The 144,179-nt window shown below is 43.6% G+C and overlaps 1 long non-coding RNA gene across 1 annotated transcript; it reads left to right on the top strand.

Annotated features, from left to right (window-relative positions):
* Positions 1 to 22,989: 22,989 nt before the first annotated feature.
* LOC140711567 (uncharacterized) lies at positions 22,990 to 99,747 on the top strand. Its single transcript, XR_012092844.1, has 6 exons — positions 22,990 to 23,375; positions 93,392 to 93,553; positions 95,358 to 96,010; positions 97,017 to 97,085; positions 97,979 to 98,282; positions 99,171 to 99,747. It is a non-coding gene; the product is annotated as an uncharacterized lncRNA (long non-coding RNA).
* The last annotated feature ends 44,432 nt before the right edge of the window (positions 99,748 to 144,179 follow it).

Here is a 144,179-nt window from a genome sequence, read left to right as displayed (position 1 = left end):
CAGGTGCCATTAGAACTGGAGGACTGGTTTTTCACCAGCTTCTACACAGAGGTTTGCCACCTATGGTGTCTGCTGGGAATTGCTTTTTCTTTGCTGAATTTTTAATTACTATGGAACAACGTGGAGGATGAGTTTATTGGCAAAATCAGCATTTGCAATGTGGCCTCATCCTTGCTTAAGGTGGAGCCCCAGGTCAAATAGCCCTCTGATCTCCATCAAAGGCCCAGTGTTAGGCACAAAGGAGACACTCAGCAGCACTTCGTGGAACGAATGCAGAGTGGATGCTGCATTGGCAAACCATACAGGCAGCCACCAGTCAGGAGGAAGCCTCTGGGTGCGGAGAGGGAGACTTATGGCCACAGAAAAGAATGGAATATTCCAAGCTTAAGTAGTTTTAAATTTGGTTGAGGATTCTGTTCTTAACCCATCTTCATCCTTGTCAAAGGCAATAGTCAAAGGGGGCTCCCGAAACTGTCCTGGTGAGCAGCATGCAGGCTGAGTTCACAGTCTGGGTCCTCGGATGGCCTAACACTCATGTGCAGTCACCAGGTCTCTGGCCCACAGGCAGTAGGAGCAGAGCAGCCAACTTCCTGTAGCCAAAAGACTTGGCCCCTGACTGGCTGAGGGACTGTGAACATGTCCCTGGAAATTGTCGAGCCTCTGTCTCTTTGATCTGTCAAGTGGAGTTAATAGTCCCAGCCTCTTAATGTTGCTGTGAGGCTCAGCTGCTGTTTAGCACAGGCCTGGAGCCCTGGTAGGCGCTCCATAAATGGTGGCAGTGATATTATTGCAGGCTCCGGTCTATCTCCGATTTTACTGCCTTCACCAGTGAAAACCAGCAGGGGGAGCTTGGTCTCCTTCCTGTTCCCCACCGCCTGATCTGATGGGCCCTCTATCACCGGGCCATGATGTGTGTTTGTTTCACGGATCAAGAGATAACTAACAGTTTTAGCAGAATACATTTGAACTGTAAGGTTCCCGTTCAGTTCTTTCTTTAAGGACCTAGAATAGTGATTAAGAAAATAGTTTCTGGAGTCAAAATGGGCTCAAAGTTTTGCTCTACCACTGTGCTATATATACCCTTGATGATATGGTTTGGCTGCGTCCCCACCCAAATCTTACCTTGAATTATAATCCCCGTAATCCCCACATGTTATGGGAGGAACCTGGTGGGAGGTAATTGAATCATGGAGGCAGTTTCTCCTATGCTGTTCTGGTGCTAATGAATGAGTTCTTATGAGATCTGTTGGTTTTATAAGCACCTGGCATTTCCCCTGCTGGCACTCATTCTCTCTCCTACTGCACTGTGGAAAGGCACCTTCTGCCATGATTGTAAGTTTCCTGAGGCCTCCCCAGTCATGTGGAACTGTGAGTCAATTAAACATCTTTTCTTTATAAATTACCCAGTCTCAGGTATTTCTTCATAGCAGTAGGAGAATGGACTAATAGACTTGGGCAAGGTTCTTGCCCTCTATAAAGTCTCAATGTCCACATCTGTGAGATGAAATTGATGCTACTGTTTATGGCATAGGTTTATTGGGAGAATCAAAGGATATAATGCCTGGAACATAATTAGCATGTGATATGGGCAGTCCTGTTTATGTCTCCCCTCCCTGTGATCTAGGACTAAAGGCTGTCTTAGTGAATTATCCCATGGTTTCCCATGGCAGTTCTGGCCAAATTCAGCTCTGTTCAACTCCAAGGATCCCAGGAAAGACCTATTTTCCAGGCGTTTCCATTCCAAAGCATCCTCACTTGATGGAAATTTCTTGCCTCCAAAAAGAGCTCTTGGGGCCAGGCACAGTAGCTCACACCTATAATCTCAGCACTTTGGGAGGTTGAGGCAGGTGGATCACTTGAGGCCAGGAGTTTGAGACCAGCCTGGCCAACATGGCGAAACCCCGTCTCTACTAAAAATACAAAAATTAGCTGGGCATGGTGGTGAGCACCTATAATCCCAGCTACTCAGGAGGCTGAGGCTGAGAATTGCTTGAACCCGGGAGGTAGAGGTTGCAGAGAGCCAAGATCACACCACTGTACTCTAGCCTGAGCATCTGTCTCAAAAACCAAAAACTAACTGAACCAAAAAACCTTACCAGTTTTCACACAGGTGCACGCAGGTAGTAAGTAATAGAGCTGGATTTAAATCCAGGCAATCTCCTTATATAATCAGCATGATGTGGGGGTGGACAGAGGGAGGTGACATTAAGCAGTTTAAAATTTGACTTGATAAGGCTGGGGATACCATGCTTAGCCTGTGGTAAAAGTATAGCAAGGATAAAACTAGTTCTGGAGGGTTCTTGCTTTCTAGGGCAATAGCCATCCTTGAAATTATTCTAACATTTGATCACTTGTCTTAGTGTGCCACTTCAAGTCACCTTTCTCTTCTTCTCCCATTGTTCCTGCACACAGATCATGCCCTGTTTCAGTAGGGATGATATACCTGTCCCAATTCACCTGTGCTATTTAGAACAGACACTTTTTGCCAAGTGTACCACCCCACACCTTGCCAGACTGCTCCACCCAAAAAGCAGAGCCTGGGGTGGGTGACCCGCATAAGCGGGCAGCTCCTAAACCTAATAAAAACTCCCACCCTGTGGGGTGAACTATTTTGTGTTTATTCATGGCCCCAAGCCCCACCCCATCAATTTGATATCACTGTTTCCACAGCAAATAGTAAACTTCAAATGGAATAAGGCAGGAGTTGCGAGTCCCACAAGAGGCAGCCAGATGAGACCAACACGTTCCTTAAACAATGGACACAGTGGTGTGGTGCACTGCAAGCCTGTGTCTTAAGTTCCAGATGACTTCCATGTCTCGACCCATGGTTCCTCCACTAACGAAGAATGAGAAAAACATGACACTGTGAAAAAGTGACAATATACCACAGCATCACACGTCCTAAGACAGTAGTTATTTATACAGGTAGACATAACTCTCATTGTAAAGTTAAGATATATTAATGCAACCCTGCATCTAGAGCACGTGCTCATCCTCAACATTTCAAAGTAAGTATTTGGACTTTAGTTCTCTTTGGAATTTACAATAGACTCTAGAGTGTTGCTGTCATTTGTTGTAGGCAGCTCTCACTGAGCACCCAGGATCAGTTTCCTGGGCCACCTACATGTGCATTGAGATGCTGAATACAAGCTCCTTAAGGTCAGAGGCCCTGTATTGTAACAAGTGCATAGGGTCTTACACATAGTAGGTGGCTATGAGTATAGATGAACAAGATGACATAGTGTTACTTAACAGAGAATGGAATCCACAGGATAGGTTCTATCTGAATATTTTTAAGGGCATTCTGTTCCTGGAAGTCCTTAAAGGATATTAACACATCCTTGACTTCACATCTCAAAGTGTGATCTCCTGACCAGCAGCAGGACATCACCAGGAGCCTGTTAGAAATGCAGAATCTGCCTCCACTGCAGGCCTTTTGAGTCAGTGCCTGCATTTGAACATGATCTCCAGGTTGGCTGAGCGTGCTGGCTCACGCCTATAATCCCAACACTTTGGGAGGCCAAGTGGGGTGGATCACCTGAGGTCAGGAGTTCAAGACCAGCCTGGCCAACATGGTGAAACCCCGTCTCTACTAAAAGTGCAAAAATTAACTGGGAGTGGTGGCACGTGCCTGTAATCCCAGCTACTCGGGAGGCTGAGACAGGAGAACTGCTTGAACCTGGGAGGCAGATGTTGCAGTGAGCCGAGATCATGCCACTGCACTACAGCCTGGGCAACAGAGCAAGTCTCCATCTCAAACAAAACAAAACAAAACAAAAAAGATCTCCAGGTCATTTGTTTGCACGTCAACATTTGAGAAGTCCTGGTTGGTCTATGACAACACTGTCATGTGGATGGCTGAGAGCAGTGTTCAAATAACGTTCTGGAGGTGTGTGAGAGAGAAGGAGAGAAAGAGAGAGACAGAGAGCAAGAGAGAGAGAGAGAGGTGCCACTATTAATAGCTAACATGTGTTGCGTGCTCCCCACGCGGCAGGTGTCTCACATACATTGTCTCATTGAATCCTCACAGGGAGCCTGAGAGGCAGGTACTACCACTGTTCCATGTGACTAGCTAGCAAGCTGTGGAGACAGAATCAAACCTTCAGAGTATGTCCTCTTAGCCATTATGTTATATGTGTATATGTTATATACATATATATGTGTGTGTGTGCGCGTATATATACACACAGAAGCTGTAGAAATTAATGAAGTTCACTATTTCTGTAATACCTTGAGAGAATTCTAACTTGCAGTCAGATATTGCTTCATACCTGAACCATCTTACACACTGATGAGAGCAAATTTTATTGCTTATTGTCTAAAAAAATGTTATAGGAGTAATATATGCTTACTGTAAAGCAACTAGAAAATGTAAATGAGCACAAAGAAAGAAAAAAAAAACCACCCTATAATGACAAGACAGCTAAAATTTTGTTACACATTCCTCCTTCCATCATTCTATATATATAATATGAGTGTCTGTATGTATATGTATATATTCACGTATACTTTTAACAAAAAAGGAATCATAGTAGCCATACTATTTTGTGACTCCTCTATTTCAAACTACCTTTAGAATTTTAGGCTTCTCTGGTCTAAACCTTCTCCTCTTCTCTGAACCTGTTTTAATTCCCACCTATCCTTGAAGGCTTAGCTTCAGCTACACCTCCTCCCAGGAGCCTCTCCTGATCACCCAGCCCATGAGTATCTGGCTTTGGTGGCCACCTCTGCCTGAGTGTTGGTATAACTCACATTCCCCAGCCACAACCACTCAGAACAGGGTCTGAACAGTGTTCACAGGACACTGGTCTCAGCCTCCAGCTCCTGCTCAAGGAACTGCAGCAGCCACAGACAGTTCCTTCCTTTAGGTTCAAGGGTTCTTTGGGGCGGCTAGTGCATGCATGCCCTATCTGTCCTCTGCTCTGATCCAGTGTCTCTGCCTTCCCCATGTGGGCTGCTCCCTGCACTTACCTAAGAGCACTGTGTCAACCCACCTTGTCCCAGCTACAACCGAATGCTCTGCTGTCAATCAGGGTGAACTAGAATGAACAAATGAAACTGGCAATATCCTACTGTTTGTGATCTATCTCATTGGCAATTTCATGATGTTCACACTCTACTTCCTCTCATGCTTTGGGATGTGATCACTCCTAGGTTTAGCTCCGACAGCTGTTCCAGTCAATTGGAGGAAAGACTCTGTCCTCACCTGCCTTAAAACTCCACCATCAGGGCACAAAGCAGAGCAAGCTCTCCTCCTGGTTTCTTTCAAGCTTCTGAAAGAGTAGGTCTTTCCGTTGTGAGCACCTTCTCCTTTAGAAACACACCTACTGCCCTGGATGGGCTGGACAATCTGAGTAACCTGTTCTGGGCAGACTCAGAATGGTGCCTCTTCATTGACTGCTCACCTGTGTCCCTGGACTGGCTTGGTTACCAAAGGGCCCCAACCTTATCTGGTCACCCGTTGGGAGGTTAGGAGTGCCCATGCTTCTCTGCCTTTAAGGGGATGGTTTTAGGCCTCATTACCATCTTCCACGAGGCTGCTGCCCCCCAGCCCCCTTCATGTCTAAATATCCTACATTTCTCAGTGGGTGTCAGGATGTACCCATGCTTGGGGCCCTTGCTATAATGAGCTTTCTCTCCCGCCAGCTTTCTGGGTAGCACGAGTGGTATTATACTGCTGGACTCAGCCTGGTTTTGAATTCTGGCTACAACACTTGCTGGCCAGAGTGAATTTCTTTGGCTTTTCAGTGTTGTATTTTTCTCATCTGTTAAAAGGGGATAATAGGAATGCCCGCTTCCACGGGTCATTTTGAGGATTAAACAGAATCATCCATGAGAGATGCTTAGAACAGTGAGTGGTACACAGAAAAAACTTAACAATATCTTCCTGTTGCTGTTAACTGTTGCTGTGATAAGTTCCTTGAAGGCACCCACCACAGCTCCCTTCTCTCAGCCCTTTGCTCTGTGCCTGAACACATACTTACTGGGTGAGGGGTGAGAGATGAACAATGCCTCTAAGAAAATAGAGGCAGTGATCCCTGTGTTAATTATAGAGAAAGAAGACTGAAGTTGAGGGAGGGGGAGTGAGCGTGTGGGGAAATAGAGTCCGTGTTGGGGAGAGGCTGTGCCCCAGTCTCTTAGCTCCTGGTCGCACGGGTACACGCCAAACCCTGTACCCCCTGGGCGCACTTGCAGGCAGCAGGCCCGCACACTCAGGCACCTGTAGGGCACTTCTGGAAGCCTCAAGCTGGAGTGGCACGAGTTTCAGAACCTTGAGAAAAAGTGGCTTCACTCCATAAAGGGATCTTTTCAAGCCCCAAGAACCTGGGAACAAACTTCAGAGACATTATAAAGGTCAGGATCTGACAGTCTCAAAAGCAAACTCTTCAGTCCCAAATACATACAAAGACTCAAGAGTGATTTATAACTTCTGAAGATCTATGCAAATGAAAGGCCAAGGAACCTGAGGGGGCTGCATCTGCAGAGAGAAACACTCCAAGCTGTCAGCGCTAGGCGAGGGCTGGTTGCTTCCAGGTGGCCGGAGACGCTGTGACACATGTGTTACTGCTCAGGGCTCTCTGGCACTTTTGAGCCCTCTCCATTGGAATCCACCGGGAAATATCTCCCTGAGCGGCTTTGTTTCATTTCAGCTACCCCTTTTGTGTGCCACCGTGGTTTTCATATTTAGCTTTATAATAATACATATTAAGTTTATATTTGGTTCTATTTTCATGAAAACGATGTTTGTAACCAACCCCTTCATCAAAGGAGCATTACAGAAATAGGATAGCACGAGCAAACATGAGGTGGTCATGATGCATGTAGCAGTGCAGTGGGCTTGGCGGTGGTTAACCTTCTCATCAATTGCTCAAGCTCACTTAGTGAGGATTTCCCCTAAAGGTATAAGGCTCTTGAAACTTCTGCCACATGGGGATGGCAGAGGCATGCATTTTAGCAGGACTGGCTACATAATTTGCACATAAGTGCAAAATGAACATGTAGGGTTCCTTGTTCAAAAGTTAAGAGTTTCAAGGTGGTGACGGCAGACCAGTAAACCAGTCTCTTTTAAGTGTGGGCTCTTTTAAGTGTGTGGCTCTGTGTGATGGCACAGGTCTCGTGACCATGTAGTCAACCACCTCCTTGAAGGCACAATGTAAAATTCAAGAAATGTGACATTCCTTTAGTTCTCCGAAACAACATTTAGCTTCCAAAAAATCAGAGTACTCCTTCTCCCAATCCGGGGAGGCTGTAGGAATCCTGGGCTTGTGTGAGGCTAGAACATGGGAGGGAAAGGGGCACAGGCTTCAGCCCTGGGGCTGCTGCCTTTACCATTGTGCCTTTGGTGGACCCCAGGCCTCCCTGCCTGTCTGGCACTCCTAGGGGGCTCAGAGAGGCCCTCACAGCTCTCATCCCCCCACCAACTGTAGGCTTCGCATCTACTAGCTGCCAAATCTCAACTTCCTCATATTCCCTGGCCCTCTCTTCCCCTCTCTAAGTCCGGGAGAAGTCTGAACCCTCTCTCAGGATCAGGCTGCTCCCCCAGCTCAACGCATGTTCCCTCCCACTCCCTTCCGTGATATTTCCACATTAAACCCTCACGGACTTTAGGAAGTCATAGCCTGCAGGAGGACACTGCTGCCCTCTTTCCTGAGGTGGGGGAAGGCAGATGCCCACCTTAGTAGGGCAGACTTTTTTCTATTCTTGCCCTTTTCGGCATCATCAAGGTTGTGGTGTGACCTGGGCCTCACGTCTCCTGAGTCTTCCAATCCCTTTCACCCTTTGCATCCCACAAAGGACTGGGTGGGAAGCCCAGAAGGAGATGGGCAGTGGGGAGGAGGTAAAGAATGCAGAGTAAGCCAGAGACCTTACCAAATTGACTCTATGGCTCTTATTGCTGTGACCTGAATTTCCTTGATTGTGCAATGATCAGTAGCACTTGCCTCCCATGATGACTGGGATGAGGAAATCAGACTGAGAATGTAGGCGGCTGGCAAACTGCCTATGCCAAAAAAGGAAACCTAGGGGACAAAGAGAGGTGAGTATATCAGGGTAGGCCAAGTTTTGCTGCAGTAACAAATAACTCTTCAATCTCACTTTATGTTTTCATTCACGCAGTCCACTGCGATCCAGGTGACTGTCCAGGCAGTTGTTCTCCAGTTAGTGATTTAGCTTGTGTTCATCCTGTGACTCCACCATCTCCATGCAAGGCCTCCACGTTAGCTGCAGCAGGTGAGGAGGTACCTGGAAAACTACACAGGGGTTTTCACTGCCTTAGTCCAGAAGCAATTTGTGACATTTCCATTCGCATTACTGAACAGAACTAGCCTCAAGCCTCTGCCCAACTACAAGGGATCTGAGAAGTCGATGCTAGTGCATGCCCAGGAAGCAGGAGAGATGAGGATATTGCTAAACACTAGTCATGTCTCCTGCAGGGAGGAACCTAAATGAATTGCTCTTGTCAGCCTAGGCCATCAGGGTTTAAGACACTCTCCCCATGTTCAACTCTGAGAAGCTCCACTTTGACTTCCTTGTTCTGAGCTGGTTTTTCTCACTTCTAAGATGAGGAACTGTTCCTACATTTGATACAGAGTAGATATTCCTTGAAATGGCCATATATGCAAAGCAACCCCCAAATGCCAAAGGAGCCAAGAAACCCAAGAATGAGGCAGACAAATCCCGTTTGTCCGCATAAGCTGATTTATTAGGGACAGAAGAAGCTTACACACATCTGTGTATAAGCTCCGCACTGCAACTGGCCCCAGACCCAGGGCTTTTATCTTGCGGAATGTATGTGCACTCTGGAAGAATACGTAGGTGGCTACAGGCATCACATCCTATGATTTCTGCAACAGCATCAAGGATTGTTTTGGAGGAAAGTTAAGAGTGAATAGATGTTGCTACATAAAGAGTAATACATCAACTTGACATTTTGGAGGCATTCCCAGAGTCGGGGTTAGTCAGGCGGATTAGCATTTAAAATAAAGTAACTCTTGTCCCCACAGTGGACATCCAAGGAAATGTAATGAAAAAATATCAGCTGAGTCCTTTCTGAAAAACACAGGGGAGACACACCAGGGAAGTTGCATGGGCCTAGAGGCGATTGTCACTTACACACCAGGTGATGGCTTTATTTGCTTTGAAACTATCACAAACCAGAAAGAAAAATCTGTTGACATTTGGGCCTATGTTGAGATCTAATCAGTTATAATTCCCAGAGCTCAGAGCCCCTGTGCTCCACCAACCAAAGGGCATTTCTTGAGTTCTGGAATGATAGACACAATGCTGGAGTGCTTAAGAGCGAGAACCTGGGAGTCAGACAGGCTGGATCTCAATCTTGGTTCTGCCATCTACTGTCTCAGTGACTTTAGGCATTATACTCTTGCCTAATTTTTCTCATCTCTAAATAGTATACTAGTCTATCTTCTTCAAAGTGTTGCTTTGGGATTAAATATGTTGATGTATATAGTGTAGAACAGCGCCCAACAAGCCAGAAACACTCAGTTTTGCTATCACAATGACTACAGCAGACTCCAGTACATATCCCATTGCTGAGCAAAACTTACAAGAGAATTGAAGATGACTGTATCATTTTTTTTTGAGTTGTTCTGGAGGAGACAGGATGGAATTTGGTTCTTTTTACCAGTCAATACAAAAACATATAATTAAAACATCATATTTGTAAGGACTAAGGAAGTTCCATACAAAACGGAGAATGAAATCCAGCAATAAAGTTTTGTCAATTAAAAAATAGCATTTAAAAAATGAGAATAGAGCTAAATGTACCTTTATATTGCTATTGTTCTTCAAAAGTGGTCATATGTAGCTTTGTCTCAACATGGGAAATCAGACATGCAGCATGTTTTCAATTGTTTTTTAAAATGCGTTATAGGATCTCACAAAAATTTGTGAGTCTGTTTAGTAAGCTCGTTTTTATGCAAAGAAATTATATTTGGGGCTGGGCACACTGGCTCATGCCTCTAATCCCAGCAGTTTGGGAGGCTGAGAAGGGCAGATCACTTGAGGTCAGGAGTTTGAGACCAGCCTGGCCAACATGGTGAAATCCCGTCTCTACTGAAAACACAAAATTAGCTGGGCCTGGTGGTGTGCACCTGTAGTCCCAGCTACTCGGGAGGCTGAGGCACAAGAATCTCTTGAATCCGGGAGATGGAGGTTGCAGTGAGCCAAGATGGTGCCATTGCACTCCAGCCTGGGCAAAAAGAATGAAACTCTGTCTCAAAAAATATACACGTTATATTTGGAAACAGAAAACCATCTTATTTACCTAAGAAATCATTTCATGATCCCAGATCATGGTGATGTGCATTTCTGAAACTCATAGCAAACTGGACAACTATGGGAAATAGATATCTGATTCCACTCTTCCTTCTAATTCCACATAAACTTCTTTCTATGTTAATTCTTGCTATTCCTGAAAAGTAAAGGTCCATTCCAGCCAGCACAATTCATATTTCTGCCCACACCTAACATTCACATTACAGATTCACTATTGGCCTTGTCTTCTTATGACTCACTTTCACCTGCATATATCTGCAACTTGCCCTTCGGTTGCTGAAATCCCTTTCCAATTTCAAGATTCTTGAAATCTCACATTATGATGCCATGTTCTGGGACCAGAGCAAAAAGATCGAGACCTCCCTAGCTGAAAAAAGCAGGTGCTTCTCAGAACCTGCACACTCTTCAGGGAGAATACGATGGCAGGCGCGCAGGGGACCCTGCCCGCAACACCCATCTTTTAGGGATCTACTAGGGCGCTCGGCAGGAAGCACAGTTGAGACGACCCACGCAGCGAGGCAGGACTCACGCCGAGTTTGTTGCCTTTGCCCATAAGACCCAGTGGATTCTTTTGGTTCTGCAGGTGGAGCCACCATTGCCCAGACTCCCTGCTGCAAAATCAGGGTCCCTCTCGGCCTCGTCTCTCCCTCTCCTGGACCCCTAGGGCTGGACAGCCCTCCTCTGTAGAAGTCCGCCCTTTCCTGGCCCCTGCCCAGGCTCTCCTCGCGCTGGCCCCTGTGATCCTTTCCTGCCAGTCTGCCCTAGCTCCAGCTTCCTCCACACCCAGGGCTCTGCCCTCCGCCAGGCCGACTTCCCGCGAAACTGCAGCGGCTCCCCCTACAGGACAAAGGAGGAAACGCTAGCGGGGCCCCAGAGCCCTCTCCAATGGGACCCAAAGGGACACATCCTGGCACAGACCCTCCCCACACTAAGACAGAGCCTTTCGCAGGGCCTATCACAGGGCGGAGGGAGGGAGGGCGGCAGAAGGGCTGCTGGCCTCAAACCCTGCTTTCACTTTGAAGTCAGACCTCATCTGCAAATGAGGTTATGCACAGTCCCAGAGAAGCTGACAGAGGTTGCGACTTTCTCTCTGGTCCTGTTACTAGACTACATTGCTTGTAGGGAAGTGAGTTAATTTTTTTTGGTAAATTCTGTAATCTTTTTTTCTGAACAGAACAATTATATAGCATGTTTTGTGTTTCAATAATTTAATTGTTCAACGTAAACATAGTTTTTAAAGACTGCAGGTGGGCGTGGTGACTCACATCTGTAATCCCAGCGCTTTGGGAGGTTGAGGCCAGTGGATTGCTTTTAACCCGGGAGTTTGGGACCACCCTGGCCGACATGGTTTATCCCCGTCTCTACCAAAAATACAAAAATTATTTGGGGGACTGAGGCAGAAGAATCACTTGAACCTGGGAAGTGGAGGTTGCAGTGAACCGCGATCACACCACTGCACTCCAACCTGGGTGACAGAGTAAGACTCAAACAAACAAACAAAAAAACCAAACAACCAAACAACAACAACAAAAAACGAATAAATTAAAATAAAAAGGCCACAAAAGTTCTCACCCCCTTTGAACATCTAAAAAATAATTTTCTTTTTTTTTTTTTTTTTTTTTTTGAGACGGAGTCTCGCTCTGTCGCCCAGGCTGGAGTGCTGTGGCCGGATCTCAGCTCACTGCAAGCTCTGCCTCCCGGGTTCACGCCATTCTCCTACCTCAGCCTCCTGAGTAGCTGGGACTACAGGCGCCCGCCACCTCGCCCGGCTAGTTTTTTGTATTTTTTAGTAGAGACGGGGTTTCACCGTGTTAGCCAGGATGGTCTCGATCTCCTGACCTCGTGATCCGCCCGTCTCAGCCTCCCAAAGTGCTGGGATTACAGGCTTGAGCCACCGCGCCCGGCCCTAAAAAATAATTTTCTTATTCTGCTCTCATTTCCTTTTAAAAAAACTTCCTAGTAGGCAGAATCCCTTAAAACCAAACCAAATGACCAGTCTTTTTTCCTTGTCTCTGCCCTGCAAGTGGTTCTCCTGTCCTCCCCAAAACCATCCTCTCCTTTGAGATGCTGTTCACTGGCTGGGTGCGGTGGCTCAGGCTTGTAATCCCAGCACTTTGGGAGGCCGAGGCGGGTGGATCATCTGAGGTCAGGAGTTCGAGACCAGCCTGACCAACATGGTGAAACCCCATCTCTACTAAAAATATGAAAATTAGCTGGGCATGGTGACTAGTGTCTGTCATCCCAGCTACTCGGGAGACTGAGGCAGGAGAATCGCTTGAACCCAGGAGGCAGAGGTTGCAGTGAGTTGAGATTGCGCCACTGCACTCTAGAGTGACAAGAGCAAAACTCCATCTCAAAAAAAAAAAAAAAAAAAAAAAGGATGCTGTTCACCCAGCCCCTACTCCCCAGAATTCTCTCCTACCTGCTGAGCTCAGGTCAGGTCTCACCTCCCGAACTCTCAGCCCTCCTTCCAAGGCCCTCACCACCCTGAGCTGCAGGGCTTGTTGGCCCCTGTTGTTTAGGACTTGGCATTAACTACTTTGAACTTCATATTATCTCTCTTTCTATTCAGTTGAGTCTTTCCAGCTCATTGTATGTCATCTTCACTTCTGTGCCCACAGCATCTCTCAATGTGCTCTGCACATGCAGGTGCTCCAGAAGCCTTCCTCAGGCTGCTACGGATCAAGCTTACTGTGCCTATTGGTGGCCTACCTTGAGAAAATATCCTTCAGGATGACCATTCTTAATCAAGGATTCTTAGATCGGCTTCAGGGGGTTCCATGAACCCTCCAACATTGCAAAATCTTCCGTGCCTGTGCAGTTTTATGGTGAGAGGGTTTATAGCTTTCACTAGAGTCTCAAAAGGTTCCATGGCCTCAAAAACATGGTGAACTCCTGCTTTGAGGTACTTCAGTACACAGCAGAGAAATGGATGAAAGAGCTCAGTTGCCTCATCTGGAAAATGGGAATCATGACGGGTGCCTGTATGTGAGGAGGGCTCAGTAAATTCCAATTATTAGTATCCCTGACCTGGCCCAGAAATGCCTCACAGAAGGGATTGCTTCCCCTCACCCCCACTACCATGCCTTAGATCAGAGGTTCCCAAACTTAGGTAAGCATTAGACTCGTGTGGGGAGTTTCAACATACAGATTCCTGGGCTCCACTCCAGGAGCACGGGAAAGAGAATTGCTGGGAGAGGACCTAGAGCTCTGTGTCTTTATCAAGTCTTCCCCTCGGTGGTTCTGATGATGAGCAAGGTCAGGGCTGGGTCCAGGGGTCTTCCACAATGCCCGGCCTCCAAGAGGCATTCTCACGCCCTGCCTTTACTCGTTCTGGGAGGTACATGTGTTAAAGGAAACTGCCCAAGCCTTTGAGGGAATAGTGGGCTGCAAAAATCTTTCAGAACAAAGAATTAAGTATCTTTATAATTATATCCAGGCCTATATTTAGACCATGGCTCATATGGCCTCTTGAACTTCAAATAAATACCTATTCTGTTCCTTGTTTAAACAGGTGCAACAATATCGGTGGAGACTAGATTTATCCGGGCAGGAAGGCGGCTCCCACAGCTGTCAGAAGCACATGGCCCTTTCATTCCTCACAAGAGGGGGAGCTAATTATACTGCCATAGAGCAAAAGAAATTTACAACTTCTACCCCTGAGCTCAACGAACCACTCAGGGTAAACTTTTCCCTGAGCTACTCTCTGGCAGGATTCAGGGCCCACTCAGGTGGCACATGCCCTCGAAAGGCTTAGAGGCTCCTGCAGTGGGGCGATTCTGGGCTGGCAAGATCCACTCTCTCCAGAGTGTCTGTGTTCTCACACTCACACACACATACACACACCCACCACTCTCACACATGTGCACATACACTCTGAGACATGTATACACTCCCACACACTAATGCACACTCACACATTCATGCAACACTCTCGCACTCTCAGATTCACACACAAAATCTCTCATGGACTGTCTCACACACACATACAGTTCATATACTCTCACACCCATGCACACACCTGCACAAGTCACACACACCCATGCACACACACACAATCTCACACACTCACACATGCACAAATGGGTGCAGATGTGCACACACACACCCACATCTACATATTGGTGCAACACACACACACTCTTACGCTCACACACACACACACCCCCTTCCTCTGATGCCAGAGTGCTACCATCCAACCATGACAGTTTATTCTTGGGGACCTCAGACTTGCAGTTCCCTGTAAAATGCCTGAGAGTTTTCTGATTTTAGCACTTTAAAGTCTCACATCCTGGGAACATATCCTTTGTCCCCAAAGCCCTGGGCGAATGAGGATGCTGGTCACCTCAAAATTCGCCCATCCAGGGAGAGGTCTGATGTGCTTTACTATCCACTAGCATCCTGTGAATGAGGCTCTCACATGCTCTTCTGTGAGGGGCACTCAGGGACTCCTGTAGGTCCTGTGGTTTCTGAGCCAGCAGGCTGGCACATCCAGATAAGTATACACTCTGGCAGCAGGCATCTACCAAATGGGGAGATGGAATAGTCCCTTGGGGCCCAGGCCCCACTGTACAGAGTGGGTTTTAACTGGCTGGGGTGGGGCCTGGCCACCCACATGTGTCTCCAGCTTCTGAGGTGATTGCAATGTGCAGCTGGGGTTGAGATTCACTGGATCCAGGCAGAGGACATCAGCCAGGTCTTCCCTGCTGCCTTTCTTACCCCTCACCAAGGAAAGTGGGGCTTCTGTGTAGCCAGCACAGGGCCGAGATGCTGCTGGTCAGAGGACACTGAATCTCCTCCATCCTGGGCTTTAAAATTGATATTTTATCATATAAAGCAATGCACGGTTCTGTGCATTAACTGAACCTAAGTCCAGTTTACCAATAAAGAATTTCTGATTATGCCACTGAGGAAATTTTAACCCAAATCTTTTTTGCAACCCAAAAGGGCTTTCCAACCAGTTTTGGGTTTTGACTGTGGCTCATTACATACAATGGCAGGAATCCCCACGAAAAGGCAATCCTCTGACTGAGCCAGCATTGCCGTGGCTGCTCTCTGAGAAGGGGTGGAGGAAGCAGTAAGGGCTTTGGAATCCACTGAAGTTGAATTTGTATCCTTTCTCTCCACCTATCAGCTATTAATGTTTAGCTCTGGGGAATTTACTTTCTTATTCTGAGTCTGTTTCCTCCTCTATAAAAAGTGTAAAACAACACTTACCTCAAAATATTCTTGCTAGTATATCCATAACTAGCACAGGTCCTGGTACAACATAGGCAGCGGGCAAATGACAAATGACAGCTATCGAATAAAAAATAATAAATGGGGATGCTGTTTTATTCTTCATGTTGTACCAGAGGGTTCCCATCAAATCCAAAAGGTGTTCTTTTCTCAACTTCTAGAGGCTTCCTACATTCCTTGACTCACCATCTCCCTTCATCTTCAAAGCCATCAGCTTAGCATCTTCACATCTTTCTCTGACCCTAACTCTTCTGCTTCCCTCTTCCACTTACAAAGAGCCTTGTGATTACATAGGGCCCATCCAGCTAATCCAGGATAATCTCTCCATCTCAAGATATGTAACTTAATCACATCTGCAAAGTCCTTCTTGCCTTGTGAGGTAACTTATTCACAGGTTATGGGGATTAGGAAGTGGACATTTGGGGGAGGCCATTATTCTGCCTTCTACGTGTGGACTGCTTTGTTGATTTCAAATTTGTTATCTTCCAAAAGATGTTCTCCAGCCTATGACACCTGCTTCCACCTGCCTGGTAGCAAACGCTGGTGGAAGGCAAAAAAGAAGAAAGAAGAAGGCTGGCAAGATGGCCAAATAGGAACAGGTCTGGTCTGCAGCTTCCAGTGATATCAATGCAGGAGGCGGGTGATTTCTGCATTTCCAACTGAGCTACCCGGCTCATCTCATTGGGACTGGTTAGAGAGTGGGTGCAGCTCATGGAGAGTGAGCAGAAGCAGGGTGGGCTGTCACCTCACCTGGGAAGCACAAAGGGTTGGGGAACTCCCTCCGCTAGCCAAGGGAATCCGTGAGGGACTGTGCCATGAGGAATGGTGCATTCTGGCCCAGACATTACACTTTTCCCACGGTCTTCGCAACTTGCAGGCCAGGAGATTCCCTCGGGTGCCTACACCACTAGGGTCCTGGGTTTCAAGCACAGAACAGGGCAGCCATTTGGGCAGACACTGAGCTAGCTGCAGGAGTTTTTTTTCATACCCCAGTGGCGCCTGGAATGCCAGTGAGACAGAAACGTTGACTCCCCTGAAAAGGGGGCTGAAGCCAGGAAGCCAAGTGTTCTAGCTCACCAGATCCCACCCCCATGGAGCCCAGCAAGCTAAGATCCCCTGGCTTGAAGTTCTTGCTGCCAGCACAGCAGTCTGAAGTCAACCTGAGACACTGGAGCTTGGTGGTGGGAGGGTTGTCTGCCATTACTGAGGTTTGAGCAGGTGCTTTTCCCTTCACAGTGTAAAAAAAGCTGCCAGGAAGTTCAAACTGGGAGGAGCCCACTGCAGCTTGCAAAGTTGCATCTTTCAGGGCATCTCTGAAAGAAAGGCAGCAACCCCAGTCAGGGGCTTATAGATCAAACTCCCATCTCCCTGAGAGAGAGCACCTGGGGGAAGGGGCAGCTGTGCATGCAGCTTCAGCAGACTTAAACATTCCTGCCTGCCAGCTCTGAAGAGAGCAGCGGATCTCCCACCACAGCACTTGAGCTCTGCTAAGGGACAGACTGCCTCCTCAAGTGGGTCCTTGACCCCTGGGCCTCCTGACTGGGAGACACCTCCCAGCAGGGGTCGACAGACATCTCATACAGGAGAGCTCCAACTGGCATCTGGCAGGTGCCCCTCTGGGATGAAGCTTCCAGAGGAAGGAAGAGGCAGCAATCTTTGCTGTTCTGCAGCCTCCATGCGTGATGCCCAGGCAAACAGTGTCTGGAGTCGACCTCTAGCAAACTCTAGCAGACCCGCAGCAAAGGGGCCTGACTATTAGAAGGAAAACTAACAAACAAAAAGGAATAGCATCAACATCAACAAAAAGGATGTCCACACAAAAACCCCATCCGAAGCTCACCAACATCAAAGACCAAAGGTAGATAAATCCACGAAGATGAGGAAAAACCAGCACAAAAAAGCTGAAAATTGCAAAAACCAGAATGCCTCTTTTCCTCCAAAGGATCAAAACTCCTCGCCAGCAAGGGAACACAACTGGATGGAGGATGAATTTGACCAATTGACAGAAGTAGGCATCAGAAGGTGGGTAATAACAAACTCCTCTGAGCTACAGGAGCATGTTCTAACCCAATGCAAGGAAGCTAAGAACCTTGGAAAAGGGTTAGAGGAATTGTTAACTAGAATAACCAGTTTAGAGAAGAACATAGATGACCTGATGGAGCTGAAAAACACAGCATGAGAACTTCCTGAAGCATACACAAGTATCAATAGCTGAATCGATCAAGCAGAAGAAAGGATGTCAGAGATTGAAGATCAACTTAATGAAATAAAGCATGAAGACAAGATTAGAGAAAAAAGAATGACAAGGAATGAACAAAGCCTCCAAGAAATATGGGACTATGTGAAAAGATCAAACCTATGTTTGATTGGTGTTACCTGAAAGTGACAGGGAGAATGGAACCAACTTGGAAAACATTCTTCAGGATATTATCCAGGAGAACTTCCTCAGTCTAGCAAGACAGGCCAATAATTCAAATTCAGGAAATATAAGAACACCACAAAGATACTCCTCGAAAAGAGCAATCCCAAGACACATAATTGTCAGATTCACCAAGGTTGAAATGAAGGAAAAAGTGTAGCCAGAGAGAAAGGTTGGGTTATCCACAAAGGGAAGTCCATCAGACTAACAGCAGATCTCTTGGCAGAAACCCTATAAGCCAGTAGAGAGTGGAGGGTCAATATTCAACATTCCTAAAGAAAATAATTTTCAACCCAGAATTTCCTATCCAGCCAAACTAAGCTTCATAAGTGAAGGATAAATAAAATCCTTTACAGACAAGCAAATGCTGAGAGATTTTGTCACCACCAGGCCTGCCTTACAAGAGCTCCTGAAGGAAGCACTAAATATAGAAAGGGAAAACCAGTACCAGCCACTGCAAAAACATGCCAAATTGTAAAGACCATCTACACCATGAAGAAATTGCATCAACTAATGGGCAAAATAACCAACTAGCATTATAATGACAGGATCAAATTCACACGTAACAATATTAACCTGAAATGTAAATGGGCTAAATGCCCCAATTAAAAGACACAGGCTGGTAAATTGGATAAAGACTCAAGATCCATTGGTGTGCTGTATTCAGGAGATCCATCTCATGTGCAAAGACACACATAGGCTCACAATAAAGGGATGGAGGAATATTTACCAAGCAAATGGAAAGCAAAAAAAGCAGGGGTTGCAATCCTAGTCTCTGTTAAAACAGACTTTAAACCAACAAAGATCAAAAAATAGGGGAAAGGATTCCCTATTTAATAAATGGTGTTGGGAAAACTGGCTAACCATATGCAGAAAACTGAAACTTGACCCCTTCCTTACACCTTATGCAAAAATTAACTCAAGATGGATTAAAGAAGGACATTACATAATGGTCAAAGATCAATGCAACAAGAAGAGCTAACTATCCTAAATATATATGCACCCAATACAGGAGCACCCAGATTCATAAAGCAAGTTTTTAGAGACCTCCAAAGAGACTTAGACTCCCACACAACAATGGTGGGATACTTTAACATCCTACTGTCAATATCAGACAAATCAATGAGACAGAAAATTAACAAGGGTATTCAGGACTTGAACTCAGTTCTGGACCAAGTGGACCTAATAGACATCTATAGAACTCTCCACCTCAAATCAGCAGAATATACATTCTTCTCGGCACCACATCACACTTATTCTAAAATTGACTACATTCCTCAGCAAAAGAACAGAAATCATAACAAACAGTCTATCAGACCACCGTGCAATCAAATTAGAACTCAGGATTAAGAAACTCACTCAGAACTGCACAACTACATGGAAACTGAACAACCTGCTCCTGAATGACTACTGGGTAAATAACAAAATGAAGGCAGATATAAATAAGTTCTTTGAAACCAATGAGAACAAAGACACAACGTGTGAGAATCTCTGGGACACACAGCTAAAGCAGTGTTTAGAGGAAAATTTATAGCACAAAATGCCCACAGGAGAAAGCAGGAAAGATCTAAAATCGACACCCTAACATCCTAATGAAAAGAATTAGAGAAGCAAGAGCAAACTAATTCAAAAGCTAGCAGAAGACAAGAAATAACTAAGATCACAGCAGAACTGAAGAAGACAGAGACACAAAAAAACCTTCAAAAAATCAACGAATCCAGGAGTTGTTTTTTTGAAAAGATTAACAAAATAGATAGACTGCCAGCCAGACTGATAAAGAAGAAAATAGAGGAGAATCAAATAGACACAATAAAAGATGACAAAGGGGATATCACCACTGATCCCACAGATACACAAACTACAATCAGAGACTACTATGAACACCTTTATGCAAATAAACTAGACAATCTAGAAGAAATGGATAAATTCCTGGACACACACACCCTCCCAAGACTAAACCAGGAAGAAGTCAAATCCCTGAATAGACCAATAACAAGTTCTGGAATTGAGGTGGTAATTAATAGCCTACCAACCAAAAAAAGCTCAGGATCAGATGGAGTCACAGCCGAATTCTACCAGAGTTACAAAGAGGAGCTGGTACCATACCCCTCCATGCTAAAAAGTCTCAATAAACTAGGTATTGATGGTTCATATCTCAAAATAATAAGAGCTATTTATGACAAACCCACAGCCAATGTCATACTGAATGGGCAAAAGCTGGAAGCATTCCCTTTGAAAACCAGCACAAAACAAGAATGCCCTCTCTCATCACTCCTATTCGACATAGCATTGGAAGTTCTGGCCAGGGCAATCAGGCAAGAGAGTGAAATAAAGCGTATTGAAATATGAAAAGAGGAAGTCAAATTGTCTCTGTTTGCTGATGACATGATTGTGTATTTAAAAAACCCCATCATCTCAGCCCAGAATCTCCTAAAGCTGATAAGCAACTTCTGCAAATTCTCAGGATACAAAATTGATGTGCAAAAATCACAAGCATTCCTATACCTTAATAGACAAACAGAGAGCTAAATCATGAGTGAACTCCCATTCACAATTGCTACAAAGAGAATAAAATACCTAGGAATACAGCTTACAAGGGATGTGAAGGACCTCTTCAAGGAGAATCACAAAACACTGCTCAAAAAAATAAGACAGAACAGAAACAAATGGAAAAACATTCCATGCTCATGGATAGGAAGAATCAATATCGTGAAAATGGCCATACTGCCCAAAGTAATTTATAGATTAAATGCTATCCCCATCAAGCTACCACTAACTTTCTTCACAGAATTAGAAAAACTACTTTAAATTTCATATGGAAACAAAGGAGCCCATATAGCCAAGATAATCTTAAGCAAAAAGAACAAAGCTGGAGTTATCACATTACCTGACTTCAAACTATACTACAAGGCTATAGTAACCAAAATAGCATGGTACTGGTACCAAAATGGATACATAGACCAACGGAACAGACGAGAGACCTCAGAAATAATCCACACATTTACAACCATCTGCTGTTTGACAGACCTGACAAAAATAAGCAGTGGGGAAAGGATTCCCCTATTTAATAAATTGTGTTGGGAAAACTGGCTAACCATATGCAGAAAACTGAAACTGGACCCCTTCCTTACACCTTGTGCAAAAATTAACTCAAGATGGATTAAAGACTTAAGCGTGAAACCGAAAACCACAAAAACCCTAGAAGAAAACCTAGGCAATACCACTCAGGACATAGGCATGGGCAAAGATTTTATGACTAAAACACCAAAAGCGATGGCAACAAAAGCCAAAATTGACGAATATGATCTAATTAAACTAAAGAGCTTCTGCACAGCAAAAGCAAAAGAGCTTCTACACAGCAAAAGCAACTATCATCAGAGTGAACAGGCAGCCTACAGAACAGGATAAAATTTTTACAATCTATCCATCTGACAAAGAGCCAATATCCAGAATCTACAGGGAACTTAAGCAAATTTACAAGAAACAAACAAACAACCCCATCAAAAAGTGGGTGAAGGATATGAACAGACACTTCTCAAAAGAAGACATTTATGTGGCCAACAAATATATGAAACAAAAAAGCTCATCATTACTGGTTATTAGAGAAATGCAAATCAAAACCACAGTGAGATACCATCTCACACTAGTCAGAACGGCAATCATTAAAAAGTCAGGAAACAACAGATGCTGGAGAGGATGTGGAGCAATAGGAATGCCTTTACACTGTTGGTGGGAGTGTAAACTAGTTCAACCATTATGGAAGACAGTACAGTGATTTCTCAAGGATCTAGAACCAGAAATAACATTTGACTCAGCAATCCCATTACTGGCTATATACCCAAAGGATTATAAATCATTCTGCTACAAAGACATATGCACAGGTATGTTTATTGCAGCACTGTTTACAATAGCAAAGACCTGGAACCAACCCAAATGCCCATCAATGATAGACTGGATAAAGAAAATGTGGCACATATACACCATGAAATACTATGGAGCCATAAAAAAAGGATGAGTTCATGTCCTTTGCAGGGACATGGATGAAGCTGGAAACCATTATTCTCAGCAAACTAACACAGGAACAGAAAACCAAACACTGCATGTTCCCACTCATAAGTGGGAGCTGAATAATGAGAACACATGGACACAGAGAGGGGAACATCACACACCAGGGCCTGCCAGGGCGTAGCAGGCTAGGGGAAGGATAGCATTAGGAGAAATATCTAATGTAGATGATGGGTTCCTGGGTGTAGCAAACCACCATGCCACGTGTATACCTATGTAACAAACCTGCACGTTCCCCACATGTTTCTCAAAACCTAAAGTATAATTAAAAGAAAAGAAAAGAAGAAGAGGAAGAGCAAGAAGAGGAAGAAGAGGAGGAAGAAGAAGAAGAAGAAGAAGAAGAAGGAGGAGGAGGAGGAGGAGGAGGAGGAGGAGGAGGAGGAGGAGGAGGAGAAGAAAGACAGAGGAGGAGAAGGAGGAGATTATTGAACAAATTAGCATCACCAGAACATTCAGAAACTGCCAGTCTTGCCAATCAGGGAATTCAGTAATTTCCTTTGTGTTTGTATTTGTGTGTGAACCTGTTTGCTTGTGGTTGTGATTTTATAGTAGATGACATAACAGGGTCATAGGTTTTGCTTGTAAAATTGTTCCTAACACATTTGAGGGGACTAATTGGTTACAGGGTGCCCTGCAGAGATGACTGTGACTTTGCAGGTACTTGATCTCTGACTAGTCTGAGATCACCCCTGGGGGCTGCCAGGCTTGGAAATTTACAAGACTTCCCTTCCTCTGAGAGGGGGACCATTGGCAACCTGAGCAGAGAAGAAAAGACTTGAATATGCAGCAAGCTCAGGGTATGTGACTTTTTAATGTTCTTGAAATGAGTCAAGAACTCAAATCTGGAGTTTGAACAGGAAACTGGAACACAGTGGGAGGTCTGCGAGGGTGGAGGATGGGGGTGCTTAGAGGATTTCAAAACACAAAACAGGTGGTTTTCAGTGGTGTTGGCTGGCTAGGGGAGAGGTGGGGAGGGGAGGGGTGAATAGAAAGTAGGCAGGCTTCTGGGAGGATGGGGCCCAGCACCCACAGCCTGGGCTGGCTGCCTGAGAGTGGAGAGTGACAGGTAAGGGCTCTGAACCTTCCTGCGTGCTGCCCAAGGAGCGCCTAGGGCTACCAAGAGGCCCAGGAAGGAATCTTGAGACCTGACTGGGAAAGGCTTTTCTTCCCCAGAGGACCACTGCTCAGGCTCAGAGCCACACAAAAGTGGGCATCCAGCCATGCTCTAAGCCCCCCGAAGATGAAGACCAGGGAGCAGCTTCCTCCAATGAAACAGCAGCAATCAGGGTACCAGGAGGCTGAAGCCGCGAGCCCAGCCAGAGGCAGGATCAACCAAGTCTGGGACAGGCTTCATTTTAGGGTAAGAAAGCTGTGTTTTGTAAATGTGCCAGATGTCTTTGCTTTGTTATATTTTAACTTTTTGTTTGTTTTACTTTTTGTTGTTGGTGGTGCTGTCGGTTTAGAAAATCTCGGAGTAAGAAAAGGGTAATAGGATCCTTATTCATGTCTGGGAAGGCCCAGTGAGAGACTCAAGGAATCCTCCAGCTGCTGAGGCCCCTGGTGAAGTGAATCATGGAAATGTGACAAATCACAACCCCCCAAGTGGCTACTCTGGAGTCCCCTGGGGAGTCTTTAATGAACTCTTTAACACATTGCATGAACGAAGGAAATGGTGATTTTAGTGGCATTTTAGGCATTAGGAACAGAAAGGGAAGCATCTTCCTGGTAGACATCAAAATGGACAATTTAGACATACCCCATCCTATTCACACAGGAGGATGGACAAAAATACTTTCTAAGCAGCTGGGACATAATGCGAAATGCCTCTTGGCTCACCCAAGGGTCTTGGCTGCCCAATTTCCTTTTACCCTCTCAAGCCCTTATGCAAAGGACAAAATAAATAGAAGTCTACAGTCTTCAGTCTTTGCAAACAGACCTGCCTGACATCAATTAGCACTAACCTCTGGCAAGTGACAATCCTCAAAAAAGTTCCAAGATGTTTTCAACATGAGGATTTTAATGTGTTCTCTAAATGAGGATTCTAATGACCATTTCCCTGACAAAGCAACCAGGCTTGAGATAGTAAATGGTGTGAGGGATAAACCCGTGAAAGGAATAAGGTCCACGGGCCCCCATTCCCTGCCTATTCCATTAGCCATTGGAAATCTCCAGTCAGCCACGGCTGCAAATGGGTGTCCCAGGGCTGGCAATTGACTGATAAGTCCCAGAGCCCTCATTCCAAGCTATTGTTCAGAAAACATCCCCACTATTCGTATCGGAGGTGGGCGGGGGAGTGGCAGCAGAGAGAAGGGGCAGGTAATTTATTCACGAGCTGGAAGCTGAGAAGTGGATTTGGTAAGCAAATACTTCAAAGCTCCATAGAGAACTCCCATAAAACACAGACCTTCTGCAGCAACCAGGGAGTGATTTAAATCCAGTTGGAATTTCTAGGGAGAAGGAGTAAGACTTATCAACTCAGTTCAGAGTCTCATGAATAATTTCACCTGACACGGGACACTGAACCAGCAGAAATCTGGGATGTCCAAAGAAAAATAGATTTCAAACTAATCTTTGTTCCTCAAGTTTTACTCCTAAGTGAGGAACCGGGGTGGTAGAGGGGAGCCCAGACAGGAAGCTCGCCATTTTTAGACACGTTATATTTTGTCCTTGTGTGAGAAATGTTGGATGGGAAACACATTTTCTGGCAGCTGAAACCTCGCTGGCTGGGCTGGCTAAGGGAAAGGCCACGAACCCACGTACTACCAGGATGTGGAAGTCATTTGTAACTCCCTCTAGGCTAGTACAGGCAGTGAAACGGGGAACTTAAAATGAAATAAACACCTAAGCCCGGAGCTGCAAAGCTGGGACTACGTTAGTTACTCGTGGTGCCTTAAACCCCAAGCTGTATCCGCCCCATCTTCCACCTCCTCACTGCAGACACCCTGCCCTCCGTCCGTGCATAACCACGTTCTCGTTCATGAAGCGGCCAGCCTCGCGGCAGGGGAGAAGGGTTCCTCCTTGGCCTCACTTCTGGGTCAACAGCCTTAGATGGGGGCGGGCGGTGAGGAGCTGCTGGAACCTTCTCGAAGATTCCAGGGAGTCTCGGTCCCGCAGAATCAGCACCGTTCTCCTCGGAGCGCAGCTTTTCTTCCCTGCCTAAGTGCGGTGCACCCGCGCACCACCCAAGTGCCCAGCATCGAGGGCGCAGCGGCTGCGGCCAGGGCGGCCAGGACCCTTGAGCGTCCGCGCGGTTTTCTCCCGATGGCCGCAAGGGGGCAGGAGAGAGGAGCCGTGGCGCAGAGCACGCGGAGAGGGACCCGGAGCGCGGGAGCCAGGACCGCGCAGGCAGAGAGGGAGGCCGCGGGGCTCCCCGGGGGATGGAGTGCTCAAGAATTGGCCGGGGTGGGAGAGGTCCGCGGGAGACCTCCGGGAACAGGCCTGCGGTCGGCCGCCTTGGCACCCGGGCTCCGGAGCCCCCGGGGACTCGGATCGAGCCCAGGAAGTGGCCGCAAGGGACGCGAGGGAGAGCAGAGCTGTGAACCGGTCAGAAAGTCACTCCAACACCAGGGAATTCCACCCCGAGAAGAAAGGTGACGAGCTTCTCCCTGAGTTCCCCTCCACCCCAGCCTCCGAACGCACCTTCCCTGCGCTGGCGACCAGCTGTCACCCCCATTTTCAGCTACTGAGACTTGAGATATTGGGAGCCTAAAGGACATCATTTAGAACATAAAGTACTTGAGATGTTGGGAGCCTAAAGGACATCATTTAGAACATAAAGTAATTATGGTGATTCTGAGCTCTGTGGTCAGAAAGTTTAACTTCAGGAGACAGGGTTTTTTTGAGAGATATATACTATATATGTATATATATAATATATATAAAAATAATTGAAAGGCCACCTTTTCTTTTTCTATTTTCTCCACGTCAGATCTTTCATCTCTTAGTACAGACTTCTACACCTTTCTGTCATTCCACCCCAAGAAGTTATGGTCACCTGCTTCTCTTTCCTATGCCAAATCGTCTCCATTTTTTCTTCTCCCTGCTTCCAAATTTAATTCCCTCTCTCTCTCTCTCTCACTCTCTGAGATAGGTTCTCACTTTGTCACCCAGGCTGGCGATCTCAGCTCACCCAAGCCTCGACTTTCTTGGCTTAAGTGATCCTTCTGCCTCAGCTTCCAGAGTAGCTGGGATTGCAAGCGTGCACCACCACACCCAGCTAATTTTTGTATTTTTAGTAGACATGGGTTTTCACCATGTTGCCCAGGCTGGTCTCAAACTCCTGGGCTCAAGCCTTCTGCCTGCCTCGGCCTCCCAAAGTGCTGGGACTACAGGCATGAGGTACTATGCCTGACCCAAATTTAATTCTTAACTCATTTGAACCAAAACTAGCCAAAAGTTCCACTCCAGAGGGCTCCAACCCAAATGAAAATGGCCCAGGGAAAGGAGGAGGGGGAAGAAATACACCTACTAAAGATCAAATAACATCTTGTGGGTCCTTACAAAGAGTAGACATGAAATTGTTTAATACGATAGTCTCCAGTCTTTTGAAAAATCTTTGCTCCAAAATGACTTGCATTGATTTTTTCACTGATGATATTTATTTGAAAGCTTCACATAACTTACAGACCATGTAAAATTTTTCCGTTCATTAAATCTAGCCCAGGGTTCAAAAGGATTGTGAAACTGCAGTGCCGATGTGAATAAACCATCAAGTTAGAAAACATGAAAAGCACTAAGAGGGGGCAACACTAAAGCAAAGGCTTGTGGGATTTACAGAGTCATCCCCAAAACAAAGTATTTGTCTTCCTCTTTCTTTCCTCATCCTTTTAGTCAACTGAGGACAGCACTTGGACCATCCCTGGCCTGGTCCTTATCTGGTGCTTTGAGACAGGAGAGGGGGCTCCAGGTTACAGTTCTGTTGCACCACCTTCCAAGAATGAAGCTGGTCAAACTGGGCAGAACACGATGGTGTAAGTGTGATGGTACGGAAAGTTGGGACAGTGTTGCGCCTTTTGGAAACGGTAGCCCAGCTACTCAGGCGTGGGCACGTGCTTTGCTCCTTTATGATACGACTCCTGCCTTCCAGCTCCTCAGCATCTGCTTTTCTAGCTGGGTAGTGGCCCAGGCCCCTGAGTTTCCACTTTCTTTTTTTGCTGGCTTTTTTGTTGTGGTTGGAAGTCTGGCAATTCATTAACATCTCCACCAGAGGATGAGCAGGAGAAAGGAAAGCTGGGAACTCCAGTCCACCTTGCATTTCTTAGTAGTTAGTACTTCTAGTACTAGCTGGGTTTGGTGGGAAAAGAGCTGTGCTGCTGGCTAAAATGAGATTTTGTGATTATCTGTGGATTTAATCTGGTCTCCTCACATCTACCATTTCCACAAATAATTAGAGATTATTAGACACATTCAGAAGTTGCATTAGCCTCAAAGAATTTAGAGAAAATCTAAATAGGCTTAAATACCATCTTGGAATCCAGAATGTTAAGCTCTATGCTCCAGATAATTAACATTTTTAGGGCCTCTTTTCTCCCCACGGGGCTAAAAATCACTCCTGGGTAACAATTAACTGAACACATTCTAAGTCTAATATATTTTGCAGAAAGGGATGAGCTGAGCAGAAAAACAGATGATGCACTACTGTTGCATTAGAAGAGAATAGGCCATACAACGTTGGAGGTTTGGCACTTCTCTGTTCTCTTAAGATGTATTCTGATTCTCAAGGTATTGAGAAGAGCCTTTGTTCTTTTCCCACCAAACCCAGCTAGTACTAGAAGTACTAACTACTGAGAAATGCAAGGTGGACTGGAGTTCCCAGCTTTCCTTTCTCCCGCTCACCCTCTGGTGGAGATGTTAATGAACTGCCAAACTTTCAACAACAGAAAGCAGCCTTTATATTTTCAAAATAAATCTCATCAGTTGGCATGCGTGAGAGCCCCTCAGGTAGAGGGTGATTCATTGAGAGAGCAATGCCTGCTCCATGAACACAAATGTGCTGACCCCTTTTCCTGGAGAACATTCTGGACATAGAGTGTCCATCATGAGCAGGGGATGATGTATAGAGAGGGGCCACAGCCCCTCCTCAATGCCCAGAGGGCTCCTTCCAGAGAACTTGAGCGGAGTACCACCGTGGAGTTCTTTGATTACTTGCCTCCCAGTGAGAGCCCTACCTTAGCACTGACATGCAGTGGCACCCCATTATTGCAGGATGGTTGAGAATATGACGATGAGAGTATCTTGTGCTCCTGCAATATTTAACAGTTTTCAAGGCAATTTTATATATGTTATGTTTTTTGTTTTTTGAAACGGAGTCTCACTCTGTCGCCCAGGCTGGAGTGCAGTGGCACCATTTTGGCTCACTGCAACCTCTGCCGCTCGGGTTAAGGCGATTCTCCTGCCTCAGACTCCTGAGTAGCTGGGACTACAGGAATGCACCACACACACACCATAGAGCACACCACCACACCCGGCTACTTTTTGTATTTTTAGTAGGGATGACGTTTCACCATGTTGGCCAGGATGGTCTTGAACTCCTAACCTCAAGTGATCCGCCTGTCTTGGCCTCCCAAAGTGCTGGGATTGTAGGCATGAGCCACCACACCCTGCCTTTCTATATGCTGTTTTATTTGATGTTCATAATAGCTGTGAGGTAGGCAGTACAGATATTATCTCCATTGCTTCCTAGCGAAGGACTTAGCCATGGTCAGGTAGCTAGTAAGAGCAGAGCAGAATTAGAATTGGAGACTTCTGGTCCCCCTCGTCTGCATGCCATTCAAGTTCTGTAACAAAACATCATAGTCTCTTATTTGACTACATTGTCACGTTTGTTATGTGTTCTTTAAATGGCCACTACACTCATGCATGCTAATTTTACAATGTTTTAATTATGCAAAGTCTATTAAAAAATTCAGAGTATCATTTCTAACACTATATTTCCTTTGAGATTCCATTATTGCAGTTCTACGTATTAGTTGCATTTCCCCTCTTTAGTAATGAGCAAGGTTTTAACCTAATTGTGTTGGACAATTTCCCAAAGCCACTTAGAAAATATCATCTAGCATTCACTTTATCCCACAGATCTTTTTCATTACTAGACAGGTGGTTACTAGGATATGCCCTAAAGAAATAAGATCACAACTTAAAAAAAAAAAAAAAAAGCCCAAGCACATAAAACGTTTAGTAGATACAATAACTGTAAATTATTATAATCATATATATTTTTAGAAAGATTGGTTAAAAAATACTCTGACATACCGCACATGCTGATAGTTCAATTCATGCTTGAAAAGCACATTTTAGCCTTTTCCATCAGCACCATTCACATTTCAGAAGACTAACTTCCCAGGGAGCTCCCCAAAGTGTCTCCTTAAACCACTGCCAACCCAGGGTGCAGTGGGTAGTGGCAATATTACACCAGTATCTGTATTGGGTTCTTGGATAGAGCTGCACAATGGCCATATATGGTGAAAGGTAGATTTTCCCCTGAGACTTTATTCTTGGAATATGTTAAATTGCATATGTCTCTATTTCTGCTCCCAAGAAGCTGGTGTACATATGTTAAGTATTCGGGTGGTAGGAACACTGCTGTCTACAGTTTACATGATGTCTAATAGGCCTCTAGAATGTGTTTAAAAGGCAGTGTTCAGAATTAGGCCTCTAACCTTCTTTGATGCAATTGTCTTTCTTTGGAGTTACATCTTGAAGGAAAGGATGAAGATTTGGAAAGGGAATTAATTTTTCTGACCGGACTTATTATTTTCCCCTGTACTTTATAGTAATCCTTTAAACTCAAAAAATTCAGCTAATTATGGATTTCTACCTGAATAATGCTGCCATTTGAGTGGCTGCATGTCACTGTTTCTGGTTTCTGACCCCCTGTCAGGCCAATTCTGCCTGATTTCACTCATGTGCTGCTGCTTTTTATAATCTGAACATTATTTCCACTCAGATGTTTCCAGCTTTGCCCAAAACCTAAGAATCTGAAAAGGAGGGAAAAGTTTCTTCATAACTAGTATTTGAATAATTATCACTTTGCATTATTCTGATCTTTTGCAAAATGTATACTCCAAGAACATTTGAAAAAAGTTAGAAGTCATAGTTGATTTTCTAATTTACATTTAAAAATAGAACGTAGGCAGTCTCTCTTGTCATTAAAAAATGATTTTCCCTCTATTGTCTATGCTCCATAAATTCTATTACAATATATTTTGAAATATAAGACATTGAATTGAGGACATTAAACAAAGAAATTCAAAGGCTTCGAGGGGGAATTTTAAAGATCCAATTTCCTAATATGTAGACTGGAAACTGGAAAGACTTCATGACGTCTAGTATGTTTTTTCCCTATCTCCTAAACGCAATAATCTCTAACCACCACTTGATCATTAGAGATTTATATTCACTATAATTTATGTCAACTTATATCTGGGACCTTTTTTTTTTTTTTTTTACAACATTTGGCAGCCAACTGCTGGTGGAAATGTAGACTGTTTCATGTTAGTCAGCAGCCCTCTTAAATTATTTCTATGAAATAATTTACTGTGGGTTACAAATGCTTATATGGCATTTAAAGTTAATGATTAGGCAGAGAGATATATCAAAAATATGATTAGTCACATATGTATCTGACTTGCATGGTTCTAGCTCTATGTGTGTTTTATAAGAATTGCTTTTTAAAAAGGTATTTTGAGACTTACATGTTTTTACAAGGAAAAACAACACATGTTGAAAGGAAAGGAGAAATGGATACATACACTGTCATAAACTCTGTTCTCTAATTAAATGTCCATAAAATTATTTTCTATTTCATGATAGACATTTTTGGCATAGGTACTGTGTGGTCTAAAACTATAAGAACTGACAGTGGTAAAGATCTGTTGCCTCATAATTTGAGGTAAAGATGTAGAAATCCTAACAAAATATGAGATTGTCAATGAAAAATGTAATGTCCCTTTTTCATGGAAAGGAATTAGTAGTGAAGTGATATACTTCTAGAAGAACAAGAAACGAAATGAAACTGAATTCCTCGTTGAAATCTCAGAGTGAGCTACCTCCTAACTAATTTTCATTTCTCTACATAGTTATGGTTAAGACTTTTAGACATTTATCGTTCCATTTCATTCATCACTCAGGAAAGAAAGACATAGAAAAACAGCCAAGAAAGTTTAATTAAAATTTTATTTGCATGAAAGGGACTCCTAGAGCATCTCTTTTGTATCTTAGACAGATATTTCTTTTTCATTTCGTTTCTCTCTCTTCCTTTTTAACAGTGGTTTTATTAACTCAACTATTTATGATTCATTTCATGAAAGGCTAGGTTTTCTCAGAGGATACTAAAACGTCTTAAAGTGGTTTTAGAGACTAGCAGCAACAAGGAACTATTTTCCTTCATGTTGTAAAACAAAGTCATTGTCAATAGCCTACAACCTGCAATAAACTATTAAAAAAGGAATTTATGATGGCTGGTTATTATCCTCCTGAAATAATGTTGTTACAAGTCTGCCCTTGTCAGTCATCCACAGGAATCACATGCTGAATTGCAAACAAAGGGAGGGTCTGGATCCACACAGAGGTTCATGGCAGATTACCCAGGGATGGTGGGCCTGATAGTCCCTTGTGCCCTTCATCACCTTTTTCAAAGAAACAGAATAATAGCCACACGTGCAGATTGCACTCAAAGGCACCTGTTTGCAAGGTGGAGTTTGAATTGTGAATTAGACAAGTACTTGAGTGGCTAGTAACAGCAAATTATGTAGGAGTGCCCTGGACGGGTTGGGAAAGTAGCAAGCAGGATGTTTTAGAAAGACAACTAGAAGCATCCTACACACACCTAAAGCTGCATGTCAACTCTTCTCCTTGTTTTTAATGTTATTATAAGTCTTAAGAAGTCCTCCCTTTTTCTCTCCTTGCTCTGTAAGCGTGTTCCTTTGCTAAAGCCAGGTCTGTCTGGAAAGCTCCTTGGGGAATTTTCTTTGGGTTCAGCAGAGAAAAGACACATTACCCTTCTGCTGAGTGTGGTGGGTCAGGGAGAAAGACGGGGAGCCAATGCAGGAAGGAACAGAGCTTTTCACCAGTGGCTGAGGAACCAGAAAGCATCTGCTGATGCTGGCAGATTACTGAAGTTAGAGGATTTGCCTAGATTAGAGAGCTACAGAGAATGGCTTTCAGGGAATTATAATGAAATTGTGTGTGGTTGGGGAAGGATGTAAGATCCACAAAGAGGAAGATGAGAAGGAGAGTTAAAGATGAGACAAAGGCCAAAAATGGCTTGATTAGATTAGAAGAGTTGAAGGTATAAAATTTCATGTTCCAAACCTTTACGATATAAATAATCACTTCCTGAAGAAAAACTAATATAATTTTTCTGCTAGAAAAATGGTGTTCTTTATTTTTAAAAAAATTATGTTATACCTCCAAATGTGAGAAAAAAGAAAGCTCTCCAAGATTTGGGAGATTTGAGTGATTATTGCATGATATTAAATGTTAAAGCAAAGAAAACTGACTTTAAAATGAGAATAAAAATTAAGAACCACTACTTCTCGGACATTAATTTAAATAAGCATGCTCTAACATATTGTGCATTCATTACTAGTTTCAGAAAGTTATCAGAAGCATATGTTGAGCATGTTTAGAAAGCCAGCTTACTTAGTTCAGTGAAGCAATGTCTGGCATTAGTGCCTATGGAAAACAGAAAAGCACACACACTACTTTAATCCCATTGTTTTAAAAACTTGGAAAGACTTTTTTTTTTTTTTTTTTCTTTTTGAGACCGAGTCTCTCACTGTCTCCTGGGCTGGAGTGCAATGGCACAATCTTGGCTCACTGCATCCTCCACCTCCCAGTTCAAGTGATTCTCCTGCCTCAGCCTCCCGAGTAGCTGGGATTACAGGTGCCTGCCACCACTCCTGGCTACTTTTTTGTATTTTTAGTAGAGACGGGGTTTCACTATGTTGGTCAGGCTGGTCTCAAACTCCTGACCTTGTGATCTGCCCGCCTTGGCCTCCCAAAGTGCTGGGATTACAGGCATGAGCCACCACACCCAGCCAAAACTTGGGAAGACTTTAGTGTCATCTGAAATGATTGATTAACTTATTTTGTGTACTTAGACAAGCACTAAGATTTAGGGAAAAAAATGATGTTGATTTACAATTTGAAACTCAAAATCCAGAATTAAAACGATCATTTAATACACAGCTCTGGTTTGTAACTGTTTTATCAAAACAGGTGACATAGCTTTTATCGTTCCCTCAGGATTATTTCTGCAGTTTAACAAGGGATTTCTAAAGCTCATTTCTAACAGGAAATCTAAAATCTACTAAAATATTGTTACAACAATTTGAAAAATTAAAGACAATAGAACAAAACATTAAGTACTGTCTGCCAAAATAATGCTAATTTACATTAACAACATGTCTCACTTTTATACAAAATTTCAGAGCAGCCGCAATCCACTAACAGTTATGGAATGATGGCCTATGTTAATGTCTGCCCCTCGCTAAATCACTCAGTATGTCCAAAGCTGGAATGTTTTCAACAACATTTTTTAGTGGTCATTTTTAAGTGATTGAAACTGTCAATGACAGCCTTTGAGTAGACCATCCACTTTTGGTCAAAATATACTAGAAAAGTCATCCCTCTTTGAAGGCCATATGTTATATCTGCAATCACGTTGTCAAAATAAAATGCATTTAAGACATGTAAAGAAGAAACTTTCTTACTTAAATGCAAAAATAACAAAAACAAAAAAAACCCCACACAAGACAAATGTTCATTCTTGTAACACAGTCCTAGTCCACGATTATCTATAAATAACCAGAGCATTGGAGACTCAAATCAGCTTTCTGGTCAACAACGGGAACTCTGATATGTTTAGCTATTGAGAACTTATGAGAATTTGTCACCGTACTAGAAAAATACAATCTGATAGAAAAGATAGCAATCTAAAATATTTTTCTAATGATCACCTTGGCTTTCTGTGGTTCTGCCAATACAAATAAATAGAGAGCTAAGTCCTTCATTTCTTCCCAACTTCAAATTTAGTTGTGAACACTCTTAAACGAAAACACAGTTTTCTGGAGTTCTGAGATGTCAGGAGTGGTAACGAACAGAGATGCAAGAACTTCCAGGAAGGTCTGAGAGAGGTGCAGAAGGTTTAGGGAGCAGTTTGGGTGTGCTGCAGAACGCTCCTTAGTCTCAGATGGTCTCCTCCTCCCCATGACCTCTCACCACTCTTTGCTAAAAGACTATTTTAGAGAAGTGGAGTTGCTAATGTTGGGTTCATTATTAAAAGAAAACACCAAACCAGCTATTACCAGTTCTGCTGTTACTCCTTGGTTTCAAGTGAATGCTGAAGTGAGCAGTTGTTGAATCATAAAATGTTAACGCTGCAAGGGAGCCTTAAAAGTTGTCTCTCTGGGTACAATTTTTAGCTGACTACGGGCTACCCTGGAACTAGAGTCACTCTTGACTCTCAGTCCACAGCTGTTTAATATGTAAATATCAGAAATTGTTTTAGCCAAGGGATTATAGATTAGAACATATTTTGTTACATTTATAACTAAATATTTCATGTTTTTAAATAACAAATTTGAGTCCAGTTCCTTAGAATCCCAAATTAAATCTGGATCAGTGTTGTTCCATTTGAGCCACAGAGACAGACCAGTGCTGTCCAGTAGAAATATAATGGGAGCCACACATGTAATTAAAATGTTCTAGTAGCCATATCTTAACAAGTATAAAGAAACTGGTGAAATTAATTTTTGGAATAGTGAATTTATTTATTGTTGCATAACAAATTGTCCCAATATAGCTTAAAACACACATTTATTACTTTACCATTGTGTTGGATCAGCAATGCATAATGGCTTTGAGATAGAAAGAGAGATAGAGGCGGGGGTGTCAATGATATCCTTAATGAGTGAAAGAGGGAGTTCCCAAGATATAAGCCCAGTCTTTTTGTAATCTCAGCTTGGAAGCTGCAGCCCATCACTTCTGTCACAGTCATTTGTTAGTATTGAACTACTAAGCCTAGCCTAGAGTCTAGGGGAGGGAATTACATATGGCTGTGAATACTGGGAGGCTGAGCTCAGTGGGGTCCATCTCAGAGGCTACCTACCACAAATATGTGTGTACATATATTCATGTATATTTATATACTTTAAAAAAATTTTAGGACTGGGCGCCGTGGCTCATGTCTGTAATCCCAGCACTTTGGGAGGCTGAGGCAGGTGGATCAGGAGGTCAGGAGATCGAGACCATCCTGGCTAACACAGTGAAACCCCATCTCTACTAAAAAAAAATACACACAAAAAAAATTAGCCGGGGGAGGTGGCGGGCGCCTGTAGTCCCAGCTACTCAGAAGGCTGAGGCAGGAGAATGGTGGGAACCCAGGAGGCGGAGCTTGCAGTGAGCTGAGATCATGACACTGCACTCCAGCCTGGGGAACAGAGCAAGACTTTGTCTCAAAAAAAAAAAAAAAAAAAAAAAAGAAAAGAAATTTAGACAGAGGTGGTACATGTGCAAGCTTGTTACTTGGGTATATTGCATAACGCTGAGGTGTTTTGGCTTCTAGCGAACCAATCACCAAAATAGTGAACTACTCAATAGGTAGTTCTTCAGCCTTCATCCCCCCACACCTTTAGAGTCCCCAGTGTCTATTACTTCCATTTTTAGATCCATGCATACTCATTGCTTAGCTCCCCCTTATGAATGAGAACATGTGGTATTTGATTTTCTGATTCTGAGTTGTTTCTCTTAGGATAATGGTCTCCAACTCCCTCCATGTTGCTGTGAAGAACATGATTTCGTTCTTTTTTATGGCTGCCTGGTATTCTGTGGTGTATAAGTACCACATTTTCTTTATCCAGTCAACTGTTGATGGACACTTAGGTTGATTCCATGACTTTGCTATTGTGAATAGTGCTGCAATAACATACAAGTGCAGGTGTCATTTTGGTATAACAATGACTTTTCCTTTGGGTAGATACCCAGTAATGAGATTGCTGGGTTGAATGGTAGCTCTACTTTTAGTTCTTTGAGAAGTCTCCGTACTATTTTCCATAGAAGTTGTATTGATTTACATGCCCACCAACAGTGTACAGTGTTCACTCTTCTCTGCAGCCTTGCCAACCAACATCTGTTATTTTTTGATATTTTAATAATAGTCATTCTGACTGGTATGAGATGGTATCTCATTGTGGTTTTAATCTGCATTTCTCTGATGATTAATGATGCTGAGTATTTTTTCATATGTTTGTTGGCTGCTTGTATGTCTTCTTTTGAGAAGTGTCTTTTCATGTCCTTTGCCTATTTTTCAATGGGTTTTTTTTTCTTGTTTATTTGTTTGAGTTCCTTATAGATTCTAGATATTCATCCATTGTCAGATGCATAATTTGGAAATACTTTCTCCCATTCTATAGGTTGTCTGTTGATTTATTATTTTGTTGTGCAGAAGCTGTTTAGTTTAATTTAGTCCCATTTGTCTATTTTTGTCTTTGTTGCATTTGCTTTTGAGGTCTTACTAATAAAATATTTGCCTAAGCCAATGTCCAGAAGAGTTTTTCTAGGCTTTCTAATAGGATTTTTATAGTTTGATGTCTTACATTTAAGCCTTTAATTTATCTTCATTTAATTTTTGTATATGGTGAGAGATAGGGGTCAAGTTTCATTCTTCAGCATATGCCCAGCCAGTTGTCCCAGCATTATTTACTGAATAATAATGTGTCCTTTCCCCCATTGTTTATTTTTTCTTGGCTTCCACGAATATATTTTATCTAACCCAATATACCCAAAGTATTATTCAATATATAACTAATATAAAATTATTAATGAGACTTTTGCATTCTGATTTCATACTCTCTTTGCTGTGGACTGAATGCTTGCACTGCCCCCCAAAATTATGATGTTGAAGCCCTAATCCCCAATGTCATGATACTGGAAAGTGAAACCTTTGGGCGGTAACTAGATTTAGATGAAGTCAGAAGGATGGGGTTCCCATAATGGCATTAATGCCCTTATAAGAAAAGGAAGAGACATGAGCTATCTCTCCCTCCTTGAGCCCACCCCCACACTGCCCGGTCTTGCAAGCACCAGGGAAAGGCCATGTGGGCATGTAAACAGAAGAGGGTCCTCAACAAGAACCCAACCACTCTGGCACCCTAATCTTGGACCTTCAGCTTCCAGAACCGTGAGAAATCAATGTTGCTGAAGCAACCCAGTCTATAGTAATTTGTTATAGCAGCCTAGATTTACTAAGACAACCTACAAAGTCCAGAATGTATTTTACACTTACAGCCTACATCAATTTGGACTAGATACACTTTGAGCATCAGTTGCCACCTGTGGCTAGAGGCTTCTGTAGCACAGAACACATCTAGATGGTCTAAAGCCATCTGAAGATCCAAAGACTCTATCTAAGTGGTCTTCTTCACCAGCAACCTAAATGATTTATGTGATTTGTCAGATATATCAAGTGCTTACCACATACCAGACATAGTGCTAAATGGAGGGAACCTCAAGTTAATAAATAATAGTGCCTGCCCTAAATGAACTCAGACAAGTAAGAGGTTAACTTTGGATTCTAGACCAGCCATGCGGGGCCTACCTCAGATAGCTCTACGCTGTGATGAGTTCTGGTGTAAGGCAAAGTTCGGTCCCTCCATGGCCTGTGGGAAGGTGGGTGACCCAGAGTCTGCCTGGCCCAGCCAAAGTCTCTGACAATGACGGTACACATCATTTACTCCCAGGCCTAACCTGAGACCTGGGCCTCAGGCCCTGAACTGGAGCCCGTATGTTGGCCTGAAATCTGATTTGCCTTGGACATGGAACAAGTTAAATATTTGTCTAACTCAGTACATTGTATTTTCCGCTATTCTTCACAAGCATGGCCTGTAAAAGAAAGGAGACATAGGGTCTACCTTAATATTTCAGGCTTCTTGGGTGCTTTAGAGGGGTTTCTGCAGAAGTATTGGTACATGCCACATTTGCACCAAGCTTCAAACATATGTGACTAAATTTATGTGGAAAAAAATGTCCTTAATTATCTTACCAGCTATGAATGAATTTAGCACCAAGGAGATATGTTTTTAGTCTATTCTCTGTCCTAACTCTAATCATGCAAATACCTTTGCTTTTTGTCTCACAATGTATATCCTGAATTGTATTTGTGGTAAGTTATAAGCACCTTGACTATAACTCTATGTATCCAGGACATCTAGGGCCTAACAGAGGAGCCCTCCCACCTCTCCCAAAATGTACTTAAACACTATTAATGGTGATACACTCGGCAGTCCAGTTAAATAATTCTAGGTTTCATTTGGGGGAAATACAATATACTTTTCATTAACAGTAGAGGAAAGCAGCTTTCGGAGTGGTCTCTCTACCAATGTAAATAGTAGTCATTTACTTTAAAGTTAGAGGAAAATCTATACCTGTCCTAATGGAAAGAAGTTAGTTTCTTTCATATGGTGTCTGGAAAAATGATCTTGAATGGCTTCTTTATTAATTTTTATCTTCATAAAAATATTATTTAGAAAAACAACTGTGAAGACAGTTGCAAGTAAAGGACTACAAATAAAACATTATTTCTTTCTGACATGTAAAACCCATCTCCAAATTGTTATTTCATCACATAGACATGCATTGTCTCATTAATATCACAGTAGCTGCATCTTTAAAATGTCTTTGTTTCACAATGTGGACACAATAAAAAATATGAGGACATAGATCTCATTTCTGTGCCTAATAATGTGGTGATTCTGGTTGAGCTGCTATAGGCTGGAACTCGACTACACAACCTGGAAAAACATTCAGGGAGTCTGGAACATAGAAAAGTCCCCAATGCTATTTGGCTGGAATTTGAAGGGTAAAATGAAAGCTTCTGTTCTGTGTAAATCTGTCCAGATTTAGTGTTTTACAGCATCAGGCAATGCTATTGGTGCCAAGAACTGGCTCTGCCTAGAGGCCCCATCAAGAAGCGAAATCCCTTTGCCCAGAAGTCAGGTTACATTACAGAAAGAAATGAATTTTAAACATTCCATTGTAAATACAATTTATGCATGTCATCTTTCACATGTAGAGTGGTTTCATTTTAAAAGTAAAGCTTGCTCCTGTTTTGGAGGTTCCAAACAAAAATGAAAAGAAAATAGCATTTTGGTTGGCCTTTTAAAAGATCATGTGTGACCAAGCTTGGCGTTTGTAGTTGTGATATAAAACAGTGTTTTTGCAGTTTTAGAATGTAAATTTAAACCTACAATATATACTCAAGCAAATCAACAAATATCTATTTATAAACATATAAATAGATACACACGCATAGAGACGTGTATATGCGTACACACATTGTGCATAGCAACACTGGTATAAAGATCTTTACTTCTTCTTTATTATAGCTTTCATTGTCACTTATTGTAACATTTTCCGCAAAACACATGTTTCGTTGCTGTAGTAGTCCCGGCAGTTGTGAAGGATGGATGGGGAGGCAAGGGGGAAGTGCGTGTCTTTGGACAAAGAGGGAGACCTGAGGATGGGCAACATCTTTTAGCTTTTTCCATCTGAACTTTAATTTGCTCGCTAAAAGGAGAAGCTGAGTCCATCAAGCTAAACAGTGAAGCCTGAGATTTGCTTTAAAACTCGAACTCATTCTCTTTGCTTTGGGCAGGCGACTGCCAGCCCTCGCCCCGACTGTCCTGTTCTCAGGAGGGTTTGCGCGGCCTGTTTGAGGAGCCTGTGTTGGCTGGACAGGGCTGGACAGGGGGACAGGGGGCTGGACAGGGGGATTCCCAAGGCCGATTAGATCCGATTTACTGCCCTCTTCCCCAACCCCGGGGCCACCTCTGAGGCGTGAACCCAGAGACGTGCGCCCTGGGCTGGGAAAGCGGGACGGCTGCGCCCAGCGCCACAGGGGTAGAGGTGGGAACAGGCCCGCGGTCGCTTTGCTGATGGGAAGGGCGATCTGGCGATCAGGGAGTTGCACCCTGCTCTCTGGGCCTCGTTAGGGAACAGAGCAGCTACAGCGCTGGGCCGGCCACGTACTCCTGGGGCTAGGTGGGCCTAACGCTTCCAGGCCACGGGGCTGGAGCGCGAAGGCTGGAGAGGGAGGAGGACCCGCCACGGCCTCAGGCCTCCTGGCTGGAGGCACTCACGTCCGGGACTCCCCATCAGACCTTTGAGGGGGAGCTCCTCATAAAACCCTAAACTCCTCCAGGACATTCTCCGAGTGCTGCTCCGTACCCAAGCGCCGCGTCCGTGCGGACTCCAAGTCTCGTAGAACTAGCTGGCTTCCACGGTCAGACCCGTATTTTAAAACCCCAAAACAGATGTGCCCTGAAACTCACGGAACCTGAGTTTCTGGGTTCCTCGCTTGCACTCCCCCTTCCGAAGCCCTGAGAGGGGCGCTAGTAATCCTGGATTCCGAATTGTGAGTTCTCAGTTTAAAGGATTGCCCCCGGCCCCCACCCCTTCCCAATTGTCTAATCTAAGGCCCGTAACTTCGGTGTCCGCCCAGCGCCGTCCTTGCCGCAGGTCCGGGACCCGCCCGACTCCTGCAATGCGCTCGGGGCGTTACCAGTCTGTTTGGGGTGCGGCCTGCAGGCATAACTATGGAGTAACTTTGGGAGCCAAACTGACTTTTGCGGGGCACGGAATCAGACTTCTTGCGTCATTTTCACACCTCCTTTTTCGGTTTGTCTCTCCTATTTTGAGCCCATCAAGGGAATAGGCCCACATAGCAGCTTAAGCAAAAATGTCATAATTCTGGTGAGGTATGGATTCGATGGAAGTTCTCTTTTTTCTAAATATTTTTTTTCTTGGTATAACAATTTCATCTCTTAGCCAAGGCTCTGAAACGAATGTCAAATTTCATGGCTTTTACGTGTTGTTGAAATCAGTGTGGCGTGCTGAAATATATGCAGTATTAAATCTCAAAAACAAAACAAAACAAAACCAAAACCCCAAACCAAAGCCCTCTCTTTTGGGCAGACTGATTAAGCAGCTGGAGAGAGAAGAGGGAGGATTGTGGAATCACAGGAAAGGAGCAGGAAGGTCTCTCTTGCTGTCATCAGAATATTCTCCTCCCCACCCGCTGTCTTCTAGGACAAATAAATAAAGCATTGATTACCTCTAAACCTCAGACCTAATCTGAGAAGTGTGATGCAGGGCAGATATTCAGATAGCATCACCCATTTCTGCATAAAGAAACAGTTCACTACTTCAAAAATCCACATCTTATGATTTCCTGAATTTTATACCAAAGGAGGGAGGTGGAATAGGTCATCCTTATACAGCAGAGAAACACAATACCTTTCCTCATTTAGAATATTCTCAACTATTTTCTGGTGAAGAAAATTAGTAGGAGTCTACAATTTGAAAAATAAAACAAATCACAAACAAAAAATCCACCTACAATTATACACTCTATTTTGTATGTTAATCTTTGACAAGCTGAGAGTATTTTAATAACACTGGCAATCAGAAGTCAAATGAAAATAAATAGATGTTCACTAAATAGCATTCTTTCTCTATTTGGTGGCAATGTTGCTGTCATCGGTTTTCCGCAAAATCATGGGGATGGGAGGAAGGAGAGAAACACATGGGCATGTTTGTATTTTGCCTGGGTCTGAAACTTTCGATCTCAAATCTTCCAGTCCATCACAGTAACGTCTGGTGAACTCAAGCTGGCTTTACGTTATTTACTAACCAGGGTTCCTGCTGTATAGACTCAGAAACCCGGGAGAGTTTAGGCGGCCTCCGAGGCGAGCACTTTCTCTAATCATGGCGCGTTGCAGTCAGGAGAGCCCAGGTGGCTGCGGCCGCCCTTGGGAGACCAGAGATCATCCCAGCCACCTCCCTGCTCAGCCCCGGGCCGAACTGGAAAACTCTTAACTTTGGGCTTTATTTAAAACACTCAGGTTTCGAAAGCCGGGTCCCCTCCGCAGACCAGCAGGCCTCAGTGCGCATCCTATGCTGCGTGGGGAGGGCCTGGCAGCTGGCGGATCCGTCTGGGCTGCAGCTGCAGGGTCGGGAGCTCTTCTTGGACTCGGGTCCTTTCAGAAAACTCTTTTCTTGTCGGATGTGGTTTCCCTTTAATTAATCACTCATGCCCGCGTGTCCGCCGCGCCGCTTCCCCACTCTTCCTCCAGTCCCGCATATGATCTGTATTTGGAAGCAGGAGAGCTGGTGGAGCATCTGGGGTTGCCGCGGGGGTGGTTCTGCCCGCCGCTGGGCTTCGGGCCGCCGCCCAGAGACAGGGCGATATCCTCCCAGATAGGCCTTCTGGAAGATTCACTGCCCTTTCCGGACTGTCGGGCCTGTTGGCCATGCTGGCCTCGAGGCTCGACAATTCCAGGCCTCGGCCTGGGTGGTCCAGGTGTTCAGGGTGGTCTCGAAGTCCATATTTCCTTCAGGTTTCCTCCCTTCTCTGCCCTCCCCCCCATCCCCGCTTAGGCGCTGGCATCCCGCTGACACCAGCCAACTTTTGCATCCCCACCAAGGATCTCTCAAAGAGTGGCTTGGCCACCTCAGGCGCTGTGACTTCCTGGAGTCCGCATGACACAGGGCAAATAACCAAGCTCCCAGGCAGTTGGGACCCCGGAGGTTGGAGGCCTTGGCCTGTGCAGGTCCCTTTCCGGAAAGCCCTGGCCCCAAACCCCAACATCAAGCCACTCTCAGGATTGCGGGGCAGTTGGCGAGACCTGATCCAGAGGGTGTGCATTAAGCCGTTGCCCTCGTTGCGTTTAATTCTCCCGTCACTCCCCAGTCACTAAAGGAGGCCTCCTACTTGGGCCTCAGCTTCAAGGGCGGATGTGGCTGGGACCACCCTGGGACTCGGGTATCTCCAAATGTGGCTCAGGCCGCCCCACGCCTAACGAGGTGGGATCAGATATTCCCGCTGGTGAGTGTTGGTGGGGCTGAAGAGATCACACGCGGCCGGGTGTGGAACCTTGAGGGGTGTCACGGCCAGGGCTCTGCGGCCCCAGATTACCCAGCGGCTTGCAGGGGGCGCCAGGTCCGCTCTTCCCCTTCAGTCTTCCAGCCGCGTGTGCGCAGGACACTGGCCTCTGCTGCCCAAAGCCCGCGACAGGCTCCCGGGCTTCCACGGGCTTCCGCAGGCCGCGGGCGCGGGGCAGGGACGCCACCCGCACTCTCCCGAGCTCAGGGAGGGCTGTCGCCGAAGCGGGGACCCACGCGTGGACCCCGCCCGCGCTGGGCCGGGCCGGTCCACTGCCCACCCGGGGCCCGGCTCGGCCGCGTTCCCAGCAGCCGGGAGCGCTTCCTCCCTCGGTCACCGATCCAGGCCGCTGGTCCAGCTGTCAAAACAGGGGGTGTCTCTTTCATTCTGGCTCACAAAGTCCCAAAGGGGAACAGGGGGCCTTAATGCTTGTGTTTGGACACAAGCAATTATCCCTAATTATTCTTTTTCTTTTGAGCCTGCCCGTCCCGCCGGCGAGCCCGCCGCGGAACAGGCCCCGTAATCCTCCCCGGTCGGCGGATCTCAGTGGGCTCTGTGCGGCCCGAGGCTCGGGCGCTTTCATGTCACTGCGGGTTTAGAGCTGATTCAAACTCATTGCGATGGGGGAATTAACCCCGGGGCCCGGGCTTTCAGGGGCCTCTGATAAGAGATTATACGTGTTGATGGCAAGCTTTTCTTGGCAAAATGTTTTCAAAGGGCTTGGAGTTGTTAAATCAAAGCGCCATTGAATTGCTCCGGACCACCCCTCCCCCTCCTCCTGCCCTTCCCCCACCTCCATCTTTTTCCCTTCATCCCTCCGCCCCCATCACGGCCCAGGACTGCCCACGGCGAGCGGCCCAGCCTCCGGGAGTGGCGAGTCACCTTCCTTGGTACGATTTTCCCTCGGTGCCTCGCCCAGGGAGGATTGTTTTTGTAGGTGCTCCTGCTGCTGGGCACTTTGGTACCCCTTCCCTTCCCCGCCCCTCCCCGCCCCTTCACACACACACTCGCTCTGGTAAAGAAAACATGTCCTAGATGAAAGACGTTTTTTTCAAACGTACATGTGTTTTGTAGAAAACGGAGGTGACAGGGTGGGATAACGAGGAGAAAGGAAGGGTGGTTTTCCTGCCTCCCTCACCCCCGAAAGGTCATCGGAGTCAAAGGGGTAACCATCGGGTTAAAAAGTGTTGTGGGCAGAGTTCAGATGTCCCATGAATCTCACGGTTCTGCCCTGGGGGCGATCTGCCCCCCACTCCCATCCCCGCTGAATGACAGAAAGAGTTGGGAGGACCGTGGGGATGTAGATTCTGCACTGTGGAAAGTCTTTATTCAGGGAACTGGGTCCAATTATAAACTGCAAAGGATTATTGAGTACTGTGCTGGGCCCTGCTTGGGTGCAGTGGGAAATGCAAAATTTGGACAAGGGTTTACAAAGTCTTACAGGGGCTAGGTAAACACCTCCCCTTGAAATAAAACAAGGTATTTTAAGAGCCAAATATGTGAAACTGGTAACAGTATTGTGCCTGTCATCTTCCCCTCCCCACCCCAGCCCAATATGGATCACATATACCACATTAAACTGGTCAATTTCCACAGCTAGACTCCTTGGCTATCCAGACCTTCATCCCCTCTTCACCTCTCCCCATCCCTGGGATTGGAACTCTGCCCTCTACCCTCATTTGGCTGGTCTGACACCCTGCCTGATTCCTGTTAATCCCTGGGAGTGGCACAGAGGTAGAACAGTATCCTGTTCTTTTTTCTGAGATAGAGTCTCACTCTGTCGCCAGGCTGGAGTGCAGTGGCACTATCTTGGCTCACCGCAACCTCCGCCTCTTGGGTTCAAGCGATTGTCTTGTCTCAGCCTCCCAAGTAGCTGGGATTACAGGCATGCGCCACCACATGTGGCTAATTTTTGTATTTTTAGTAGAGATGGGGTTCACCATGTTGGCCAGGATGGTCTCAATCTCTTGACATCATGATCTGTCCACCTCAGCCTCCCAAAGTGCTGGGATTACAGGTGTGAGCCACCGCACCTGGCCTATCCTGTTCTTTTTACCTTGGCGGGTGGTTGGGTCCCCGCTAGGAATAGATTGGTTATTAGGAGAGTTGACTGCCTAACCCAATACCCACACCCTGTACAGGACTGGACCCCAGGACACATCACCTGCTGCCCAGGGTTACTAGAATCCTGCACTGCCCCAACCTTCTAGGCTAGGAGTTTCTCACCCCACTTTCTGTTTACCTTTTCCTTCCCACTCCTGCCACTCTAAGGCCCAGCGTGTCTGCCCTGTGAACCTGCTGAAGTTATAACAAAATTTGGTGCCAAGTTGGTACCCTATTTTGTTTTCTGCTTCCTGAAGGATAAAGTGGTTCCTTGATTTATTTTCTATTTCTTTCATAGTTAATGAGCTATGATGGGCCCTGCGGGAAGCAAAGTTCAGTTATGACTTTTTGTTTTACATTGCCATGGAATCCTTGGCCTGGTGTCTCCCAGTAACGTCTAATATGTAGCTTTGTCTTTTTAAGCTTGTATTATCGCTCCAAGATACACATGGTTTTTGTGATCTTAATCTATTTCATTGGTAATATTTTACTTAAATTTTTGAGTCTCATAGCCAATGGAAGCAAAAATAGACAAATGGGATTGCATCAAGCTAGAAAACTGCACAGCAAGGGAAACAACAGAATGAAAAGACAACCCACAGATTGGGAGAAAATATTTGCAAATCATACATCAGATAAGGGGCTAATATCCAAAATGTATAAGGAACTCAAACTACCCATAACAAGAAAACAAATCACCCTATCCAAAAATGGGCAGAGGACCTAAATAGACATTTCTCAAAAGAAGACATACCAATGGCCAACAGATATATTTTTAAAATGCTCAACATCTCCAATAATCAGAAAAATGCAAATGAAAACCACCATGAGATATCACCTCACACCTGTTAGATTGGCTATTATCAAAAAGATCAATGATAACAAGTCTTGGTGATGGTGTGGAGAAATATGGAACCTGTACAGCATTGGTGGTATTGTAAATTAGTACAGCCACTTTGGAAAACAGTATGGAGGTTCCTCAAAAAATATAAAACAGGATTACTATACCATCCAGCAATCCCAGCTCTGGGTATATATACAAAGGAATTAAAATCAGTATGTTGAAGACATGTCTGCACATGTTCATTGCAACATTATTCACAATAGTCAAGATACAGGAATGGCTGGGCACAGTGGCTCATACCTGTAATCCCAGCACTTTGGGAGGCAGAGGCAGGCAGGTTCCTTGGGCAACATGATGAAACCTCGTCTCTACAAAAAAACCACAAAAATTAGCTGGGCATGGTGGCGCATACCTGTAGTCCCAGCTACTCGGAAGGCTGAGGTGGGAAGAACCCTTGAGGCCAGGAGGCAAAGGTGGCAGTGAGCCGAGATCACACCACTGCACTGCAGCCTGGGTGACAGATCCAGACCCTTCTTAAGCAAACAAACAAAATTATAGAAACAATTGAAGTGCCTGTCAATGGACAAATGGGTTTAAAAAAGTGGTATATATACACAATGGAATACTATTCAACTTCTAAAAAACAGGAAATTCTGTAATTTTCAACAACATGGATAAACCTAGAGGACATTATGCTAAGTGAAATAAGCCAGACACAGAATGACAAATAATATAATCTCACTTATAAGTGGAATCTAAAAAATCAAATTCATGGAAGTACAGAGTAGAATGATAGTTCCCTGAGGCTGGGAGCAGAGCAGAGAGGAAGATGGGGAAAGGGGAAACATTGGTTAAAGGTACAAAGTTGCAGTGAGATAGGAGGCATAAGTTCTGGAAATCTACTGCCTAGTATGACAAATATAGCTAATAGTTATATATACTTCAAAATTTCAAAAAGAGAGGATTTTAAGTGTTCTCAACATAAATAAATGATAAATATCTGTAGTAATGGGTATGTTAATTAGCTTGATTTGATTATTCCACAGTGTATACGTGCATAGAAACATCACATTTTACCCTATTATATATAAATATATCTATATATATAAAATTTGTGAATAAAAACAAAACTTAAAAAATATAAATATATTTTTGAGGCTAATAAACAGAACTCACTTATACTTCCTTTTCTCACTCTGTTGTCTGGTTTTGGTATCAGTTATGCTAAACTCATTCCATTTCAATCCACAATTTTTTTCTGATACTAGATCTTGCTCTGTCACCCAGGCTGGCAGTAGTAGCGAGGCCTCAAAATCCTGAGCTCAACACATCCACTGAGCTCGGCCATCTGAGTAACTGGGCTTATCAATCTAGAAATATTTATTGACTGCTTCCTGTGTTCTAGGCACTTTCAAGAGTGAATAAAACAGATTTAAAAAGGCAAAAATTTCTGCCTTCCTTGAGTTTACATTGCAGTAGAGGGAGACACAGTATTTTAAAACATAGGAAATAAGTACATATTATAGCATGTTAGAAAGTAATAAGTGCTATTGTAAAAATAAACCAGGCATCAAAAAGATCAATAACAAGTGTTGGTGGGGATATGAAGGGATTGGAATCTTCATACACTGCAGGTGGAAATGTAAAATGGTATAGCCACTTTGGAAAACAGTATGGTAGTTCCTAAAAAGGTTAAACATAGAGTTAACCATATGACCTTGCAATTCTACTCCAGCTATATATTCAAGAAAAATAAAAACTTCTGTACACAAAAAAAGCTTGTACACAAATGTTTATAGTAGTATTATTCATGATAGTCAGAAAGTGGAAACACCCAAATATTTCCATTTCAATTCACCCATTTAAAGTATACAATCCAATGGTGTTTAGCCAAATTTCTATTGGTGAATGGAGAAAAAAAATGTAGCAAATCCATACAATGAAATGTCATTCAGTCATAAGAAATAAAGTAGTGATTCCTGCTTCATTCTACATGTATTCATACTGCTGATACATGTAGATACATGCTACATTGATGAACTTTGAAATCATAATGTTAAGTGAAAGAAATCAGTCACAAAGGGCCATGTAGTGTATGACTTCATTTAGATCAAATGTACGGAAAAGGCAAATCCATAGACATGAAAAATAGGTTGGTGTTTGCCTAGGGCCTGAGAAGAGAAATTTGGGGAAATGGGGATCGATAACAATGTGGTTTCTTTTAGGGGTGACAAAAGTGTTCTAAAATTGATTGTGGTGATGTTTGCACAACTCTGTGAATATACTAAATACCATTGGATTGTATACTTTAAATGGGTGAATTGCATAGTGTGTGAATAAATGAAGGTTGCGTTTGGTGACTAGGAGCATGGCCGTGGTGGTGCTGGGGTTACTTGAGATTTTTTTCATAGAAAGGGCCTATTTGAGAACATGACATTTAGGTAAAAATCTTGATTGAGGGCATTACCCAGGCAGCTGTCTGGAGCAGAGAACTCCAGGCAGAGGAGGCAGCCACAGCAAAGACTCTGGCTATCTAAGACACAGTTGGTAGGCTGGCAAGGCTGGAGCGAAGTGATGGAGGAGGTGACAGATGAGGTCAGAGGTGAAATGGAGGAGGTGCTTCGGAGAGGGCATGTGGGTAGTATACACCTTCTGCCTCATGGACCTGTGAAGGTTTCAGTAGAGGAAAATCATGACCCGACTAGCTTTTGAAAGGACTTCTGACTGCAGAAGGGTAAGAATGGAGACCAGCCAGGAAGGCTACTGCAGGACTCCAGCAAGAGATAGAAGCTTAGTCCTGGGTGCTAGCAGTAGAAGTGAAGTGGATGCTTTTTCCCTGCGGCTGTCCTGGGGAGGAGATCCTCTATTTTCCTGGTTTACAAGACCAGAGAAATAAATTATACTACAAGGGCATCTTCATTAAGTAGTTTGTTTTCAATTAGGCTGATAAGTGGCATAAGGGTGAGGATAAGTGATCAGATTTTAGACATACCTTGAAGGTGACTTCAACAGAATTTGCTGACGGAGTGAATGTGGAGTATAGGAGAAAGAAAGTTTTAGACTATAAGGCTTTGGAGTTGAGCTACTAGAAATATACTGTGATAATTGGGCCAGGGAGAACTAGGGTGGTATATGTGGGGAAAGATTAGAAATTCAGTTTTGGACAGGTTAAGTTTCAAGTTGCAATTGACTAAGTGGAGATGTCTATCAGGCAGTTGGATACATGAGTACAGGGCACAGGGGAGAGGTATGGGCTGGAAATAGAAATTTGGCAATTGGACCAGGCATGGTGGTTCATACCTGTAATCCCAGCACTTTGGGAGACCGAGGTGGGTAGATCGCTTGAGCTCCAGAGTTCGAGACCAGCCTGGGCAACGTGGTGAAACCCTGTCTCTACGAAAAATACAAAAATTAGCTGGATGTGACGGCACGCACCTGTGATTCCAGCTACTTGGGAGACTGAGGTGGGATGATCACTTGAACCCAGGATGTTGATGCTGCAGTGAGCCAAGATTGCTGCTCTGCACTCTAGCCTGTTGACAGAATGAGATCATGTCTAAAAGGAAAAAAAAAAGAAAGAAAAAAATTTGATAATCGTTGCATATTGGTAGGAGGTTAAGCCATGTGACTAAATGATAACAACAAAAGAATGAGTATGGATACAGAAGAGCTGAGTGCTGGTGGCACTCCAATGTTGAGAAGTCAGGGAGGAGATGATGAACAAGCTAAGGAGACTGAGGACTGCATAGTGAGGTAATAGGAAACCAGGAGAGTGCAGCGTCCTGGCAGTCATGTGAAGAAAGGGTATCAAGGATGAGGGAATAGTTGACTATGTTTAAATACTGCTAAGAGAGCAGGTACAAGTTCATGAAATTAGCAATGTGGAAGACTTGAAAAAGGGGGGACTTCAGTGGGGTGTTGTAGAATGAACACCTGATGGGAATCTTTATTTCACAGAGAGTGGGAGGAAAGGATTGAAGTGAGTGCAGACCACACTTTGAAGGAATTTTGCCACAAAGATGAGCAGAGAAATAGGGTACAGCTGGTTGGAGACATGGGGACAAGAGAAAGTTTCTTTTAAGATGTGAGAAGCAACCATATGTTTATGTGCTAATGGAAATTCAGAAATTTCCCATCCAGTAGAATGGGAAAGTCAATGATACCAGAGAGAGAAAGACAGATAGAGGGAGAGGGGGAGAGAGAGACAGAGGGACGGAGAGAGAGAAATTGCTGTAGAGCTGTCCTTTACTAGCCCTGAGATAAGTAAAAGGAAATAATATCTAGTTCCACATAAGTAAGAGGAAATAATATCTAGTTCCACCCAAGTGGGGAGATTGACTTCAGATGGGAGCATGAGTGGCTCAGTCATTTGGAGTAGCTACTAAGAAGACAACGTGGAGGCCCATCGGCTAGGAGGAGGGCAGAGGTTGTGGTAGGAATTTATGAAATTCTCTTCCGATTGCTCCAGTTTCCTCAGTGTGATGGGAAGCAAAGTTTTCCATGAGTGAGAATGTGGGGAGAGGTATCAAAAATGTAAGAATAAATAAAAAGTAGGACAGTAGGAGATAAACGGATTAGGAAATACAGTACGTCTGCCAGGGAGCATTAGGGCTCACTTGAGGTTTGTGATCCTGAATTTAAAATGAGCCCGTTAGAGCATTAAGGGCTCACTTGAGGTTTGTGAATCTGAATTTAAGATGAGCCCGTTAGACTGATGGCATGTTTTTCTTCTGCAGGCTCAGGGTAGGTGGAAAGTTGAATTAAATCATAGTTTGGCTGAGTAAGTATAACTAAAGGAAAGAGGGGCAGGAGTACTGAGGACATTCAGCTGGGAACAGTGGGAAAGTAGAACATCAGGGCATGATGGGTGCTGAAAAGGTGGTAGGAGGAGGGGAAGGGAAGGGAATGGTAGGTCAAAGGGCTTACTAAATTCAGAGTGCTGAAATAATGAGCTGGAAAGATAAGAGGAGGTGGTGGTCAGTGAGCAGATACATGAAATTGAGGTTGTGGAGGGTGCCAGTTATGGAAGTGAGTGACTGAGGTGGGGTGGAAGACCATGTCATTGGAGGAGAGGAGCTTAAGGCACTGAGGATTTTGGCTACTGGAAGGGTCACTGAGTGTATGTTGGAATCACCGAGAATTAAGAGAGGAGTAATACTGGAAAGAGTGATAGTGAGGAGAGAGCTAAATAGCCAAGAAGTGAAGTGAGCACAAGAGTCTATAGAGAAAATAACGGGACATTTTCTCTTCTCTTTGGAACAGTTTGTGTAATAGTTGGGTTACCGGTTCCTGGAATGATTGAAAGTTTTTAAATCAATGATGTCATTTTTTAATAGTTAATAAGCTATTCAAGTATTTAGTTTCACCTATAGCTTGGAAAATTTATATTTTTTGAGAGTTAATGATCCTTTCCTTGTAGCTTTCAAATTTAGTGGCATAAACTTGTTAAACATTATCATACAATTTAAAAATATTTTCTTTACCTTTACGTATACCTCCTTTTAATTCACAATTTTTCTGTATTTGCACACTTTCTTCTTCTTAGGTTAATCTTAAAAGAAGTCTTAAAACTGTTTTTTTTTTTTTTCAAAAAACCTATTCTTAGCTTTGATGATTCCTTTTGACTTTCTATTTCTTCCATCTATTTCTCCTCTTGTCTTATTTCCTTCTTTCTGCTTTCTTTTGATTTATTCAGTGAAGGTGCAATAATGACAAATTATCTCCAACTTTGAGAAGATATTTATTTCTCCCTGACTTTTGACCTGATGGTTTAGCTGGTGGTAGGGCTCTGGTTGTCAGCACTTTGCATATATGATTCCATTGTCTTTTAGCTTCTATTTTGCTGCTGAGAAGTCTGCTAAACTATTAAAAAACAGATTATCTGTCTTTCTTTCTGGTAGCTTTTAAGATCTTTTCTATATCTAAAGAGTTTTTCTCTTTCACTATGATATACCTAGGGATGACTTCATTTTGATTTATATTGTAATTTCTGAAAAAATCAGTAATTTGCATTACTTCTGAAAAGTTTCTAGCTATTTTTAAAAATCTCTTTATTGAGATGTATTTTACATACCATAAAATTCAACCGTTTAAAGTATTCAACCATTTAAAGTTTTAGTACATTCACAGAATTGTGCAACCTTCACCACATTATCTTTAGAATATTGTTTTTCCTTCATCCATTTTATTTTCTCTTTCTGGAAATCCTTTTAAACATGTTAGACTATTGGAGTTTGAGCAACTAATATGTAACATCCCTTTTCCCCCACTGAAAGTCAGAGTTAATTAAGAGAGAGGCAAGGAAATTAGACAGATGGAAATAAAAAGAACAGCTTTATCAGTAATAAATACTGGATTTGAGGATGTGGCTTAGATGAGTGACAACCATAGATCTTTCAACACCAAACCCTAGAGTTTGAATTACCCACACCCTCTGCTCAGGCAGCACTGAATCAACATGTGCTCTCCACATGGAGTCTGCCCCTGTGAAATATGGTGAGCGTTATAGCTCAGAAAGCATGTTATCTGTGGGCAGGCTGGCTCCCAGGAGGAGGCAAAGAGGCAGGGCCTGTTCTATCCCAAACTCACCGGTAAGATAGGTAGAGTTAGTCAATCTTAAGACTGGTAAGATTGGCAGAAGGAAGCTGCAGCTGTCACACTGACTGATGTCCCTCCACACACCTGCAAAGCTACACAGATTATTGCATAAAGCAAACACAATTCTGATACCAAACCCAATCAATATAAATAAACAAGAACTACAGGCATTTCAAAAATGCAAAAATCAGAGAAACAGAATTGAGCATTATATATTGAGTACAAAGAACAATTACATAAAATATATTGATCTAAAAATTCAGGGGTCTTAAAATTTAGAGAAATGTATTAAATACAGTGACATAAGTGTGTATTAATAAGAGTCACTAAGAGAGAATATGATCATTTTCATAGATGCTCAAATAAAAACATTACAGGATGACAGAAATGAAGGATACTTCCGGCTGGGCGCAGTGCCTCATGCCTGTAATCCCAGCACTTTGGGAGGCCGAGGCAGGCAGATTACCTGAGGTCAGGAGTTCGAGACTAGCCTGGTCAACATGGTGAAACCCCGTTTCTACTAAAAATACAAAAATTAGCCAGGTGTGATGACATATGCCTGTAGTCCCAGCTACTCAGGAGGCTGAGGCAGGAGAATCGCTTGAACCCAGGAGGCGGAGGTTGCAGATGAGCCGAGATCATGCCACTGTACTCCAGCCTGGGCGACAGAGCGATTCCATTAAAAAAAAAAAAAAAAAAGGATACTTCCATAAGCCAGTATCCAAAATTATACAAAGATACATTTATACATTTGTCACATTCATTTGAAAAATCCAGAACAATGTTGGCCTTAATAACATTAATATTATTTTGGAAATTTGGGGTAATACAAGATAAGAAATAAAAATGAAATGAATAAATATTTCAAATCAGTCAAAACATCATTTTTGGTAGATGACTGTATTTAAAGAAAAGACAGACAACTGGAAGCTGTTTTGGAGTGAAGAGTAAGCAGAGTCAAATGTAAACACTCCCCCAGTTAACATAGTTTTAACACAATCCCAATTGAAACATTCAACACAATTTTCCCTGAAACACTATAAAACTTTAATAAAACTGATAAGAAATATAAGCAAGTATGAATATCAAATAAAATTTTGAAAAAGAGAAACTACGGGGACTATCAGCTCTGAAAATGTTTTCTAAAACAACAATAATTAAAATAGGATCCAAATACTGAAGTAACATAGATATCAATGAAATAGAATAGAAAGCCCAAAAATAAATTTATCACGTATAACAATGCAAAATGCAATTCGTGATAAAGAAATTATAACCAAGGAATATATAATTAAATAAACCCTGTTGGGATAGCATATGGAGGAAGAGGATTTATGTGTGTGTTTCTATCCACCCCACAATTTTAAGTATAGCTAAATAATTAAATTAAAAGTTTAATTCTTTAGAAAGAAAAATCTCAATCACATCTATTAAGTCAATAAAAAAAGCTATAAGAAAAAGCATTGTCCCATATAGTCCAGAAATTACTATGATGTTCTAAAATATGTGTATGACATAGAGAATCTGACATTTTTGGAGTGGAATATGTGACTAGTGTAAAAATTTTGAGCGATGTTTGAGATTTTTCATTTGTCGTTTTCTTTTCTGTTTTTATTTTGAGACAGAGTCTTGCTCTGTTGTCCAGGCTGGAGTGCAATGGTGTGATCTCACCTCACCGCAACCTCCACCTCCTGGGTTCAAGTGATTCTCCTGCCTCAGCCTCCTGAGTAGCTGGGATTACAGTCATGCGCCTCCATGCCCAGCTAATTTTTGTATCTTTAGTAGAAATGGGGTTTCACTATATTGGTCAGGCTGGTCTTGAACTCCTGACATAGTGATCCGCCCACCCTGGCCTCCCAAAGTGCCTACACTCATCACCACTCTTGCATCTCAGAAAAAGTACAAGAAAATGTGAATGAATACTTGTTAGCTTTTTGGAGGAGTGAACACATTACATGCTTTGAAGCAACAGAAGAAATTACAGGGACAGGATTAACAGATTTAACTCTATAAAAAACTTTACACTTCTGTACAAAAATAAAATAAGAAGACATAGAGAAACATATTTATAGTATGTGTGCACATATACACACACATCAACAAGAAATAAAGTGAATATATGTAATTACATAACGGATTCCCTCAGAGTGGAAAACTAATTTATGTTATATTCATACAGTGGAATTTAGTTTAGCCACTGAAATGAATAAAATTGATCTTATAATTTGTCAAAATGAGTTTTTAAAAAGCAAGTTGCAGGATACTAACTTTAGTATATTATCAGTCATATAAAGTTTAAAAACTAACGAGTGTGTGTGTGTGTTTATGTGTGTGTGAGAAAAACAGAGAGAGAAATATAAAGAGAGATGACCAAGGACTAAAAATATTAAAATGTGGAAGGGAAAGATGTAAAGCAACAGTAAGTGGTAAATTACTTCTGGAGGAGAGGGTGGGAAATGGTATCTGGGAAGGTTACAAAGGGAGCTTTAAATATATCTGTTACTTTTCCATATGTCTGAAATATTCTGTAATTAAAAAAACAGGACTTACAAGTTGCTAAGGAAGAACTCCTAAAATTCCAAAATACGTATGTGAAAACAACATAACTAAACAATTTATAGGAAAGGAAATATACACGTAGAAAAATGTGTAGCCTCCTTAGTAATCAAAGAAGATTAAAATGAGACAACAATCATATCTATTAAATTAGTTTTAAAAGATTTTTTACAAGAAAAAACATTGTTGCATGTAGTCCAGAGATTAGTATGATGTTTTAAATATGTATACAAGATACAGACTCTTATATTTTCACAGTGGAATGTATGACTATCTAGTGTAAAAATTTCAAGCAATGTTTGAGATTTTTCACTTTTTTCTTTCCTTTACAGTTAAGACTACACTCATCACCACCCTTGAATCTCAGGAACAAATGTTTCTTTTAAAGAACTTCAAACTTTCTGGAAAGAAAAGAGACTCATGAAAGTAGCTAAGGACAGAGTCTAAATGTTTACCAGATAACCAACTCAGTACTTAAATGCTCCTCAAATAAAACTTCTAATTCTCAAATATCCACCAAATCCTCAAACTTTTCCCAAAATATTCAAGACAATTCATAATCCTGCAAATCAAATCCAGACAGTGCAGAGCCCCACCTCCTGTTCATCCATTAGTATGTATGAGCGTGCACATGTGCGCACACACACACGTGTGCGCGCACACCCCCCCCCCCCCCAGAGTTTACTTGTGGTTTTGTTTTTAAGGACATATCAGTCAAGACAAAACTCGTCTTTTGTGAAACAGCAGGCCTCTTCCACAACAGGGCCTTCCTCTAACTCCCCAGTGACTGTCATCAACACTTCACTTCACTTTTTCCATTTGTTTTTCGAAAGAATGGTCGGGGCATCAGTGGAATAGAGATGTCGAGGCAGCGGGAGGCATTTTTATTTTTGTTTTTGTGTTTTCACAAGGGAGCCCTCAATATATTAAATTTCTGGCTCTCCTCAGTTCCTGAAGCTGTTTCTTTGGGACTCCATTCTTCTGTGAAGTTTTTCGTCCTCCAGCTCCTCCCACGTGGCTAAAGAGAGAGAGAGCAAAGAAAAAGTTGCACTTCCTTTTAGAATCTAAATATTTGAGTTCCTGAGTAAACGGAGGCGTGTTTGTGTGACAGTTCTCACCAATTCATGCCTAGTGGTGATTTCAAGCTAAAATAAAAGAGAAGTTGGCGGTTTGCAGGTTCAAAGGTGTCTAAAAAAGAATGGCCAGAATGTATGCATCAATTTAATAGGAGGATTCAGGATACCAGAGGGTGAGTAAGGAAGATCTAAGGTGCGCTGAAGCTGCTCAATGCAGTGCTTCACTTCAGAAACCCTTGAGGCTCAAGTGAGGAACAATGGATGGGATAATAAGAGCCAACTCCCCCAGAGGCTGTGCCGTAGGCCAGACGCTATACCAATAACTTTACACGGATTCATTCATTTAGTCTTCCCATAAACCTATGATGAAGATAGCATGATCACTCCCATTTTACAGACAAAGAGACTGAGGCCCAGGGAAATTATACAACTTGCACAGGACCGCAGAGCTGGAAAAGCAACAAGGCAGGACTTTCACCAGGCACTAGGCACTCCAGCTAGAAGCCATGCTCTAAGTTCCTATGCTGGAATCTCCTGTACTTGACCAGAAACCAGATGGGAAGAGGAGAAAAGAGAGTTAAGCTGAATGTTCTTGGCGAATTACTCCCCAGTATATTTTAGTTCAGACCACGGGTTCAACACTATGGCATTTACTCTGCACCCTCGTTGTAAGGAGCTTTGGGGATGCACGGGTGAGGAAAGCTTGCACTATGCTCCCCAGGGCCGTGCACCCCAGAGAGATGGACAGGTATATATACATATATTTTCTTTTCTTTTCTTTTCTTTTGAAACAGAGTCTCACACTGTCACCCGGACTGGAGTGCAGTGGTGTGATCTCGACTCACTGCAAGCTCCACCTCCCAGGTTCACGTCATTCTCCTGCCTCAGCCTCCCAAGTAGCTGGGACCATAGGCGCCCACCACCGCACCCGGCTAATTTTTTGTGTTTCTAGTAGAAACGGGTTTCACTATGTTGGCCAGACTGTTCTTGAACTTCTGACCTTGTGATCCACCTACTTCAGCCTCCCAAAGTGCTGGGATTACAGGAGTGAGCCACTAAGCCCTGCCATATTCAGAATATTTTTAACATACATTTTAAATTTTAGAACAGTTTTAGATTTACAGAAAAATGGCTGTAGTTCCCATATGCTTTGCATCCAGTTTCCCCTATGATGAATAACTCACATTAGTGTGATATATTTGCTACAATGAATAAACCCACATGATACATTATTATTAACATTATTATTAACTAAAGTCCATAGTAAATTTTTTTAAGTATACTTTATTTGCTAGTTTTTACCTAGTGTCTTTTTTCTGTTCCAGGACTCCATCCAGGGTAGCACATTACATTTAGTTGTCATTTCTCCTTCGGCTCCTCTTGGCTGTGACTGTTTCTCAGACTTAACTTGTTTTTGATGACTTTGACAGTTTTCAGGCATATTGGTAAGTATTTTGTAGAATTCCCCTCAATTGAGATTTGTATGTTTTTTCATGCTTAGTGATATGTTTGGTTGTGTCCCCACCAAAATCTCGTCTTTAATTATAATCCCCATAATCCCCACATGTTGTGGGAGGGATCCAGTAGGAAGTGATTGGATCGTGGGGGCGGTTCCCCCATGCTCTTCTCATGATAGTAAGTTCTCACAAGATCCGACAGTTTTGTTGTTGTTGTTGCTGTTGTTGTTGAGACAGAGTCTCGCTCTGTCACCCAGGCTGGAGTGCAATGGTGCTGTCTTGGCTCACTGTAACCTCCGCCTCCCAGGTTCAAGTGATTTTCCTGCCTCAGCCTCCTGAGTAGCTGGGATTACAGGCACCTGCCACAGCTAAATTTTGTATTTTTAGTAGAGACGGAGTTTCACCAGGTTGGCCAGGCTGGTCTCGAATTCCTGACCTCAGGTGATCCACCCGCCTTGGCCTCCCAAAGTGCTGGGATTATAGGCGTGAGCCATTGTGTGCGGTGATTTGATGGCTTTATAAGGGGGCTCTTCCTCATTTACTCGGCACTTCTTCCTGTGCCTTGTGAAGAAGGTGCCTTGCTTTTCCTTTGCCTTCTGCCGATGATTGCGTTTCCTGAGGCTTCGCCAGCCATGCTGAACTGTGAATCAATTAAATTTCTTTCCTTTATAAATTACCCAGTCTCAGGCAGTTCTTTATAGCAGTGTGAAAACAGACTAATACAGTTAGACTAGGATTATATATTTTTGGGGAGGAAGACCCCAGAGGTAAAGTGCCATTGTCATCTCATCATGTCAGTGTACACACTACCAACATGACTTACCACCGTTGACGTTAATCTTGATCACCTGGCTGAGGTAGTATCTGTTAGATTTCCTCACTGTAAATTTACTTTTTATTACCTGTGTTTCCACGCTGTACTTGTTGGAAGGAAGTCATTAAGTGACTTCTCACACTTAGGGAGAATAACCAGGAATTTTGTTAGCCAGTTGTTAAATCTTTGGTAGCTCGAAGTCAGCTATGGTGGGAATACTGACATCATGGCAATTAGCAAACTCTGCAAATCTGGGCTCGTTCTGGGGAGTTGGTTTCCTAGTGCACCACTGCATGTGTCGCTTGAGCTGAGTCTCAGGAGATGATAGGTGGGTGGGCAAGTAGAGAGGCATTTGGATCAAGTGGCTCACATGGTATAAGTGAGGACTTGGAGGCAAGAGGGAGGGTGCTATGCTTACAGGACGTGGATTGGGATTAGAAGAAGCTTGGCACAGACATATAGCCACCTGGGAACCACACAGAAACCATAACCCAAAGGGTTTTAATGTAAATAGGGTTGGAACCTTAAAGGACCTACTTTTGTTTTTTTTCTTTTCAGAATAGTAATAACTACCATTTGTTGAGTGCCTACTACGGACAGGTGCTTTTTCATATATAAAATTCCTTTCAATCACCACAAACCTATGGGGTGGATATTGTTATCCCATTTTACAAATAAGAAAACTAGGGTTAAGTGGTTTGTTTGAGAATACAACCAGCAATCAGCAAAACTGAGATTCAAACCTCCTGTGTAAATCCAGCCAAGCTGTTCTCTCTGCTTAACTTACTTCCTTCTTCCAGGAGCATTGGTTACTAGTAGGATCTGTTTCAAGATGGTGGAATGGCAATTGATGGTGAGATTCCAGGACTTGATTAGTGATGAGACTGCCATTTGCTGTTCAGGACATTCCATCACAGTTCATACTCGTGGAAGTGCATGAGAACCGGGACAAGCACCACTCTGTAGACTCCAGAGGTTTCACTTTGGACCAGGCAAACTATATTGACACTTTAACTTCTAGTCTTCCAGACAAAGTATCCATCTTAGTAATATTTTATTTTTCTTGTGGGTGTATCATTAAGGGAGCATAAATTATGATACCCCTAAACTTTGTATCTTAATTGAACTCTGTGGTATCTTTACGATTTAATTTAATAGGTGACTTCAGCTATTGTTTTCAAAGGCAATTTTTAAGAAGCAGACTTATAGAAACTCCGGACTACAGTTCATCATTAGAGTTTTGGTTAACTCTACAAAACTGTATGATCTACATGCATACTGAACAAATGCATATAAAATGCAATATATTTCACTTCAAAAGCTTAAACATAAGAATCACTAAGAGTTTATGTCATATTTAAGGCACATGAAATGCTACTTGATCTGTTTCCATTTGAGTCATTCAGGGAGTTTAAAGCTATCTTAGGATAAATAATCTTAAAGAAGCTCTAGAAGGTTTGAATGGGATTTGCTTAAATAATAGAGAATATTATATTGCTTTATTAAACTTTAGTTACCATTTTTAACTAAGACTTCATTGGTCTTATTAAGGTCTGGGTAATATTAGAAACTGTTGTTAAATGATGGTAATGCTATTTTGACTCTCTCCCTCTCACATCATTGAGACTCTTTAAACTGTACAACTAGTGGTGGGGTGGTGCAAAAGTTACATTCAAGGGAATTTTGTTTTATTTGGTCTACTTCCCTTAACTTCCTTGTCCCCAGCCCCAGCTGCCTCTTTTACTCAGAGATCTGGCCTGAGATGATTGGACCAAGAACAAACACCTGCCCCAGTGGGGAGCCCATTTATAAACCAGCTGAGCTAATCTTCCTCCCAAGAGCATTTATGTTTGGAGAAAGAGAGACTGAGTCAGCCTGCTGATGGATGGTGATGGACCAAATAAAGGTCATATGGAGTCAGGGTTGGAGTCAGTCCATAAACAAGTTGAAGTCATGTGGGGGTAGACCATGGGAAGCAGGAGAAACTGCTCTGTGCAGACAAATGGGAGAATAGAGCTAAGGCCAGAGAGATCCGGGGCATGCAAGAATGAGAGAAGAGCCCCAGTTCAGAAAACCACCTGGCCGGATGTCACCTGGTTTTCTGGCCCTGGATGCCTGCGAGACTGCTTGTTATCCATTGTATTAAGCTCTCTAGGTGGGTTTCTCTCACCTACAACCCAAGTGATTCCAGACTAAGACAACTTCATGCACCAAATGGCAAATACAGGCTATCAAATAGTTCCCTACCTCTTCAGTATCTCCACCAAGTCACCCAGACTGCAGAGGTCTATGGTGCAACATAGGGATACATGGAGGAATAGGCAAGATGGAGGAAATGAGTATACAGGACATTGTCCATATGTTTTACAGTTTATAAATGCCCAACTCGCAATTTGTCATTTTCTGTTAGCTTTTTCCATGTGTCTTTTTCACCTGCAATCTTGTGGGCCAATCAGTACGTTCTGCCCAGATCAGGGTTCAACGCCCACAACATGTCACTGCCAAGTCATGGGCCCATGTCTTGAGTGTCACATTCCGGCAGGGCAGTCTCCTCCTCTGCTTTAGAAAGGTGATGCCTGAAATAGAGTTTTATTTATTCGATACATATTTACTGGCTGCCTGCTATGGCTAGACACTGTGCAAGGTGCCAAGGATACGGCAATGAGCTAATGGCATATGTCTTACTTGCATGGACTTATATTGGTGGGGAGGGAGTACACTTGCAATGAACACTATGAAAAGCATAAGCAGGATGATTTGTGATGGTAGGGGTCAATGAGGATCCTACTTAGATGGGTTGGTTAAGAAAGGCCTCTCGAGGATGAGAAAGAGCCAATCATGAACAAATTTTAAAATAGAAGAAATGACACACACAAAGACCCTTCCACAGGAAAGAGCTTGGTGACATCAAGGGATTGAGAGAAGTCAGAGAAGGCAGAGCGGTTGGATCATGTGGTCTCTCTGATACACACCCCTTTGGTGCCTGCTGTCCCACACAGTTTTCCTTTTTGCCTGAGGTATTAGCCTTATCTGGATATTTGTCCCCATGTCTGTTGGTTGGACCTGCACAATCTCTCTCCTGTTCCACCTCTCCTTTCCTGTCCTGCAGCTGCTGGTCTGCTCAGGCTTCCTCCTCACTCACCTGATCTCTGCAACTACCTTCTAACTAATGGGGCAGTGACTTTGTCCTGTTCACTCTTGTAGCTTAGCATCAACTGTCTGTCATTAGTAGGTGCCTAAAAAGTATTTGCTGAATGAATGAATGAATGAATGAAATGTCTGGTCCAGTCTTCACCCCTGTGTTGCATGCTACTGTCAGGATTATTCTGTATCCCTGTGTTGCATGCTACTGTCAGGATTATTGCTCTAAGTTAGAGATCCAATTATCTCACTTATCAGCCTTCCGGTGGTTGGCCCCCATTGTCACATGACTAAAACCCTCCATATTGCCTTCATAGGTCTTCAGAATTTGATCCCAATCTGCCTTTAAGGCTCATTTCCCAAACACTAAACCCAGCCACTCTGAAATACTCTCTCTTGGTGACACCATGAACTACCTCTGCTTATAGTTTGTTCCCCCTACGGGGTTTGCCTACCTGCCATTCTTCAAGCTTCAGCTCAAAAGTCACCGGCTTTTCATGTCCCTAGTCCCACTTTCTCCCACTGGAGACAACTCACCATCTCTACTAAGCTCAGAACAATTTGTTCCTATTGCTCTGACAGCCTGGATTAGCCATGAGTTTGCATTGGTCTTTCTCTCCTGAGAGATGGCAAACCCCCTCAGGGCCCAGGAGCTGCATCTTACTCATCTTCATGACCCCAGTTCTTAACACAGAGGCACATGTGATATTAATAGTGACAGCAAAAAATCTATTAAGTGCTTGCAAAGTGCCAGCCTATTTTACACAATTAGCTCTCTAGTCCTCAAAATAATCTTAGGAGGCAGATCATATTGTGGTTCCTATTTTAGAACTGAGGAAACTGAGACTTAGAGAAGTTAAAGAAATTGCCTGGAGTTGCACAGGTAGCAAGTGACGGCAGAGCCCGATTTAAACACAGTCTGACTGCAAAGCCCACAAGTGAAACCATGACAAAGTGCTGTATCCCACAGTGTCCGCTAACTGCTTCTTAGAATCACCTGAGGAACTCTGAAAACTCATCAATGTCCTGGCTCCATCCCATACAAACAACTGAACTACTGGACTACGAAAGCACTAAACTGGGGCATAGACAGTTTCGAACCTTGACCATAAGTATGACCTGGAGCATTTGTTAAATGTGTAGATCACCACACCTCTCTTCCAGATAATACCATTTCAGTAGATTATGGTTGAAGCTGGGCAACTTGTTGTTGATGAGGTACCCCAGGTGATTCATATCTTAAGGGAAGTTAGGGAAATAAAGCTAGAGAGTAGGTTGCAGAGTCATTTAAGTAGGTCTCTAAACATTCAACAGTCTGTGATGGTAGAAAGACCCTGTGGAGGATTTTTGACTGTTTCATCATGGGGTTGAGCTGAAAATGATGAATAACACAGTAAATTGGCATGGCTCTTTGGGAACCCTAAGCTGAAATAGCCAATAGCACTGCACAAGTATACATCTTCAAAACCATCCACTGATAGTGCTGCAACCAAAAAATAGTATTTTGATGGTATTTCTTTGTCTTGAGCATTCTATATACTTTAGCCAAAAACTGAAAGAGAGGCCTCGTGATCCTTTAAGAAGTGGAGGGGGATAATACAGCCCCAGGGAAGTACGGGCTGAGGCTTTTTCCACCTCCTCTCCTGGGGCCTCCTGAACTCCACCTGCCAACACACATACATGTGAACACATGTACACACCTACATCTACCCACACACACACAGGTGGCAAAGCAGATCACTTCCTTGATTTTCTGAAATGTAGACTTAGTAAGCACCAGGTGGGATGCAGCCACATTACCTGTCCTTGCCTCCCAGGGCTGACTCTATGTTCCCTTTCTGATATGGTTTGGCTCTGTGTCGCCACCCAAATCTCATCTTGAATTGTACTCCTATAATTCCCACATACTGTGGGAGGGACCCAGTGGGGGATAATTTGAATCAAGGAAGTGGTTTCCCCCATACTGTTCTCATGGTGGTGAATAAGTCTCACAAGATCTGATGGGTTTATCAGGGGTTTCTGCTTTTGCATCTTCCTCATCTTTTCTTGCCACTGCCATGTGAGAAGTGCCTTTCACTTCCTGCCGTGATTCTGAGGCCTTCCCAGCCATGTGGAACTGTTTTCTTCCCAGTCTCGGGTATGTCTTTATCAGCAATGTGAAAATGGGCTAATACACTTTCCATGGTCTCCTGTCTTATCACCGGCTCTCTGAAGTCCTGACCAGCTGGTTTCTAAGCTATTTCATGATCATCATTTTGATCCACTCCATTTTCTGCCTTCTGACTGTTGTGTTTACTGACCTTTACCAAGATTGAAAAGAAAATGCCTCATCTTTTACATGCAATGCATAGAACTAGACTCCTGAATCCAAGAAAAATATCTTCCTTGCTGCTCTCTTCTCTTTCCTCCATTCTCATCCCAAGAGAAGCCCTGAATCTCTTTATGAATAACATTCAAGTTCTACAACTTGCTCTGCCAGAATAATCTTCCTAATGGGAAATATAATGGGGCCTCCCACTGACAAAGAAGACCACCCCATCTGCAGCTAGGGACAAGAGACACTCCCAGCCCAGATGTAAAGAAATGCAGCAGATCGTGGTTTTGTGTCTATTCATTGCTTATTTAATATTTGAGCATCTTTTTCTAAAGATATTTCTATTGAACTCACTTGTGGTGTCACCATCTGGAAAATATCAAGCCTCACCCCACTGAGGTAAACCCTTATTGCGTATTTTTTTCCCTTTTATGTGAGCCCAGTGGGCACGAAGTGTGTATCTCTATGTTTAGCACAGTTCCTCACCAAGGCAGCTCTCAAGCACATGACGCTCTCTAAATAAATCAGCGTTGTGTAGACCCATTAGCAAGCCCTTCCCGATTGATGCTAACAGAACGTTTCAATGGGGCTCTCGGGAGCCACCATGACTTCCTGATGTGAGGTCCTTTTATATTTTAAAGTGACAGATTAGGGTTTTAAGAGAGAGTAAGCTGCTAAGAACTCATTGATTTCATTAAAACCAGTTTTTAAATTGGACCAAATCTTGTCCCAGGTCTAAAATCAGACTGCTGTCTAAACCCACAAATACAAGTTTTAGTCAGCTCTCAAGGACACAGGCCAACAGGGCAAGCAGTGTGCCACAGACAGTTCAACTAATGGAAATCAAAATCCAGCTGTGTTAGACAAGAGGGTTGATTAAGATGAAAATTTGTATTCCGGTGGAGAGAATGCTCAGATTTTGTTCAGTGGGTTTATCATCCTTGTATTTTGAAAGGTGTTAATAAAATTAATTTCCATTCTCTGGGTGTTCATAAATGGTTGGTGCAGAGAAGTATCTAGGGTATGGTCCAACTGACAGATGGAAGATGAGTCTTCATTGCAGATAAGGCAAAAGTGAGTAATATTTAACTATCCAAAAAATTTTACAACTTTGTGCCAGGGCATATGGTTACTAGAGAGAATACACACCCCGACCTTCCTCACAGGAACATACTACCGAGCATGTTGAGTTAGCCTCAGATAGAGATGATGTGTTTCTGGCTATTGTTTAAAAATTACCCATTCATTTCGTGATAAACTCATTTCCCCACTATGCTTAATAAGTACTACATAGAGGCACTGAAAACAGCGATTCTGGGTAAAAAGGACAAAAGTGAGATTGAGTTAGGAAGGAGGAAAGGAGATGAACCCGCTCCACTTTTGACCTGAATTATCACAGAGAGGCAATTGTGAAGCTGTTATGGAGCGGTTTACTCTCACAAGAATGATCCTCTTGCAGGCATTCTCTTCCCTCTCTACCAGCACAGCCTTGAATTTCAAAGGCAAAGCCTCATGTGAGTATAATAGACAGGTTTGCCTACTCAGATCCCCCGCCAGGACAGGGGTCAGTGCACAAAGTTGTTAGGTAGCGCCCTTACACGTCCATTCTCGTCATCCCACACCTCCCCACAGACCTCACCGCGGTGCATTTCCGGCTCCCTTTGAGAGTCTCTTCCATGTTATCACATGCTCATTATTCCTGCCATTTGCAGCGGCACGTTGCTCTTTTTCAGGCCATTTGGCAGTTCATCTGGTATGGAATCTGGCAACAATTTACCATACAGCAGGAGATGATATAAAAAACCATTCTGTTGACATAGTACTGAGACAATGTTAAAATCCAGATATGATATTAAGTCATCTGTTCGTCATATATAAATTGAGGGGACGAATTCTGCTGGTTTGCTTGCTGCCCCTGAGATAATTAGATATGTCAATTTTAAAAAGCATTGTCTAGCCTGGGCAACCCGGTGAAACTCCATCTCTATAAAAAATACAAAAATTAGCCAAGTGTGGTGGTGGCACCTGTAGTTCCGGCTACTTGGGAGTGGGAAGGGTGGGAGCTGAGGTGGGAAGATTGCTTGAGCCTGGGTGGTCGAGGCTTCAGTGAGCTGGGATCGTGCCTCTACACTCCAGCCTGGGTGACAAAGCAAGACCCTGCCTCAAAAATAAATAAATACATAAATAAATAAAAAGTATTGTCCTAGCACAGATTTTGGACATTCCAGAATATTGAAATAAAATAACATTTCTCAAAAGGGAAGTGACCCAAGTGAAACTATCGTATGCATCTCCTCTTTTCTTTAGCAAAAAGAGCTTTTGTGGGGAAAACAGCAGGTGAAATGAGATTTTTCACCAGGAGACCTTTAGGAGGAGTAACCCACTCTGTTCATAAGCACACACTAAACAAGTACTTCAGGGTTTGTATGTGCTAAGGAAGGTGTTGGGTGCCTGAACAGAGAGAAGTCTGAGCCATGCTTGCTCCTTCTCAAGGATCTGGAAGTACAGTGTAGATGACTGACAAGCCAGCAAGTCATGACCTCATGGTATAGACAGTGCTGGAACAGAGGTGTGTGCAAGTGCACTGGAGGGCCTGAGGAGGAGTGACTAAGGCTGCCTGACAGGAAGTAGGCAATAATGAAAGATGAGGCATTTAACTTTGTGTCCTGCAACCCTGTTATAGTGGCTTATTAGTTCCAGAAGTTTTATATTGATTCTATGGAATTTTCTATGTATATAATCATGTCATATGGAGAGACAGTTTTATTTCTTCTTTCCTAATCCGTATACTTATAATTTCTTTTTCTTGTCTTACTGCATTAGCTAGGACTTCTAGTACAATGTTGAAAAGAGTAATGAGAGGGAACATCCTTGCCTCGTTCCTGATCTTAGGGGGAAAGTTTCTAGTTTCTAACCATTATACATGACGTTAGCCATAGGCTTTTTTTGTAAATGTTCTTTTTCAAGTTGAGGAAGTTTCCCTCTATTCTTAGTTTGCTGAATTTTTATCATGAATAGGCATTGGATTTTGTAAGATGCATTTTATGTATCTGTTCATACAATGTGACATTTTTTCTTTAGCCTCTTGATGTGGTTGTATACATCGATTGATTTTTGTATACTGACCAAGCCTTGTTTACTTAGATTAAATCTCACTTGACCATAATGTATAATTCTTTTCATATATTGTTGGATTTGGATTGCTAATCTTTTTTTGAGAAATTTTATATCTATGGTCATAAAGATATTCATCTGTTGTTTTTCTTTCTTGTAGTATCTTTGTTTTGGTTTTGGTATTAAGATAAGGTGGGCCTCATAGAATGCATTAGGCTATATTCCTTCTGCTTCTGTCTTCTGGAAGAGATTGTGGATAATTGATATCATTTCTTTCTTAACTGTTTGGTAGTATTCACCAGTGAAACCATCTGAGGCTGGTGCTTTTTTGGGGATTATTATTAATTATTGGTTCAACGTCTGTAATAAATTTGGGCCTATTCAGATTATCTATTTCTCCTTATGTGGGCTTTGGTAGTTTGCATCTTTCAAGAATTGATCCATTTCATTTAAGTTATCAAATGTATGGCCTGGAGTTGTTGCAGTATTCCTTGATTATCCTCTAAACGCCCATGAGATCAGCATGAGATCAGTAGTAATCATTCCTGTCTTTTTTGGGGGGTGGGAGTGGGGGTGGGGGTGGGAGGATGGAGTCACGCTCTGTCGCCCAGGCTAGAGTGCAGTGGGGGATCTTGGCTCACTGCAACCACCACCTCCCAGGTTCAAGAGATTTTCCTGCCTCAGACTCACGAGTAGCTAGTACTACAGGCACATGCCATCATGCCAGGCTAATTTTTTGCATTTTTAGTAGAGACAGGATTTCACCTTGTTAGCCAGGATGGTCTTGATCTCCCGACCTTGTGATCCACCCACCTTGGCCTCCCAAAGTGCTGGGATTACAGGTGTGAGCCACCAAACCTGGCCTAATCACTCCTTTTTAATTTCTGATATCAGTAATTTGTGTCCTCTCTCTTTTTTCCTTGGCTAACCTGTTTTTCTGTTTTGGATTTCACTGGTACTACTCTAAGTTTTATTATTTATTTCCTTCTTGCCTTTGGCTTAAATTGCTCTTGTATCTCTAGTTTCCTAAAAGATGACACTTCAAGACACTTAAGCTCAGTATCTTAGTCTGGAACCTTTGAGAAGCTGACACCAATATGTAATTAAACATCTTTATTAGGGAAAATACTCATGAGAGAAACCTCAGACCATCAGACCACTTTGCAAGTCTGCTCCTGAGTAAAGAAGAGAGGAAATGAAGGTTGGGCTCAGTAGAAGGAAGGTTCAGCAAGGGTGTCAAAAAGTATCCAAGCCAGAGTTGACTGTTACAAAGTTCTGTGTCTCCTAGGGAAAGTCCTGCCTTCATATTCTGCCAGGCTCTGTTAATAGCTGAGAGCATCCCTTGGGAAGCATGGCCTTAGCCCAAATGCAGCAATGGATTTCAGAGCATACCAGTTGGGGCTCTTGGTCAGTTATATACCCTGAGCAGGAGGGTACCTCTGAGAAGTACATTTTCATGGCTAACATGCCAGGTCTCGAAAAAGGGAAAGAAGGAGTCAGAGGCCCCTAGAGCCATGAGAGAACTCAGCATGTTTGAAATAAGTAAATATATGGGTGGGAGATTAGACTGTGATAGGAAAGACAAGGGTTTAGTGTGAAATGGGCCTTTGAGGAGAGCCAGGGCTGGTACCTGGTGAAGGGCCTTGTAGGCCAGGGTGAAAATTTTGGCTTTTAACCTGAAGGAAATGAAGAGCTATTGAAGGATGTTTTAGCAAGGACGTGACAGCACTGGATTGGATCATCTGTAGAAAGAGGATTCTGGCAGCAGTGTGGAAGACTGAGTAGGGGACAGAGGGTGGAGGTGGGGAAGACTGGAGAGGAGAGATGCTAAGGGCCGGAATCAAACAAGTGGTGATGCAGGGAGACCAGACCTGGGAGTTCTTTAGGAGGGAGGCGTGACATGACTCAGGTGCGGGATAGAAAGGTGTAAAATGAGTCCTAGACATTTGACTTAGGAGACCTAGGAGAGGGAGAGATTCACTGAGGAAGAGAATTATGAGAGGGGCAGCAGGTATGGAGGAGCAATCAAGAGTTTGGTCAATTTGGGACACATAGCTTCCGAGCTTCCTCTGTGCAGCAGGTATTTGTATACACGGACTGGGACTCAGGTCATTGCCTGGGCTCAGCATAGAGGCCTGAGAACCATAGGTGTTTAAGTAAATTTTAAAGCCATGAGTTTTATTGAGACCACCCAGCTACAGGATGTAGCTTTAGAAGAAAAGGTGGCCAAATACTGAACTCCAAGGAACCCAAGAGTGGAGATGGGTGGAAGAAGAGGAGTCGGTTAAGGAGACTGAGGAATGGTTAAGTCAGTGGGGGAACTGAAGGGTGGTGTATAAAAGCCAAGGGAGAGGAGAACTCTGAGGGGGTATCATCAATAGTGTCAAATCCCACTATAGGGAAGCCAGTAAGCTGAGGATGGGGAAGGGTCTGCCAACTCTCCACTGTAATATATTATAGGCTTAACTGTGGCCCCCCATTCCCCACAAATATATATAGTCTTTTTTTTTTCGAGGCAGGGTCTTGTGCTGTCACCCATGCGGAAGTGTAGTGGCACAATCACAGCTCATTGCAGCCTTGACCTCTTGGGCTCAAGTGATTCTCCTGCTTCATTTTTAAATTTTTTTTGTAGAGATGAGGTCTCACCATGTTGCCTAGGCTGGTCTTGAACTCCCAGACTCAAGCGATCCTCCTGCCATGACCTCCCAAAGTGCTGGGATTATAGGCCCAAAAAGATATACTGAAGTCCTAATCCCTGGAACCTCAGAGAGTGACCTTACTTGAAAATAGGGTCATTGCAGATGTAATTAAATTAAGGTGTACATTAAGATGAGGTCATTGTAGAGTAGGGTGGGGTCTTAATCCAATGCAACTGGTGTCCTTACAAGAAGAGAAGAGTTGGATACAGAGGAAAGAATCTCATGTGCAGATGAAGGCAGATATTGGGGTTATGCAGATGCAAGCCAAGGAGAAACAAGGATTGCTGGCAAACACTGAGGCTAAGAGGAAGGCGTGGAACAGATTTTTTTCTAGATTCCTCAGAGACAGAATGACCCTGCTGTTGCCTTAATTTCAGACTAGCCCTCCAAACTGTGAGAGAATCAGCATCTGTTGGTTGAAACCACCGCAGGTTGTGGTGCTTTGTTACAGCAGCCCTAGGAAACTAACACGCAGTAAAGGTGAGGAACCATCATTTTGCTGCAAAGACAGACAGGTGAGTCCTTTAAAACTGAAGGGAAAGTAAATGTAGGTGTACCGCAAATAAGTTTGCAGATGGGGAGTGATGGAGTGGGAGCTGGATAGTTCCAGCCTGTTGGCATCTTTTCTCTATGAAGTTGGGGGGTGTGGATCATCTACACCTCCAACTTCATAGAATGAAGGGGTGAAAGGTGATCGCACTGTGATTGCCATCTGTATTATCTATTATTGTATGACAAATTACCCCAAAACTTAGCTTAAAACAACAAACATTTGTTATCTCACACAGTCTCTTTCTAAGAGTCAGGGATCTGGGAGTGGCTACAGTGGGTGGTTCTGGCTCAGAATCTCTCATGAGGTTGCAATCATGATATCAGTCAAGGCTCCAAACATCTGAAGTTTTGATGGGACTAGAGGATTGGCTTCCACTATGGCTCATCCACATGGAACTCTCCATGAGGTTGCTTGGGTATCCACACTGCATGGCAGCTAGTTTCCTCCATAGCAAGCAATCCGAGATAGAGACCAAGGCATACACAGCATCTTTTATGACCTAACCTCGGCAGTCATATACCACTTCAGCTATATTCTATTGATCATACAGACCAACTTTGATTCAATGTAGTGGGGACTACATGAGGGCATGAATACCAGGAGGCAGGGATCCTTAGAGCCATCTTGGGGGCTGCCCATCATAGGCTATGGATCCGTCTACATGCTGAGGCCCCCCCAAACCTTTGTTGCAGTTCTGACATCTCTCTCTGAGTATCAAACACTTAGAGTTAAGGTGTTTTCCGGTCATTCCCTCTTGGATATCCCAAAAGCACCTCAAAGGAAACATGTTTAAAACTGAATTCTTTATTCTATTCCCAAGCCAGATTCTTTCTCTAATACTGCCTTAGTTAGAAGCCCATCAATGGCTCAAACACTCAAGCTAGATCTTGGGATTATCTATGACCACTCTCCTTCACCAACTCTCCCATCCAAACCACCACAAGTTCTGCCAATTTTACTTTCTAAATATTTCTGGAATCTATTGCCTCTTGTCTATAGTTACTTACACAGCCCTAGTTAAGAAATGTACCATCCAATCACTGCAACAGCCTCTAGACTATTGGACTAATATACAGCTGTCAAGAACTACCAAAAGTCTGAGATTTTACCTGGCTTGCAGGCCTGGATGCTATCAGCTTTGCAGATGCTGACAGAAGACACAAAACTCCTGGGTCAGAGATAAAGGGCTTTGTAATTCCCAGCATAGCATGAGGCACGAATGTCATGTTTACCTCAGTTTCCCTTGATCCCCAAATCCCACAGGGACAACATGGAGTGACCCAGGTGGATACTACAAGCACAGTGAAGTTCTATCTCAGTTGGGAAATGCCCAGGTCAGGGAATGTGGGTCCTTTTTCTTGCGCTGCAAGCAAACTACCTCCTCTTTGCTCCAAAGGGAGTCACTCTCTTTAACTTCCAAGGATGTTTGCTATACAAACATCTCTGAAAACAATCTAGAACAAAATGACAGCATGCCACTCACAAGACTGCAGAAATGTGAAAAACCGAGAGACAATTGTTTCCCAGCAACAGCCAAAATCCAAATCAGAACATTTAGTGGCTCCTCATACTTACTGAATAAAGACCCTCACACTGATACCACCCCCTCTATCAGCCTCATTGCTCCTCTCCCTGCTTCACAATGTGAATTTGAAATAACCTGCAGCCCCTCAGTCTGTGTTCATTCTTGCCCACAGGTCTTTGCTTGAGTCATCTTCTTTGCCTAAGTTTCTTTTTTCCTTCCCTAGAAGTCATTGATTTAATGTCTAGGAAGTTACCTTTTGAGGCTCCTATGCATTCTGAGGGTTGCTGGGTTAATGTGTGTCTACAAGGATGTGGGACTGGCAATTATCACTCATTATTGGACTAACATTTACCACCTGCAACTGTTTTCTTCTTTCTCTAAATGGAACCACCCTCTATTTGGTGAAGGCACAGCATGTTCCAGTGAAATGAGTCTGCATGATTTTCTTAGCAACTTCTATGGCAGGGTTGGGTAAATACCTACTTTCTATTCTCACTCTTGGTTTTAGTTTGCCTCTTGTTGCACTGTCTCCCCAGCAGGCCTGGAGCAGCTCCATTTGGGGCAGGCCTTGCTCTGAGCCTGGTTGTTTTCACTGTACCAAAGTCAAAGTCAAAGTCAAAGGTATATTTTCACTTACAAAATAGCCATGCATACTATAACTTTCTAAATCTCCAACTGGAGGCCTATTGTGTGCCTGAAAGGAGTAGAATAAGGTTTAGAAGAGTGGTCCAGGGCCTACTCATGCAATACCACAATTTCCACTTCTCTTCCCAAACAGACCTGAATAGAATGTATCACAAGAATAGTATTGCTTTGGATACAACAGCTTTCAGAAAGGCTGTGAGAAAACTATTGATTCATTCCAGAAATGAGCTCTGGTGGCCATTTGACCATATTTTGAGAGGCATCAGTCTTAAAAGGATTCTAAGGAACGGCACCCAAGCAACATTGACTTCATCCAACTCCTTCTCTTGTATTGTCCTTCTTTTTGTTTTTGTTTCTCTGTGAAATGAAGGTAATAGCATGAGCCACCCTCCTGGCTCTGAGTAACGAGAAGAAATGAAGAGCTGTAACATTAGGCTTGCAATACACTGGTGGAACCAAATGGAAAATACCTGAATTTTCCCACTTGCCATTTTCTTTTTGGTTGTGTGTCATCTTTTGGGATATTAGCCCAGTTGATGATGATGCTTCTTACTGAGGCCTCTAATGAGACCTACGAGGCTGGGCTCCTGGTAACCATGGGTTTATGGAACAGAATTCTGGCCCCTACCTCCTACCCCATAGGGATCTTCTTCATTCCTTTGTGTATCCCAAGCATGTAACAGTGCCTGGAATATACTAGGTGTGCAAGAAATATTTATTAAATTGACAATATCAAAGATTGAGACTAAGTTTTCTCCTGTGCTTGAGGCCGGAACTCTCACACATGAACTCTGGAGGTGTGGGCAGCCTCATTCCATCATGGAGGCTGGGGAGTAGGAGAAGCCAGTCTTTGGACACCAAGGAATCTTGGAGGGAGGGATCTGCAGAGGGAGAGCTTGGGCTGGCTCCCATTGATTCACTACTTTCTTCTTCCAGGATTTTCCCAGGCCAAGCTGCAAGCTTCTTTATCTTTGAATAAGTTCCTTTCTCTGTGCTTAAACTAGCTTCAGGGGGTTAGTCCAAGGCAACACAGAAAATTTGGGAGTTGACATGGTACAAGTCTAGGTGTGACTAATAGGAAGAGCCACTTACTGCTAGTGGAGCTAAGACAGGTTGTGACCTATGAGAAATCCTCAGTGAACTGGCTACAACCCACCCCTTTCTCTCCCACTCATCTAAACTCACAGGTGTGTCCTGCCAGTGATATATGGTCACTGGCTTAACACAGAGTGGGGCACGAGATGTTTAAACAATAAAACCGCAGTTCCATAGAAATGTTTGATACTGTTACACAGGAAGTATCATGAAGGCCATGGTACAGCACTAAAAGCATGGTCTGAAATGGGGATTGTTTTTTCTCCCATGAAAAAATAGAGGCCAGTAAACACCCTTTCTCACCGCCATAGCCTCATGGAGACATGTAAGACAGATTACCACATGTTTGGAGCAGAAAATCAGACAAGAAGCTGCAATACCACACACATAGATCGTTGTCCTTCTAATCCAGTCATCGGTGGCAGGTCCCTCTGCAAGGTATATTGGAAGTGGGGCAGGGGGACATCCTAGGTTCACTGTTATTAAGAATTAACTTCTAGAGATACAGCTGATGAATTAAGTTTTTACATTTCAACTCTGAGCATTTTCATGACTACTCATAATTATCTGCAGTTAATATTAAATACGCCATTACAAGGAAGCACATTCTGATGTGTGGAACAGAAAGAATTCAGATGACAAAAGAAAATTCCAGACTGAACCAGGACCAAGACATTTCCCATAGCCACGCCCAGCCTAGTATTTCACTAGCACTGATGAGACGCTGTAACAGCCAGCTGGTTTTGCTAAGTTAGGCTGCAGTATCAGACAACCCTACTGTCTCAGGGACTTACAGCAGCAAAGGTTTATTTCTCACCCCAGACTGCTGTAGCTCAACCCCAGCTGCCCCAAGTCTCCCCACTTGGATCAAGACTAAAAGAGCCGTTCCCATCTGGAACACACTGTTCTCATGGCAGAGGGAGGAGAGAGGGCAGAACCACAACCTGGCCTTCAAAGCTTCTCATCACAGCAGCAGCCCCACGAGTCACATGGCTGAACCCACCTTCAATGGGCAGGAAGTTCAGTCTCCCAGGACAGACTACTAGGGTTGGGGCCAAGCCAAGAGGGGCAGGAATATTTGGACATAATATAATACAGCAGGGATTAGACTGTATTTCCAGAACCACACCATCTACTAACAGCAGTTGGATCTATATAATTATGCTTACATTAATTGTATAGTGAACAGTTTATAGTCAAAATGTGAGGTCAGTCATTTCTTATTATTCTTTTTGTGACTCTCAAAAATTTGGGTATTGGAGATGCCCTCAGGTATTAATATAAACCACAGGATGGACCAGATGAACCCCATCTGGCAGCAGCAGGCAGGATTCTGAAAGTGGGTAAACGATTTGGATGGTATCCCCGGGCAAGGGTTAGGAGAGAGCGTGTTTCTCGAGTTGTAGTCCACGTTCTGTCTGTAGCAGAATGACCTGAAAGTCAGATTTAATGTGCAGATTTCTGGGACCCACCCTAGTTATACCGAATCTGAGTTTCTAGGGGTGGGGACTGGGAACCTGCATTTCTTTTAGCTTTCCAGGCAATTCTGATGTAGATTAACTATTGAGAAGTGCCACCTCAGAAAATCTGCCCTTACCAGGGTACACTCCTGTCACAGAGCATGATGCTAGATGCTTATGCCATCTGTCACTGTCTGCAGCTCTGGTTCCCAGGACTGGCCTTAAGCAGGGACCGGAGTATACTCATATCCATGTGCTGTGGGTCCAGCTGGGACTTGGAATTTCCTGGGGAGTCAGGGAGAAGGCATTACTTTCTTTTTATGGAATGGTTTCTAATGAGGGCCTCTATCCCTCCTTCAAATACATTTCAGTTTATATAGTTCACTATTTTTCTTGTAAATCAACATCTGTGAATCATTTTGTTATTTGTCTATTTTTAGAAATAAAATGTGACTACATTGAACAATGTACTCATAAAAAGTCCTCTTATAATAGTAACAATTGTTTTAAAACTTATATTTTAGCTGCTTTTCCTCAACAATGTACATTTGGAAACAAATCTATGATGAAAACTTAACTGTAAGTTTCCAAACCTGGTTTCTGTGAGGTTTGCATTTCATTAAATATTCCAATTATTGATTCCTAAAATGAAAAATGAAATTTAAAAGTATGTAATCTGACTGGGCTCTGCCTCTGATTTTCCAGGGCTGCTTTTAAAGAGAAAGAGAGCAGTGTTCCATGTGGGAGGATTTCATTTTAGAGTTCTGTTGCAGTGACCTCTGCTGCCGCCTGGGTCATTAAATTCAATACGCTTATGCTTCCAGCTAAAAGTTTCCTGGCCTGGTTGTGCCTTAACAGGGGCTGGTCTAGCACCCTGGTGATATAAGCTGTCCAGAAGCTGCCAGCTCATTTCAGGACAGTTCCAGCTTCTTTCGGCGCATGTCCTGAGGAGGCCCATGTAATGAGAGGAAAGAGTGCTTTCCATGGGGTGATACTGATCTTGCCTTCGTAGCCATTTAAACACCCTCAGCTAGCACATTTTTGTTAGGCTGCTGTGTTCTGCTTCCGCATGGGTACTAACGCCATCACTGTATTCTGGGGGCTGGAATAACTGGTACAGACTCTTTCAAGGTCTATTCTGTTGTCTAATCCACACCTCATATATGAATTACCTTCTAAATTGGATTGTGTTCATGATATTAAGCTCTTAAATGTTATTTTCAAGTTCTTTCTGCCTTTTTGAAGTCATGACTGCAGTGAAAGTGAGGAGGAGACAATTTACTGCAAAGTTCAGTTGCAAGCAAGGCAGGGAGAGAGGAAGAGAAAGAAGGAAGGAAAGAAGGAAAGAAAAGAGACAAGGAAGGAAAGAAAAGAGACAAGGAAGGAAGGAAGGAAGGAAGGAAGGGAGGAAGGGAAGGAGGGAAATAAAACTCTTTTGCTTTGTCTGCTTTGCCTCTGCTTTGTTTTGTTTTGCTTTTGCTGAGCTGGCCTGGCCTCATCGTGCCTCTCAGCTGAATCCAAACATTCACATTGCTGTCCCTCCAATGCTGGGCTCTCTTTCCTGTGGCTCCTAAATTCTGCAAATTTAGCGCAGCCAGATACATGTCACAAGATGCAAACCATCATGCCCAGGGAACTTCTGGATCTTTAGGAGGTTGGCATAGAAAGGACAGAGGGCAGCGTGAAGTCTAAACTCAGCCATTATTGTCATGAAATTGTCGTGAGGCTCCCTCACTGAAAGGATGTGTTCCCTTTCATACTGACTGCAAGCAACAGCTCGTTAACGTGGCATCACGGCTAACCATGCGAGTAGCAGAGACCCCGTGCCAACACAGCGTGCTGGTTTATATACCGCTAATGCAGACTTCATTTAGTTTCTTGGGATTAGAATGTTTCAATATTGCCTTATAAAAATATTCTATTCTGGTTCTTGGGCAGAGCGTTAGTTCAGAAAAGCTGCAAGGCTTTAGCTGCCAGTTTCTCTTGCATTCCTGTTATTGTCTGTAATTTCTAAAGACTAGTAAGTAGACATGGCACTTTACAAATACACAAAGACAAGGGCCTGGCCTTCGGTCAGAAAAACACAACCAAAATGAAAATAATCCAAGCAGAAGCAGTAACAGAGTTTTTGGGGAGGGCATCGGCTTTGGAAAGCGAAGTTTAAAGTATTTCTGTTTTTGTTTTGAAATGGAAGTGATTGGAAGAGAGAGGAGGCGACCGCGTCCTGAGGTTTGCTCTGCATTTAATCTTACCAGGCTTGTGGGCTCAGAAGGTCACTCAATTCAAAAGCAAAGTTGTTCAAACTGACCCCTTCTCCCCAACCAAAGAAACTCCTTTCTATGGCAGACAGCTCCTTCTTTCCAATGGCTTTGTGGCTGACCTCAGCTCCCCAGACAAGTGTAGGCTTAAATAAGATAATTGCTTTCTAAGGCATTATGCCTCCTTGTAGGAAAACTTCTTGGACAGAAAGCACAACACCTCTGTTGGAAGGAGACCACACCTGAAGTCACATCCCTAATTGGTTGTTTCATTTGCCTTCATCAGAAATCTCTACTGACGACATCAAGCAAATGTCAGGCATTTTACTTCTTAGAAACAAGCCAGCTACCCGGCACTGTGGCATAGTCAGTTAATCCAAGACACATTTTTATAAAAACCTCAAGTTATAACCCACATATGGTGGCAGATCATTATCCTAAGACTCTAAATTGAATCAGTTATATAGTTGGAGGCGGATCTATCATAATCTGGAAAGCTTTTCTTTTTACTAGTCTATTTTAACAAGTGTAGGGAGGAAATAAAACTCAAAAAGCATAAACTGTTTTACATTTTGAATTGAACTTTGATAAAAATGGAAAAACTCCAAAATAAAGGCATACTGGCAAAAGAGGAAGGAAAGATGCAGACAGAAATAAAGGAGGAAAATGTGGAAATAAAAAGGTTCTGTTACTGCTTTTACATTTCCTGGTTTAAGTGAAAAAGGCAGGATACACAATTGCACAGAGATATGATCCTTAATGAGAGACAGCAAGAGAGACAGGGAGAGAAAGACAGACAGAGGTAAAAGACTGAAATGAAATGGATCCAAATAGGTCATTTCTGGGAACTGGGCTTACATATCACAGTTATTTTGTTTTGGGGCCTTTTTGTATTCTCCAAATTCCCTGCAATGAGGATGTTTTTCTTTGACAATAAAACTCAATAAAATATTTTTAAAATGGGCTCTCATTCAAAATGCAACTATCTTTACCTCTGAGTCTGAACACATAAGCTGATAGAGTTCAGGGTGGTTAAAGGTAGAGTTTCTATGTGTATAACTGAACTTCCAGGCCCAAGGGAACAGGAAGCACGCACATACAGTCTCACGTTTTGCATAAGCTCACAGATAGGTATAAAGACTTTAGTCTAAACATATTTTAACAGTTCCAATGCCCCAGGCTGTAGTAACAGATGATAAAATAAAGTGTTCTTAAAGTGTTCTAACCTATTGCAATTTGTTACCATCACCATCGGTAGACACCATCTGCAAGATCCATTCCAGTTGTAGATGATACATTGCTTTACACCTTGTGTGTTACACCACATGAGTTAACACAGTAGAAGCTGATGTGCTGTGGAGGAGGCCAGGCTGACCCTGGCTGTGAGCTTTAACTGTATTGGTTGTTCCAGGAGCCACGATCTCCAGATGATGGGCCATTCCAGGTCCTGGAGCAACTGGAGCTAGGAGAGCATGCAGAACTTTGCTCTGAGATCTCATTCCATCTAGATAATGAAGCTGGCTGCACAGTGCCTTCCCTGCACCTGAAGGTCTGCAGACCTTCCTGTTTTATTTGCATTTGTCTTTTACATCACTGTGTGGATAAAAGATACCCCCAGAGGCAGACTCCAGATAGTTATTCTGGCCACTGCCCAGAACTATTCACTCCATCTGTTCCTCTGTTGAAATCCTTGAATTAGAGGTTTATTTAGGTTAACTGATTCTTCCCAAAGAAATACAAATGCCTCAATAGAGTTATGAGACATTGGTCTAACTTCCCTTCTGACACTCAGGCAGCCAGGTTGAAAAATGGAAATGTTGATGATACAGAAAGAGATCTAGGTGGTAGGTGGGGACAAAAGGGCACAGCTTGAAGATTAAGGCAGCAGGGGAGCACTTTGACCCTAGGGGGCTGAAGAAAACTGCACACAGAGATGTTTGAAGAGACAGCAATCCTCTTTGCCCCTCAGGTCTCAGATCCTCCCTCTCCCCCTCACTCTTAAAGGACACTTTGCCTTCCTTCACACGGAGAAAACCCATAAGAACTTCCTCAGTTTCCTGTTCCCAACTCCACCAACTCTCTAAAACGACTTGCAAGCACCCATCTTTCCACCGTCCTTCTGTCTGGGCTGAGTCCTCCTCCCGTACCAGATCCCAACTGCTACTGCCCTCTCAGTGACCTTACTTTAGGACTTTCCCATTTGCCTCCAGTATCTTCAGTTGCTTCATCTTTACTGCCTCCCTCCTTCTGCTCTGCCATCTAAGCAAACAAGCAAAAACGTCCTCTCCCTAAACTCCTGCTCCACTCCAGCATTGCCCCCTCTCTCTTCTTAGAAGAGTCGCTTGCCTCGTGTGCCCTCCAGGTCCTCACCTTCCACTCTAGCTCCAACCCACTTCATCTGCCTTCTGCTCATTTTCTTGCTATGAAACTGCTCTTGCCCAAATCACCAGTGACGTTATGACGAAAAGCAATGAAAACTTCCATTCTTGGCTTATGTGACCTCCCCAAAGCCCTGATCCTGGTGACCTCTGCCTACTTCTTGACTCTCTATTTTCTTGGCTTCTTGGGTCCCATCCCCATCCACTCCCACTGTCTTCATACTGATGACTCCCATGTCTGTTCTCTCAGCCCAGACTTCCCTCCTGAGCTGCACATCCCTGTACCCAACTGTTTACAGGACAATCTACACCTCACAGACACATCAATCAATACCTCCAAAATGGAACCCATCACAGTCTCTCCCTACCCACCAGCCCAATGCCTGATGTCCTGGGGACTTTGCACAGGCTGCTTTCCAGCCTGAAAAGCACTCCTCTTCCCCTTGCCCCTCTGACCCCTTCACTGGGCTATTATCTTTTAAGCCTTAGGTTAGATGTTGCTTCTTCTAGGGAGCCTTTCTTGATTCACCAAATCTAAGTCAGCTGCTTCTGTAATCGCATAAACTTTTGCTTGTAATTCTTTTTTTTTTTTTTTCTTTTGAGATGGAGTCTCACTCTGTCGCCCAGGCTGGAGTGCAGTGGCGCCATCTTGGCTCACTGCAACCTCCATCTCCCGGGTTCAAGCAGTTCTCATGCTTCAGCCTCCTGAGTAGCGGGGATTACAGGTGCATACCACCACACCTGGCTACTTTTTTTTCTTTTTTGTATTTTTAGTAGAGATGGGGTTTCCCCATGTTGGACAAGCTGGTCTTGAACTCCTGATCTCTGGTGATCCGCCCACCTCGGCCTCCCAAAGTGCTGGGATTACAGGCATGAGCCACCATGCCTGGACATAATTCTTTCTTTTTAAATTATTTTGTTACTTGTAATTCTTTATTAAATTGTCTCTTTCCCACTTAAATAATTTGCTTCTTAAGGGCAAGGATCTTTCAGTCTTTCTCATTACATCCCATAGCCCAGCATAATATCTGGCACATAGGATACTCAGTAAAAATGTGCCTATTTGAGCCTGGGCAACATAGTGAGACCTCATCCCCACAAAAAATTTAAAAATTAGCCAAGCATGGACGTCATGTACTTGTAGTCCCAGCTACTGGGGAGGCTGAGGCAGGAGGATTGCTTGAGCCCACGAATTTGAGGCTGCAGTGAGCTATGACCTCATCACTGCTCTCCAGCCTGGGTGACAGAGTGAGACCCTGTCTCTAAAAAAAAAATAAAAATTAAAGAAATATTTTTAAATGTATTTATTTGGGGGAAAAAAATAGAACAACCTATTTTCAACACTCAGGCATCCAGGAAAGGATGGGGGAAGCCTGAGGAAGAGGTTTCCTTCCCTTTCCTAGTCTTCCTTCCCACTGCAGATCCCTGTGCATGAGACACTGGCTTCATTCACTCAGGTGAACACCCTTTGCTCCACTATCCAATTTAATCACAGGCTGTGGAGCCTATGTGTGTCCATCCTGGCACTTTTCTACCATGTATAAAGACTTTTTAAATGAGAAAACATATTCTTAGTTCTTAACACCAACTTAAAAATGGGCTTTTGTAATTTTAAGTTGAGGACCATCTTTACCATATATAAAGATGCAGCACTCACCACAAATACATTCTAGGTTGGTTCTTCAAAGTAAAACAATTTTGCCACAGAACCATTTTTTGTTGTTGTTTTGTTTTTGTTTTTGTTTTTATTTTTGTTTTTTTGAGGCGGAGTTTCACTCTTGATCCCCAGGCTGGAGTGCAATGGCATGATTTCGGCTCACCGCAACCTCCGCCTCCCGGGTTCAAGCGATTCTCCTGCCTCAGCCTCTCCAGCAGCTGATGTTACGGGCTTGCGCCACCAGACCCAGCTAATTTTGTATTTTTAGTAGAGACAAGGTTTCTCCATGTTGGGCAGGCTGGTCGCAAACTCCCAACCTCAGGTGATCCACCCTGTTCGGCCTCCCAAAGTGCTGGGATTACAGGCGTGAGCCACCGTGCCTGGCCACCACAGGATCATTCTTAAAAGCAATTTGGTTTACTTCTCAGTTTTTATTTTCCTTTTTGGAGTTTAGCTTTGCTAAAGAAAAATGTTCAGCTCCAATATGGCCATTTTGAAAATGCATTTTTAAAGTTCCAAGTGTTCAATAGCTTTTCCTTTTGCTTTGGCTGGTTATGAAGATTTTATAGGTCCAAACACACATTTGATGCTTTAATTAACACTTGTGGCTAAATTATGGAAGGAAGAAAGTATTTTAACACATTTATAGGAGTGAGTCATATGATTTCCCCAACTGAAGCCACAACACCCTGCCCTGTATGACATCTGTTTGTCTCTTTCAGAAGATTTAGAACAGAATTTTAACAGCAAATTTGAAAACAACATGACTACATTTACCACTATGTTGGCAAAGAGACACTACATCAAAAGATGATAGCTGTTTTTGAGATTCTGTCAAGTTGTAGCAGACTTTTAAACCAATGATGCGGGAAGGGGGACATTCCGGCATCTCTTTTGAAAAAGAAACGTGTTTATTGTGAAAATAAGAGCAGTATAAAGAAAACAGGGTGAGTAGTCTGTGACTAGACAAATTATTGTATCTGTAACCATGGGTAAGATTTGCTCTTGACATCAAATGGACATTCTTCCCACAACAGAACTTTCAAGAACATGCCTCATCCCACTGCTCAGATAACCATAGACTACTAGCCCCAATATTGAGGATGCTGTATGAGCACTTTTGGACTCTCTCTCACCGTTCCTGCTCATTTTACTAGGGCTTGCTCTTGACCTGAACTTGCTTTTCATCTTCACGTTGTTCTCTGGGGTAGACAACTGTATGGAAGCTGGGTTAGAGATGGGTACCCTGCCCTATTGCTCTATGTTCCTGGGACTTCCCTCCTCCATCCTCTGTGGATTCAAATCTGAGATTTCTCTTTAATCCATGCCACTCATCAATTGTGAAAGAGGATACCCTGTCCTGCTTATTCTATTGAGGAGCTTTTGCCCATCTTCTGTAGCCCCCCTGCGCCATGACAAAGATGTATTAAGTGTCCTTTCAATATTTAAGATAGTGCCACTCAATGTTGTTCAGGGACTAGCAGTATTAGTCTCACTTGAGAGCTTGTTAGAAATGAAAATTCTCAGGCCTCGTGCTAAACTCACTGAATCAGGATTTCTGAGAGGTGAGGTCCAGAAATCTGTGTTTTAACAGATTCCAGGTGATTCCTATCTAGCATGAGACTTGTTGTCTCAACTCACCACTGTAGGAATGAAGTGACAGTGATGGGAGAGTATCATGTTCCTCCCAGTTTTACGAAACCAAACACTCTGGCAACAGGTTACAAGGTTCTCCTGGCGAATAGGCAGCAGTTCTGCCTGTGGTCCTAAACAGAACATTTTCTGAAATCAGCAGCAAGGATTAAGGGCTGCTTACCAGCTGAGAGGTCACTCTCGGAAGTCCAAAGTTTATGTTCTCTTCTCCCACTGCACCCACTCCCCCATAAACACTTTGTGGCAGCCAGTCTGATCTCCTCGTTGCCTGCCAATGCTACACCCTCATCTTTGCCCTGCTCCTTTACGAACTCCTGGATGTTCAGGAATCTAGAACAGACCCACACCCCTTTCAAGGGTTGGCTCTGTTTGTTGACAATGAACAAACAGCTACTGAGCGCTTGCTATGTGGAAGGTATCTTGAACTGTCCCCTCCCCATGAAACCTGCTTGTCTACTGCCGCTGGTTTTCATGTGGCATTCCTGTCTCGGTGATTGCCTGACCCAGGTCCCTGGTCCAAGAACCTTAGTGATAGCTGAGGCCCATTTGCAGTCTATGCTCTAGTGATTTTCAAACATTTTAGTAATATAACCATATTAGAACAGTTACACAGATAGTTAGACAAAGCAGTGTTTTATTAGTGCTAATACATTTTGAAGTTAAAATGAAGGTAAATTGTAGGCTAATCACTGAAGTAATAAGGCTATTTTCTTGACCCCCAAAAAGTGAAGTTAGATGGATAAGAGGAGTCAGGTCTGCCTTTGTGCCCTGCTTATTTCTGGAATGCTTGGTTATGCAATATAGAGAAAATCCTTATTCAGATAACTAGTTGCACATGGTAACTGTATTCTTTTTTCTATTTTTTTAAAGATAGCTTTCCTTGCAACCTCAGATACTCTTCTATTAAACAGATGGCAGGACAACTTCATTCCAAGGTTTGCCCACAAGTAGGTGTTTACACGGCATTATAATGAACACATTGGCAGTCTTTGGTGGGTAAAAATTTGGCCTGTGTCATATTTGATTATCTCCTATTTTTTTTAACATTGTCAAAAAATTTTAAATCAAATTTAAATCAAATAATGTCTGTGGAAACTCTAAAAAACCTTTGCAGCCCCTCGGGGATCCACAAAGCCCAGCATCACTTTATTGAGAGACCAAAACAGAGAGGCAAAGTCACTTACTCAGGTCCCATGGCTTTTTGGGGTCAGAGCTGGCTGCATCTCATGTCTCCTGCCTCCTTATGTTTATGTTTCACAGGGACATTCGAGCCCCCCATGTTGATTCCAAGTGCCTTTTGCTCAGGGCTGGATCTTCCAGAGCAGGAGCTCTGTTTATCCTGCTTAAATGAATTACGGAATGGAATTTCCCCAGAGCCATCTAGCATCCTCAGCGGGAGGGTGCCGGGCTGAGAGAGCAGGGCAGGAATGAAGATCCTGCTAAACGATTCTGCCTCTTCCTGGTGTCTCACCACCGGCCTGGCACACCCCATCCTCTGAAAATAATACGGCCTTCCTTTCAGCAGCCAGTGCTTGGCAGGCTGACGGAGCTCTCCTTGGATTCTCTTTCATCAGGCCTATTCCCAGAAAGCACTTGCTCATTTAGATGAACGGCTTCTGGCATGTGCTCACATTTAGTTAACAAAGATATCATTCTAGCAATGTGGAGGGCAGGGAGATGGGGGCAGAGAGATGGCAGGGGCTTGGCGGAAAAGCAAATCTATCGAGGCATCTGCAGATGGCCTCAGTTATCGTGGGCTGCAGCTCACAGACCCTTTCCCCTGGTAGCATGCTGTTTCGAGACCAGCCCCCTAGGGAGAAAACCTTAACAGGATGAGGGCAGAGGAGCCGTGGAGAAAATGGAACAGCTGTAGCTGTGTTACTGCTTAATGAAGGAAGGTTGGGAAACCTTTTCTCTACCTCAGCAGTTTGGCTTCTCTTTCTACTTCAGAGAACTGGCGGCAGCTCTTCCCTGCAGAAGTTGCTGTGGCTTGGTGATGGGGAATCTCCCTGTGTTTGCTCAGAGCTGAAATTCCACCCACCTCCAACCAACTTTGGAGACTGAACAGGTTTCAGGCACATCTGTCATCAGGAAAGAGAAATTCAGGTCCCAGATGGCTCACCCAGTAAGGTCCCTCAGGTCTCCTAGCAACTTGCTGAGCTTGGATTTTTCCAACTATTTTTGCAAGGTGAAATTTTAAAATATAAGGGGCCTGTCACTAAAACTGAAAGGACTGGAATACAGAGGTTTAGCTGACACTGATCCCTCTAACTGACCTACTTTATGAGGAAAACCAGCCTGGGACTGATGATGATTTATTCTTTACTTCCTGTTAGAATTAAATGGATTGCTTTAATATTTTTGCTTCTTACAAAGAGACTTATTAAACCTCGGAATCCTGCCTGCCATTATGCTCAGGCCTAATCTTTCTCATATAATCATCCTGTAGAAGATACCACTGGTTGCTTCCCTAGGGTCTGTTTCCTTCTTCCTTGTCAGAAGAAATGGTTGGCAATGTGCTCAGGAGAAATTACTCCCATCTCCAGATAGTCCGACACATGAGAGCAGCCATGCCACCCAGTTGTGGCCAATGGTGTGTAAGTAAAGTCTAGGGGGTAGAGTTTCTTATGGAAATGGAAAAACTCAGGTAATATGAACATTTTGCACATCCTCCTTTGGTCTGTCTTCCTGACTGGAATGTAAACATGATGGTTGGTGGCAGAGCAGCCATCCTGCAACCGCAAGGAGGAAATCTGCAAAGAATGGCGGATCAGCAGCTTAAAGGGGTGTGAGTCCTTGCTGACTACCTTGACCAGTTGTAGCAACCTTTTGTCTGCCTGCCTCAAAATTTCTTCCCAGCTGAGCAGAATAAAATCCATTTGGTCAAGTCTTTTGTATTGGGGTTTCTCTTAAATGCAGCTAAATGTGATTCTAACCAATACCTTTCCAAAACACAAAGTTCACCTCACTTTAAGTCAAAGAATGCTCCTGCCCAGGTGGTAAACAGACAAGAATCTCCTTTCTCATTTCACAGCATGAGGAAGTTGAGACAGTGGAAAGCATAGCATACTCATCTCTTGCTGAATTAATTCTACCTCTCAGTCCTTGACTAATCAAACTTCTCAGCAGTTTTTGGGCCAGTGGCTACTTCCTCCTCCTTGAAACTTCTTCCTTCCTTACTTCTGTGTTACTACTTTTCCATGCTTTTCCCTCATCTTTTTGGCCCATTTTCGAGTCTCTCATGAGTCCCTCTTCTTCTGCCTGCCCCTTAAATGCAGATGTTGCCAGGGTTCCCCATAGTCCTTTGGGTAGTGACCTTATGTCTACCCACAACATTTACTGTCACTTAGAACTAGACACCAAAATGGTATCTATTGACATTGGGAAAAGATGTCTAAAGCGTACTGCTAAGAGAAAAGCAGCTCATAAGATAAGATGTGTTGTTCGATCCCATTAATGCAAAATGGGAGAAAGAAAAAAACACGAATATAAAAAGAGTTCTAAAAGGATCTACAAACAAAATGTTAACAGTGGATGGATAATGAAGTTAAGGATTTAAAATCTTTCATTCAAATGTCAAATTAACCCTTTAATCCATAAGGATGGAGAGGAAGTAGAAATTGCTTCAGTGGGTTTTCAGCCATTTCCAAATTATTTTCTCATTTTTATTCTTGGTACTTTCTTCTCCTACAGACATTCATTTACTCAAGGAGTTCTTGTGTGACTGCTATGTGCCAGGTGTTGTGTGAGAGTCTGGAGACACGGCATCGTAAAAGCAAAGTCACTAACCCTAAGAATAAGGTGCTTTCATTTGAAATAACTAGGTATAGGTGATTTCATTTTTAAATTGACAGAGAGAGGGTGTAATTTAAATGCTCACATTTAAGGGATTTGCCAGGTAGAACAATAATAGGTGTCATGCAGCAGCTCTGCTGTCATCTTTCCTGACTGAGCACCAGAGAGTACACCCAGGCCCAGGCTGAAATTGCTCCTCCGTGGCCCCTAAAGACTTTGCTGAACCAAGGGCTCCTCCGCCTCCAGGATCTGCTAGACCTGTCATCTCTGGGCACTGCATGAGTAACATCTCCAGGGTGTCTTCCAGCTTCTCTGATTAACTCTTAGCACTCCAAGTGAAAAGTTTAGAAAAATGTCAAAAACATTACACAAATACAAGGGACTCCTGTCACACAGCCTTGCTCCTTTCAGGATCCTGACCACTCACCACTGTTCTCTTTCCCCTTTTTCAGCTCCAATTCCGTAAGACCGAGTGCTTGCAAAAATACTTAGGTGATATATGCCAGCTCTTGCCTACACACAAAATTCGAACAGTGTAGGTGAGCAGCTCAGACTCCAAACCTATAACCCAGTTGTAGCCGGGTCCTACCCTCCTATGACAGGGTAAGAGGCTGCCTCCTTTGTTCATGACCAACCCCTCTACTTGTTCTCTGGATTCTTGCTTCTTGCCTCTTCCCCAATCGCTCTTCCTGTCCAGTATCTTCTGCCTCTCTCTGTATATACTGGTTCTTTCTCTTCGGCATTTAAACACACTAAAAGCCTCTTCCAATTGGGGAAACGGACTCCATGGATTGATTGTGTTATAAATTTTGCATGAGGATGGAGCTCCACGCTGCGTCCTGTGCATCTAACAAAGTGCTGGGCCTTCTGGGGGTTGTAGGCCCATTAGGAGATGGCATCTTCACTGAAACCCGTTAGACATTCTGCAACATTTCTTTCAATTCTGAGCTCTCCCTTCAGTTACTGGGCCCCAGGCCCCTCCCTCGGTGGATAGGCACTGTTTCTCCGGAAAGGCCTCTGATTCCTCACATGTAGAATGTTGTTGGTCTTCTGCCACTGAGCAGTTGCTGGCGAGGTTGAATGGTGTGGGGGAAGGCCACAGCAAGGCACTGGGCCCAGCACACCATTTAGCCACCTGTGCATCTCCTGGAACGTGAATCTTCAAGACACATTGTCTCCACGCACCGCCTATCCTTCAGTGGGGAGGTTCTGTGTATCTCGTTCCTTTATATGGGGACTACCTAAATGTGTGCTTCGTGTCGAAAGAACTAGAACACATCCTCGGTGCGTCAGTGGGAAGTATTTGGAAAACTGACTGGCATTTTAGAAAAGTTATTTCCATTTTCTGAATATAAATGTCCATTAGCATTTTTCAACCATCCTTCAGAATTAAAGGACTAATTCTTCCACTTGAGTCAGTGTGAGGGAAATCTGATTCATTTCCCTAAAACTTCCCTCACTTACCTAGAAAGGTAGTTGCAGCAGAGTTGAAATTCATCAGCTGTTGAACAGTGTAAAACCCCACATCTGAGGAGTGCCCCACTCAGGTGACCTTCTTGGAACGTCCAAGTGAGCAGGTAGGTTGGAAGGTGACCAAACCGCAGGGTTTTTAAGAATCTAGCGTGACGTCAATTTGCCAGGGGCTGTTGTCAAGTCTCATCTGAAAGCCAGAAACTCTTCTAACTGTTGAGCCTCCCATCTGCCGTCATCGTGGCCTGTGCCACAAACAGCTTGCCTCAGCATGAGGCCACCACCTTCCACTGAGACTTTTTGTGAATTTGGTTCCTGGGGCTGGCTATGAGCTTTTTTTGAGGCACAGATGTTTTCCAAAGTGTTGGTGCTCATGCTCCAACTCCCTCATCCCCATAGGCCCACCCCCGTCTCCTCACCCACCCTATGCACCTCTTCTGGGCACCACTTCCCTTCTGCCCCCAACCCATGGTCTTGGCATATCTTGGCTGAGCTGAGCTGTTAATGTGTTTAATTGTGTTGAAAGTAAAAACAGAGGTCTGAGAAAACAATTAGCCCTGAAAGGCACCAGGAGAGGCCCAAGAGAAGACCCCTGTAGTCTGTTACAGAGAGAGGTGACAGCTCCAGGCAGCATGCTTGTTTATCTGTGTCTCGGGTGAGTGTGTGCGTGTGTGTGTGTCTGTGTGTGATCTCGTCCCGTTCCCTTCTGCCTTTGCCCAGATGTGAGCATGGGCTTTGTTAATAACAAGTGATTTTGACTTTTAGGGGTCTTGTGTGTGCCTAACCTCTGGTGTATGTGTGTCTATGTTAAAAGGACACATATCTGTGTCTGGTCACACACATTATCTGGGCCTTCCCCTGGGCAGCTCTGTTGGTTAGGAAGGGAGAAAACCTCCCTGAATGATGTGTTGTGTGTGACTTTTCCTGTGCGCTCTTCTCATCCCTCCTCAGTCCTCTCCTGCTTGCCATCTTTGGGCCATCCACTCCCTTCAGGAGTTTTCTCTTGTAGATCAAACTGCCAAAGTCCACTTTAATTTTGACTCCAACTTTGAGATTGACTTAAGTTTTAATAGTAAGAAACCCTTTTGGTGCTAGTACTCTGTAGCTCTTGTTTCCCAGATGAACACTTCTTGGGGCAGAAGGAAAAAAAAGAAAAAGAAGTAGACTCCTTTTGCTACATAAATAAATGTGACATTCAAACCCAGAGTTAAATGGAATTTCTCGAACATTAGTAGGCTTGTGCAGTGACCTATGAAGTCAAAGTCACTAAAGTTTTCTGATTAATTAGTTGCATGTAGTAACTTTAGTGCTCTAAAAGAAATGAAAGAAGCAAATAAATAAAACACTTTGCAATACTGGCTACCTACTAAGATTTACCAAGAATCTAGAGAGGTTTACTTTCCTCTGATGATATCGAGGCCTTTTCTTTGTAGGGAGCTGCTGGCAACTGAGGAGTTTGCAAACAGAATTCAGAAGGGAGGGAAATACTTCATGATGGCGTGACTCTGAGCCAAGCATAGCATTCACTAAAAGGCTGCCCAGTCAGGTCAGCATCAAGACAGAGGGGTGGCAGTTATGAAATCTGAAAACAGGGCCAGAGCGTTCCAACACGATGGAGACAGACACCGTCACCAGTCTTTGTAAGTGACAGCCACCCTGCAAATATTAGGTGGCAAGTGGGATGCTCTAGAGCTGAAGTAGTAAGGATGTGAGGAAACATAAGAGTGATCAAGAGTGTGGGACATTCCAGGAGAGGGTTAGGAAGGGAAGGGTTTTTGGCAGAACCACAGGTCCTAACCCAGTCCTGCTGGTTTAGACAAGTGGAGTTTCTGTATAGGCTGGCCATCTGGGCTGGGAGAAAACAGAGAACAGAAACCTTAGCACAAAAGGGTTTCTGACCTAGATGCCTTCAACCCAGAGGAGCTACAGAGCCGGGGGGGGGGGGGGCGGGGAGGGGGCGAGGGGGGCCCTGAAATGAGACACTGCCCAGTGGTCACAGCCTGGGTGGAACCGAAGAAGTCAGTTGGCCCATGAATGGTTTTTCTTCCTGCCTGTCACACCAAGGGGATTCTCTTCCTATGTAACGTAATAAATTCCCCTGTAATCTCAAGATGCAGGTAACAGCTTGGCCCTAGTGAGAAATGGCTGGCTTCATGTTTCCCCCAGTATGATTTCCTGTATATACAGCGAGGGGCCCTGCCCACTCCCCTGCAGAGCTCGGGAGCTGAGCCTAGAAGGGAAAAACAAGGCTGATTCATGTTTGTGATTAACTTCTCACCTAACGCTGTAATCCCATACACGGAACTGGCCCGGCTTGTTGCTGCTTGGCTGGGAACTCGGTTGTTGGAAGAAGGGTAGGTGGCTGCAGATTCTGCGCCAACCTGGGCTCTGGCCACACTGCTAATGCCACCCTTGCCACTCTCTGCGGGCAGTGCCTCCAGTCTCCCCGCCTTGGGATGCCTTTTTCTGTCTTTCCCCCTGTGTGGCCCCACAGCATTTTATTTGCAGCTCTTTCATGGCGTTTGCCTTTTCTTCACTTGCAGTTAGTTATTGATGAGCTCCCTTGGGGGAGAGGGGGGCAACCATGTTCTCCTTCTCTTTAAACCTTCTCAAGTGCCAAGTCCAATACCAGGCACAGGTTTAGCGCTTAGCAAATTACAGTGAAATGAACTGAACAGCAGAGGGTGACCTCCCTGGAACAACTGCACTGGATAAAAAAGAAGCCCACATCAAATTCCAGGCCCTGGCCAGCAGGGCAGATGCGACCTCCCTCTGCTTTTCTCGACAATAATCCTGGCCCCTTGTTATGATAAACTACTTGCTCCTTGCTCGGCAGTACATTCAGGAACTGGACTGCTGCCAATGAAAACACAGGAGCGATGGTAGGACTATTGAAATAAATTAATGGCCTATGACAAATACAGGAAAAACAGTGCTGGTTAATAAGCTCAAACGCCAATGAAATCACATGTTGTTTAAGAGAAGGAGGAGTTTTTACATAAATGTGTGTGATTTTAAGTAATAAGAATGATTTTTAAAAACCCAAGTAATTCATAACCTTTTTAGCCAAGTAAATACTAGCCCTTTAAAGTTGATATCAATACTTTGGGAAGCAGCAATTGCCTAAAACAACTATACTCTTCTTTTTGGCAGCCTTCAGGGCTGGTTCAGGAGGAAAATTAAATCTATTACTTGATAATTATGCTTTTTGGTTTAAGTCCCAGATAGTATCACCCAATGTGATTACTGGCCTGACACACCAGATTAGGCTCTAAATTATTTTTGATAGTTTCCAAAAATCAAATGCACCCTCAATTAAACCAAATCTTTGCTATTTCTCAGGCATGCAAAAGAAGGTACTGTAAATTCTGGAGTTCCAAAGAGAGATTCCAAAACTGTTTCATGAACAAGAAGAATGTCAGTATCGACCTCACAGGTGAACACTGCAAATATGCAAGTTCAGATTTCTTTGTTTGAAGATCTGTCATGTCATCTTAGAATCAGTGTTCATACTTACTCATTCTGGGCAGACTGTCATCAGGTTCGGTTTGCACAAAACAGTTGACCCGAATCAAGGAATTTAAACTTTGAATACTAGACCAGCTATGACATTTGGATCAGTGGGAGCCTTTGCAAATCAATATGAAAACCTGAGCAGCCCACACGGGTGTTTCACCAGCTGGCCACCCTGCAGGAGGCACATTCAGTGAAATAACTAAAAGCAGCCTCCTTTACTTCTAACCTGGCATAAATCACTGTGGTTCGATTTCGAGGGGGTGGGGTGTGCAGGAGAGCCTTCGTCAAGCCCCAGCGCTAAGTGGCTAACCGAGACCCTTGGTGTTCTCAATGTGGTATTTAGGGCTGGTTTACTTTCCTGAAGGTAGAATGCTATGACCCACTTTCCAGATGAGAGTAAACACACTCCAAGCACTAACTTTATGCTTAATGCAAATTGAGCCCCAAGGAGGCCTGGGTAGTAGAGGTAAAGCTCTGCTATGCTGCAGCTTGGGAAAATGAGCTGGTCAGAAATCCGTTATCCAAGATCTAATTCATGTTATCCCAGCAGGTCCGTCCCCTTTTTCTCTCTCTTCCTCAGCCTTCTAAGAACTATAAGTGAATGCAAGAGCAGTAACTGACTGTGTAATTGCCCCATTTGTTTGTGAAGCTAAAGATCTACTTCCTCCACCCCCACCTAAGACAGTGGGAATAGTAATTCCCAGTTCCCCCGCAACCCTAGGATACCTCCAACCTATAAAACTCACCTGCTCTGTCACCGTCAGCTTCTGGTGTCTACTTCCTAGACTGAAGGCCATACTGGAAAGGTCAGATTCAAGGGCTTTCAGGTTAGTAAAACTCCAGCTGGCATGGTTTCCACCATCTCATTAGTGAAGAACAAACACACTAACACTCCTTGGGAAAAGTGCCTGCCGGTTTTCTTTCCTTCTTACTGGGAATAAATCAGCAGAGATCCACAGAAAGGGGAAGGCTAGGAGGAGAAGATCTCCAAGACATGATCTACACCCAAAGGCACCCTTGGCCGTAATGCCATAAAGGGACACCAAAAAGAGCTAACACTTTTTGAAACCCAGGTGGCCCCGACCTAAGCTATAACATCCCCAGGCATAGGCAGGTCTGGGTCAGCTATCCTATTACTCACTGTTCTTCAAAGGATGTTACTGAGATTCTTACTCAGTGTGCGGGGCTCCACAGATTGGTGGGGAGTGGGCGAAAGTGTGACTTTTCAGGGGCTTCCATTCCATTTGGGATGATTAAGAACATAGATTCTGAAGCCAGACTACCTGAGTTTGATTCTGGGCCCTACCACTTACTAACTATGTGACTTTGGGCAACCTACTTAACACTTCTGTGCCTCCATTTCTATTTCTGTAGAAAGGTTATAATAATAGTACCTTCCATGTAGGGTCACTGTGAAGATTAATGAGATCAAATATATATCTAGGCCTAGAACAGCATTGGACAAATAGACTGTGCTAAATGAGGGTTAGCTGTAAGGATTTGGAGAAACACATTATATGTCCAAAGTCATGTCCAGTTAGAACAAAGCCACATACAAGAATGCATAGGAAGAATACTTTGGAATTAGAGAAAAAAGAGAAATCTATGGCATTGAAGCAGGCAGAATGGACTTCTCAGGAGAAGTGGGGCCTGAATCCAGGACTTTCAGGAATGGGATAGACATGTTCTACTCTGACCCTTTTTCTCTAACCTAGATTGACCACCCATGAATATGGGGCTGCCACCCCCAAGGAGGACCTCAGGCGTCTTTTCCAAAGCAAAGGTTCTGGATCTGCCCACTCTGTGGCTCACCTCCCCAACTGGTCTTTTGGCTTCATCTTTGATTCCTGGCTCTTACCCATGTACTATTGGATCAGGTGAGAGATTTCAGTTCAGGTTAACAAACTTTAGGACGGGTCTATTCTGAGTGAGGAACTGGGGCTAAAAAGGTGAGCACCTAACGCTATCAAATATCACTCTCAAGAAGCTCCTAGTGAGTGTTGACAGAGGAGGGAGCAGTTGTATAATTCATTGTATTGGGAGTGGTTGCTATGGGAGCAGAGAGGAGGAGGGCTTGGCCCAAGGGCAGAGAGAGAGATCAGTGACTCTTCAAGGGTGACAGGGACAAGCCAGGGCCAGGGGCCATGATGAGCATATATGGGGAATGGCAGTCCAGACAGGAGGAAGTGCTTGAAGTTTAGTTTGGACTCCAACACTCTCTGGGAACACTGGGTGGTGCTTTCCTTTTATCTCCTACTGCCTTCAGCCCCTCCGAAATCTCCAGTTGGCTAGGGTTGATGAGCATCTGTGCTGGGCTGGCCACAGACCTCCTAATGAGCCAGTTCCAGACTGGGCAGGGTGAAGGGCTGGCAGGAGTGGTGAGGACTCTCCAGGCAGGAGGTGCACCGTAAGGAAAAGCTGCAACAGGAAGGTCCAGTGGAGATGTGAGCACAATACCAACGTTAAAACCTGATCTCTACCATCAGTTAGCTCCATTATCTGGAGCAAGTTACTTTGCTTCTCTGGAATCTTGATTATAAAATAGGTGAAATAGTACTTGAAGGGGTGGTTATGGGGCTTGAGTGAGATACATGAGGAACACCCAATAAGCACCTACTACTATGTGCTGGGCTGGAAGGGGTTGGCCAGGTCCCAGTCCCACTCTGTCATTCTGCTCTCTGTGTTCACAATACTAAATGGCACTTAGATCATTAGCCGTCAAAACAAATCAGGGAACTCAGGACACCTCTCTTTAAAATGGCTTTTAAACACCTCGTGTTTGATAAAGATTAGGCAGTGAGAGTGTTGGTCTTTACCCCAGGAAGAACCTAGTCAGGTTGCAACTGTGTTAGACTCTCCCAGAGAGCCCTACTGAGCGGGAAGGGCTGGTGCCTGGCCTGGAGGAAGAGTCTGCGGGCTACAGAGTTGCACATCCTGCTCAGCTTTAGGAGGTGGCTAATTAGGGCTGATAGTGAAGAAGGTTTGATGATGTGGACACCTACGTGGGAAACTTTGTATGCAGACCACCACCGTCATTTCAGGAAGGTCATGAAACAGCTATTGGACAAGAGTATTCACTCACTCACTTTAGACGACCTGGGTGAAATGCTCCCTATCCCAGCGCCAAACCTTAGCTATCTGTTTTCCCTATTCCTGCAACTTGAATCAGCCTAGTCAAAATGCAGAAGTTTGGCGCAAAAGTTGCCCAAAGAGAAGAGTGAAAAAGAAGGAAGAAGAATGCTCTTTTCATAAGGCTGTGGCATCGTTTACAGTGTTCCTAACATTTGAACTACTTTAGATTAAATAGTAAGCAGTTCATCATATAAAAAGTGTGAAGAAGCAATCTCATACATTGCTGGTAGGGGTAAAAATTGATGTAAGTCAGTTTGGCAATATCTATCACAATCTCACATTTTGACAAATGAACACTTGATGAAGTAGTTCCATTTCAAAGAATTTATCCTACAAGTATTCTCACTTGTGTAAAATGACAAATGTAACATGCTACTTTCCAATTGTAGAATTATTTGCAAAAGATTGTAAACAATTTAAATATCAGTCAATAGAGGACTTGACAAATACATTACAGAGAAGAATATTATGCAGATATGTAGATGGTGTATGTATGCATGTGATGGTTAATTTCTCTTTTTCTTTCTTTTTTTTTTTTTTTTTTGGCAGATTCTCACTCTTTCGTCCAGGCTGGAGTGCAGTGGCATGATCTCGGCTCACTGCAACCTACGCCTCCCAGGTTCAAGCAATTCTTCTGCCTCAGCCTCCTGAGTAGCTGGGACTACAGGCATGTGCCACCATGCTCAGCTAATGTTTTGTATTTTTAGTAGAGACGGGGTTTCACTGTGTTAGCCAAGATGGTCTCCATCTCCTGATCTCGCGATCCGCCGGCCTTGGCTTCCCAAAGTGCTGAGATTACAAGCGTGAGCCACTGCGCCCGGCTGTGATGGTTAATTTTACATGTCAGCTTGCCTGGGCTAAGCGATACTCAGATGACTGGTAAAACATTATGTCTGGGTGTGTCTGTGAGGGTGTTTCCAGAAGAGACTAGTATTTGAGAAGGTAGGCTGAGTAAAGAAAATCCACCCTCCCTAACGTGGGTGGACTTAATCCAATCTGCTGAGGGACTGACTCAAACATAAAGGCTAAACAAGGGCAGATTTGTTCTCTCTGCTTGAGCGGGGACATCTATCTTCTGTCTTCAAACATCAGAGCTTCTGGTTCCTGGGGCTTCAGACTTGGACTAGAACTTCACTACCAGCTTTCCTGCGTCTCCAGCTTGCAGATAGCAGATCGCAGAACTTCTTAACCTCCATAATCACGTGAGCCAATCCCTCATAATAAATCTCCTTCTGTGTGTGTGTGTGTGTGTGTGTGTGTGTGTGTACAGATAGATTCTGTATCTTACTGGTTCTGTTTCTCTGGAGAACCCTGACTAATACAATGTACATGTATATATACATTCTATGAATGCATATATCTCCAAGAAATGTTAAGTCCAAAAAGCAAGTTGCAAAACAGCATGTATAGTATGCTACTATTTGTACATGTGTGTAAACAATTCTAGAAGGATCTTCAGGAAACAAATTACATTGGTGGCTTATGGAGAAAGAAGCTAGGCGGCTGTTGGGGCAGAAGAGAGACTCAACATTTACTTTTCTATAATATTTGAATTTTGAACCATGTGAATGTGTAACCCATACAAAACATTAAATTTTAAAAAGTCACCTTAAAAATAAATAAATGCTGTCCACTGACAGATGAATGGATAAGCAAAGTATAGTATATGAATACAATGGGATATTGTTCAGCCTTTAAAAGGAAGGAAATTCTGACTCATGTTACAACATGGATGAACTTTGAAGATATTACACTAAGTGAAATAAGCCAGTCACAAAGGGATAAATATTATATGATTCTAGTTATATGTGGTACCTAGAATAGTCAAATTCACAAAGACAGAAAGTAGAATGGTGGTTGCCAAGAGTTTGGTGAGGGGGTAGGAATGGGGAGTTATTGTTTAATGGGTACAGTTTCAGCTTTGCAAGATCAAAAGAATTGTGGAGATTGCATGCACAACAAATGAATGCACTAAAACTACTTGATATGGTTTGGCTGTGTCCCCACCCAAATCTCATCTTGAATTACAGTTCCCATAATCCCCACATGTCGCTGGGGGGACTGGTGAGAGGTAATTGAATCATGGGAGCAGTTACTCTCATGCTGTTTTCGTGGTAGTGAGTGAGTTCTCATAAGATCCAATGGTTTTATAAGGGGCTTTCCCCTACCCTTCACTCTCATTCTTCTCTCTCCTGCTTCCATGTGAAGAAGGATGTGTTTGCTTCCCTTTCCACCATGATTACAAGTTTCCTGAGGCCTCCCCAACCCTACGGAACTGTGAGTCAATTAAACCTCTTTCCTTTATAAATTACCCAGTCTCGGGTATTTCTTCATAGCAGTGTGAGAACGAACTAATACACTACTGAACTGCATATCTTGACTGTACATGGTTAAGATGGAGGCCAGTACAGTGGCTCATGCCTATAATCCCAACATTTTGGGAGGCTGAGGCTGGAGGATTGCTTAAGCCTGGGAGTTTGAGACCAGCCTGGACAACAAAGCGAGACCCTGTCTTTACCAATAAAATAAAATAAAATAAAATAAAATAAAATAAAATAATTGCCAGGCATGGTGGCGTGCACCTATAGTCCCAACTACTTGAGAGCTAAGATGGGAGGATGGCTTGAGCCCTGGAGGTTTAGGCTGCAGTGAGTTCTAATTGCACCATTGCACTCGAGCCTGGGCAAGAAGTGAGATGCTTTCTTTCTCTCAAAATAATAATAATAATAATAATAATAATAATAATAATAATAAAAATAAAAATGGTTAAGATGATAAATTTTATGTTATACATATTTTACTACAGTTAAAAAATAAGAAAACTATCTATAAAATAAATTTTTAACAAAGAACACTTGGTTACATTAATTTAGTCATCCCACCAATGAATGTTTGGATTGCAGCCACCTAGTGTGATATGTTAGAGGACTTCGGGGGCCTACTTCTCTGCCTACCCTTTCCCTCAGCTTTAGCAAGCCCAGATTATCTGATTGCTCTCTGCTTTTCTTTTTTAATCTGAAAAGTAGGAACCTTTTCAGATTAATACCTATCCTGATACTTTAATTGGATTATTGCATATTGATGTTTTTCTACTCAGGTTCCTAGCCATTATGATAACATCAACCTGTAGGAATTGTCTAACCTTATTTTGTGACTTTTACCTTATCTAGGCTTTGAAGAAGACCACTGCGTTGGTATTTGTGAAATGTTTTGAGCCTCTAGGTTTAAATAAGGTGAGATATAAAGGATCCTTTTCACTACTGGGCATGCCTAACTGCATATCTTCTGAATACTGCTTGTGATGGTCATTCATACCAAAGGATGGAAACAGAAAGCACAGATCACAAGATCCTCTGCTCAAATGGGGAATCTGACCCTGAAACGAAGCAGCAGTGTTAATGTCCTGAGCCCCACTGCCAGCCTCAGCTGTATGAGAAAGGTGGCAGAGAGGTGGAAAGGAGGCAAGCACAAAAGGTTGGTGTTTGTCCTCTCCATGCTTCTGCCAATTCTTATAACCTCCTGCCCCAGACTGGCAAGTCAAATAGTAGCGCCATCCCTGCAGGTTACATTATACCCTGAAATTAACACTAAAAATCAAACTGCTTAGTTTTAAAGTGCTTTTCACAAGCCTACTAACTTAATCCCTGACTAGTGTTATGGGGGTTGTTACTAAGTTCTGACATCTCCCCAAAACAGCCCTATTTAGGACCCCTCCTGCGTTACCCACCCACCAGTCTGCCTTCCTCACTCAGGGTGAGGACCCAGAGTGAACGACAGTAGTATTCTCCTCTCTCTTCTGTTGACCTGGATTGACCTGAGTGGGAGTTTTAAGACTGATGTCTCTTTTCTCTTCTCATACCAAGTCTAAATTCCATTGCTGGGCTTTCCCTGCCTGCTGTGATTTGACTCTACCTTTCCATACAGCCAACTTCTTACCACCCACACGCTCACCTCTGCCTCAGTCCTCGGGCCTAGAAAGGCCCTTTGAATCTTCCTTTATGCCTCTCCTGCAGATCCAGGCACAAGTCCAGCCCTCTAGCAGCCTAAATCCATCTTTTCCTCCTCTGAATTCCTATGGCATTTATAGTTAGCACCCTACAATTTACTGAACCACTTAATTATATGCTCTCTGGCATTGCTCAGTGATTATGTCTTGCTTTTAGTCTGGCCTCCTGAGTAGATATTGAATCCCAGTGGGACAGAAACTATACTTTATGAATTTTTATTATATCCTCAAGAGCACCTAGTAATAATAATGGCAGTCATCTAGCACTTAGTGTATACGACATACAGTACTTTATGTATGCTATCTATTTAATACCACAATATCTCTAATAAGGCATTATCATGCCTATTTTTCAGATGGAAAACCAAAGCTCAGAGAGAGTTACATGGGCAGGCAGCTGGTGAGGGCTGAGACTGGAGCCAGGCCGTGGTCTTCAAAGGCTTTAGTCAAACTTTTTGACAGAAGAAAACTGAACTAAGGAAAATACTTTCCTGGGATCATCCCTATATGAAGTGGCAGAACTGGAATTGCTCCCAATGTTTCAAAACATGTAAGCTCCTCAGGAACAGGAACTTTTGTCTGTCCATTCATTGTTGTATCGCCAATCCTTAGAATTATGCCTGACTCAAAGTAAGTGCTCAATAAAATATCTGCTGAATGAACAAGTGAAATCTAGTCAACAAACCTACTCTGAATGCGCTCACCAAGTGTGAGGCACTGCTCCTATGAGAAAAGTAATGTAAAAGACATTCTAGTTTGCTTGACTAAACCCCACTCACCGCGGAATACTCACAAAGGGCTGTCCAGAAACAGAAATGTGATAAAAGCCTGCATCCCTAACTTGGTGCCAAATTTACCCTTTTAGACTTGAGAGGTTATGGGGTTTCGTATTCCCTGCCTGTTCCTCTCCTTCAGTCCTACCTCCGTAGAAATAATCAGCCAGCACAGCCCAGGAAGAAAGGGAAGCAGTCCCATACCCCAGGAGCAGGCTGGTCTGCCATATCATATCAGACTCCTGGGATCCCAGAGAGAAAGGAGTCCCTGAGGCCCTGCAGGTCCACCTACCGGGGCTCTAGAGCTGGAGACCTGGGGCCTGGATATTAAACTAACACAGGCGTATTCACAGGCAGGGGGCATGGGCCCTGCTCCTTCTGTAGGTTCTTTTAAAAATTTATCTTCAGAAGTCTTTATTTGTGCTAAGTGACTTAGATCAAAACAAAAACACTTATTTTTGTGTTTGCTTAAACAAGTAGATCATTTCTTCAGTTATCTCCTGGCTATGTATGTGGACACAACATCTTAGATCCAGAGACTAAGTATTTTCTTTCTGTCTCATACTTTCTACACATTTGTAACCTGTGTTCATAACAAAGGTAATCAATTTCCCAACAAGCAGCTATTCAAGCTAAGTGAGATAAATAAAGGAGATAAAGTGCACGATTTAAACAAACGAAAGGAACAGTCAGCCACCAAACAAAGCCCACAGTTCCAAGGTAAGGATTTGAAATAGTGTTGATCTTTTTTGGTAGGGGAAGGGGCCAGGTTATAACCATGTAAAAGTAATGAAAACAAACCAAGACTGTGGGGCCCTAATTACTGTCAAGTTGTCATTCTCTCCAATTGCCTTGAAGGTTTATTTCTTTTGAAAATTCAGTGTAACCTTACAGGAGGCAATAAGGGCTGGCAAAAGGTGGTGACAGTGGAAACTAGCTGGGCGGATGCAGAGACTTTGGGAATAGTGGGATGTAGGGGTGGAAGGCAGGCTGAGGGCAAAAGGGCTGCCAGGGCTTCCGAGGAGGCTCCCAGGAGACTGATAAGATCCCGAGGGGATCGGAGAAGTGCAAGGGTCTCCAGGAAACGTGATGAACCCCAGGTTTTTATACTTGTTCATGAGGCGCCAAACAAATGCTTAGTTTGTTTCTGAAGGATATCACTCTCACTCTAACTCCTACCTAGAATATTCTTCTCTCACATCTTCCCATAGCTGGCTCAGCTTCCACATCACCTCTTCAGAAAGGGCCCCCTGACCACCAACCCGAAGTCATAACCTACTTAGTGTCTTGCCCCTTTTCCATGTTTTTTTGTTTTCTTTTTCTTCATGGCTCTTGGCACTACCTGAATGTTTCTTGTTTGTCAGTGTATGTCCTCTGCCCCGCATACCATGGTGTAAGCCCCAGGAGAGCAGAAACTTCCTCTGTCTACCCGATGGTGCTGAAGCCTCAGAGCCTGGATCAGTGTCAGGTACGGAGAAGGCACTCTGGTGGAAACCTCAGTGGCAACATTCAGCTCACAGTGGGAAACTCGGACCTTCAGATCAGGGAAGGGGGCGGTTTGAAGATGTGAGTCTGGAGTGTGACTGATGAAGCCAAAAGCAGGTGCAAACTCTCTTTTTATGACCAACTTTGGATAATGAGCTCAAGCCATGTATAAAAACGTTCCCCCAAAAAGTGCTTTTCTAGATGAAAGGGAGAAAAATAGCTAAAGTGATCCATCTTCCTTTCTTTGAGGAAGGTTGGCACCGCTTCTGTTGCTTCCAGGAAGATTGCGTACACATGTAAAACTGGGAAAACTTTAATGAAGGGAAAAACTAAGAAGTAGGAGGGTGTACTCAAATATCAAGTTCTCCTCCACATAGTAGCTGCCCCTGCCTTCATTAACAGAACCATTAAGATCCTTGTTGCTCCCTGTGCATCGATATGAAGGGAGCTCAGGATATAGACTTAAATCAAAACGAAGGACACAGAACAGTGGAAGCCAGGGGTGCCCAACTTTTTGGCTTCCCTGGGCCACATCGGAAGAAGAAAAATTGCCTTGGATCACACGTAAAATACACTAACAATAGCTGACAAGCTAAAAAAATCGCTTAAAAACTCATAATATTTTAAGAAAGTTTACGAATTTGTGTTGGGACTCATTCAAAGCCATCCTGGGGTGCATGCAGTCCGTAGGCCATGGGTTGGACAAGTTAAGTATAAACCATATGTTATCTTTTGCATTAAAAAGGTGGGGTAGAATAAAAAATACACTTACATTTACATGAACACTGTGGGGTATAGAAGAAGCCAATGTAACTGGCTATACACTTCAAGGCCAGGGAAGTGGAGAGCAGGCACCAGTATAGGAATGAGATGTCTTGATTCATACTTTCCATGTTGTCTTGGTTCTTCAACCATGTGAATGTATTAGCTGTTTTTAAAATAAAAAATGTAATGATCCTTGTTTATAATTGATAGTAATTGGAGCCTTATAGCTCAATGATTATCTTGCCAAAGTTTGGTGCAGGTAATATTGACAATTCAGGCTGAGAGAGCTACTGTCAGCGTCTTAGAGTAAAGAATATGAATGTAAGAGGGTACATTATTACACTCACGTCTTCACAAACAGAATCAGAGACTGAGGTGTTTCTTATTCTGGAGGTAGACTCCTGATTTAGTTTGCTTTTTAGTAATCGTACTAAAATTGTATGTTTTATACAATTTCATACTAAAATTGTGTGAAAAAATATGGCACCAGGCTGAGTGCGGTGGCTCATGCCTGTAATTCCAGTACTTTGGGAGGCTGAGGCAGGCAGGTTGCTTGAGGCCAGGAGTTCGAAAAGGGGGCAAGACAAGCTTCTGGAATGCTGGAAATGTCCCGTTTCTTGATCTGGCTGCTGGTAACCTAGGTGAATTCACTTTGTGAAAATTCATTGCACCACACATGTGTGATTTGTGCACTTTCCTATGTGTATGTTTGACACCAAAAAAAAGGAAAAATGTAAGGAAACTCTATATGCATTGTCATGGAAAGATGTGCAGGCCCTGTCACGTAGAGGAGCCCATGAGATACAGCCCATTTATGTGATGCTATAGATATCAAACTGTAAGTACCTCCATGCCTAGAGAGTTACTCTGGAAAATGGTTCTCATAAATGTTAGTCATGCTTACTTCTGGGTAGGATTTTGAGTTGTTTGGGTTTTTTTTTTACACTTTCTTCTTTGTACTTTTTTGTATTTGCACTTTTTTTGCACAGTGTGTGTGTCTTTTATATTCAGAAAGTGGGCTCTTATTTTTCAAACCCGTCCTTAATTAAAAAGAAAATTAAAAACCTGCTTTTTACTTTCTCTAGAGGCAAACCAGTAAATACCCAATGCCTATCAGCCAGGGACATAATGTATGTTGTGTGCATCGAATACACTTTGCAGTTGTCCCTGTTTCTAAGCATTTCCAAGGCTGGTTCTGAACAGAGTAGCCACCATCTTTCCCATCAACAGATAACACACACCTGTCTTAGAATCTGAGGGTGGACCAAGGGAAGAGGTCAGAGTTGCTGAGAGTTCAGGGTAAATGCTGTAGACACTGTAAGCTGGCTGTTCTTCCTGTCTTTGAAGCAGAGAGCAGACTGGTCCATTCATTAAACCAAGGTAGGCCGAGCATGTCAGCTCACACCTGTAATCCCAGCACTTTGGGAGGCTGGGGCAGGCGGATCACCTGAGATCAGGAGTTCGAGACCAGCCTGGCCAAGATGGTGAAACCCCATCTCTACAAAAAATACAAAATTAGCCAGGCATGGTGGAACATACCTGTAATCCCAGCTACTCGGGAGGCTGAGGCAGGAGAATCACTTGAACCTGGGAAGCGGAGGCTGCAATGAGCCGAGGTCATGTCATTGCACTCCAGCCTGGGCAAAAAGAGCGAAACTCCATCTGAATAAATAAATAAAATAAATAAACCAAGGTAGTCTCCCTACAGTTTCTCTTTCTTCCATCTCTAGCCCACTGTGCTACCTCTCTTTGGCTCTGGCAGAGAGGATTTCACTAGTTTATTCCCAGCCCTGCACTATCTAACTTAGAGAGTTTCCTATTTCCCTTTCAAATCCTTTTCCACCAAAACCCTCCTTATGTTTGCATACTGGAAGTTATTTAAATAGGGATGAATTACTTTCTTCTACCATCAAAGCCCAAGCTTAAAAGGTAAATAACCCTGGGTGAGTTAGCATAGGACCTTAACATTCACACTAAGGTGTAAATGTCTAATAGGTATGATTTCTAAAGAGCACAGTTTGGTTGGGGGATGGGAAGGGGAAAGGGAGGCATGGATCTTGCACAGAGTTGGCCAGCTTGCTGGTGTTACCTGCTTTTCCTCCACTGCAGCTCCCACCCCCACCCAGGCCTGCTCAGAAGACCCCAAGCCACCCAGAAGCAGGAGGCAGCCTTCACCCCAACCAGATCTATATCCATTCCAGACTCAGAATTACAACAATTTGGGAGAGGGTCAACCAAGTCAGAGTCCCACATGGCAGAAGAGCTGCTTTAGCTTAAGACTCTTAACTCTTTTTCCTCGGGGCAGGAAAGCTTTGAGCCAATGAAGGATGAGGCTTTCCAGGCCCAGGACACAACCTTGATCCAAGGCCTAGTTGTGGCTTTAATTTTTGTAAATCAAGCCTCAAGTTTTTCTTCACTCTTTTAGCTGAAGATATGTTTCCCCGGATGCATAAAAAAAAATGAATAAAAGGTACCAAATTTGAGATTGTGAGACATGTATGTCACTTAAACCCTTTGTGGGTAAGCAGGAATCACTGATTCACTAAATTCTGTCATAAGTTTTCTTCCTCCTAACCATTGTCTTCATAACATCATCCCATACTTGGAAAACATTTGTCTAATTATCATCACACACAATGGGCCCACTGCCAGCTGCTTTTTATTTTAACTTCAGATTCTTTCCAGGGTGTTTGTTTTTTTTTTCTTGGGGGTGGGGAGTAGGAGAGAGGAGTGTGTGTCTGTTTTTGCTATTACACAGAACTGATCAGATTTCCTTTTATAATCACAATTAAACTTCCAGACCCGATCATCTGAATATTTCACATTTAGAAGATCTGGGTGCACATTGACTTAGTCAGTCTCAGAAAGCTTCCTAGCGACGAGGTGAGAAACTGATGGGTGAGGTCGAGTGAATCATTCTAGAAACATAAACAGCGTAGATGGACTAGAGGAGCTCAAGGCTGAATCTGAGCTCAGTGTTCTCTCCATCAGCTGAGACTGGGTACCATGAGGTTAAGCCCAAAATACATTACTCTAGTCCCTCTATCAGGAAGGGAAGTCCTAAGAAAGCAGGGCCTTTGTACATCTTGTCCACAGCAGCCCCCACACAGCAGTGGACAAGATGCCTCATCCCCAGCACCTGCTTGGTGTTTAATGTTGTAGTTGGTGAACAGCAAGGACTAGTTGAAAATGAATTACCCTTTGTCACTCTGCCCCCTACAGTAGCGGAAGTGGAGATTCATAAAATCTTTCTACAAAACAGGACTGTCAAAGGACTGTCAAACATTTAAAACCTGGTCTGACCAGTGGCAGCTCTCAAAGGGGTTTAAGGACAGCAGTGTGGCTGACGGGAATCGTGTTGGGGCTTACGGATGCACCAGCACAGTCAACACAGTTTTACTTCTATTACATTTCATTTCAGGGTTCCTGATGGGAGTCTCTGGGGAGGGGCTCAAACTTCTTCTCCACTCCTTGGTACCATAGTGGCTCAGACCAATAGGCTAGAGATGTGAAGCTGTGCTCATGAAAATTGGAGGGAAAAAAAAAAAAAAAAAAAAACACCAAAAGATGCAGGGGTCTTGGGAGAGGTTTCCCTCTGCTGCAGAGAAGGCCTCCCTACCCCTGAAGAGCAGGGAGTATGAGGAAGAATGTTAATGAAATGAAATCTGGGTAGTCACCCAGACCTTCAGCGATAGATAATACGTAGAACATTCTGAAGGGACAACATTTTCATCAGGCATCTAAAACCTGTCAGAAATGGAGCCCTAAGTTACCATTCACTCTTCCACTGCAGTGAACAACAGCCCATGTAGCCCACCCCCACCCCACCTCCCTGACTAATGTGGAGATGGCTTAAAATAACCAGTTCTCTTTAAATGCACGTGTATTCTAAAGGGGCTAATCCTGTAAATAAGGCATCCCTCAGTGAGATTTACTTTTGTAAGGCTCTAGCAACTAATATTAACTAGTATTTAGATTTAGGAAAGAGAAAGGTACTTCAGTATTTATTGGAGTTTTCTTGCTTTCTTTTATTGGAGGGGTGGAGAAAAGAGGATTAGTGAGGGGGATGTTATTAAGTGAAAAAAAAAACATTATCGCTTGTTTTGTATGCGCTAGGAATTAAGTTTATAATCTAGGAGAGGAAACAGGGCAAACACCTGAATGACTCTGAAACACATCTACATCAATGGTAGCAAACATAGTACTGTGAGAGTCAGGGGATGGAGGGGTTTTGCAAAGCCTTGGAGGATTTTGACCAGCAGAGATGGGAAAAGGGGAGACCAGGCGTGAGAAGGTTCAGGAGAAGGTCCGGGGGCAGGAGAGCCAGAGGAATCAGACTGCTGGAGAAGGTGAGAAGACAAGTGCTCACAGGAGAGGTGGGCAAGAGAACTGGTATGGGAGCCAAGGTCATCCCAGGGAGGACCGAGTCAGACAGGCTCAGGGACACCACCAAACTTCTGCAGTGGATCTGGTGGGATCTTGTTCAATCAGCAGTGTGCAGCCTGGTGACTCAGAGGCAGGGAAAGCCACAGAGGCTTTTGGTGAGATAAGGGACATCAAGTTGGCCTTAGACAATTGCTGTGGTGGTGAGCGTTGGGTGGGCTGGAGGGAAGGGAATGGAAGAATGGGAGGCTGGCTGGCAGGCTGTCCCACTGATCCAAATGAGGAGGAATGAAGGATTGGCCTACAGAAGGGACAGAAGACATGGAGGAAAAAAGACAGGAGAGGCAAAGCATGGACTTGGAAAATAGCAAGGAGAGGGGACTGGGCTGCACCTTTACCCGAAGGAGTCCTTTTGAGCTATGCTGTGTTTGACAGGCTAGCAGGCCTCAAGGAAGGAAGTAGCAGGTCCCTACTAGGAAAAAGGGGACATTGCACATGTCAGAATCTAAGGAGGTGGAGGCCCTCTTGGAGGCTTTGAAGAGTCAAATGAACAGGGGGTACCAGAGGGTGGAAGCAGAGCAAGGAAAGAAGTGGGGTAAGCCTTTTGCAAAAGCTTTCAATTTTCTCTGGAACAATTTACAAGAACCCACTAGGGAGGGGAAGTGGGAGCCTGAGGGGAACCCACTAGGGAGGGGAATTGGGAGCCTCTGTTACACAGTTTTGTATCTTTCGAATTTTGAACTTCTTACATATACAGTCCTACTTGTTGTAATTCAGTTTTAAAGGGTTGGGATCCAGAGCCCTGGGGCCTGCTTGTTGTAGTAGACACCCTGCTTTTCACCCATGTGAAACTCTGATGGCCAGCTCGGGGTAGGTGGGGTAGGTGTTCAGAACAATGTTTCACTCCTTTCTACCCCCTATCGCCTAGCTAGTTGAAAGTTTTTTTCTGTTTGGGATTCCACTTCATTACCTCCACCGAAAAAACACAACAAAGTTCTGGGTTTCATCCAAGACGCCTACAGGTCAAGGACGTTTTGGCTAGGCCATCTCTTAGCTGGCATCAGTGCCAAAATCCTACAAAAGAGAAGAGAGTCCGTGGAGTAGGAAAAGAGGTTGGTGGTGGCTGATTAGGAAACTGTGGAGAAAAGTCCTTGTCACTGCCCCAGGTAGGGCCTACCCGGGAAGCAGCATCGTCATTGGATTATCTCGGTCATTTCAGCTCACTTAGGCCAAACAGGCGGTGGGTTCTGCCTGGAACTGCCGTTTTTTCGGAGGGTAGGCCGCACCCCGCAGTGCGTCCAACCCTCTCGGCTGCCCAGGTGTTCCTTGGGCTTGGGACAAAGCCCCCACAGCTTCCAGATGGGCCCAGGGCGCACCCTAGCCCGGGATGGGGTGGCCAGCTTGCTCCCCGCCCCTCTCAACGGCTGCCCATTCGTCTTCAATCTTTCTGGCAGATTCCACCAGTACTCCTTTACCATGGATTGTCCCACCGGAGGCCCCTGTGCTCTTGCGTCGCTGGCACCGAACTGCGTGGCCAGAGCCGGGACAAAACGCCAGAGTGGCCCGGCGGGGGACGCACAGGCGAGTCTCAGGGCCCCGCCCTCTCCCGTGTCCCCCTCTTCTGCGCGGGCGGGCTGTGCAGGCCTGGCCAGGAGCCGGGTCGGAACTCCGTGCAGCAATGGCAGCTCGGGCGCGCGCCTTGGGGAGCCGGTGGGATGCTGGGGTACGGAGAAGGCCCCCAGGTCCGGGGTGAGCGCTTTGCTGCCGCTAGAAGCGCGCCCCAATTGTCGCGCTGCGTGGTTCGCTCGGTTAAAGCTCCGACCCGAGGGTTAGCGAGCTGCTTCCGCCCAGTGGATACGAACCCGGACTGTCCTGAGTGCATTTTTTTCCTCCCTTATAGTCTGTTAAATTGACTAATAAACTCAACACAGCGTTCTCTGTGCGGCTTCAAAAAACTCAGTAATTTCGTTAGAAAACGTTGAAACCCAACTCTAAAGTATTCAGCCCAAATGTTTAGTTAAAGTAACCCCGTGGGTTAATAAACTAAACAAAGGCAACCCATGCAAAACCGGAGCAATGAAAACCAGGCTACATAAACGAAGGGAAGTTTATAAGAACTCTTTCGGAGGAAAAAAAGAGAAAAGGCACCGGGCACGGAGGTTTAATGTGAAGCATGTGAGCGGGGCTCAGTTTACAGGTACGCGGGCCGACGGCGAATAGCGCTGTCAAGCGGCCTCGAGGATTTCGGGGGGTTTGCGCCGCCGAGGAAACCCTACCCGGACGAGGCGAGCAGCCTGGTGGCGCTGGCGGTCGCGAGCTCCCGGCTCCACCGCTAGGCGCTCCCGGCTCCACCGCTAGGCGCCCCCGCCCGGCCAGCCGGCGCTCCGAGGGCAAACCCGGGCGGCAGAGTCGTGCGCCCTGGGCGCCGCGCGCCCAAGGAAAGGGCTTCCCAGTCACCCTGTGGCGACGCTTCTCCCTCCCGGGAAGGACAGCGTCGCTCGCTTTCACACAGCCGAGCCGTTGGAGAGGCAGAAACAGTGGGTCTCGCGCCCGCAGGAGAAGTTCCCATTCCCGCCCCCTAGCCCTCGGGCGTTGGCAGTGGAGTAACAAAGACGCTGCCGCGCCGTTGACCCCGAAGAAGCTCTGATGAAAAGGAGGGCGGGCCGCGGGATAGGAGTTTCTACAATTAGTTTCTTTTGCCTTTACGTTCCCAAGAAGAAGCTGAGGAGGTAGAAAGGAGAGAAATCTGGGAAAGGCAAGATCCAGAAATCAGGAGCTATTATTTTTCTCATTTTGGAGAAAAGCTGTAAAACAGCTCGGCCTCTTGTCCACCTTGCCCCGAAAGCAAGTCTGGATATGAAAAGAAAAAGGCGGGCGAAGGAGGAGATTTATTTTTCATTTTAACTTTCCTCTCCCAGGCTTCCTCACCCCCTGTCCCCTTCGATTTCTAGGAGGGGCGGCCCAAGCCCTCGGAGCCGATTCTGGGCGCTGCGCTAGGAGATCAGAGGCGATACAGGTTCGATGTTAAATGAACCTTCAGGCCGCGGGACAATGGCGCGGACCTCACACGGGGGCACCGCGCCTTCCCCCAGCCGCGCTCGGCTCCCGCCGCTTCTTTATTTCACGTGGTGGAATCCTCCGCGTCTCCTACCGCTGCCGAACCAATGGGCCGACCGGGGAGAGCGGGACGCGCAGGAGAGGGTTTGAAAGGAGGTGTGGGTTTTAATTTTTAAAGAGCGTAATTGGACTGAGGAGGGTTATTTTTTCCTTGGCCACGGGGAAAAAAAGAGGAAGAAGGGGAAAAAAAAGTCAGGCGAAACACAACACATTTATCTATCAACCGCTAGACAAGACAAAGAGGTTTTAACAACAGTTTGAAAAGAGCGGCCTGTGAATGGTTACTATTCAATTTGTATTTTATTCCCCGCTGGTCATGGAATTGAGATCAGAAGAAAAAGTGAAAACACATGGCTGGGGTCAGGGGATCAGAGAACCACCACATACAGCAAAGGGAAGGGAAAGCAATGGGAACTCGTGTGAAGAAATGGATTATATAAACAGAGCTTACCATCGCCTGCGCCCCATTATCCTATAATTTACCCTGCATGGGAGCATAGAAATATATTAAACTAGTGATAGGTTTTACCATTTCTTTACAACCCAGCCTCGTGCCAATCAAGCCTACTATATACTTTGAGACATGTTTAGAATTCTTGGACTAATGTGTTTATTTTAAATATCACAGGGAAATTATTACATCACCAGAAAATAATGCCAGAGCGGGGGTCTGCCGCCCTTTTGAAGTCCTGCTGCAACGAAACATGATTTAAATTACATAATCACTTTGAAACTATAATTATACAATAAACGACGAGGATTAAGCGGGAAGTATAGAGTACATTAAAAATTGCTTAGGTCTTGAAAAAACAAACTGAACATGCAGGGGGAAAAGAAAGAGATGAAATCCGAGGTCCTGGGAGGGGGGTTGATAAATCCTGCAATCGCTTTGCTCTGAGCTGCGGCGGGAATCGGAGCCTGGGGCTCTCTTTGCCTGGGCCAAGGGAGCAGGGGCGATGGCTTGAGTCGTATAGCGGAGGAGAAGCCCGTAAATCTGAGACGGAATCAAAGAGAAGCGCGAAGGATGGCTTCGGGTTCGTTAGCTAATCTTTCTATACGGAAACAAATAAACAGAGTTGTTGCCTTGGCATTTACTAAATTCATTTACATTGAAAACCACATGTATGACACGGAGAAGTTGAGCGTTGCCAAGGACTGCTTTGTTTGCCCTTCCCTTCCAGGAGGAAGGGAACGAACGACACGAACGGCGTCTTGGGTACCCTGATGCCCGCAATGAGTTTATAAATAACTGCGCATAGGTGTCGCGGGCATCCCAACGCCACTGCGAACACTCCCGGGCACGCCTTGCTCCCCGGGCGCACACGCCTAGCGCGCACTCGGTTTCGCACCAGCTTTCTCTCCCTAAGCTCCTTTCCAGAAAGTTGCTCCGCTGCTTAATTTTGCTCCTGTGTTTGTCTTCAGGTGAGGACAAGGGCAGGTACATGGTTCTGCCTTTAAAATATAGAAACTTGGCTAGGCCCAGAGCTCACCGACGTGCGTCTCTCTCCCCTCAGCTTCCATGAGAACTTCTTCCCAGAACTTCTACAAATCCTGGGTGCGCAGAAACCAGGCCCTGGACGCTGGTCCTCCTTGCCTTCAGATCCTGATGGGGGTTGGAGGGGGTTGCACTGGAGCCCCGTGGATGAAGAGTTCTAGGCCTGAACACAGAGTCCCGAAAGATTTTGGAAGCACCCTGGATACAGAAATCCCACAGGTAGAGGCTAGTGACTCTTTTCAGTAGCACCTACTTTCCCAAGTGGGCTTTGCCAGGCCAGAGTGCGCTGGAGAGGGAGAGGGTGTGCAATTCCTGATTAGGGACTTATCTTTAAACGGCTGGTTTTTGTGAGCTTGGCATCACCAGCATTCCCTCAAGGAGAGCCTCTGCTTGCCTTCAATATTTCATAGCAGGTGCCCTGGGTGAGGGGGTTGGAATGCCAGTGTCTGGCCCATAAACGTCTCACATATAAAGTTATACGCTCCCATTTCAACCGCAGCACAGAGGGGGATCCCGGTGCAAGAGGACACTCCAGCTTTTGGCTCAAGCAGAAAATTATGATTGAACGAAGAAGCTGCGATGTTTAAATTCACCCACAATCTGGAAGATGTTTTGCCCAGGAACTCAGACGTGAGGTATTGGGAGAAATACCTAAGAATCTTTCCTTGCCTTCACTTGGGCCTCATGATCGCTCCCAACCCTGCCCAGTCGCCCCACCAGCACGAGGCAAATAACTGTCTTTAGCTCCGAACATTAATATTAAGACATCAGCATCGCATTAGTCTGCAGTGGACCATCAACGATCAAGAAAAAAATACAAAAGAGAAATGAAATAGTTCATCCGAAAAGTCCTACTGTCATCGTGTTTATTTTTTGCTTTGCTAAGCCCAGGATATAATTTACTCACTGCTCTCTTGCAAACAAAAGGGCCGTGCTAGCCTGACACGGATGAAAAGCCCCTCTCAAAATCCCCAAGGAAATTACAACTGGGCAGGAATTCAGGAGCCGTTTTTATACCAAGCCTGAAGCGCCAACTTGCACAGTCCCTTCCCAGGATGAACACTGAAGAGGCCAAGATTTTAAAAAGGAAGGAAGGAAGGAGGATCTTGAGGAGTAATAATAATAAGTATCATTTATCTGCCTCCTACTTAATACAAGCAATTTACCTACCTTACTTCATTTCATACTTACAGCAAAGCTGTAGGGTTGGCTGGGCATGGTGGCTCTAGCCTGTAATTCCAGCACTTTGGGAGGCCGAGGCGGATCATTTGAGGTCAGGAGCTTCAGACCAGCTTGATCAATATGGTGAAACCCCGTCTCTACTATTGAAAAAAAAAAAAATCTGTAAGGTAAATATTGTAATACCGACACCTACTTTATTGATAATATAAAATACTTATACGATAGTTATTATATGTCTAGCACTATGGTGTTTTACATTCATTTATACCTTACAACATCGCCATATAGGGAGGAATATTATCCCCATTTTACAGAAGAAAAACTGAAGCACACAGAGATGATCTAATCTGTCTCAGGTCACGTGGCCATAAATGGCCAGGGATGGATTGGAATCCAGACTTGTGATATCTTGAGACACTATACCATCAAAGTAAGTGACGGGCTGGGAGAAGTTGGGGCTTATCCGAGGTTCCAGGGAGGACGCCAAGGAGCCGGGACTGTAGCCGGTATCTTGTGAGTAGGGATTGTGGTGCGCCGCCTGTACGCAAGGAGCCACCCTCCGCAATGCAGAAGGGCGGCGAGTCGCCCTCGGGGCCCACAGTGCCGTCGGGCAAAGAACCAGAGGCGTGCAGCAAGTGCAGCGCCCGGGAGTCAGGGCTGTTAGTGGCGTGACCCGCCGGGTATTGACCTGTTTTCTCCACCGCCTGGTCCCCCGCGGCCTGGGCCCGGTGTTTAGTTTTGCAGATATGTCAAAGGGAACATTCAGGACGGGTGGGCTCCTGGGAGCCCGCCCCGACCCTCCGGAGCACTAGGAGACGCGGGGCCTCTGAGATCCGGCCTGCCAGATTGAGACGGGAGAGGAGGGGGCCTGGTCCAGCAGCTGGACAGCCGGGCAGTGCTCGCAGCCCGAGGGTGGGCGCCCAGCTGCCTTCGCACGGATGAGGGGCGCAACCTGCATTTCCCTCCTGGACCGGGACCGCCGAGCGCGTCCCGGCCGGCCTCAGAGTGCGCTTCTCGTGGATGTGCTGCGCGCACCCTAGGGAGATGTGCGGCGTCCGCGCGGGTCAGCGGCCAAGTACCACTCCCCAGAGCACGCTTCCCTTGCGTGGCGAGTTTGAACTCAGGTCAGAACGGAGCTGAGCGGTTGGGGGAGTGGAGAAAGGTCCCGGAAATTGGCCAGGAGGGGACGGTTTCGAGGTAGTACCTTCAAAGTGTTGTCAAGACCAGCAGGGAGGGTCGCCTCCACCTGCGGGACCTCCTCCAACTCCACAAGGTAGCCTCGTGGGGACTTGCAGATCTGCCCGACATAGATAGGGGTCTGAGACCACTGCTCCTACTGAATGGCGCCGCCTGCGGGCTGGCCCGGGCTCTGTGCAGCGGCTTTGTCTCATTTTCTTCTCACCGTTAATAACTGGCAAGGCAGTGTGATCACCCTACTTAAGAGAAGACATCTTGTTCTAATCGCTTAGCACAGCGCCCAGTACTTCTAGGGGAGTAACGCATGCCAGTTCCTCCCATTTTATAGGAGGAAGGCGCCAAGAGGGTAAACAGTCTCAATAGATACAACCAGTAGGTGCCCAAGTGTCCACTGGAATGGGTCTGTGAACAGTCACCTGATATCTGGACCCCTTTTACTTCCCCCACTGACCTTTGGGAGACCAGTGTTTCAGAGAAACTCGGGGTGGGAGCTGTGGGTAGACTTGGGAGGATGGAGGTGGAGGAAAGTCCTTCCCAGAAAATCGGAAAGGCAGAAGGTCCATTAGAGGGCTGTGAAGTTCTAGTTGGGCAGGGAGCTTTGAATCATTACTATAATCAAATGAGAAGCACTTGAGTGCCGACCACTTGTCCAGTGCTGTGCTGGGCCCTTTACAGATAAGCTGTGTTTTCCATCTTGGCTGCACGTGGGGAATGTTTGGGGAATTTTAAAAATCTGATGCCCAGAGCAATTAAATCATCATTTCTAGGAGTAGGACCAAAGCATCATTTTTTAAAGCTTCCCAAGTAATTCCAATGTGCAACCACGCTTGAGGACTTCTGCCTTGGGGAAATTATCTTAATCCTCACAACTCCTCCACATAGCAGTTACCATTATGATGCCCATTTCATCAGTAAGAAAAGCAAGCCTTAGAGAGGACTTGTATTTGGTCCGAGTCAGCCGAGAGAGAAGCACAGGTTAATCTGGCATGACACAGCAGACATCCAGCCTGTCTGGGCTGAGTCCCCTTCTAACTTTCACCCCCAGAAGTTTACTGTGCTGGAAAGACACCCTGAGGTCATAGCAGGAAGAGGCAGGAAGGCTTCTGAAGTTTCACAGCTTCAGGCAGAGAGCTATATTCAGGGTCTTGAGTAGAGAGGGAGGCAGGATGGGAAGAAAGGGAAAGTAATAGCTTTGATTTTCTTTGGGAAAAAGTAGGTTAGGTTCCCAGATGACCCTGCATTCCAGAGTGCCCTGCCTGGGTCTATGACTTGAAAAGGTGGCATGTGATGACTCAAGCCCAGACACATGGATGAAGAATCATCCCTTAGGAAGCCTGGAGTAGTGAAATGAACATTGGACTAGGAGTCAGGAAATTGAAAGCCTATCCTAGCTAAGCCATTGGCTGGCAGCATCATCTCGAGCAAGTCATAACCTCTGGGCCTGTTTTCTCTCCTGTAAAATAAAGTGGTTGGATAGCATTATCTCTAAGGTTGCTTCCTGCTCATACATTTTATGGTTATTTCCAGCCCTGGTGTGAATAAACTAAAGTCTGGATTCAAGTTGGAAATACAAATGACAATAGTTTGGCATCTTCATGATCTCAATCGCTTTTCAGATCTTCCCTAAAAGAAGGACTTGCTAGTTCCATTTTCATAATTAGGGAAACTGAGGCTCCAAGTTATTCTGATTCTCCTAGTAGATTCTACTTCTACTCCTGGTAATGTGTCTCCTTTCAACCCATCTGTTCAGGTCTTATAGGTCATTCTGTGGTTGGAGAACCTCGGGGCATTCGGAGAAGTAGGGCGCTGGACAGAACAGGGCAGACAGCTCAAGGCCTTAAAAACACCCTAAATAAGCTGCAGATTTTAAGCAAGGTCAGGGCAAATATTGTCTGTGGGAAGGGAGTTGGCGGATGGAGAACTAGTCTTCTGAATCAGAGACTTTTCTCAAAGTCTTGTGTTTTTGTTTTTGTTTTTCATCAATCCTGATTCCTAGGTAATGCCTTTAAAGGGCTTTAAAAGTATAAGGGCTAGAGTCATGATTCATTATCCTGAAGAAGGGCCCAGTGTGGGCATGTAAAGGCATTCTTGTCCAAAGCACTTTAGCTCTCTACGTATATGTGCCTTGTGCCTCAGTGTCCTAATTTCCGGCTGTTCATTAGAATTAGTCAGGGAGATTTCAAAATAACCATGTCCAGGTCCTATCCAGATCAATTAAATCAACAGCTCTGGTGGTAAAGCTCACACATGGAATTTTTTTTTTTTAAGCTGCCATGATTCTAATATGCAGCTGGGGTTGAAATTGCTTTAAATGCTATAGAAAGGCCATGGAGAGGCCAGTGGTCAGACTAGAGCTCTAAGAAGACAAGTCTGGCTGTGGTTCCAGCTGTGAGGCTGAAGCCATCAGTGTGCATGTGATTGCCTAGGGAAAGGGTAGAGTCAGAGAGAGCTGAGGACAGAAGCTTAGGAAAGCCCAACACCAGCGAGGCAAGAAGAAGTGGGAGAGACTCTGAAAGAGACTGAAGTGGATGAACTTGAGATGCCGGAGAAAAGCCTGGGCTGCTCTCCTGGCAGCCAAGAGGGAAGCCATGGTGGTCAGAGAGGTCAACAGTGCTAATGCCACCAAGAGGCTGATTTAAGATTAGGACTGAAAAGTCTTCATTGGACTTGACGTCCAGGAAGTCTTGGGTGGCCTTAGTCAGAGGAGCATGGTGGGGCCAGGGAAGCTGAAATGCAGTGGGTTGAGAAGTAAATGGAGGTGAGCCAAAAGAGACAATGAAACTCCTTTCAGCAAGCCAAGGATGCACTTATAACTGGGCCAGATCATCTCCCCCGAGACAGTAAGCATCTCTTCACCACCCCACAGAAAACATAAAAAGAATTTGGCTGTTATTTTTGATGCCCAGTCAAAATGGGATTCTCCCCTATAGATACAGACATCTACCAGCACTATATACCAGAGAGGAGCCATGGCCAAACTCTGAGCCAGAATATGAAGCATATTTAAAACCTGCTTGATTATTCTCAGAAACAGTGGATAACTCGGGGGTAAAATAGGCCACTGCAGCCAGGTGGCAAACTGAGCAAAACTAGCCACGACTCCTGGCCACAAAAATCAGTGTCAAAGCTGCCAAGCCTTCGAGGCCTGACTTTGTTGCCTAACAGGAAACCCATGGAGCAAAACAACCTATACTCCTCCCCCAGAATGGTTGACCACTATAAGGAAACTCAGAGAGCCTACAATGAGAGAAAACCCACAAAAACACCAAAAAAGAAACAGAAGAACCCTATGTGAACAGCCCAGCGCTGTCAACTATGACCAACAACCTTGACACTGAGGAGACTTTGCTGTCTTATCTCTGCCAGCCTTCTTCAGGGCAGAGACCAGCTCTGCAGCAGGACAGGAAGGGGAGAGGGCCAGTGCACGGTGTTGCGTCTTCCTCCCCTCCTTCTCTCTTCAAGGGGCTGCCCACTCCTCCTCTCCCAATCTGACCCTGTCAAGATCCACTTGTACCAGAGGAGCTACTGAGCTAGGTAGGACCCAGCAGGCCACCAGACCTAGCCTTCAGCAACTGAGCTATGGGAATAACCTGGATAAACTTCAAAACTTTGTCTCCTCCTTGGTTGTCACTTGGCTTACATCAAAAAGACAAGGATGCATCAGAATAGCTATTCCCCCTGGGCTGGGGGTGACTGGAAGGGGACACAAAGGGGTACTCTCTTTCTTGATGTGGGTGTTAGGGTGTTGGATATCTTCCAATAAAAGTTCCTCGAGCCTTTATGATTTGTGCACTTTTCTGTTTGTGTACGTACTGCAAAAAAAAAGTTGTTGCTGCTCCTTTTTTTTTAAGGCAATGATGAACATGTCCAGTGGCTCACTGTCTCCAGGCCCCAAAATACCACTCTGCTATTTCTCTCTCTCTTCAGGCAATGGCCTACAATTTTCCTTTTGCCCTGCAGCCACCACCATGTAATTTGCACCTCACTAATTTCCTGGCTGAGTCTTAATGCTGTCTGGTCACTGCTCCACCCTCCCGGAAAACATCGACCTGTTGCAGGTCCTGCCCAGCAGTTCGTTGTGTGGGCTGTAGAGGCTGCATCTGATTGGCCATCTGGGACTTGGAATACTTATTAGAAATTCAGCTTTGAAAAACATCACTCAGAAGGGCCGATGGTCTGGTGACACAAAATCACTGTATTGCAGCTTCCTCAAAACCTGTGGTATGAATGGAGCTGAGATGGCTTTAGAGTTGTTCTGAGCAAGCAAAGTATTACATTTTGCTAGGTTTGAAGGGGTGTTGCTTGGCAGGGCTGAGTGATTGTAGTTTTTGCTCTCCAATTTTCTGCTTGCTGAAGCATTAAAGTGGCAACCCGGAAATCATTATAAAGCCAAAGGCCTGGGCACAGAGCACTTAATTCCAATCTGCAAATAAAAAGCTTTTATTAGACCTCCTTTCCTTCTTATTTTGCCTTAGATCTCAAATTGTCTTTCACAAGGTCTCACCACAAATGTAACTGTAGTGGATCACGAAGTACTTTTGCAGGTGGCAATTAAAACAGTTGAGTTCTTCTCCCTCCATAATGAAGGGTTAGGAAGACTATATATGTGCTGAGTAAACACCTCGAATTCTTTATTTAAGCTTCCTGATTCTTAAGGGAGAGTGGTTTAGTGGAAAATTTCACTCGGGTTAGATGTCAGAAGAGCTGGGTTCTGGTAGAGATTAGCTATGTGACCTCAAATAACTTACTTAGACTCTTTGAGCCTCAGTTTTCTAATCTAGCAAATGAGAGGGCTGGACCAGATAATAGACAAGGGTCTTTGTTGTCTAATGTTCTATGAATCCACGATATTCTTGCAGAGTTAAATATATGTTCATCCTCCTTAATTAGATGTATTACACTTAGTAAGAAAAAAAATCTTGTCTACTTGTGAATGAGTATTCATTAAATAAGCAAATATTTATTTAACAAAGTCTATGCCAGTCACACTGGCATCTCTGTGAAAGACACAAATATTTCTGTGAAGACACAAAGATGAATACAACTAAGTTTATATTAAGTATCTGAGAATATCCAGATATTAGATGTAGCATGTATCTCCTTGGAAAGACAGTGATAGTAATGAACATGTAAATTCTCTGATCAGATCACGAACAAGGCATAAACTCCTGCCCAAGTGACCATCCTGATTCAGAGGTATGCCCTGATTCTCCATCATATTCTGTTTACAAGTCACCTCTGTAAAGTTTTCAAAATTGGAATATCTTATTAGGGTCTTCCAATGAATTAATTTAGGAAGTTCGCTCAGTTTGAAACATATGTAAGTTAACATTTAGCTCACTCTTTATTTTTAGAGACAGAGTTATGCTCTGTCACCCAGGCTACAGTGTAGTGGCATGATTACAGCTCGCTGCAACCTTGAACTCCTGGGCTCAAGGGATCCTTCTGCCTCAGCCTCCCAAGTAAATAGGACTATAGTTGTGCACCACCATGCCCAGCTAATTTTTAAAATTTTTTTGTGGAGATGGGGGTCTTGCTGTATTGTCCAAGCTGGTCTTGAACTCCCAGACTCAAGTAATCCTTCCACCTCAGCCTCCCAAAGCACCAAGATTACAGGTGAGAGCTACCACATCCAGCCTTGGTTCACTATTGATCTTAAATTGCTCAAAGTCTCTGGCCATTTTAAGGTTTTCTCTGTGTGTGTGTATGTGTGTGTTTGGGTTCACACACACATGTGTGCTGGTCCACATTTGATACACATATTTTGTGCTTTTTGTTAAGAAAAAGTTTCCTACCTAAGAGTTACCAGTATATTTTCTCTGTTAAATGCTTGCACATCCATATATTTAGCCACGCCCACACACCCCATGGATCTCTTGCCTTGCAGTCTGGGGAGCTGGAATCTGTGGCACTGTACCCTTGCCAGATCTATCCCCACTAGCTCCTGATCCAAGTAGCTGGCAAGGCCCCCTGCTGGGACTGACTACATATTGTGCAGGGCCCAGTGCAAAATGCAAATGCAGGGCCCCTTGTTAAAAGACTTTTTAATATTTCAAGACAGCAACATGGAACATTAAACCAAGTTAGGGGCCCTTCCTAGATCACACTTCCATGAAGCCAGCCCTGCCATCTGATTTGCCTGTCTGTGCTGCTGGAAAAGGGCATGCATCAGAGCAAAGGACTGCCGACATCCGAGATCCCCCAGCACTGTGCTTCTAGGCGGTTCTACCAGAGGCATCAGCTCACCATCACTTCTCACAACCCTGCCTCTATAGCTTGAGAAAAGACGGAAAAACAGGAGAGACTGGCAGAGCAGGATGCATGAAGGATAACTCACACTTATCAGAGAATGTCTTCAAAGGCTGTCAGAGATCATCTCATCCAGCCTTTCCCTTTACAGATGTGGAAACTGAGGCATTGAGAGGAGCTATGGTTCTACCAAGGCTATAGAGCTAGTTACAGCCAAATCTGAGGCCGACTCCCTGGCTTGACTGCTAGCCAATACTAACTGTTAACACATACATAATCATACCTGGATTAAACAGTCCTCTGGGAATGCAGCCCATCTGTAAGGAAGGGCCAGTTTTTAGAATTTTCTTAAGTTTTGGGAAAAGTTTCTATTTTTTCTCTTTTAGTGGAAGGTGAGGAAGGAGGACCCAGGTGTGATATTGTAAAGTCTTCTAAGCTGTCTTTGGCATGCCCAGTCCCCTTGTCACCATGGTGGCAGCACCTCCCCTCCCCAGCATTGAGAACCCTCAAGCTCACCAAGCTCCACACCTCTATATTTGTCCAGTTGAGAGGTTAGGTTATGGCTTTGGGTTTGAGTGGATTTCCGCCAAAGAACAGGGTGATTTCCCAGCTGGCAGACACCTCAGAGATCTCTGGAAAGCAATGGTGAGAATGAGATAACCAGAGGGAAGGAGTGGCCGGTGAGGAAACCCCCTTTTCTGGACCAAGGAGGCCTGTGCTCAGAGAATCTCAAAAGGCCAGATCCAGAAGGGATGGTAGATGCTGGGCTCAATTCATTCACTGTAACTGATGTCAAAACCAAAGCTGACAGGTGACTTATCCAGAGTCAGAGACTAAAATCCATGGCTCCTGCCTTCCGTCCCAGGCTCTTTCTACTTCCTCAGTCTGTTAATGGTCTAGCCACTCTTTTATTTTTAAAACCTTTTAATTTGGGGATTTTTATCCTTTCAAGAGAATTTTTTTTTTTTTAAACTGAGACAGGGCTTGCTGTATCGCCCGAGATAGGGTACAGTGGCACAATCATTGCTCACTGTAACCTCAACCTTCTGACTCAAGCAATCCTCCTGCCTCAGCCTCCCCAGTAGCTAGGACTACAGGCGGGCACACCACCACACTCAGCTAATTTTCTTACTTTTTGTAGCCTGACCCTCTCTCTACAAAAACTAAGAAAATTAGCTGAGTGGCCCAGGCTGGTCTCAAACTCCTGGCCTCAAGCCATCCTCCTGCAGCCCTGGCCTCCCAAAGTGCTGGGATTACAAGCATGAGTCACCCTGCCAACCTCAAGTGATGTTTATTAAGCAAATGGCTGCCCCAGACAGCCTCAGCCCCTAGGGTGAGCGGCTGCCTGCACTTTGGCTGGAGATCCTTCTGAGTGACTCCATTTGGCCTGCAGCCACTAAAATCTCCTAGGACCTGTCTCGCTCCTGAAGGCAGCATCTCTGTCCTCAGTTGCAGCTGTGCTGGGACGATTCCTCTTCCCCTCCTCCCCTCCTTTTCTTACCCCGCCTTCCGCCTATGGACCCAGCACTCCCAGATACATCATTCCTGTTTTCTGGCGGGTTTGCTGTTAGCTGCATTCCTGTTTCATGGTGTGCAGTGTCATCTCCTTGCAGCGTAAGCCCTCGCTGCAGCGCGTCTGACGAAGGCCGCCTGCCACTGGAACGCGGTCTCGCGGGTGTCGGAGTGCAGCGCAGGCCAGGCGGACAGGAGGTGCGGCTGTGAGCCGCCCCATGAGGACAATGGGACTTTTATTTCTGGCCTGTCTTGGTTAGCAGTCTCTCTCCCACTCTCTTTCTTGGTTGGGCTTTGGTTTAAAGTTACCCTTTCAGGATTAGGTTGGTGTTTTCTTTCCCATGCCACCTGGGAAGTTTCTGTTTCCGAAGCGGATGAACACAGACGGGTCAGTCAGTCCCAGGCCTTTACCCGGCAGAGGCGCGCGGCCGGGGCTTCTCCAAATCACCCGACAGAGAGAGGCCCGCCAAACTTGCCTCTTGCCATGTGGGAAGGCATGCTGCCCTGCAAGCTCATCTTTAAATTATTGCTTTCTATTGGGTACATGTAATTATAACCAAGCGTCCCTACCCTAACCCCCACCCCCGCGCCCCGTTTTTCACAGAAAATCTTGGAAACAAGAACTGCTTGGGAGTGGGATGGGAGTGGGGGTCTGTGTAAGCAGCCTTGGCTCCTCGCTTCTCATTTTTATGCCTTCAGTCACCAGAAGTCTGGCCACCAAAGACAATCTCCTATTCTCTGAAACTCAATGCCAAAACAAATGAGACAACCAAAAAAAGTTTTGGGTTCCCCTTAACCCAGCTGAGATGAGACAGCTTTTTAAAAGGAAACGCTAAAAACCATAGGAGAGAAGGGGTGGGAACCAGAATCTCTGTAAAGTCAGTGAAGCTCTTTAGGGATCCAGCAGCCCTTATCCTAAGATTGTCACTTCCTGGGGGGTTACATGGGACTGCCATAGCCTTCCCCCAGCCATTCTCAGAGCTAAATTGTTGGCTGCCTGTTATTTTCCACTTGGAGAAGCCGTACCTCCGCAAACCCAGCCCAGCTCAGATTAGAAGCCCACAGCCTCCACACAGGGGAGTCTTCTAGAAGCTTGCCCCTTCCAAGCCCGAAGCATGATGTTAACTTAACCACATAACCACACGCAGCTAAACCCATACCATAAATGTGAGCACACTAAGAACCAAGGGGACTTCTTTCAACTTCTCTCAGTGTATCTATGAGACTACACCGCCGTCGCGTCCTCCTCCTCTGCCTCCTACCCCCTCTTCCTCCTCTTCCTCCTCCTCCTCTTCTTCCTCCTCCTTCTCCTTCTCCTCCTCCTCTTGTTCTTCTTCCTCTTCCTCCTTCTTTCTCCTCCTCTTGTTCTTCCTCCTCCTTCCTCTTCTTCCTCCTCCTCCTTCTTCCTCCTCCCCTTTCTTCCTCCTCCCCTTTCTTCCTCCTCCTCCTTTCCTCCTCCTTCCTCCTCCTCCTTCCTCCTCCTCCTCCTTCTTTCTTCTTCTTCTTACAAAGGCAATACCTATTTATGAGAAAGGCATACAGTAAACAAAACAAAACACATTACTCTCATCTCTCCCCTACAAATTCTACTCCCTAGGAGCAACCATGACTAAACCATTTGGTGCATATCTTTTTAAATCTGACACTTGCCGAGACCCAAATACATACTCCATGGTCATGTTTTAGTTGTTGTTGTTTTTAGCTCTTGTTTTACAATCAATGTTATTGAGAGAAATTTACACACAATAAAATACACCCATTTTAAGTGTGCAGCTGGATGAATTTTGATAAATGTGTTCACCCTCATGACCACTTCAACAATCATGATATAGAACATTCTCATCACTCGGAAATTCCCTTGTGCCCCTTTGCTGGCAGTTCCCTACCCTGGCCCCAAGCAACCCCGATCTGCCCTCTGTCATTACAGGTTAGTTTTGCCTACTCCAGGACCTCATATAAATGGAATCGTGCAGTACGTACTCTTTTGTATCTGTTTTTTTTTTTTTTAATAAATGAGTATGTTTTTGAGATTCATTTGTGTTGCTGTGTGTATCAGTAGTTAGTTCTTTTCTATTGCGAGTAGTATTCCATTATATGAATGTACCATAATTTGCTCATCCACTCTTCTCTGGCTGGACATTAGGGTTGTTTCCAGTTTGGGGGTGATATGAATTGCATGAAAAGCTGTTATGTTGTTTTTAATCATGAAAAAAGTAGAGAGAGTAAATCCAAATTTATCTCAGGCCTATAATTCAGAGCTTAGTAATTAGCAGGCATATTTCTAAAGCAAACATCTTTATGTGAACAAGAAGTCCAGATAGGCCATCTTAATCTTGGTTATAATGATGATATAAACACTGAATTCTCACGTGACCCTTCCAATTTGCAAACTCTATTTTCAGATATGATCTCTGGCATTTTACTAATTCTATAAATGCCAGGCTCTTAATATACTCTTTCTCAACCCCACTTCCTCCTCCACATCCACACAGTTGTTACAAGGCTGACTCCACTGGTACTTAGAAGACATGAGGAATTCTATTAGTTTTATGCGTGAAATCCCAACCCATGTGCCTGTTCATGCAGATCATTCAAGTCCTGATTTAAACCGAGTTCTAGAGGATTTAATAAGAACTATTCCAAAAGGAGTGCTATATACACATCCATTAATTTAAAAGAATCCATTAGAAAGAACCTTGAAAAAAATTAAAGTAGATAGCACCACAACATGATTTGACTTATTTTGCTGACTACATGAGGTAATTCTGATGATGGAAGACATGCCACCCAAACAGCAAAATCATCTAGCAAAGTGGTAGAGTAAACCTATACATCCAAGTCATGACTTGCATGCTTCTAGCCAGGAATGCAATTTTCCCCTCACTGGAATTATTCATTTCCTTTTTAATAGGTCGCGTCTCATTTACCTTGATTTAGCTTTGGGCCAAATACAGTTATGCATTTGGTGTGGGTAGAGAAGGAGAGAGACCAAGAGAGAACTTTATGGGCAACATGGTAGCTCTGTTCTTAAAATCCAAGAACATGCATGTCAGGAATTGTACCATATCTTTGGATCTTTTTCTATTGTGAAAAGAGTAAAGGGTTTTTCTATGTTTATGTACTTGAAAGAATAACGAGAAGTATGCTTGAAAATACTGTTTGATGAATAGTGCTTTTACGTGTGTCGCTATGAGGAAGTATCATATTGCGCATTTCACTGCAAGGCCAACGAGAATATTTAAAAAGAAAACTCCACTGTAATGTGAAAAATAGACTGATACCTACATCTGTCTACAGGAAGAATAAATCACTAAACAAATATTTTAATGGCCTTAAAATACAACCAGAAAGAGCAATTCTCGAAGGTGGTTAGTTTGAGCCCTCATTAGGTGGTTTATTTTCATTGAGTGTATGGATTGTTATACATCTACAATTGCAGTTATGATAAATTTACAGGAGAAACATCACATGACCACATCCTGTTACATGGACATTCTACCCTTGAGATGGAATGGAAATAAAGTAGTGAGATGAACAATAAGCTGTAACAATCAGCCTTGACGAGTAAATGCCATAGTCTGAGATTCCAATTCTAACAGGAATTGACTTTAAAAAATCCACATAGAACCCTGACTTCTTTCCACCATATTACACTTTGTACTATAATCCCTGTTTTACAGAAAAACCCATAAGGTAAGCATAGCACTCAATAAATATTGATTGAATAAATAAATATTGAACCTGATGAAGTTCTTAACATTCTACTAGCTTTTTAAAATAGCATTTTAGAAAATAACTTAGCACTGGCCTGGTGGATAGAGATCCATTTGATCAGAAGTTTGGAAATTATCTTGACCTTCAGAAATGATGAACTGTTCTAAACTTTGGTTTCTCTTTTAACAAAAAGTTAACATTCTTTTCCATCAAATCACTTATTAGAGAGTATTATTTAAGAGAGGTCTGAAAAAGAATCTTTATTTTCTAACCAATGAAAGTAATGCAGACTTATTTTACCAGGTTAAATAATGCAGAAATGCGTACATTTTGCAAAATGTGGTAGGATTCTTACCTAAGTCAGCACCAGTTTTCAGAGGTGGCCATAGTTTAGTAATGCAAAGTATAACTTTTCAGTAGCATTTTTTTCTATGCACTTCTAAATGCACAGAGTTGGTTTTTTGTTTGTTTGTTTGTTTGTTTGTTTTTGGAAACAGCGTCTTACTCTGTAGCCCAGGCTTGAGTACAGTGGTAAGATGACAGCTCGCTGAAGCCTCAAACTCTGTAGGCTCAAGTGATCCTCCCACCTCAGTCTTCCGAGTAGCTAGGACCACAGGTGTGTGCCACCATGCCTGGCTATTTTTTCAATTTTTTGTGGAGATGGGGTTTCACCATGTTGCCCAGGCTGACCTCAAACTCCTGGCCTCAAGAGATCCACCCATCTTAGCCTCCCAAAGTCCTGGGATTACAGGCAGGAGCCACTGTGCCAGGTGAGATTTTTTTTCATTAAGCAAAAAATGTATCATATGATAAATATTATTTTTCAATTTGCTCTTTTTCTTAGTGAGATTTTTACATTCAAGTGCTAGAACAGTGTCTAGGCCAGCCTTCAAAGAAGAGGATGTCTTTTGCTCATTAATCCATTCAACAAACACTTACTGAGTCTTTATTGTATACCTGGCACTGTTCTGGGTGTCAGGAGGCTCAGAAAAGGAGTCCCTGCCTGCATGGCTGAGTTTCCTGCCTCGGTACTCAGTGTCTCATTGTGAGTGTCTGTCGCCCACCTCTTGAACCTTTGGCGAATGCACATTTTAGTTACTGGCTGAAACATCTGATTGCAAATCTTCCATGGGAGTAGTTTACACTAAATTCTAAAATTTAGTTAAATCAATATATTACCTAATAGGGCTTTACTACATACGTTTTTGAAACCAACAGATGTTCTTATCTTTGAGTTTAGACTAGAATATACCTTGTTTCCTGTTGCTTTGTTTGAATATCATTGATATGTGAATACAATATACCTGTAGGTCTTTAACATCTAGCAAGGGGATTTGTAATCTCCGTTGTACCACCAAGTTATCCCTAAATCACACCACCAACCACAAGAAAAATCATTCCTTGGCAGGAAGTGAGCCTCTTCTTAAACACTGCGGAGAAACTGTTGTCCTGGCTTGGATAATATTCTGGAATAAGGGTCATCTTCAAATGGACTGTCTTAGAGTAAAATAAGAAATGCCTCTGGGTCTTCTTTTTTCATATTTTTTCCATGTCAAGGGTTTATACACACGTGCACAAACTTAAGTCCTTTATTGCCTAGAATCTTAGCTCCCAGAACCCTGGAATCAATGTTAATCACTGCTCAGGCCCCTGTAGCTTCCTCTTAGGAGTAAATTCAAATTCTGTACTAAAGGAAATATCCGGGAGGCCATTTCTTAATGCTGTCTCCCTCCCTCCCTTATGACAAAGAGGCTGAGCCTCAGTCCCTCCCCTGAGGCTGCTGGCCTGATTAATCTGTCCTCCAGGTCTCCCATGGGCACCTAGAGTTAAGCAACCAGCTGTACTGCACAAAGGTTCTATTGAGGCTCAACTCCAGTAACTTGCTGGCCTTGTTAGGGTAGCATTTATAACTGTGTGCTGACCTTGCTTGGCCCACAGTAGACTGTGTGGGCATTTGTACAGCCCCATGTGGGAACATCTCTGTCTAATTCTCAACCTTGGGCAAGAACTTTTGGGGCTCTGGCAGCCAAAATGAACTGCTTGGAAGACAAAGAAGCATTTGCTGGGGTCTGAAAATGATCCTCTCCTAGGCGAATCAAGGCAGTTTCTCGAGCCTGGTAGGGCTAGGCTGAGGTTGGGAGAGCTGCCTGTGGGAAGAATCAGCCCTGTATGGGCCCTGAGCATCCCTGCATGTCCCTGCTGAGGGTGCCAAACTGCAAGACCTAGCAGTCTTCTCACCCTGAGTCTTTGTCGCAATTAGTCATGTGGACCATTAAACAGGTCAAGGTGACCATAGCATGACTACTGTGCTGAACACTTACTCCCCAGTGGAGGGCAGTTGAGTTGTTCATTGCATGATGTAAAAGGTGCTGACTTCTTGGCCCTGGATTCCTTAGCTGTGGCATAATCCACTGTGTGCATAGTTGCCATCTGTGCCTATCATGTCCCTTGTGGAACTTGGGGATAGGGAATCACCTCTATTACTGATGTTCCTGCAGTTTTCTGTGTTGTGAGTAATAAACTAACTTGAGTCTCACTCTCTAATTTGGATACCTATGGAATTGTAGGAAGCCAACCTACTGGCTTGCTGTGCTAGTAGTACCCTATTGCTGCTGTAGCAAATTACCACACACTTAGTGGCTTAAACAACACAAATTTATTATATAGTTCTGGAGGACAGAAGTCTGAAATGAATCTAAAATGCAGGTGTTTCAAAGAAATGGTAAGTGTTTATTACCAGGAGATATGTTGATTACTCTGATTTGATCATTACACATAATATACACGGATAGAAATATCACTCTGTACTCCATAAATATGCACAATTATTACATGTCAACTGAAAATAAAAGAAAAAGAAGAAAAATAAATAAAGAAATAAAATCAAGGTGTTGGTTAGCAGGCCTATATTCTGAAGGCTCCAGAGCAGAATCTGGAATTTTCCAGCTTCTAGAAGCTATCTGCATTCCTTGGCTCATGGCCCTTTCCTCCATCTTCAAAGTGCATCACCACAACCTCTGCTTTCATCACCCCATCTCATCTTTCTTTGTTTAATCTTGCCTTCCTCTGCCTTGTGCTTACACTGAATCCTCGCCATCTCAAGATCCTTAATCACAGCTACAAAGTCCCTTTTGAGTACATAATCACAAACTCTGGGATTAGGACAAGAGCATCTTTCAGGGGCCATTATGCAGCCTGCCACACTTACTTAGTCACATTCTTTGGGCTCTTGTCACTTCTTGCCATCCTCTATGATGTCACTTTTTGCCTGATCCTCCAGAACCCAGTGCTAATAGCAGAACACCCTTTAGCACATAGCAGGACAGAGCAGAGCAATCTGTCTCTCTTGATTTGTTCTGATGGTCTGGTAAGAGGGTACAACTTGCTACTCCCAGGCCAAACTCAGAGGCCTAGCACCTCTAGAATGAAGTTCCATGAAGCCAGAGAATCTTGTCTGATTTATTTATCAGTAAGCTCCAATGCCTAAAACTGTGCCTTCTGGAACATAGTAGGTGCTTGATAAATATTTGTTGAATGAACACATTTATTCAGCTTGCTTATGGCTGGCTGTCCACTTCTACTCATACATGAATTTTTTAAATTACTCGTGATACCCTTTATGTAATAGATTTGCTTTCTCTATCTTGGGTCTCAAAGTTAGATGCCTGATGGTGCCTTTATCAAAATAAGGAGTATGGGAGAAGGAGTGGGTTTCAGAGGGAAGATACTTTCTGTTCTGTACATACTAAGTTTGAAGTGCTGACGAGTTAACCAGGCTGAGATGTCATGCAGGAAGTTGGAAATGTGGTAGAGAAAAAATGGCAAGGTTGGAAATACAAATTTAGGATTCAACCACACGAAAAATATAGATGAAGTCACAAGATTGATTAAAATGTCGAGGGAGAGGATGTGGAGAGAAAAGAGAAGAACTCATTTGGTTTATTCTGCAGTATCTAAAATTAGCGTAGGTGCCAACAACGTATTTTGGTAATATACATATTAATGATCATGCCCACTGACACATATATTTTTAGATTCAAAGGCTCTAGTAAAAACATATTTCTTACCTATGACACCCTATTTCCTGTCCTCTCCTAGCCTCAAGCCCCTCTTCCAGGATTGAGGTTTCTTGTATTTACTCACCCACTTTCATTTGAAAAAAAAAAAAAGAAAACCTCTCCTAAAGTTTCTGTCCCACCTGTGGGGCCCCTGAGCCGTGGTCCAGCAGTTTTCTTCTGCCTGCACACCCTCCACCTTTGCCACCAGACCGCTCATACCACAGAACTTGAAGCACCAAAACATCGAACTGGTGGGCTCAGGCAGCTTCTGCATGGCAGTGCCTGCTTGAATTTATTACCACCACCACCACCAGTCCCAACCAGACACCAAGATCTGAACTGCATTGGACACCCAGTCCAGATTTCTATCTGGAAATCTTTTGGTATGGTCTTTTAATTTCAGGTTTTATGGAGACAAAAACAAATGGCTGACTTTAGCCTCACAATGAGAATGGTACTATGTATGGTTAACTTAAACATACTGTAAGCAGTGATAGAGTTTCTGCTATCTGTTCATAATTCCCTCTTCTCCTCAAAAAGAAAGTAGTGAAAACTCATAGCCAGTGTGGGAGCCAGCTTTCAAGATGGCCTCTGGTAATGTTTACCCCCTGGTCTTCACAACTGTGGTATACTTCCCTTCCATGTGATAATAGAGTGATTCTGTATGGCCAATAAAATATGGTAGAAGTGATGGCATGTCACTTTCAAGATTTGATTATAAAAGATGTAGATATATTAACCTATTAACCTGTAAGTAGAGCAATCTATCTCTCTAATCATTCATTCTGGGAGAAGCCATCAACCACATTGCGAAGCTGCTCTGTGGAGAGGCCCAGGTGGTAAGGAACTGAGGCCGCCTGCCAACGGCCATGTGAGTTCGTCATCTTAGAAGTGGCTTCTCCAAGCCTCAGTCAAGCCTTCAGATGACTGCAGCCCCAGCCAATATGTTCACTGAAACCTTCCAAGAGACCCCAAGACAGAAGCACTAGCTAAACTGCTCCTGAATTTCTGACCTACAGAAACTGTGAGATAATAAATGTTTGTTGTTTGAAGCCATTAAGTTTTAATGGTAGTTTGTTATGCAGCAAGATAACCAATATAACCAGGAATGGGAATCACCCCAGACTTATCCCTCCTCTGGATGTCCTAGCTCAGCTAAGCTTCTTCTTGGCCCTTTACCGCTCTTGTCATCAGATGGTCTGCACTGAGGTGAGAGCATCTTTGCACTTGGACCTGTATAATCAGCCTTAACCTCAGTTCATAAGCTAAATTAAAAATTACTGATAAAGTTACAGAAAAATAATTATTTTAATTGGTATCTAAAGAAAAGCAAATTAATACAAATATAAAATTCTACTTTTTTATTTATCAAAATAGTAAGGTTTTAAAAAACATTGATACTTAATGGTGAAAAGCTGGTTCAATCCTTTTAAAATGTATTAAGAACATTCAAAAATTTTGATCTTTGATGCAGAGCTGATTATACTTCTAGGAATAGATCTGATGAAAGTAATGAGAAACGCAGATAGAAATTTATAGCTAAAGATATTCACTGCAGCATTTACAGTAGCCAAACATTAGACACAATCTTTGGTCCAACAATAGGGGATTTGTTTTTTAAAAAAATTATGGGCCGAGCGCGGTGGCTCATGCCTGTAATCCCAGCACTTTGGGAGGCTGAGGCATGTGGATCACAAGGTCAAGGGATCGAAACCATCCTGGCCAACATGGTGAAACCCCGTCTCTATTAAAAATACAAAAATTAGCTGGGCACGGTGGTGCACGCCTATAGTCCCAGCTACTCAGGAGGCTGAGGCAGGAGAATCACTTGAACCATGAGGTGGAGGTTACAGTGAGCCGAGACCACACCACTGCACTCTAGCCTGGTGACACAGCGAGCCTCTGTCTCAAAAAAAAAAAAAAAAAAAAAAAAAAAAGATACATTTATTTTATTTGAAATTATGTAGCTATTGAAAACTAAGGTTATAAAGTTTTTTACTATGTGAGAAAATGTTTAAGTAAAAATATAGGATACAAAATTATAAATGCAATATAGCCTTAGTTCTATATAGGATACAAAATTATAAATGCAATATAGCCTTAGTTCTAGAAATGTAAATATGCATGAATGAAAAACTGGGGAGAAATTTGCTAAAATATTAGCATCAGTTATTGTTTGAATAATCCTCCCCCGCAATGATTTGGGATAATTATTTTCTTCTTTATAGTCCTCAGAATTTTTAGAATTTTCACACTGGAGAGGTATTACTTTTAAATCACAAAATAAAATGTTTAAAAATTGCATATATGTAGGCAGTATAGCTTCTTAAAGTATCTAGTATTTGCCTTTGCTGTTTATCCTTGAACTACAGTATTTTGGGTGATTCATGAATGATTCACATCAAAAGCCCTGGCCTATCTAAAATTTCATATTTCTACTTGTTCTTTCAGGTAGGAGATTAATGAGCATTCTAGAATGAGACTATGGCGTGGGAAGGAAGTGTGTAATGAACCCAGGAGGATGCCTAGGAGATGTGTCCCTTGTAGCATTCTAGGTGTGACCACAAAGTGTCCAGCATGTGGCATTCTGAAGAAGGCCCTGTGAGCTCCACATTCTATTTCCTTTACTCAGGCTGGAAGCAGGAAGATAGAATTCAATTGCAAAACGTTGGTCACTGACTCTGAAAAGGATTCAAATTACTGACAGCTTAAAGTAATCAATGCTATGAAAACCATAATTATCCCAATACTGCAAAGGTTTAGAGGTTTAACAACAACAACAACAACAACAAACCAGTTCTCCCAATCTGTGTCTTTCTATCTGCATCTCTCTGGTTACATAACTAGAAAAGGGCCGGCTCAGGAATGAATCCCAGATGGCTCTGCTCAGTGTTTGCTTTGAAGTTGGTTCAATTCAATTTATCTGGTCTGTGGTTTGAGCATAGGGTGGAAGGATCCAACTACACAACAGTGCCCAGACCCCAGAGTAGGAACAGAACATCTGCTTCCTGGGCACAAGTGCGTGAGGAAAGGATTTACCCTTCAAGGGTGTTGATTCTGATCCTGAGTACTTGGGGGAGAGAGGTGTGGGGTGTTGCTTCCTGGCCTGCTCAGCCTGGGGTCTGGGGGGCTGCTTCTCACATTGCTGTGTGAAGGCTATGGCTGTAAGTCCCAGCCAAGCTTGGCCCCATGGGTCTCCTACACCCAGGAAGGTGTCAGACCATTTCAGCTGGGTAAGGTCAAGTGGGGCCCCAGGGTTCAGCCCTTCATTGTGGGTCTTGGTACTTATAGCTTCTCGCTCTGTTCATTTTCTCTCAGGTGGTTAATTATATCAGTTCTCTCTCCAGTTTTCTGAAAGGAATAATTGACTCAAGAGGCTGGCCTGTCAAATATTTGTGTAGGGCAGTGTCTAGTGACTGAGGAAGGCATGGAAGTGAGATAGTGCCATTGAGAATGACGGGACCACATAAGGCCAGTGCCAGGAAGGCACTAATGTCATCTAGTTCCCAGGCTGCAGACCCAGATGGCTACAGGGACAGAGCAGGTTCCCTAAAGGTGGGAACTGGGCTGGTATTGAGCAGAGGGACTGTAGGTTGGACAGTGCGCACCTTTCCTAAAGATATGCAAATAAAAATGTTAATAATAATTTGTAGCCCAAAGAAAACACAGTTGCAGGTTGGATTTGGCCCAAGGGTCAGCAACTGGACATTCTTGGGTGGTCCTGTGCCTTCAATGTACAGATAATAAACAGGTCCAGGGGTCTATCCAGCTGATGACTAGCGAGCCTAGAACACTAGTGTTCCAGCTCCCTGGCCGAGGGACCTTCTGGTCTAGAGCTCTGCTGAGAAACAGATGCTGTGACAGCCCCTCCACCCTGTACCCCATGACAGTTTGACAGAAAAAGAAAAAGCACTCTGTCAACCCCTACTTATTTCAGGAAATGACCAGCCACAGAAAAATGTCCACCCCTAACATGAAACATCCCATACTGCTCGCTTGCCCCCTTGCCAAAGGTCTGCCCAGCATCCTCGAACACCAATCAGAAAGTCTCCCAGCTTCCAATATTCCCACCCTAATAGAATGGTTGCGGATCAGAGACTGTCTCTATGTTTCTCTTTCTACCCCACAAAGCACGTTGTCCTGTCTAACACCTTTCAACCCCCGCTGAAACCAGTGACCTGCAGATGTTTTCCTTGCCACAAGCTTATCAAGAGACACTGCACTCCCATATTTATTGCACAATAGCCAAGATTTGGAAGCAACCTAAGTGTCCACAACAGACGAATGGATAAAGAAAATGTGGTACATACACACAATTCAGCCATAAAAAGAATAAGATCTTGTCATTTGCAACATGGAAGAAACTGGAGGACATTATGTTTGTTAAGTGAAATAAGCCAAGCACGGAAAGACAAACTTCACATGTTCTCACTCATTTGTGGGAGCTAAACATTAAAACAATTGAACTCATGGACATAGAGAGTGGAATGATGGTTGCCAGAGGCTGGGAAGGGTAGTGGGGCAGGAGTAGGGAAGTGCGGAAGGGGCAGATGGTTAATGGGTACAAAAATACAGTTGCATAGAATGAATAAGATTTAGCATTTAATGGTATAACAGGGTGATTACAGTCAACAAAAATTTATTGTACATTCTTAAATAAGTAAAAGAGTATAATTGCACTGTACGTAACACAAAGAAATAATAAATGCTTAACGTGATGGCTACCCCGTTTACCCTGATGTGATTATTACATATTGCAAGCCTGAATCAAAGTATCTCATGTATCCCAAAAACATATACACCTACTATGTACCCACAAAAATTAAAAATTAAAAAAAGAGAAACAGCCTGTGTCCATTTTGTCCTGGACAAAGTGTTGGACACTGGCATGTGTCGGAAGACTGTAGCTCTCAGGGATTTTGCCCCGTATCTGCCAGTTCCTGGCAGAGTAGATACTATCTGTCCCCAGTCACCTGCAAACTGTAACTATCACACTAAAGCAGCCTGCATTCCTAGGATGCCAGCTGGGAATTTCTGCTCCCCCTTCCCTGGAGCTGCAGGAGAGGTGCATGAGCCCCCAGGCATGGAAAACCACCAGTCCACCTCTGGGCTGTGCACAGCAATTTCGGTGCAGAGTCCAACCGTCCTTTGTCCCTCGGCATCCTCCAGCCCCGGCCCCACCTCCTGGCCTCTCAGTCCTAACGTGGGAATTCTGTTCCAGCAATACCCATAACCTCTGCACTGCTGTTTTTTCTCAACTGTTTTTTCTGTCCTGAAGGAGAGTTCATCCAGTCAACATATACTCACTCAACATTTTCTATGTGGCTCAAGTTCCAAAAAAAGCTCAGTGAGCAAAAGCCCTCCCTCTCTCTCCCCTGTGAGAGTCTGCCTAACGCCATGATTACAATAGCTAGTATTTGTTGAACCCTTACTATTTCCCAGGCACAGAGCTCCCTCTCCTTCAGGTTACATTCTTCCTCTCCTTCACATTACATTCCTCCTCTCTTTAATCCTCAGGAAAATGCTATGAAGTAGGCATTCTTATCCCCTTTTGTGCCAGTGACAAAATCAAGGTTCAGAGAGGTTAAGCAAGTAGCCCAGGGTTACACAGGAGCAGAATTTTGATTTGCATCCAGGTTTAAGCTGGACTCAATCCCCTCCCTCTGTGGCATATCTGCTTTCACTGGGAGCCCCCATTTCTCCCTCACCCCCATTCTGCAGCACTGACTCTGCCCCATGTGACTGTTCCTTGCTAAACTCACTGGTATGAGTTTCTGGAGGATGGGTAGAGAGCAGCACCAGCTGAAGTTCTTCTCAGGTCCTAAGGAATCTAACTTTTACAAGCACCACCCACATGATGTCAATTGTATTAACATGCTCCAGCATCTGATTTTAACCATAAATGCGGAAAACATTTTGAAAAACGTTTTATAACTTTTTGAAATTATTTTTTATTTCGTTTTGACCATTTTGTTTTCTTATTTTGAAATCAATTTAATTTGTCAATCTGAAACAATTTGTAGGCCCTTGAAAAGCCATAGGCACTGGGCTTATAGTGCTTAAGTGATGGAAAAACAAACATACAAACAAGAAACAAATTGTGGTGATGGGGAAGAGTTATCTGCATGTTGTCCACACGTCGTCAATTTGCAAACCTTTGACTCAATTTCCATAAGAATCATTTTTGCCTCCTGCAGAAGATAGCACTATATCCTTCCTGTAAGTACTTTCTAGGAGTTTCTGATCCCAAGTCTGATGTTTTGGTGCTAACATTTCCAGCTTGTTGGTGCTGTGAGATGCTGATGATTAAAAACAGAAGGGTGGCTTATGCTGTACATCACAAATTCTGAATTCCTGAGGCCAGTGGGAACCCTCTTCCCAAGTGAGGGTCAAGGATGGGCAGTGATGCACTTGGTAATGGTACCTTATCTCTGGGATGGTTGGTTTGCTAGGGCTGCCATGACAAAATACCATACAGTGGGTGGTTTAAACAACAGACATTTATTTTCTCACATTTCAAGAGGCTGAAAGTCCAAGATCAAAGTGTTGGCAGGGTTGGTTTCCTCAGACGATCAGGAGAAAAATCTGTTCCAGGCCTCTCTCCTTGGTTTGCAGATGGCCACCTTCTTGCTGCTTCTCCACAGGGTCGTTGTCCTTCTGTGCACGTGTGCCCCTGTTGTCCTAATCTCTCCTTCTTATAAGGACATTAATTAGATACAGTTAGACCCACCCTAACAGCCTCATTTTAATTTCATCACCTCTCTAAAGGTCCAATCTTCAAATACAGTGACATTCTCAAGGACTGAGGGTTAGGGCTTCAACATATGAATGGGGTGGGGAACACAAATCAGCCCATAAAAGATGGGTTTTGCTTGAGACGTCTTGATAATGCTCGGAAGCCCTTGCTCCATCTTGCCTGAACTTCAGGAGAGGGCTTTGCCACACCCAGAGCGGAACTAGGATGAGGCATAATGAGTCTTCCTAGTGCTTCTGCTCTATGGGTGCTTGTTAAACACTGTGCTAAATGCTTAACCAGCCTTAACTCAATATCCTGTGATATAGTTATTCCCTAGTTTACACATCAGAAAACAGAGAAGCCAAGCAACTTGCTTAAGGTTAGTCAGCTAATGAATGGCAGAGCTGAAGCATGAATTGAAGCAGTCCGTGCTCTTCGCCACTACAATACACTGGTTTGCAAAAGCCCTTTATACATGGAGGAAGGGTAGCCTTTCAATTTCCAAAGGTGTTAGCCTTGGTTACTTACTCTCTCTCTCTCTCTCTCTCTCTCTCTCTCTCTCTCTGTGTGTGTGTGTGTGTGTGTGTGTGTGTGCGCGCGTGCATGCGCGTGTGTGTTGGGGAGGATGGTAAACAACTCCTCTGTGTTTTGTTTTGTGTAGGGGGGCTCAGAGAATGCCTGGGAGATATCCCATAGTTAGGCCTTTGGTTCCCAAGATAAAGGCCCAGGGAGGGAAGCTGGCTGATGGACAGGGGATATGAGCTTGAGGTTAAGATGAAAGGGCTGTCCTTAGCCTTGGAGAGATGGTTCCTTGGAAGGTCTGGGCAAACAGCATTCCAGGAGTAGCTGAGGCCTGAGCCCACGTACATAGGGATCCCAAGGTGGCAGAATCAGGATGCCTGCCCTGTGACTCTAGGACCCTGAGTGACAGCCCCCAAGACCAAGCCTGGCACAGAGGGAAGAAGATGCTAAGGGAGCCACCTTCTTTCAAATGGACGGTGGTGACAGGTAGATGAGAACAGAGCCCTGGTGCCCAGCGCATCCAAGGTTCCTTACAAAAGAGTGGATGCAGACCCCAGTGATTGATCCTGGAATTCCCAATACCTAGGAAAGTGGATGTATGTACCAGCTTTATTTTTATGTAAAAAAAAAAGTGACATTTCTTGCAATTTGAGTGTCTTGGAGCAATTCATATCACATATTTATTCTGTCTCCTTTCCCATTTTTTCAAGTTGTGGGATCTCAAATTGGGCATGACAGGTTAGGCAAAAGTATACAGAAAAGGGCTCAGAATTCACCACAACCAACCCAGTCATTTCCTGGTCCCCTCACATGCTATAGTTTATATATAAGTGTCATGCATGTATCCAACAACCTCATCTGTATGTGGTCCATTTTTCCAATCCATGTATTAGGCTCCTCCTAAGTAGGAACAAAGTTTTCTGTTCTCTAATCCTCATCTCATAATGGTCAGCACAGAGCCGAACGCCTGGAGAATGCTTATCAATGTGAAGAGAAACGTATGAAAGATTGTAATGATCTTTGTGTACAGACATTTACTGGGTCTGTCCTTCCAATGACAGATTTGCCTCTACAGTGGGCATTATTTGTGATTTGAGCACAAAACTGTGATGTTATGCTAGAAGCACTGTAATCAGAGATTGCCTGACACTTCTCAGCAGCTGCTAGACAAGCAGTGCCCTAGAAGTTGTTGGTAACTTTCTACCTTCTCTTTACCTCTTCAGATCCTCTACTGGCTCAGTGGAAAAAGGATTGCTTTAGAGTCCAAGAGACTTGGGTTTTGAATACTTACACTTAGGTAAATTCTTTGGGCAAATATTTTAACCTCTCTTAATTTTATTTCTTGGTCTTTAAAAGGAGAAAAAGGGCATTTCCATTAAGGAATTGCTAAGAGGATTAAATGATATAACTTAAGCAAAGCCCCTAGCACAGAGAAAAGGCCTAGTCATCGCTGGCAACCCTACCTCATTTACCCCTTTCTCTGTCTATTCTCAGAGAGAAAACCAGCATCTAGAAATGTACCTGAGCAAAGAAAAGGAAGGACTAGAAAGCATTTCTTGAGTCACATAGCCTGGTGACTCTGATCTAAGCTGACTCACAGATTCACAAATCGCATGCCAGAAAAGGAACACTAAGACTTGGGACACGGAATGCAGCCCATTTTGGGGAACTATAAATTGTGTCGCCTTGGACCTTCCACTAAGAGCCCTGGATCCTGCTTTCTTCCAATGGAGAGCCATCTAGCTCTGGTGGAATGGCAAAGGCCTCGAATCTGAGTTTAAATTCTTGCTTTGCCACTTAGTACCTTATGACCTAGGACAAGTCATGTAACTTACATGAGCATGTTTTATGATCTATAAAATAAATTGTATTAAACACCTTGCATGGTGCCTGGCACATAGTTAGTACTCAGAAGTATTCGATCATTATAATGTGGTGGTCAAGAGCATGGGCTTAGAAGACTGGCTCTGCCACTTATGAACTCCTGCTAACTTTTACTAACTAACCATCATCAAGTAAGCAGTCTGTCAATGCTACAGTTTCTGCATCTGCAAAATGGGACAGTAATATTTCCGACTGCTCTTGGTGTGGATGCCTACAGAAGTTGTGAGACAAGGACTTGTGAGCAAAGAGTTTGTTTGGAAGGTGCGCCTAGGAAACACTGGTAGGGGAATAGGGAAGTGAAACGGGGAAAGGAAGGAAGCCAGTAAAGAGCAACTGGAGGTTCTTTACACTGAGGAACTCCATCTGGGAGGGTGTGTAGAACATACCCCAGGTATGCCAACTGAGGGGCAAGGAAGCAGGGGTACTTATCCTCCTAATCCCCATATGTCATTGGTGGAGGGCTGTTTCTGAGGATCCTAACCCTCAACACCCACAGTGTCCTGCATCTAGGCTGAGGGTGCTCCCGCAGCCGGAAAAAAAAAAAACTCTTCAGGCAAAGAGAACTTTAGGTACCCACTATAATAGTCTGCAGTGCAGGACACAGTAAGAAGGAATATCGATAGGCCACCAGTAATATCTGCCACACTACCTCATAGGGTTGTTATCATGACTTAATAGTTATGTAAGATTCTTAGAACAATGCCTGGCATGGAGTAATTGCTATCTCAAATCACACACACACTAAACAGATTCATATAATCCAACACTTAAAAATATTTAAAAGTACATGTGGATGTTCTTTAATGATTGCTTACTTAATAGGAAGAAAGAATTGAGAAAAAGTAATTCAATTCAATAAATATTTACAAACAGCCCACCATACCTGTGAGTTACTGTGCTCCTGTACTAATCAATAGAAATAAAGAACTTACATATCAGAGATAAGGCTGTACTCCCACCACCTCTTCCTAAGCATATCCTTTTGCTTACTATCCTTTAAAAAATATCTTTTCATCATTCTGAACCTCTTCCTTACTTTGGGTTACAGTTTGCAGGTGAGATTGTTGGTAATCTTTGACGAATCACAGATGATATATGAATTGCCAAAATCATGGAGATAGGCAAATCTCACTTTCCAATTCTATAAACTATAAACCAGTGAAACTTTATATTATTAACCAAGTTATTCACTCTGAAATATGAATGGGCCATCAATAATCAACAGATATTTGGGAAAAATCAACAGCACAAAATAGGAGAAAAAGGGACAGAGAGAATAATCTACAACAGAAGAAACAGATATAATAAAGGAAATAAAATAGAATCTTAAAAATTGCATAATCCTATGCATGAGAAACTTGACAAGTTATTATAACCACAAGATAAGAACAGGTTGCTATGAAAGAAAAAGCAAACAGAACCGTAACAAGAGTTCTTGCATATTAAAAACATGTTTAACAACATAAAGTAGGAAATGGAAGACTTAGGAATTTGAACATTTTCTCAGCATTTAAGGCACACTATTTTAAAATAGAAAAATATAAGAAAAATAAGAGATCCAAATGAAGTATCAATTGAGGAGGTCTAACATCCACCTAATATGAGTTACTGAAGAAAAAAAAGAAGAGAAAATAGAGAAAACTGATGAGTTAATTAAAAAAATCGTGTAGTGGAAAAATATTTTTGTAAATAATTTGGCACTCTTCCTTTCAAAAGGTGAAACTTAATTCCCCTCCCCTTGGATTTAGGCTGGATTTGGTGAATAATTTAAATGAATAAAATGTCGCAAAAGTAATGGTTTGTCATTTCCAATGCTGGGTCAAGACATTGCCTCTTATGCCTTCCTTTCTGTCTTCAATATCACTTGTGGGAAGCCAGCTACCACATTCTAGATACTAAAGAAGCCTGTAGAAAAGCCCCATGTGGAGAGGAACTGAAGTCTCCTACCAACAGCCAGCAACAACTTTCTAATTAAGTAAGTGAGCCACCTTGAAAGAAGATCTTCCAGTTCCGTCCAAAACCTTCAGATGACTGCAGCCCTGGCCATCTGGACTGCAACCTCATGAGAAATCCCAAAGCAGAATAACACAGCTAAGCTTCTCCTGACTTCCTGAACCACAGAAACTGTGAGAGATAATAAGTGTGTTATGGTTGTTTTAGATCACTATGTTTGAGGCAATTTGTTAAGCAACATAGATAAGTAATATACTATCCCAGGTAGCAGATTTAGGACCATAGGGTAGAAGTTACAGAAAAACAGACCAGCTCAATATATGGAAGGAATTTTCAGCAATTGGGGATAATACAGCAATACCCTGAAATATCTTGAAGTAGTGGAATTTATGCAAGTGTTTGAGCAGAGGCCAGATGCCCACCTGTTTCCAGTGATACTGAAGAATCTGTATCATTGTGAAAATCACTGCACTAAACACACTCCTGGTCAGACTCTTAAGATTTTAATTTTTTTCTTATCAAGGCTGTGTTCCTATTTAGTCAGTAGATGTTTAATGAGGACCTACTATATAATAGGAACTGTATTAGGCATTTTGGATAGATACATGAAAAATATATTTAGTCACTTTCCTAAACAAACTTACCGTTTAAGTTAAAAAACAAACAAAAAACAACCAACACACTACATGTGTATGAACTTTAGCTAAAATAACATATGTGGTAGTGGGCTGAACACAATCAACAAAGGGATAGCACTTTCCTCTTCCAGGAATTAAGATCTCATCATCTACTTTACATACATGACAACAGTCATGTATGAGGTAGAGTGTCATGATTAATTTGCCAAAATCTCAGAGCTAATGGCATACCAAGTTTTCAACTCAGGTGTAGGCTCTTTCTATAAGGGCATAATGATGCCCAAGTCTCCTTAACTTCATGTTTCATAGATCACTCTGCATTTTAGCATATAAGTACTATAGTTCATGGTATCCCCTTATTCCCCTTTTAATGTCTACAGGGCCCATAGTGATATCCTCATCTGGAGTGAAGCATTCTTAATATTGATAATTTGGTTTTCTCTTTGTGAATCTTGTTAGAGTTTTTTGTCAATTTTATTGATCTTTTCAATACTACATCTCTTTGTTTCAATGATTTTCTTTATTGTTTTTATATTTCTAATTCCATTGATTTCTGTTCTATCTTTAATATTTTTGCTTTTTTGTTTACTTTGGGCTTATTTTGTTTTTCTTTTTCTAGGTTGTTGAGATGGGAACTTAAATTATTTTTTAATTATCCTCTTTTTCATGGATGTATGTAATGCGATAAATTTTCTTCTTATTATTGCTTTACTGTGTCCCACAGAATTTGCTGGGTCCCACAGAATTTGCTGTGTATTTTCATGTTCATTCAGTTCCACATTTTTTATTTTCAAGATTTCCTCTTTGAGCCAATAGGTCATTTAGTCGTCTATTTCCCAAGTATTTGAAGGTTTCTTGTTATATTTCTGTTATGGGTTTCTAGTTTGGTTCCCTTGTGGTAGGAAAACACATTCTGTAAGACTTAAATTCATATAACTTGTTCGGGTTTGTCTTATGGCTCAGATATGCTCTAACTTGCTATATGTGCTGTGGACACTGGAAAAGAATGTGCATTCTGCTGTTGTTGGGTGGATTGTTCCATAAACATCAATTAGAGCTTGTTGGTTGATAGCATTGTTTAGTTCTTCTATATTTTTGCTAATTTTCTTTTTTTGAGACAGAGTAGTGGCCCAGGCTGGAGTGCAGTGATGCGATCTCTGCTCACTGCAAGCTCCACCTCCCAGGTTCACACCATTCTCCTGCCTCAGCCTCCCAACTAGCTAGGACTACAGGCACCCACCACCACACCCAGCTAAGTTTTTGTATTTTTAGTAGAGATGGGGTTTCACTGCGTTAGCCCAAGGATGGTCTTGATCTCCTGAACTCGTGATCCGTCTGCCTTGGCCTCCCAAAATGATGGGCATTTCCGCTCATTTTCTGTATAGTGTTCTACCAATTGTTACGGAGCATTGAAGTCTCCAACTATATTGTGGATTTGTCTATTTCTTCTTTCATTTCTATTAATGTTTGTGTCACATAGTTTGCAACTCTGTTTCTTGGAACATATATATTTAAGATTTCTATGTCTTATTCGTGGATTGACCCTTTTGTCATCATATGATGTCACTCTCTGGTAATTTTCTTTGCTGTGTAGTCTACTTTATCTGAAATTAACATAGTTACTCCTGCTTTCCTTTGCTTAATATTTGCACGATATATTTTTCCATCTTTTTATTTTCAGCCTGCCTATATTATAATATTTGAAATGAATTTCTTGAAGACAGAATGTACCTGGGTCAAGATTTTTAAATCTACTCTGTCAATCTTTATCTTTTAATTGGTTTATTTGAACCATTTACATTTAATATAATTATTTTTCATGTTTGGACTTAAATCTCCCATTTTATTTTTGTTTTTTGTTTATGCTTTTGCTTACTTTTTCCATCCTTCCTATAGATTGCATGAACCTTTTATATAATTCCACTTTGATTAATCTATAATGTTTTTGAGCATATATCTTTGTATAAGTTTATTAGTGGTTACTGTAGATAGTATATTACATATACATAGCATATCACTGTCTACTTGTGTCATCATTTTACTATTTACTATTATAGAAACCTTATGCTATGGGTTGTGAGGTTTTGGGGGTTTTTTTTTGAATCCTGGTTCTGCCTTTTTTTTTCTTAATTTTCAAAATTTCTTAGGGTTTTAATGTTTCTCCCCTCCAAAACTCACGTTGAAATCTAATTGCCACTGTAACAGTATTAAGAGATGGGACTTTAAAGAGGTGTTATCCATGCCATTGTCACAGGAATGGACTAATACTATTATTATGGGAGTGGGTTCATTATCACAAGTGTGGTACTTTGTCTCTCTCTTTGCCTACCCTTCTTACTTTCTTTGTCTCTCTCTTTGCCCTTGCACCATGTGATGCTTTCTGCCCTATTATGATGCAGCAAGAAGGTCCTCATCAGATGCTGGCACCTTGATATTTGACTTCTTTACTTCCAGAACTATGAGGAAATACATTTCTATTTATTATAAATTGCCTAGTCTGTGGCATTCTGTTATAGCAGCACAAACAGACTAAAACACTTTGCCTTGCTTTATGACCCGTTACCCTCCCTATTTATAAGGTAATTATCTCAAATATTCCCACTGCATAATTTAGAATCATATTAGACAATGTTGTAATTTTTGCTCCAACTACCAAACACAATTCCAAAAGCTTACAAGAGAAAGAAAGCCTATTATATTTACCCATACGCTTACTTATCATGTTTTCTATTCCTTCCTATGTTCTAAGTTTCCTTCTTTCATTTTTGCTTTCTGTTTAGAGAACTTCCTTTGGTCATTCTTTTAGGGTAGGTCTACTGGTGACAAATTCTCTTAGTTTTTCTTCATCTGAGAATGTCTAGAGTTCTCCTTCATTCCTGAAGGATATTTTCACTGGTTATAAGATTCTGGGTTGGCCGTTCTTTCTGTTCAGCACTTGAAAAATATCATGCCATTTCATTCTAACCTTGATGGTTTCTCATGAGAAATCCACTGACATTCTATTTTCCCACTATAGGTGAGGTGTCATTTTTCAATATTGTTATGTGTCTTCAGTTTTCAGAAGTTTAATTATTATGTGTCTCAGTATGGATTTCTTTGGGTTTTTCCTTTTCAGGTTTGCTCAGCTTCTTGATTCTGTAAACTTATTTCTCCTGTCAAATTTGGGAAGTTTTCAGCTGTTATTTATCAAGTACTTTTTCAGCCCTTTTTATTCCTCTCCTTCTGGCACTCTGATGAATGAATGTTATATTCTTTGTTATAGTCCCACAAGTATCCAAGGCTGTATTCTTTCTTTTTTCAGTCTATTTTCTCTCTGTTGTTCTGAGTGAGCAACCTCTATTTTTCTATATTCCAGTTCACTGATTTTTTTCCTCTATCCTCTATTCTATTGATGAGCCTATGAACTGTGCCTTTTATTTTGGTTATCACATTTTTTCCATTCTAAAATTCCCATTTAGTTTTCTTTAGATCTTCCATTTCTTTGCTGAGACTTTCTATTTCTTTGCTGGGTCTTTTTATTTTCTATTTTTAATTTATTCCAAGGGTTTTTAGTTGCTTATTGGAGTATTTTTATCATGACAACTTTAAATTATTGTCAGATTGACTTGGCATCTTTGTCATCTCAGTGTTACCACTATTGCTTGCCTTTCTTCATTCAGTTTGAGATTTTTCTGGTTCTTGTGTGACAAATGATTTTCAATT

The sequence above is a fragment of the Chlorocebus sabaeus genome, chromosome 4, assembly GCF_047675955.1.
Source record: "Chlorocebus sabaeus isolate Y175 chromosome 4, mChlSab1.0.hap1, whole genome shotgun sequence".
Taxonomy (NCBI): Eukaryota; Metazoa; Chordata; class Mammalia; order Primates; family Cercopithecidae; genus Chlorocebus; species Chlorocebus sabaeus.
The sequence above is the reverse complement of the archived record's forward strand: the minus strand, read 5'-3'. Positions and strand labels throughout refer to the sequence as shown.